The sequence below is a fragment of the Panthera leo genome, chromosome D3 (genome assembly GCF_018350215.1).
Source record: "Panthera leo isolate Ple1 chromosome D3, P.leo_Ple1_pat1.1, whole genome shotgun sequence".
In the NCBI taxonomy this organism is placed as follows: Eukaryota; Metazoa; Chordata; class Mammalia; order Carnivora; family Felidae; genus Panthera; species Panthera leo.
The window spans coordinates 6,905,554-7,049,732 of NC_056690.1; the positions used below are offsets into that span (position 1 = coordinate 6,905,554).

General features: G+C 39.7%; 3 protein-coding genes and 1 non-coding gene across 18 annotated transcripts; 3 read left to right on the forward strand and 1 right to left on the reverse strand.

The window, feature by feature from the left end:
• Positions 1-10,102: 10,102 nt before the first annotated feature.
• KNTC1 (kinetochore associated 1) lies at positions 10,103-84,465 on the reverse strand. Of its 7 annotated transcripts, none has more exons than XM_042909740.1 (64): positions 84,220-84,465; positions 82,580-82,750; positions 77,795-77,915; positions 75,943-76,058; positions 75,513-75,591; positions 74,841-74,918; positions 73,537-73,571; positions 72,403-72,513; positions 71,546-71,639; positions 70,887-70,939; positions 70,565-70,680; positions 70,186-70,237; positions 68,899-68,997; positions 67,365-67,408; positions 67,199-67,264; positions 67,025-67,100; positions 63,712-63,837; positions 63,532-63,621; positions 62,884-62,937; positions 62,248-62,309; positions 58,874-58,985; positions 57,925-58,068; positions 57,681-57,737; positions 57,489-57,590; positions 55,616-55,735; positions 55,380-55,523; positions 54,764-54,862; positions 53,550-53,653; positions 53,297-53,396; positions 52,623-52,757; positions 51,952-52,071; positions 50,191-50,263; positions 49,398-49,465; positions 45,553-45,833; positions 44,541-44,713; positions 44,003-44,100; positions 43,199-43,337; positions 42,624-42,680; positions 41,728-41,891; positions 40,571-40,675; positions 40,005-40,133; positions 39,271-39,387; positions 37,077-37,186; positions 32,619-32,826; positions 31,176-31,265; positions 29,688-29,859; positions 29,542-29,600; positions 28,973-29,189; positions 27,869-27,942; positions 27,389-27,599; positions 27,159-27,268; positions 24,317-24,363; positions 22,847-22,925; positions 21,408-21,526; positions 20,899-21,034; positions 20,128-20,223; positions 19,705-19,761; positions 16,353-16,407; positions 16,172-16,235; positions 15,492-15,621; positions 14,349-14,438; positions 13,678-13,823; positions 12,838-12,928; positions 10,106-11,059 (listed from the first exon to the last, which is right to left on the reverse strand). In XM_042909740.1, exons 2-64 carry the CDS (start codon positions 82,706-82,708, stop codon positions 11,039-11,041), a joined length of 6,624 nt encoding a protein of 2,207 aa, XP_042765674.1. In that variant the 5' UTR covers positions 82,709-82,750; positions 84,220-84,465; the 3' UTR covers positions 10,106-11,038. The 7 variants fall into 7 exon arrangements, with proteins under 7 accessions (XP_042765680.1, XP_042765674.1, XP_042765675.1 ...); XM_042909741.1 differs by lacking the exon at positions 84,220-84,465 and adding an exon at positions 83,753-83,792; XM_042909742.1 differs by having other exon boundaries at positions 10,107-10,323.
• A 126-nt stretch (positions 84,466-84,591) lies between these two features.
• On the forward strand, positions 84,592-102,642 carry RSRC2 (arginine and serine rich coiled-coil 2). Of its 3 annotated transcripts, none has more exons than XM_042909748.1 (10): positions 84,592-84,734; positions 88,540-88,696; positions 90,048-90,091; positions 92,546-92,758; positions 93,812-94,015; positions 96,219-96,341; positions 98,369-98,448; positions 99,643-99,875; positions 100,332-100,421; positions 101,818-102,642. In XM_042909748.1, the coding sequence occupies exons 2-10, from the start codon at positions 88,616-88,618 to the stop codon at positions 101,995-101,997; spliced, it is 1,248 nt and encodes a 415-aa protein (XP_042765682.1). In that variant the 5' UTR covers positions 84,592-84,734; positions 88,540-88,615; the 3' UTR covers positions 101,998-102,642. The 3 variants fall into 3 exon arrangements, with proteins under 3 accessions (XP_042765682.1, XP_042765681.1, XP_042765683.1); XM_042909747.1 differs by having other exon boundaries at positions 84,593-84,734; positions 92,568-92,758; XM_042909749.1 differs by lacking the exon at positions 84,592-84,734 and adding an exon at positions 90,911-90,988 and having other exon boundaries at positions 88,649-88,696.
• A 4,598-nt stretch (positions 102,643-107,240) lies between these two features.
• Positions 107,241-130,947, forward strand: ZCCHC8 (zinc finger CCHC-type containing 8). Of its 7 annotated transcripts, none has more exons than XM_042910071.1 (14): positions 107,241-107,685; positions 109,158-109,200; positions 112,768-112,842; positions 114,679-114,784; positions 116,042-116,119; positions 119,400-119,503; positions 119,621-119,686; positions 120,269-120,329; positions 120,802-120,944; positions 121,235-121,377; positions 124,257-124,378; positions 126,491-126,577; positions 126,840-126,957; positions 130,083-130,947. In XM_042910071.1, the coding sequence occupies exons 1-14, from the start codon at positions 107,487-107,489 to the stop codon at positions 130,862-130,864; spliced, it is 2,127 nt and encodes a 708-aa protein (XP_042766005.1). In that variant the 5' UTR covers positions 107,241-107,486; the 3' UTR covers positions 130,865-130,947. The 7 variants fall into 7 exon arrangements, with proteins under 7 accessions (XP_042766005.1, XP_042766006.1, XP_042766010.1 ...); XM_042910074.1 differs by lacking the exons at positions 107,241-107,685; positions 109,158-109,200 and adding exons at positions 108,585-108,797; positions 110,020-110,132; XM_042910073.1 differs by lacking the exon at positions 107,241-107,685 and adding an exon at positions 110,020-110,132 and having other exon boundaries at positions 108,807-109,200.
• On the forward strand, positions 113,511-113,645 carry LOC122204309. The gene has a single exon (XR_006195605.1). It is a non-coding gene; the product is annotated as a small nucleolar RNA SNORA9 (small nucleolar RNA).
• Positions 130,948-144,179: the final 13,232 nt, after the last annotated feature.

The window sequence follows — 144,179 nt, forward strand, 5'->3', positions numbered from 1 at the left end:
GTCTGCCCTTGGCCTTGCTGGCGTATTGAGGGAGTTCCTTGACATTTCCTTGCTGTAACCACTTTCCCAGAACCTGCACATTAGAGGATCACTTGTAACCTCTCTAACCCGGCTGTTGTCAGGGACGGTCTGATCAGAATCCTTCCTGTCTTCTACATTTTCAGAGTTCACTGGGCTGCTTCTTCTTCACAGCATTTATCACAATGTAAATTAAATAATTATTGACACAATTACATGTGGGTTTTTTTGTGTTTTTTTTTTTAATTGTTTTTAATGTTTATTTATTTTTGAGACAGAGACAGACAGAGCATGAACAGGGGAGGGTCAGAGAGAGAGGGAGACATAGAATCCGAAGCAGGCTCCAGGCTCTGAGCTGTCAGCACAGAGCCTGATGCAGGGCTCGAACTCACGGACCGTGAGATCATGCCCTGAGCCGAAGTCGGACGCTTAACCGACTGAGCCACCCAGGCGCCCCGACACAATTATATGTTTAGCTTCAATCTCACCCGCCACCCTGTAAGTTCCATGAGCGGGGAGTTAGGAGTCTCTGGCATACCGTTATTTCTGCAGTGCCTTGCACAGCACCTGATACGTAGCAGGTTGACAATAAGTACTTGTGGAGGGGCCTCTGGGTGGCTCAGTGGGTTAAGGGTAAAACTCTTGATCTCTGCTCGGGTCATGATCTCATGGTTCATGGGATCAAGCCCCGTGTCGGGCTCTGTGCTGACAGCTCAGAGCCTGGAGCCTGCTTCAGATTCTGTGTCTCCCTCTCTCTCTGCCCCTCCCCTGCTCTCTCTCTCTCTCTCTCTCTCTCAAAATAAATAAATAAATAAATAAACATTAAAAAATAAATATTTGTAGAAAAAAATGAAAGAATGACTTGCACGTCACTTGGTGGCGGAGACAAAGGGAAATCTGGGTGTGCAAACCAAAATCTGGAAGACAAATAAATAAATGAAGCACATTCCCAGGGTCTCTGTAAGAGTGCTGGAGGGAGAGCACCCCCAGGATCCACCAAGGTGGATTTTATTTTTTAAGGACTTCTACTACCTCTTTTTTAAGGACTATTTTTTAGGGACTGTTTTTTAAGGACTATTTTTTAAGGACTTCTATTTTTTAAGGACTTCTACTTCATATGGCCTTGATCCTCTGGCATGCTGTTTGTTATGACTCTGGTACCCACACACACACTTCTTCATTAAGACACATGTTTATAGAATAGACAATCCCTAAAGGGAAGGTTGGTTGGTAGCTGGAACTGAGCAGCTCACACCCTTGAACAGGTTACATATTGCTCTAATAATATTGAGAGGGGTGGTTGACAGAGAATTTGCCTACCTGCGTCACTGTGTTTGTGCTCACGGTCACTGCCTTCTGCAAATGGCTCTCCTCTGAGTATCTGTGTCCTTCAGAGGTGATGGGGTTCACACCAGCTACAGGGTGTGAATCTTGTGAGTTTAAGCCAATCGTGGTTGGTGGTCTTACTCTCTTTGCCAAGACCTTGCTGTAGGCGCAGGGCTAGGACACAGTTCTGACTAGTACGATGTGAGGCGCAGTCTTCTAGGGACGCTTTTCAGAAAATTTCCCAGCAATGCCATTGCTAGGTATGTGCCCCTAAAGAATTGCAAACCAGTTACTCAAACAAATACAAGCACAAGCATGTTCGTGACAACATTATTCCTAAGAGCCAAAAGGCAGAAACAACCCAAACATCCATCGATTGTTGCATCGGTAAACTATGTGTGCTGAATCCATACAATAGAATATCATAAAAAGGATGGGGCGCCTGGGTGGCTCAGTCAGTCGAGCGGCCAACTCTCGATTTTAGCTCAGGTCATGATCCCAGGGTCGTGGGACTGAGCCCTGCCTTGGACTGTGTGCTGAACATGGAGCCTGCTTAATTTAAGATTCTCTCTCTTTCCCTCTCTGCCCCTTTCCCTGGCTTGTGCTCTCTCTCTAAAATTAAAAAGTAAATAAGTAAAAAATAAAAATAAGGACTTTTGGAAATTCTTATCTAGGGATGTAATGCTTGGAGCTGCTGAGCCCTTTTGCATTGTAAGGAGACAAACTAAGGACAAGCCAGCACAGTAAAGGGTGGCCAAGTGGAAAGATGGAAAGAATCTGGGTCCTTGATTATGTCATCGGCAAGTTGGGGGAACTTGGTCTCTAGACTTCTGATTATGCAAGATATAAATGCCCTCTTTGCTTAAAGCCACCCCTAGCTGGGTTTTCTATGACTTGCAGCCAAAGTCAGTATAGACGTCAAGGTTCTGAAAAAACAAGGCCAAGCCATTAATTTTATCCAAATGGGAGCAAGAATCACAAAGCCAACAGTAGCCACCTTCACCCACTTTAGGTGTGTCCCATGGAGACCGGAGACTACATAATGCATTGCTCCCTGAGGTGAAAGAAACACACCTCTTCAGCTTGTAGGTAAATAGTGATGACAAGTTTTGGAAAACAGTTAATTCTCAGGGTTAGACTAGGAGTGTGTGTGTGTGTGTGTGCACTCCTCAAGATGAACGCAGGTCTCATCCTCCCTGTTTTAGTATTACAAAAACAGGGCGGACTAGCTTCAGGTGCGATCGTGAAATAATTATGGAGTTGTCAGCTCTGAGTCCTACAGGCGAGGTGGAATCTCTGGCCACAGAGTTTGTGTGGCTTCTCTTGGGATTTGAGAGCTTAGCATCCAACACTGAAATGTGACCAAACACAGAAAACTCAGGCCTTCTCCGTCAAATCTATGCGGTGAAGGTGAGCGCATCCCTTTTCAAAGGCAAGTTGACTTTTCTGCATCACTAGGCTGTGATGGGAAAGCATAGAGAGGGAGATAAGTAGTCTTTTCTCCACCTCCTTTCCCCCACTTTCCCATGGTTTTGGAAAGTCCTGGCATTGCTACCTTAGATGCTTCCTGCTGTATTCCACACACAGGAAGATTTCAGAAAAAGGATAATGTAGTTGGGGAGGTTCTTCTAAAGGCATTTAAGGGCTAATATTAGGGATTAATATTTGAAGTGTTGTTGGATTTGATCCGGCTCTTCTCTATTTCTTGGCACCCAGTCCCAAGTCATTGTGTAATGTGTAAACTATGAAAATAAATGACTTAAGTTGCCGACCATAAAAACCTGTTTCACAGCTGATGGATTAAAGGAAATAAGTCCTTTGCCTGTGTCGATGATGGTGCTACATTTGTATATAAAGGTGGCAGGGAATTAGCCACGATGAAAATGAATTTTTATCCCTCTGAGAATAGTTGATACAGATATGGAATTACATTCCTCCCTGTTTCCACATTGTGGTGTTTTGTTTTGTTTTGTTTTGTTTATTCAGCTAGGAATTCAGATAGTCAATGGGTCTGGTCTATAAAGAGGTGAGTTATTTATTCAAGAAGTCTTGAATTGCCTGGAATGCAAGGTATTTACAAAACAATGGGTAAGTATGCTAAAATAAAAGGAAACAAAACACAAAATCTTGCTGACTTCCAGTGGGCTGCCAGCCTGAGGACTTTGAGTTAAACCTAAACTATTGCAGACGTCCTGGGGGATTAGCCTGGGAGCCAGCTTCAGAGAAAAGAGGATAGAGAAATAAATTGTTCTTTGAGAATTGCCCTTCTGGTTACTCTTACCCACTTTTGAAACCTGTTGATTCCTTAGCTTTCCTGTAGACCTGGTGGGATAAAATGAAAACCCAAAATCTGTAATCAAGGAGGAAAAGGCTAAAGAAACATGCATTGTTGATTAATTAGAATCAGGGGTGAAAATAAGGAAAGATTCAGTCATAGAAATCCAAAGGAGGTTGTGACCACCTTTCAAAAGAATATGCTTCCTGTATTGTTCAGCCCTAAAGAGGAAGGAGATTCTGACACCTGCTCCAACATGGATGAGCCTGGAGGACATTGTGCTGAGACAAAGAAGCCAGTCACAAAAGGACACGTAGAGTATGACTGCACTTATATGAAGTCCCTGGTGTAGTCAAATTGACTGAAACAGAAAAAGTAAAGTGGTGGCTCCTGATGTGAAATGTTGGAGTCTAGGAGCAAACGGTCAAGAAAGAATTCTCGAGACATCTTTGGTGCAAAAATGATGGTTTCATTAAAGCACGGGAACAGGAACCAAGGGCAGACAAAGCTGCACTAGGGTTGTGAGGGATGACTGATCATATGCTTTTTAGTTAGTGGCGGTTAGGGAGAGTGTAAGTCTCTAAGGAATTTGGAAGCAAGTTTTCCAGGACCTTGAGGGGCTAGCTGCTGTTAAGATAATGTCATTTACTACTGTCTAGTAAAACCTTAGTCATCATGATATGGTTTGAAGTGGTGCGGTTCAGAACCGACGGCCAAGAAAGAATTCTTGAGCTGTCTTTGGTGCAAAAAGATTTTATTAAAGCATGGGGACCGGACCCATAGACAGGAAGAGCTGCCCCAGTATTGTGAGGAGTGACCTACTACATACTTTGGAGTTGGGGGAGGTAGACAAAGGGAAGTTTCCAGAAGGACTTTCACATGCTAAAGAAGGCTCACAAGATCCCAGAGGCCTAGCTATTGTCAAACTAAGGTTGTTTTTCCCTCTAGCAAAGCATTAAGACACTCAGCCTGCCTCAAATATTTGTCAATGGGCTGCAGGTTAGAAGGAAATTTAATTTCATCTACATTTCCTTCTCCCTCGGTTCCCCACATCAATGAGACTCTTCAGATGTGTATCAGTGGGCCATATGTTTGATGGATGATTGCTAACATATATCTTGGGGGGTAGAGATAAAGGAAGTTTCCAAAGGGATTTTTATAGTTAAAGAAGACTTACAAGATCCTGGACGTCCAGCTAATGTCTGGCTAAGGTTGCTTTTTGCCTCTAGCAAAGCATTAACTTTAAGGCAGTTGTGAGTTCTTTGAGGAATGTCACACTCTACCTGCCTCAAGTATTTGTCAATGGGCTACAGGTTGTTAGATTTAATTTTATGCACATTTCTTTTGCCATTGTTCTCCACCATCAGTGGTTACTCTACAATGTAAATGTACTTAATGCCACTAAACTGTTTACTTACAAATGGTTAAGATGGTAAATTTTGTTATGTGCACTTACCACAATTAAAAATTCTCCTTAAATTTTATGGAAAAAAAGAGAGGATGTGGCTCCTAATCTATAGGGGGAATGTTCTGTGTCTTGATTTGGGTGCTTCTTACATGGGCATGTAGACTTTGTGAAGATCCCATTATGATTTCGTACTTTTCTGTATGTTAATTTACTATTATAAGATGATTGTTTCTGATCAATAGCTAGGTAGAGAGCTCACTGTCATTTAAAGGAGAATATACTTCACCCAAAGGCAGAAGCAGACTTTGAGGAACAAGCTTGTAGTGGGTTGAACAGTGTCCACTCCAAGATTCATGACCATCTAGAATAGTGTCTCTGCATATATAATTAGGGTAAAGATTAAGATGAGATCACACAGGGTTAGGGTGGGTCCTAAATCCAATGACAAGTGTCCTTATAAGAGACAGAAAAGGACATACAGAGATACAGGAGAAAGCCATGTGATGATGGAGGCAGAGGCTGGAGTGAGATGGCCACAAATCAAGGACATCTGGAGCCACCAGAAGCCAGAAGAGACAAGGAAGGATTTTCCCTTAGAGCCTTTGGAGGGAGCACGGCCCTGCTGATGCCTTGATTTTAGACTTTTGGCCTCCGGAACTGTGAGAGAATAAATTCCTGGTTGTTGTTGTTTAATGTTTATTTATTTTTGAGAGACAGCGTGTGAGCAGCGTAGGGGCAGAGAGAGGGAGACACAGAATCTGAAGCAGACTCCAGACTCTGGGCTGTCAGCACGGAGCCCGACATGGGGCTCAAATTCACAACCACGAGATCATGCCCTGAGTCCAAGTCAGACGCTTAACCAACTGAACCACCCAGGCACCCCTTCCTGGGTTTAAGTAGGTGCCTAGCCCAACATAAAGCTGAAACTCACAACTCCGAGATCAAGAGTCGCAGGCTCTAGGACTGAATCAGCCAGGTGCCCCAAATTCCTGTCATTTTAAGACTCTCAGTTAATGGTAATTTGTTACAGCAGCCCTGGAAAGCAAGAGACCTTGGGGGCAAACTGGGGAGAAACGGAGTTTTTTTTACCTCGCCTTTCAAGAGACCTCACAAAGGAGGCGAACATTAGAAAACTTGGCAAGAGGATGGCTTGGTTTCTGGCTTTCATCCTTCGGGGTCTTTTTTCTTTCACTCCAAAGATCTCCTCATCTTCCTTAGGACACTCATCACTTACATTTTTTCATCCTGTCAATTTTGCTTTTCCTCCTCCAAGCCCAGAAAATGAAAATATAGAAAAATCCTCACCAGCAATCCAGATTAAACCAAAAGCATGTAACTTCCTGAGAAAAGGTGACCCACTAATCCATTACTATGCAGAATTCTTACTTCCATATAGCACATTTATGAACAATTGAACTAAATGTTGAAGAATATGCTTAAGACTCTTCAATTTAATTTTATTGTATTTTAAAAATATTTATTTAAGGGGCGCCTGGGTGGCTCAGTCGGCTAAGTGTCTGGCTCTTGGTTTTGGCTCAGGTCACCATCTCATGGCTTTGTGGGTTTGAGCCCCCATTTGGGCTCTGTGCTGACAGTGCAGAGCCTGGTTGGGATTCTCTCTCCCAAGCTCTCTGCCCCGCCCTCACTCACTCCCTCTCAAAATAAACTTAAAAAAAAAAAAAAAAAAAAAAAGTGTGTGTATATATATGTGTGTGTGTGTGTATATATATATATATATATATATATATATATATATATATATATGAATGGGAGCCTGGATGGCTCAATTAAGCATCTGACCTTGGATCAGGTTATGATCTCACAGTTCATGGGTTCAAGCCCTGCATCCAGTTCTCTGTTGACAGTTCAGAGCCTGGAGCCTGCTTTGGATTCTGTGTCTCCCTCTCTCTCTGTCCCTCCCCTGCTTGTACTTTCTCTCTGTCTCTCTCTCTCCAAAATAAACATTAAAATTTTTTTTTAATTAATTAAAAAAAAAAGCTATACTAGTTACCAAGGAAAGTCAGTTGAGAGGCCACATTCTTGAGACCAACGACTGTTGGAAGAATTCAAAAAGAATTGCTCTTGAAATTTTTTCCATTTAGAAAACATTCAGCTTCGGCTGGTCTAGAAACACATCTCTTATTTTATGGTTATTTTCAAATATGTAGAGTGCCAGAAAATACCACCACCACCACCTCGTCCTTCTCTAATCTTTTGTAGAGTTTATGGTAAGACTTAGCTGTTTTGAGTTCACATTTAGACTCGTTTCAAGGGATCCAATGTATTAACATAAACACTGCAAACAGGTTTCAAATCTGAGCCCCAGCAAACACAGTAGAAGGAAGACTGAATATTCTACATTTTGTCAGTCCAGGTTTTCTATCAAGAAGGCAGTGGAAGGAAAGCAATCCACTAATAAAATTCTATACTCCAAGTTGTCAAAGTAATGAAAAGCCACCTCATTCAAGGCAGGAGATGGTGAAAGAATGGGCATGAGTCATGAGAATTAAATACAGTAGGGCCTTTACTCAGTTGTTGCTAACTTCCCCCTTTGTAATGAGGTGCTGTCATGTGTTCACGTGATCATGACACATTCAAAGAAGGAATTTTACCCTGAAAATGGGTAGCTAAGGCTAATTTGTTTCACATATATTTAAAAAATTTTTGTGTTTATTTTGACAGAGTGCGAGCAGGGGAGGGACAGAGAGAGAGGGAGAGAGAATCCCAAGTAGGCTCTACACTGTCAGCACAGAGCCCAATGTGGGGCTCAAACTCATGAACCATGAGATCATGACCTGAGCTGAAATCAAGAGTTGGATGCTTAACCAACTGAGTCACCCAGGTGCCCCCCTATATATATATATATATATACGTATATATACATACATATGTATACATATATATACGTGTATGTATATATACGTATATATATACATACATATGTATACGTATATATACGTGTATGTATATATACGTATATATACATACATATGTATACGTATATATACGTGTATGTATATATACGTATATATACGTATACATATGTATACATATATACGTATATGTGTATATATACGTATATATACATACATATATGTATACGTATATATACGTATATGTATATATACATATACGTATATGTATGTATATGTATGTATATATATGTATATATATATAAAATTTTTTAAAGAGCCTATTACATGAGATGCTGTTCTAGGGTTTGGGGACAACATGAGTAGTGAGACAATCAATAAACACGCCACGACAGCTTTGGATTGTATTGAGAAGGCGCTTGCAATAGCTAGTGACAGCGGGGAGGCCACTTTAGTCGGGCTGTCGGGGAAGGCTGGTGAAAAGAGAAAGTGGTAGGTACGGAGGCTGGAAAGGTGGATGGGGACTAAATCACGTAGGACCTCGTAAGCCACCATATGGATGGGCAGGTAGCATGGAGTTGTAACTGAAATCCAGCTTTAAATCCAGTGCTTCTTACAAATGTGACTGTCTCCGGGGACTGCCTTTTTGCAGCGGATCTACCAAAAGGAGAGCCCTTTATAACCCGTTCTCCCAGAACGGATTGTTTCCAATTTGAACAAAGATGCCTGTGTGCCTCAGTTGGCAACTTGGGTCTTGTGCTAAAGTGACACTGGAAGCCAGTGAAAAGTGTGAGGCAGGGCAAAGTCAAGATCTGGCTTGTTTTAGGGATAAACAGTATGGAGAACGGCTGTATGGAGACAAGAGTGGAAAACAATCAAGGCTAATAAAAATATAATAAATGTAACAAGGATCCTGGCTAACTGTATATTTGAACTTCAAATAAACTTAAAAAAATAAATTTAAATATATTTATGTCTGAAAGAATTCCTTCTCTGGTATACCTAAAGCTAACCCTTTGCACGTCAGGACTTTATTCTGAACAATGAAACCAGTGTTGAGATTGGCAAAGAACCCTTCAGCTCAGTGTGAATCCCTCAGGCATGCAGAGTCGCTTCCCATTTGTTACCTTCTGGTGCCACCACTTGAGCCCTTCCGTTCCTTGCACATTTGTGCTCAAGGCCATTCCAGGTTCCGCTTTCAGATGCAGCCAGAGGGTTTTCTTAAGGTTCAATTACATGAATATCAAAGAAATACAGATGTAAGTAGTGAGATATTATTTTCACCTATCATATTAGCCAAAAGTTTTTAAAGTCAGATTGGTCCATGTTGGGAAGCAGTAAAGCAGACATGCCTCTTGCTGGTAGGGACAGGAGTTTGTGAAAAAGATCTTTTGAGGGGAGGTGGGTGGGGGGTGGGCTAAATAGGTGAAGGGTATTAAGGAGGGCACTTGTTGGGATGAGCACTGGGTGTTATATGTAAGTGATGAATCACTAAATTCTACTCCTGAAACCAATACTACACCATATGTTAACTAAGTTGAATTTAAATGAAATCTTGGAAAGAAAACAAAAACTTTTGAAACGCATGCAGGTTGGCAACGTACATTTAGAGCTTTTAAGATCTTCTTCATTCCCTTTGATGTGGTCAATCTGTTCCTGGGAATGTATCTTAAGGAAATAACTCCAAATATGGAAGAAGTTTTATGAAAAATACTGGTGTGGTCTAAATGTCCAGAATAGAGTAAGTAGAGGCCCATTTACACCTCCTTAGGAGGTTTTACAAATAAGGGAACTAAGGCTTTGAGAAGTTCTATAACGTCCAGTATCACACAGCTAGTATGTGACAGAGCCAGGATTCAAATCTAGACTATTTTTACCCCAAAACCCAAGTTTTTAATCTATGATACCTTGACTATAATGTATAGAAAAATTTTTTTTCTTTTCATTAAAAAAATTTTAATGTTTATTTTTGAGAGAGAAAGAGAGAGAGAGTGAGCAAGCAGGGGAGGGACAGAGAGAGAGGGAGACACAGAATCCAAAACAGGCTCAGAGGTGTCAGCACAGAGCCCAACATGGGGCTCGAACCCACGACTGGTCATGATTTCATACCTGAGTCGAAGTCGGATGCTTAACCGACTGAGCAACCCAGGCGCCCCAGAAATAAGGTTGTTCTCAACTGGAAAAACAAAGGCAAACTCATTCTGATTTACGAAATTCAATTTATACACACAAATAGAAAAAGACTACAGAGGCAGACTAAGAGTTGTGATGACCTTTTCTGCACGCTGGGTGGCGGCTGCTGGCTTTCAGCTCCACACTGCCCCCGCAGGCCAGCCTCTGTACTGCCGGCGCTGACAGCCTACAGCCGGCTTTCCCAGACACCTGGCCAGATGGGTTCCGGTTTGGTTCTGTCATTCTTGGCGCTGGCAGGAGAATTAGAAGGTTGGACAAAGAAAAAAGAGTTGTTTCTTTCCTCTTTCGGTGGTAGCCTGGAAGCGGCAGCCATCGCTGAGGGTGACCGAGGGCCACTGGAGGCCGCGGCGGTGAAGTGGGAGGCGCAGCAGCCACCTCCTTGCGTCAGCTGACAGCCCTTTCCCCTTCCGCCTCTCCAGCGGCCCCTCGCTCTCCCCTTTCCTTTTCAGTCCTTCTAACACCTTTGTAACCAATTCCTGCCGACCCATCCTTCTCTGCCTGAAATACCTAGAGTGGTTTCTGTTTTTCTGGCTGGCCTGATACACTCTGCGGCAAAACTTAGATACACATTTAACTAGAATTCATTAGAAAGAGTGGCATTATTCTTATTCTTATTTGTATATGAAGAAATAGGATATAAGTAGTTGTTTGTCTTGTGGCCGGAGCAAAATACTTGTGCATTTAGTTTCCTTCCTGTGGGGTGCAAAAAACTGATGGTCTCTATACGTTATACAAGTAACTGGTAAAGAAGATTGATTAACTCAAGACATGAGTTCTTTACAAGATAATAATCAAACTACCACGAAGCGCCTCAGTTGTTATTTGTTGGTCAACATTTGACAAGTTATAACACATTGACGGCACAACTTTAAAACCCTAATAAATATGATTAGTTAATAGTAGACTCCAAAGTCCCCTTTGTTCTTCTTAAAAGAGGTTGATCTGCTATGATCCACTAAGAAACATCTAAATGGGAAGAAACACAGAAGCATTTTTATTAATGCCATTTAGTTTTTTCAATAGAAAACAGTCAGATAAACTATAAAATTTAAGACTTAACTATATTGCTAAACACCTACACATAAAGTTATTTGGCATTTAGACAGCTGGACTAGAAAAAAACAGATATATTTTAAGGGCCAAAGATTTGCCTCCTAAATCAATAATCTCCCTTTTAAAAAAAAGGTAACCTAGGGGCACCCGGGTGACTGAGTTGGTTAAGCGTCTGACTTTGGCTCAGGTCACGATCTTACAGTTTGTGAGTTTAAGCCCTGCGTTGGACTCTGGGCTGAGAGCTCACAGTCTGGAGCCTGCTTCAGATTCTGTGTCTCCCTCTCTCTCTCTGCACCACCCCCCCAAAATAAATAAACATTAAAAAACTTTTTTTTGAAAAAAAGAAAAAAAATTTAAAAAGGTAACCTATGCCATTGATCACAACAGATTGGAAGTGACCAAGGGAAGTTATTAATGAAAGTTAACAAAACGCAGGCTTATTCTAACATGCCTGATCTGGACCAAAGGAGGGGAAAAAACCCACAATTACTTAAACATGATTAAAAAATTTTAGGGGCACCTGGCTGGTTCAGTCGGTGGAGCATGTGACTCTTGGTCTCAGGGTTGTGAGTTCAAGCCCTACTCTGGGTATGGAGATTACTCAAAAATAAAATATTTAGGGGCACCTGGGTGGCTCAGTCAGTTGAGCGTCCAACTCAGGTCATTATTCCAGGGTTGTAGGATCAAGCCCCACATCTGGCTCTGTGCCGAGCATGGAGTCTGCTTGGGATTCTCTCTCTCTCTCCTTTGCCCCCACTCGTGCTCTCTCTCTCTCAAAAAAAAAAAGAAAAGTAAAAAATTTTATCATATATATATATATATAATTATTTTTTTTAATGTTTATTTATTTTTGAAAGAGAGACAGAGCTCGAGCAGGGGAGGGGCAGAGAGAGGGAGGGAGGGAGACACAGAACCCAAACCAGGCTCCAGGCTCTGAGCTGTCAGCACAGAGCCCAATGCAGGGCTCTAACCCACGAACTGTGAGATCATGACCTGAGCCAAAGTCAGACGCTCAACCGACTGAGCCACCCAGGAGCCCCTTATCTTATATTTAAGTTCAGAATAGGAGTAAGAGTGATTTACATGCATATTTTATATATGAAAACATTTGGAAGGACGTATACTAAAATGTTAAACAGTAAACCTATTTCTGGGTAGTGAGATTTCAAGAGATTAAGGTTTTTTGTGTTTGTTTTTTGGCTCTTGCAAATTTGTTTTTTCTATGGTGAAAATACATATGTCTTTGGTAATTAAAAATGAGAATTAAAGAAATTAATGCCCAAGGATAAAATTAATCAGTATTTTTTGAAATTTAGTTTTTCACTTGCTTTGATATGAAAAATAAGACTTTATGAGAAATCATAATGCTGGAAAGCACCCAGGAGACCACGCAGTCCAGATGTGAAAATAAAGCCTGCACAGGTAGACCATGAAGTCCAGGTGTGAAAACTAAAGCCTGCACAGGGTCAGTGAATGGCTGGAGACCACACTGCTGCAGAGAGTAGAACCAGGGCCTCTTGATTTCTGGGCTAAGAGCCCCTCAAACAAAAAGCAAAATATAAAAATATACATAGTTAACACATAAAAATACGTTTATCTCCAGGACACAAGAACAAGTTGGGTCAATATCAAGACCCTAGAGATATAAATGGTGTCACGTCAGAACCTGAGTAACGGTGGGCCAGCTTTACCTTCAGAATTTCACAGGGAGCGGCGTCTGGTGGTACAGGCTTCCCACAATGCTTTGAATATTCAGTTATAAACACTGAAGCTTCATCTAAACTATGGAATCAGAAAGAAAAAGAGCATCAGGAGGAAATCCTCGGGCATGATAAATATGTTTGCTATCTTGACTGTGGCGATGGCTTCACGGGTACATGTATGTCCAAATTTATCAAATTGCATACTTGAATTATGTGTAGCCTATATATGTGTGTGTAGCTATGGTTGGATCACAAGTGGTAAGCAAACAGAAAGAAATCCATGGCTTGGTAATGAGAGAGAGATATGTCCCAAGTGGCCAGCACAGTTAGATTAAATGTAGGGACCAGGAAAGACTTCTATCCTGACAGGGTTTCCCTTCCTTAGTGTCAGCCATTTCTCTCTTCTCCTTTTCGCGTTCCAAATCCATTCCCAATCCTATCCCAGAAAGCTTATTTCCAAACTTCTGGCTGCCAGAAAATTAGACAATCAAGCTTAGCAAAAATTAGGTCACATAAAAGCCAGTTATTCTCTGAGAAAATGTCTAAGGAATAAAGTTGTAACTCAAGTTTTAGAGCAGGACTGTGAGATACCTATTATGGGGGTTTGGAAAGTTTCTTGATTGTCTGACTCCAAGTTCATGTTCTAAGGGACTCAGTTATAAGACAACTAACCTCTGGGCATATGTGGTAATGCTATAGCTTAATATTCAGAGCCTTTCATTACAACCAAATAGTTGTACAATTATTTGATATTTTCCTCCAAAATAAAGATAAATTTTAAGGAAACTCTACAGTAAGTTGTTTTTGTTTGTTTGTTAATTAACTTACCTTAACTCATTTGCCAAATAGTTTACCAGCTCAGTGATGTTGTTGGAATTCATCATATGCAATTTCAACACTTGAAAGTATTTTGTCTTTGCCAAAATCCCAAACTCCTTCTTACTTATGATATTATTCAGAATCAGGTTTCTAATCTATAGAATGATAGGTATCATTAAATTAAAAATGTGTGCAATTCCAAGTTCTTACTCAATACCCCCAAATTCCTTACTATCAGAAGTTAAATTAGCACTGTGTTGTGACTAAGTCTCTTTTTTTAAGGGGGTGGGGAAGGGGATCTGTTTTGGCCCATTTCAGTAACAGATTAAATCAATAAGAAGTAATTGCTCTGAAGCACTTTGGGACTCTTTAGGAGGAAGATCTGCTTACAACAACAAGCATTTAAGGCTACAGATTTTTCAGTGAGCACAGCAGCAAATAAGACAGATGAGGTCTCCAAAAAAAAAATAAAAAATAAAAAAAATAAATAAATAAAAAAAAAGACAGATGAGGTCTCTACCTTTTAAAAATTTATTAAGGTTTTAATAAAGGCAAAATAATTTTATATATTACCAAACAGGCAGAGATAGTAGTATTCAGCCTACTTTTGATTTAGGGAAAATTATTACCTTCTAACATAAAATTTTTCATGGCAAAAAGGAGATGAAATTGCCTCTTACTTGATGTGAAAATCCTGCCAATTGGCCAGTATTCATATGCTCTTCTAATTGCTGTAAAATGATCTGAGGATTGCACGAGCCCAGAAAATTCTAGAGGAAAAAAAATCAAACACAGTGGAAAAGTATTATTACTAATTTCTGTCAAATCTAAAAGGTTTTCATTTTTAAATTTGGAATATCTTTAATCATTTCTATTATAGGAAAAAAACACAACTCTATCATATAACAAAAAATTAAATAAGGAAAAAGACATTTTACAAATACCTATTGTGACAACAAGGGCTGTTTAACAAGCATTTTGTCATTCTAAGTGCTGGAAGGACTCTATTTAAATACTAAAATTTTGAAAAGCATTAATGGATGAGTTTATGAATAGTCAAAAAATCCCCAAAGTCCAAGGCAAGCACAGATGGCTGTGAGAAAATGGAGTGAACAGACCAAATGACGGATAAAAAATACGCATGTTCATTTATATAGATCTCTATCTACTGGCTAAACTAACTTTGGGGAAATACTGCAAAACATTCCCAAGTGCTTTGTTCTATTTGTTCTGTATTGTAAAGGGAATGAGTTCGTTTTAAAAGTTCTGTCCTCAGAATGTTCATGGGTCCGTCCCTTTGTCAGACACCCACACACAAACCTGACAATTCCCTCTCTTATCTCCCACATCCAATCACTAAGTGAAGCTGCTCTATTTGGCTCATTCTCACTGCCACCACCCCACTTACAGCACATATCCCCTCGAGCCTTCCCTGCCCATTCACAGGCTGGTCCAGGCAAGTGCAACAGCCTCCCACACTTCCGCTCCTGCCTCCTCTCTCCCCCACCAAGCCCAAGGATTGTTCCCTCCAAAACGGTGCCTGAACATTTTACTTTACTCTTCCAGGAAACCTGACAGTTCCCCACTGATAAAGAACAAGGTCCAAACCCCTCTTAAGGCATCCCTTGGATGGACCTTGATCTATCTATCTTTTAGGCTCACCTCCTGCTAAACCTGCATACAAACCTCCCACACCCCTCAGGCTGATGAACTCCTGCTTTGCAAGTCTGGTAAAAAGAAAACACCACCCCTTTTGTGGGGGCACAAGCAGTGGGAGATCTTCTGTTTCTCTGGCAGGCCCAGAGGAATAATTTGCGAGATACCTTAATTTGCTGATGTCTTTTTTCCGAGTGAGGCATGAGCATCAGACAGGCTAGTGCAAAAGCCGGAAGCTCTAACTGGACATACTGCCTGGCAACCGCAATCATGTCGAGATCATCTGAAACTGGGCATCTTCAAGAGAGCACATGAATTTATTAGTAATTTGTCAGATTCACGATATTATGTTGAGTCTTCCAGCTTTCCACAACTGTTACCTGATTGTGCTTTCAATGATTTTAAACATTACAGTGCCGGTGCATCACATTCACTTAGTAATGAGTAACTGGAGTCTTCTTCGTGGAACAAAATATCCCACCCACTGGAACACAGAGCACTGACTGCCGCTATGATCATGTCTGAGGCCCACACATGCTTAAAGACATTCTCAGAAGACTCAAAATCTGTGAGACAACACTTCATGATTTCAGGTAGTGATAAAAATACTCCTTATGTACATTAAAACTAATTTTAGGGAATGCTTATTGAGTATCAGTTTACGAGTTGCACTGCATGTGGAAAGCAGACATTGTGAAAATAAGAGAGATATTTTATTTTAAAAACAAGTGGTATGTTTAACTTCTCAAGAAAAATGAGTTACTCATTTAAAGAGGTTTATTAAAAAGAAATTTCATAAACAACACATATGATTTTGAGGGGGTAGGAAAACAATTATTTTACTTACTCTAGAATAGCGATGAGACTCTCTCGACAATCTGATAACTGACTGGGGCTCAGAGGACAAGATGCTGAAAAGAAACAATAATGTGTACGTACACACACACACACACACACACACACACACACACACACACACACAGAGCTATAAAACGCTACTGTCAATGTTTCAGGGGAGAGAAAAATACCTGAAAGTAGGGGTATCTGAACCACACGCTGCCAAGCTTTGCTGAAGTAGGGAACCTGGGGAAACAAGCATGTTATAGGATTTGAGCCACAATCTCTCGGTTTTGCGGTCACAGAATTATATACTTAGAGCATATGTTCTGGATCCTAAGACCAAAAACGTAAATTGGTATCTCCTCATTCAAGATGGTTAGATTTTAGGATAATATTCTTTCCTTCTCTCTCTTTTTTAAAGTAAACTCTGTACCCAGTGTGGGGATCAAACTTGATCTCATGATCCTGAGATCAAGAGTCACATGCTCTACTGATTCAGCCAGCCAGGGGTCCTTGGATAATTCTCTTCATAAGTGTATAGTTCAGGATCTTATTACACAATCTTGGCTGATTCGTTATGGTTTTGTGTGGGGAAAAAAGTGTCAGAAAACAAAACACTGTTGTGTGCCACAAGCTGTGTGAGAGCCACAGGAAAGGGGCAACCAGACAAGAGAAAGGATTTCAGAAAGGAATAAGGCAACAACATACGTTTCCACTCATAGGAGAGGGGTTAAATGACTCAGGATATATTTTACTTCACATTATGGAGAATAAGTAAGAGTTCAAAGTCATGGGGCACCTGAGTGGCTCAGTTGGTTAAGCGTCCACCTTTGGCTCAGGTCATGATCTTGCAGTTCATGGGCCCTGTCTCAGGCTCTGTGTTGACAGCTCAGAGCCTGGAGCCTACTTTGGATTCTGTGTCTCCCTCTCTCTCTGCCACTCCTCTGCTCGCACTCTGTCTCTCTCTCTCTCTCTCTCTCTCTCTCAAAAATAAACAAACACATACAAAAAAAGAGTTTAAAGTCATGAGATACCAAAAAGACTAAATGTAGAGGTTTCATAAGATCCAACAATTCCACTCCTAAGCATACGTTTGAGAGAAAAACACACATCCACATAAAAACTTGTACACAAATGTTCACGGGGCACCATTATTCATAATAACCCAAATACCCTTCAACTGATGAACAGACAAATAAAATGCAGGTGTGTCCACACAGTGCACATGAGTCAGCAGTAAAAAGGAATGAGGCCCTGACACCCACTCCCATGCAGATGAACCGAAAACATGACACCGAATAAAAGAACAGAAGGCCACGTGGTGCAGGATTCTGTTGATATGACATGTCCAGCACAGACACTTCCAGGGGTGGGAGAGGGAGGAATAGTGAGTGACTGTTAATGGATATGGGGCATACTTCCGGGGTGAAGAAAATATTCTAGAATTAGATAGTGGTGATGGTTGCATAACATTGTGAATATACTAAAAACCACTTAATTATACACTTTATTCACTTTTTTGGGAAAGGTTTTTTTTGTTGTTGTTGTTGTTGTTTTTTAAGTAATCTCTACCCCGAACGTGGGGCTCGAACTCACAACCCTGAGATCAAGAGTCACATGGTCTTCTTACTGAGCCAGCCAGGGTCCCCTTAGCTGTACACTTTAAAAGGGTACATTTTAGGGGCCCCTGGGTGGCTCAGCTGATTAAGCATTTGACTCTTGATTTCTGTTCAGGTCATGACCTCAGTTCGTGGGATCGAGCCCTGTATCAGGCTCTGTGCTGACAGCATGGAGACTCTTGAGATTCTCTCTTTCCCCCTCTCTCTGCCCTCACCCTGCTTATACTCACACACTTGTTCTCTCTCAAAATAAATATTAAAAAACAAATAAAAGGGTAAGTTTTACATGGGAATTACATCTCAATTGAGAAAATAAAGGTAGGGGGGCACCTGGGTGGCTCAGTTGGTTGAGCTTCTGACTTCAGCTCAGGTCATGATCTCACGGTTCATGAGTTCGATCCCCCATCGGGCTCACTGCTCTCAGCCTGTCAGTGCACAGGCTGCTTCAGATCCTCTCTCCCTTTCTCTCTGCCCTCCCCACCTTGTGCTCTCCCCAAAATAAGTAAATAATAATTTTAAAAAATTTAAAAAAAAAAGAAAGGTGGGTCTCTGAGCTCTATGGAACTATCTCCAAAACACCAATGTTATGTGGAAAAAACACTTTATCTAGAATGTGATTGCATGTACATGTACAAAAATATATATATATATATCCCTCCCCCCACACTTATATGCTACTAGGAAAGTTCTAGAAGAAAACATAAGAAACTAGAAACAGTAGTTACTTCTGGGGAGATAATTTTGAAGGGAAATGGTAAAGGAGAATTTTCAAGTTTTACTCAGCATGTTTCAATGTTGTTCTAATTTATTAAGCTACGAATAGATGATATATTTCTACATTACATATTATAACAATTATGTGGTATACAACTTGTGAAATTTAGAAAAGATGACTAAGTCATTGTGTCTGATTTAAAGATCTTCTAAGTTCAAGAGGGGCAGGAATATATGCTTAAAACAAATTATACCATGGCAGGTGTTACAGCAGAACCAGTGTTTTGAGAGCATAAATGAAGATGCAGCTCAGGAAGCCTGGAGAACACGGGCAAGTGATGTCCTCAAGTGACCTCTGAACTAAATATTCTGGGTCCCAGCACCATTTTGTTTTTTAAATGTCTATGTATTTGTGGGGGAGGGGGAGGCAGCAGAAGGGCAGAGAGAGAGAGAGAGAGAGAGAGAGAGAGAGAGAGAGAGAATCCCAAGCAGGCTCTGTCAGTGCAGAGCCTGATGAGGGGCTCGAACTCACGAACCACATGATCATGACCTGAGCTGAAATCAAGAGTCAGATGTTTAAGCAACTGAGCCACACAGCGCCCCCTGGCACCATTTTAACAGGACATCAGGTCTGTTCTTTTTTTTAATTTTTTTAATGTTTATTTATTTTTGAGAGAGACAGGAAGAAAGAGAGAAAGAGCGAGAGAGAGAGAGAGAGCATGAGAGGCGGAGGGGCAGAGAGAGAAAGAGACACAGAATCTGAAGCAGGCTCCAGGCTCTGAGCTGTCAGCACAGAACCCGATGTGGGGCTTGAACTCACAGAGTGCAGATCATGAGCTGAAGTGAGAGGCTTAACTGATTGAGCCACCCAGGCGCCCCAGGTCCATTCTTTTAAACATTTTTTTTTTTTAAGTTTATTTATTTTGAGAGAGAGACACATGCAGAGAGCGCATGTGAGCAGGGGAGGGAGGGGGAGGGAGAGAGCGAGAGTGAGAGTGAGAGTGAGAGAGAGAGAGAGAGAGAGAGAGTGAGAGTGAGAGAGAGAGAGAATATATATCCCAAGCAGGCTCTGCACTGTGAATGCACAGCCCAGACATCAGGTCCATTCTTCACTTGAGCCGGTGACGTCACCCAGTGCACCCAGCAGCCACAGGCCGTCAAATATAAAGATTAAGTTCTACAAAATTTATTTTAGAAAACTACATACCTGCCATAATGAATGGATACTAGAAATGGCGGTTAAAACTTTCCTTAGATAAGGGATCTGTGAAAACAATAAAATACAGTTCTGAATATCACTAAAATGGAAAGCTTCAACATGAAATATCAGATTCTTAAATTTTCAAAAGAGGTATCAGTAAAATGTATCCACCACGAGAACCAAAGAAATTCACTTCCTAAATCACAAATATCAAAAAAGGGCAGGGAAGCTTCCATTTCTTTCCAGCGAAATTTATGTCAGTTTTGAGTTAGCACTTCCTCTGGCCTAACACCAAGTTAAGTTTGGCACGAACCCAACAAGTCAATGTTTGCAGCATACATCTGTTCGATAACAAGCATCAGTGCAGAATGCTTAAGAGATGCTATGAGAAAGCTTTAACACACTGCAGTCTAGGGCACTGAGTCTCACCATATTGAAGCCAAGAAGCTTCTGCAAGAGTCCATTCCAAAGCTGCAGGTCATAGATTTTGTACTCCAAACAAAGTTCAGTCACCAATCTTACTGCCTAAAGCAGAAGAGACATTAAAAAAAAAATCATTCTGCTTCAAAAACAAACAACAAAAACCCATACTGCTTCAAGGTACCAGGAAATCAAAGCAACTTTGGAAAAGGTAGGGTGGCCACACACAAAACGTTTATAATCTAGATGTGTCTATTGCCTAATTTCAGTGAAGCCCTCCCATCTCTCTAATGAAAGTAAAAAAGATTAAGATTATTCTCTTTCTTTCTTGCTGTCATGGATTCGAAGAGCATCTTGGGGCTTCCCTGTCTTTTTTCTATCCAAGATCAGTTTGCCTGTTGGCCTCATAACCCTCACGCCCTAGGCTCCAACTGCCTCGGAGACTAAATTCCCACAGGCAATGAGGAAGGAGAGAAGTGACGTCCCTCCTGACATAGGGACACTCTCTGTCCCTACCCATCAGGATGAGGACACACAGGCCTTGGGAAGGGATTACAAAAGTGTCCTTTTGTGGGTGGAGATTAGGCCCTAGGCTTTAAGGGGCAGAGGTAAGGGATCCTACAAGTTGCCTGTCACCTGTCAGGATAGGAAAGTAGAAACAGTCTCAGAGCAGCAAATTTGTTCAAGAATGAAGAGTTTCTCTGGTTTTAGGCATTTGAGTGAAAACAAAGGTATCTGAGAAGATGGGGACCCCACCCTCAGACAATTCCATGTACATACCATGGATTCATGGCTGTGGTTTTTCCATAGACCCTTAATCATTCCTTCTTTAGGACTGTTGCAAAATAATTCATATGTGATGGGGATATTCAAAGTCTCAAATGATGCCAGAAAAGTTATACATTTCAAATAAGATCTGGAAAACAGAGGCATTTATGGGAATCATTCTTACAGGCCACATTTACATTTAAGATAAAAGCCACCAGAGGGCAATTATTAAGCCTGTTTGTTTTTAAATGTCTATTTTTTAGGCTTCTAAATATATTCACTGAATATAATATTAGAAATAAATCAATATGAGCAAGATCAAGAAAACATTCAGTTCCTAAATGCCTCAAAAAACTAGGGAAACAAGATGTTCTCAGAGGCCTACATCCCCTTTGCCAAAAGGTCAAGGGGACTCAAGGCATAGCATTCTAATGAACTCTTACAAACTAAGGGATTTAAATGTTACATTTCCAAAGAACCCATCTGTTTCCTATTAATACAATTTAAAAATTTCTACTTACTTCACTTCTTGCATGGGTTTTTTGAAGAGAGATTCTATAGTTTCCTTGTCGGCCAAATATAGGAGACACTGAAGAGCTCGAGCTCTGTGGGCAAAAGTTAACTGGCGCACACCCAGCGTCTGTAAAACCAATGCAAGTTTGCAGAGACACATGCATGTTGCAGCTGGGTATATGAGTTTCAACTTAGGTAGCATAAGCATCATGAAAAACAAAAATTAAAGTCAATCTCTACCCTTAGGGAGCCAGTGGTTCTCAAAGCGTGGTCCACGGACCCTTGGCGGACATTCCTCAAACTCTTATAGGTGGGAAAGGGTCAAAGCTACTTTCACAGCATCACAAAGATATTATGTGCCTTTAGGCTGTGTTCATACTTGCACTGGTGGGTGAAAGTGTTGGCACTAGTCACAGGAACACACGGTTGCTGGGGCAGCTGTGGTGTGCATCACAGCCACGCATGCACAGTATTGAAAACCAAAGGTGACTTCCACTTAAGGTTCTCGACAGAGCGGCAAAAATTAATTTTATGAAACCTCACCTCTTGAATATGTTGAGTTCACACTTGAATACATATTAATTAATTAAAATGTATTCATCAATGTGTGTGACCGAATGGGAAGTACACGTAAAGCATACTGCACTCTTACGATTTATGAATAGTTGTGAGCTGAAGTAGCCACTTTAAATGGAACGTCATTTTTACTTGAAACAATGACTATCAGATAAACTAATATGGGAAAGGAAGGAAGGAAGGAAGGAAGGAAGGAAGGAAGGAAGGAAGGAAGGAAGGAAGAGAGAGAAAGAAAGAAAGAAAGAAAGAAAGAAAGAAAGAAAGAAAGAAAGAAAGAAAGAAAGAAAGAAAGAAAGAAAGAAGAGATAAAGAAAGAAACCTTCCCCTTGCTGTTGAGGGCATATAATCAAGCATCTTAGATTTCCCTCTTTCTTCCTTCTATCCAAGACCTATTTGCCTCCTGGCTCTTTCTCTCCGTTTCTGCCTCAGAACATTTCCACGGGCAAAAGCCTGAAGGCCAAAGAAGTAGTGTTGCCTTTAGGGAAAAGAGAAAGTTTAGTGCAGCTAACGTTTAGTGGGGAGGGAGGGAGGGAGGGAGGCACAAGCAAAGGGTGAAGTAGGTCCTGCAGGGCGTTGAGACCAGTTGGTTTGGCCCCTGGTATTAGGAATGTTGTCTAACCAAGGAGTTAATAACTTTAAATGCAGATAACCGTGGGAACTGTCAATTGGTTCAGTTTACCAAACAGGATGTTACAGAAGCTAGCACCTAATAGAGCCTGCAGATACTATAGTCCTGATTACCAAGTAAAATACGCAGTACCTTGAGTTAAGTGTGTAAGTGAGCATTATCGTAACCATCCCCTAATGGTATCAAGCATGGTAAATACGCAGGGAGAAAAGGGTAAGCTGAGACTCTGTGTCCTGGGCTTACAGTTGTCGCTGATGTTGCAAACACGAACAGCATTCTTGAACTGTAATCAATTGGGCGAGACAGAAGGAGATACAGGACTCTGGGGAAAAAATAGTTTAAATTACATTTGGATTTTAATTTAGTGATCGGTTACCCAAACAACAGATCTTTTGCTGTCCATGGAAAAAGTTACCAGACATCCCAAACATGGGCCTGAAGGATTATGGGTCAAGAACATTTTTGCTTTTCCCCTGAATGGATGCTTATGCTTTTCTTGAGTTCCAGGCATAGCTAAAGAAAATAAATACGATAAATGCCAGGCCCCAGTCTTCTCATCTATAAAACAGCCAATCTCTGATAATTTAAATTCTATTTAAGAAATTAATGCAAACTATAGCTACAAAGTACACTGGATCCTACACATGGAAAATTCTATTTTAGTTCACAGGACCTTGTTAAGTGGCACAATTCAACCTCTAGACTCAGGCCTGACTGGCCCCCCTCCAGAGAAGGGCAAGATGGATGGGGTGGGCAGGGTACCAGGCAAAGGAGAGGGTGGAGCTTTCAGTGGGAAATGGCAGGAAGCTACAAAATTAGTATGAAGTATCCCTTTGGGATCTCCTAGGGATTTTTTTTTTCTCTCTTTGAATCGTTTCTCTGTAAGGCTTTCCATCGTGGCTGGTTCAGTTAGACACGGCAGGATGAATCTACCTGTTGCTTAGACAAAGGTACCCCTGTGTTTCAAAGACTAAGCAAGGAGAAGGTGGGGTCCACAGGAAAAGAGGACATAGAAGGGGTGGTAAGCCACCTCTGCCCAAACCAGGAGAAATTCTTCTCTTGGGTTTGCCTTTTCACATCCTCTCTATCAGATCCAGGGCGGACGCAGGGTGTAAGGCTTCACAAGTGACTTGACCTACTTTTGGTCTAGACCAGGAATGGCAAAAAGCTGGCACGCATGTCACCACTCCCTCTCCTGTGCCTGTGCCAAGCATCGTTAATGGATTACCATATCCTTTTAGATTTGGGCCCAGATATGGTCAGCAAGCCATGACCAATCAGATTTAGCATGTTAGATGAAACCAACGTGCCTTCCTTGGTCTCAGTCTTAGGTTAGAAGGGGAAAGGAATGCTGGTGGCCCATACCTGAACCAGGCCCAGCTCACCTGGGGGACAGAATACATAGGGGTCTGGGGCCAGAGTCCTAGCCTAGCAAATAAGAATACTCCTTTGTTTGAGGTGCGTTCTCTGCTAAAGAACCCTCAACATCAGTAGGGACTCACTGAAGGTTCAGAAATTCTGGATCTTGGTTGTTTATTCCACTGGAGGTAGTTGTACATATTCATGGCCATATATCAATGAAGTGATTCTTCTCAGAGACTCTGACCCAAATTACAGGAAGAAAAGTCTTTTCAAAACCAACCTCTGACAGATTTGTTTTAAGACTCCTACTGGGCAACAAGATACAGACACATCTAAGTAAAGAAAGAGTACCTTCGGAGTGCTTCATCTTCTTGAAGTTCAAATAATTCTGACGGTTTCTTGAAAAAGTGAAAAACAAAGTCAAAAACTAAAAGTCTGCGGACTATAGAAGCTAACACAACCTATTAGGTGAAAAACCCAATACACAGAATTGTTTACATAGAAGACATTAGAGTGTAACCCATTACTTTATGAAAAAACTTTTCCTTTCAAAATTAGTTTCCTCACATTATTCAGTCAACAAATATTTACTGAGCACTTACTATGTGCCAGGCACAATCCCAGGCTCGTGGGTTGCCTGAGTGAATGAAACAGATGTTCCTGTCCTCCTGGCGTTTACAGTCACTGGATAATTTTTAAAAGGAAAGGACTCCATGGATTTTAAATGAGTCCTTGAGTAATTCAGTACAGATTTACTGGGACTTACAAAGCAATGTGCAAGGTGCTATGGACAGTCCCAGTTCCTGGCTTCAGGGTGCTTTTGTCCAGTTCCTCGAATTTATGTACAAGTTAAAACACATCGGTTTCTGAGTCAACCACAGATTCTATGAGGCCTAGATATGCTTCCGTTTCCATTGAAGCACAGTCCTTGCTCTTTGCAAACATTTAATAAATACTTGCTAAATTGGATGCTAAGGGATATAAAAAATAATTTAAAAAAACCTGTCATTTCAGTTATAGTATTTGTTGACACATACATTTTTTTCCAAGCATATCTGCCTAGGTGGATAGAGGAAGGCTCCCTAATTGAGTTCTGCCTGAAAATGCAGAAGTACTGCAGAAAATTGTGTTGGGATTGCTGAATCCCAGCATAAATGTCAGTGATACTACTTCTAACACTATATGCCTCCTGATGTGATACACTGAAAAAAAAACACATTACCTATATGGTATCCTTGCCCAAAACACATAACCTGAATCTAATCATGAGAAACATCACAAGGAGACATTTTGCAAACCAACTGGCTGGCCCCCTTTAAAAACATCAATATCCCATCACAGTAAAATAGACTAGAGTAAGAATCATCAATAGATGCTAAATTGGATTATGTGTCGTAGGGAAAGGAGTTTGAGGAGGAACAAGTTATTAAACTGTCTCAAAACACCTCCCCTAATAGTTACAAAAGGAAATACAGTAACTATGTAATATGGACACTGACAACATCTTAACCAGGTTATTTAAACTCACATCACCTATTCTGGTAAACGGACATCACGTGCCTCTAAATGTCATACCCTGAGAAGCACACGATATCACTTAAGTAGGATTCTGGCCCAAAATGCATCATTAGAATCTTATCATGAGGAAATATCAGACAAACACAAATTGAAGGATAGCTTCTAAAATAAATGGTCTGTATTCTCCAAGAATATCAGGGGTGCCTGGGTGGCTCACTGGGTTAAGCGTCTGACTTCAGCTCAGGTCATGATCTCAGTTTGTGGGTTTGAGTCCTGCATCGGGCTCTGTGCTGACAGCTCAGAGCCTGGAGCCTGCTTCAGATTCTGTGTCTCCCCTCCTCTCTGCCTCTCCCCGGCTCTCTGTGTCTCTCTCTCAAAAGTAAATAAACATTAAAAAAAAATTTTTTTTTTTTTAAAGTCAGGTGTCATGAAAGACAAGGAAAAGCTATGAAACTATTCTAGATTAAAAGAGATTAAAGATGGGGCATCTGGGTGGCTCAGTTGTTTGAGCATCTGACTTTGGCTCAGGTCATGATCTCATGGTTTGTGAGTTCCAGCCCCGCGTCGGGCTCTGTGCTAACAGCTCAGAGCCTGGAGCCTGCTTCATATTCTGTGTCTCCCTCTCTCTGCCCCTCCCCCACTCATGCTCTGTCTCACTCTGTCAAAAATACATAAATATCAAAAAAATTTTTTAAATAAATAAATAAATAGATAGATAAAAGAGATTAAAGATATGACAAATACATGCAATGTATAGTCTTAGACTAGACCCTGGTCCAGGGGGAGAAAGTTCCTTAAAAGAGCACTATTGGGACAATTCATTAAATTATAATGTGGACCACAGATTCAAGCCTATGTTTGTACTGTATCAATAGTGTACCAATTTAAAATTATCCAATTTTGATAATTATACTGTGGTTAAGAGAAAAGCCTTGTTCTTAGGATATACAGACTTGTTAAGGGGTGAAAGGGGATGCCACATACCATTAATTCTCAGACGGTCCAGAAAAATACTATAAATATATATATTATAGGGCAAAGCAAATATGGCAAAATGTTAAACATCAACAGAGTTGGGTGAAGGGTGTACAGGAATTCATTCACACTACTGCAACTTTTCCGTATGTTTAAAATTATTTCAAAACAAAATTATCACATGAATTTAAGAAAAATAAAAAGTTAATCACATGAATCTAAGCACAGACCACTTCTTTTATACAAGAATTCATCTGAAATCTCCAATTAAAAGGTAAAATAGTGGCAAAACAATATTTAAATAGAAAGAAAAAGGAAATAACCTCATGAAGACTCATCTGATAACAGAAGGTATTAAAAGCAGCAAACATTGGGGCGCCTGGGTGGCTCAGTCGGTTAAGCGGCCGACTTCGGCTCAGGTCATGATCTCACAGTCCGTGAGTTCAAGCCCCGCATCGGGCTCTGTGCTTACAGCTCAGAGCCTGGAGCCTGTTTCGGATTCTGTGTCTCCCTCTCTCTGACCCTCCCCCATTCATGCTCTGTCTCTCTCTATCTCAAAAATAAATAAACGTTGAAAAAAAAAAAAAAAAAAAAAAAGCAGCAAACATTCCTTGTGTTAAGTCTGAGCTCCTAATCCGAAGGTTCTATCAGTGCAGAGCCAGCAGAAAGGACAAGAGAACCTCTCAGAGGACGGACTGACCTCACCAGGCTTTGTGGACGGGCACAGCCACTTCTCCAACAACATGTCCCAGACTTTCTCCAAATTAATTTCGTTAACTTCAGCAATTTCTTTGGCAGCTGCGTGAATATCTAAGATATTCAAAATAAAGAGTTTAAAAAAAGAAAAACCCAAGTTTTCAGTGCAAGATAACTGGGAATCAAAATGACAGTTCTCCCTGAGCAGAAAGATAAATGGTGCTTTGTCCTCACCGGGATATTCTTTGCTGGAGGAATTCTGAATTCTTTGACTTATGCTAGGATGCTCGTACAGACTGACGATGAGATGTGCAGGCTTTCCTATCACTCTTAGATATTCCGCGGTGTTTAGCTTGTGGGCTATGAGCACAGCTTCAGTGCCTGATCGCCGGTACTGAATATGAAGCTTCTTCAACAAAGCCTCTGCTTTTTCACGCGTTTCATCCTTTAAAAAAAAAAAAAAAATCCCAAGCAGGGATTCCAAGAAAAGGTCACATTCTAAACCTCAGGTGAGGCGAAGAATCCATCTTTATCAATCAAGATCCCTCCCTGCCTTAGTTACATCCTTACATATCTACACAAATTCTCATCTTCTTTATCCATTTTAGGCATCCAACCCTTAAAGACGCCATCAGCAGGGCGGGATAGGTGGGCCAGGGAGCACACTATGTAAATAAAAAGAGAGGAGCCTTCCATTGTACAGTTCAGACTCACCTGACATGGGATATTCTGTAGCCATCTCTCAGCTAAATACAGGCAGAATTTCAAGCTGGACATCTTGAAGGAACCTGAACAGATAAAAAAGAGATTTATAAACAAATCATAATCCTTTTATGATAAATGTATTTTAATCAAATTATCAAGGTGTTTTTTTTTTTTTTATACAAGAATGCATACTCAGAGAAAAAACATAATTTAAACAGAAGGATCAAAGTAAAAAGTCCAAAGGCTCCTCTTCAGCTTCTATTCCTTCAGAAGTTTCCCCCGTATGTGTGTGTCTGTGTATATACATGCACACATTTTAACCCCAACAGGCTAAGATCATACATGTGCTATTGTCCACTGTTCTGACTTAATATACACCTTGGGTATCTTTCCAAATCAACTATATAGTATTCTATTCTATGCATATGCTCTATTTTTAAAAACAAATTCCTGACAAATGAGCATTTTAAAAAAACAGTTATTTTTTACGGGTGACTGCGTGGCTCAGTTGGTTAAGCATCCAACCTCAGCTCAGGTCATGATCTCACGGTTCGTGGTTTCAAGCCCTACGTTGGGCTTTGTGTTGACAGCTCAGAGCCTAGAGCCTGGAGCCTGCTTCAGATTCTGTGTCTCCCTCTCTCTCTCTCTGCCCCTCCCCTGCTTGTGCTCTGTCTCAAAAATAAATAAATATTAAAAAAATAACTAAAAAGTAGTTATTTTTGACTTCTGTTACAACTAAAAACATGGCAGTAAGTGCCTGTGTTTGTGTGCTTATTTGGTTATGCAAGAACATGTAAGGATTCATTACTAGAAGCAGGAGTACCTGTTAGGAAGCAATTTCTATTCCTACAAAACAAGGTAGAGAACACCCACATCCCTGCACCCTGATAAGCTGCAAAGGAGCCTTGCTGACTTCACTGGAGCCTTTCAACATTCAGCAAATTTTAATCATTTCAGCAATGCACCAAGTGAAGAGAAAGGGCACATAACATTTTTAACTACCATCAATAGTTTTAAATGCCTCTTCTCAAAGATAGGTAAGGAGTAAATTTTTTTATTGCAAGTTCAAAATAAGCTGACAATTTCGAGCCCATTTAGAGGAAGAATCCATACCTTCTGGGATATCCTGGGCAAGACTGATGCCAATAGCTACAGCCCACTCTGGGTTAACTATAGACAATAAGTAGGACTCGATGGTTTGAGTGATCTTAGTTATTTCCTTGTTAATCAGTGTTGAGGATTTAGCTTGTGTTAACTTCAGAAGCTTTGGCTTCAGTTTTTTTTCAAAAACATGTTTGGCTGTAGACACATACAGAGTGTCCAAAGAGAACTTCAAAGAGAGGAAAAGAAAAGTTAAGGCTGGGGGCACCTGGGTGGCTCAGTCGGTTAAACATCGGACTGATTTTGGTTCAGATCAGGATCTCATGGTCGTGAGATCAAGCCCTGCAAAGGGCTCTTTGCTAGGAGTGCAGAGCCTGCTTGGGATTCTCTCCCTCTCTGCCCCTCCCCTGCCCCCAAATAAATTAACATTAAAAAACATACACTTAAAAGAAAAAACTTAAGGTTGATTTACATGCTCACCTTTAATGGTTTTACATGAAAGTAGTACAAAATCCTTCTACAAAGGGTCTGAGTTAACTAGAGGGTATAAAGGTATGTTTGACCAAGTCTCAACCCATTACCTTCATTAATTTACAAATCAGGAGCAGTGTTGGAAAAGATTCTTCACTGAGTTCTGTAGCTAAAAAAGAAACAAGAAGATTATGATTTGCTTAAGAAAACAAATTTGGGCTATTCAGTAAAATTCATAAGAAGTTAAGGAACATACAGAGAATTTTCCAGAAGTTCTGTGCTGTGCCAAAGAATATTAGGTGAAAAGGCAGTCTAGTTTGGGCAGCTGATGGCAAACTTATCACATGCTCCAACATATACTGATATTCTAGGTCCACCGGAGGAGATATTCTTCTGTATGATTTCAAATGTTTCAGAAGACTCAATGCCTATATTAAAATATAAATGTATTTTCTTGTGAGCTTAAACCAATCCTGTTTCTTAACTCTCTAACTTGATCGTATCATAGAATTCCATTCCTGAGACGGTCTTGTTTTCATTAAGAGAACCAAAACCTTTTGTAGTTTTACCTCTAAGATTATCCTTCTAAACCACAATTTATATGATGATTAAAGAAATTATACTCAGAGAAACTAATGGAACCCTGTTATTGATGGGATTTTTCTAAGTGAGTCTGAAAGTTCCCCATAACCTCTTCAAACAGTCTGAGGAAGATCTCAAAAATACTGGATTTCATTTTAAAAAGGTAGGCAGTAGGTCTAAAATTAATCCTCTATACCCTTACATCTCTTTAGGCTTATATCTGATATTTTGGGTGCTTGTATAATTTTTTGAATCAACCCATTTTCTTTTAATGTTTGAATCCATTTTAAAAAGATACAAAAGCTACTATGACCAAAATTCAGAAAAGACTAAGAAGTTACTGAAAGTACTAGAATCGAGTCAGCCCTACCTACTAATATAGAAAGTGGAATCTGACTCTGGGTCCCACATACTACTACTTCTTTTTTGTTGTTGTCAAATCACAGAAATTTTGCTTTAATTCTTCTAAATTAGTCCTTTAGTGACTTCATGATCTTAGACAAATTTAAACTGCCTCAGTAAAGCCAAAATAGGATTAAGATAAACGATAAAATATGAAGAGCATGAGAAGTATTTATTTACAGAAAGCATTAGTGGCAGAGGGGCAGAGAGAGAGGGAGACAGAGAATCCAAAGCAGGCTCTGAGCAGTCAGTGCCAAACCCCATGCTGGGCCTCGAACCCACAAACCATGAGATCATAACCTGAGCCAAAGTCAAACACTTAACTGGCTGAGCCACCCAGGCACCCTGAGCGTGACAAGTCTTTTTACTTCTGTATCCCTTTGAAAGAACCAGGGGCGCCTGGGTGGCTCAGTCAGTTAAGTGTCTGACTCTTGATTCTGGCTTAGGTCATGATCTCACAGTTTGTGAGATTAAGCCCCGAGGAGGCCTCTCTGCTGACAGTGCAGAGCCTGCTTGGAATTGTCTCTCCCTCTACCCCTCCCCCACTCACACGCGCGTGCGCGCACACGCACTCTCTCTCAAAACAAAATATTTTTAAAAAATCTTAAAAAAAAATAAAAATAAAAAAAATAAAGAGGAACCAAACAAAAAATGAAGCTCAAAGGACAGTCCAGAAAGGTCCTATAGGACCACAATTTTGTGAAATGATCCAAAAAGAAGCAAAAATATAATTCTAAAATCTACAATACATTAGTTATACCTGATTGATATTAATGTTGGTTATCTTTTCATCAGCTCTTTCTATAACCTTCAGGACCACTTCAATCATTTCGTAGCTGTAGGGATCCAACTGTATAAAAGTAAAAATATGTCAAAACTTAAGATGGTGCCAGGCCAGGTTTTATTATGGTCATCAGTACAGGTCAAAAATGTAAAATCTCAGTGTGCCATAGTGTTAGATTAGATAATTCTTCTACAAATGAACTGAAATGCTCTTATCTCTAAAATTAGTTGTATCAGGATAAATAAACCTTAAAATGTCTCAGAAGTGATTTTAAAAAGAAAGCTGTTCCTAGGATACTAAAAATCTAGAAAGAATAAATATATCAAGACTTCATAATTTTGTAAGATCTTTAAATGAAAATTCTATGTCTTCCGTTTAAGATGGGAAAAGTACAATAGGAGGAAATGGACATTTTCTTGAAAATTATGTAACTAAAAGTGTGGGCCTCCAAGCAAAAGTTTCTCCAAGTATTCCATTCTGGCTCTAACCACATACTAAAATGCAAAAATTAATTGGGTGGCATCTATATATGTTCATGAAAAGAAAGGAAGTATTCTCTTTGTTCTTTGTTTCTGCCCACACACCATTACTTTTTTTTCATTTCTTAAATGCCAACTCAAGTCACATGAATAACAACACTGAACTAAGTGGGAAGATGATTTCCGTAGTACCTAGAACTTTTGTGAAAGTCTTTATTAATTTTGGCTGAATTTCAGGAAATACTGAAGTATTTCTTGTAATCTTACAATCTTCCTTGCCCTTCAATCCACCTTTACTCCCCCAACAAACTACTCCTTGACTTAAAAGTTTCAATTCTCAGGAAGATGTCCTAAGAAAATAATCAGACTAGAGGCCAAATAGGTATATGTATGTATGGAGATATTTTCACTGTAGCAATATTTAATAGTAAAATATACAAATAATTTAAGTGTCCATCCCTAAAGGCTTGGTTACAGTATGTTTATCCACACAGTGGAGTAATATGTACCTGTCAAAAATGATATAGATGTATGTTATTGACACATAATGACAATATGTTCAGTGAAAAAAGGAGAAGAACAGAATAGAATATTTAGTCTAAATCAGTCACCAAACTACTAACGTTTTTATCTATGGGAATGGGGTTATAGAGATTTTGCTTTTTGATTAATACTTCTCTCTAGTTTGATCTTTTTCAAAGAATGTGTGCTATTTTCAAAAATCTGAAAAACAATGCTATTTCTATTTTCAGGGAAAAAGGGAAGAAAACTACTACATTAAACTATATTAAAAAGGTAGAAATCTAAAATTACCAAAATTATAAGTTTATAAAAAATACAGGACTTACTTTTCCAGCTTGTTACTTTATGTACCTAAATTAACTAAGGGTAGGAGGGATGTTTGAAGTGACCCGATACATTCAGTTCCCCATTCATCTACCTTATGCAGTATTCCACTAAGACTGATGACCAGATCTTTTGTGCTCGTCAGTAGAGGAACCATTTCCAGGGCTTTGGCCAGGAGTTTGGGGTGCTGCTGCTTTGCAGACTGTGTGCTCATGTCTCCCTGGCCTTGGCTGGCATTGGTGTTGTGTAGCAGTGTTTCGATGAATAGCTGAAGAGCTGCATCACAGTCCAACTGAAATGTGCTGAAAGAAGTATTCAAATACAGGCTAACTTCTCTCCATGCATGTGTTTTCATACAATTTCTCACTGACACACTCCCATCGAACCCTCTCATTGTCCAGCCTCATTATCAGATCACATACACATCATCAAGAGTTAACTGCTGTCTTTAAAAAATCAGATCTTGGGGGCACCTGGGGGGCTTAGTCGGTTAAAGCATAGGACTCCTGGTTTCAGTTCAGGTCATGATCTTGCAGTTCATGGGTTCCAGTCCTGCATCAGGCTCCATGCTGGCAGTGTGGACGGAGCCTGCTTGAGATTCTCACTCTCTCCCTCTCTCAAAAACTAAATACACTTAAAAAAAAACCCAGATCTTGGGGCCCTTTGGGTAGCTCAGTTGGTTAAGCACCTGACTTTAGCTCAGGTCATGATCTCATTGTTGGTGGGTTCAAGTCCCATGTTGGGTTCTGTGCTGTTAGTGCAGAGCCTGCTTCAGTTCCTCTGTCTCCCTCTCTGTCTGCCCCTCCCCCACTCACACATGCTCTCAAAAATAAACACTAAAAAATTTAAATAAATAAATAAATCATCAGATCTTGGGGTGCTTGGGTGGCTCAGTCAGTTAAGCATCTGACTCTTGATCTCGGCTCAGGTCATGATCTCACAGCTCACCAGATAGAGCCCCACGTTGGACTCTGCACTGACACCATGGGGCCTGCCTGGGATTCTCTCTCTCTCCTCTCTCTCTCTGTCCCTCTCTGCTTGCACTCTGTCTCTCAAAATAAAAATAAAATAAACTTAAAAAAAAATCATGGCCATGTAATGGCATAATACTGGGGATAAATTTGTTAATAAAATTGAAAATATTTAATAGGGCAATTCCACTTTCACACCCTTCACAAAAAATAGCCAAGATACACACACAAGGATGTCTGCTGCAACAACTGTTTGTAATATTTAAAAACTGAGAGCAATTCAATTATCCATTGAAAAGGGGCTAAATAAGTTATTCATACAAAGGAATACCAGAGTTCAAGAGATACAAAGAAAAGCTATATGTACCAATCTTATAAATATACTGTTAAGTGAATGATGCATGCTATAAAATAGTTTGTAAAATATGATTCTGTTTGTGATAAACTTAAAGAATGCATGTTTTTATATGCATAGGGGAAATAAAGGAACAATATAGGCGAAATTCTTTAAACGGTGATTATTCCTGAATGGTAAGATTATATGGAACTTTGATTTTAATATGTTCTATCTTATTAGAAAAATAATAAAGATTAAAAAAATAAGAATGAAATGGAGCTATTATGTGTATTGTGCTAAGTGAAATAATTCAGAGAAAGACAAATACCATATGATTTAACTCATGTGGAATTTAAGAAACAAAACAGATAAACATATGGGAGGAGGAGAAAAGAGAGAGGGAAACAAACCATGAGAGACTCTTAAAGATAGAGAACAAACGGTTGATGGAGAGATGTGAGCGGGAGATGAGCTAGATGGGTGATGGATATTAAGAAGGGCACTTGCTGGGGTGCCTGGGTGGCTCAGTCGGTTAAGCATCTGACTTTGGCTCAGGTCACGATCTCATGGTTAGAGTTTGAGCCCCGCGTCGGGCTCTGTGCTGACATCTCAAAGCCTGGAGCCTGCTTCGGATTCTGTCTCCCTCTCTCTGCCCCTCCCCACTTGCACTCTGTCTCTCTGTCTCAAATAAACGTTAAAAGGGGCGCCTGGGTGGCTCAGTCGGTTAAGCGGCCGACTTCGGCTCAGGTCATGATCTCGCGGTCCGTGAGTTCGAGCCCCGCGTCGGGCTCTGTGCTGACAGCTCAGAGCCTGGAGCTTGTTTCAGATTCTGTCTCCCTCTCTCTGACCCTCCCCCGTTCATGCTCTGTCTCTCTCTGTCTCAAAAATAAATAAACGTTAAAAAAAAAAAATTTTTTTTTAAATAAATAAAAAAAATAAACGTTAAAAAATATTAAAACAGGGGCACCTGGGTGGCTCAGTCAGTTAAGTGTCCAACTTCGGCTCAGGTCATGATCTCAAGGTTCTTGAGTTCGAGCCCCGCATGGGGCTCTGTGCTGACAGCTCAGAGCCTGGAGTCTGCTTCAGATTCTGTGATTCCCTCTCTCTCTCTGCCCCTCACCTGCTCATGCTCTGTCTCTGTCTCTGTCTCTCTCAAAAATAAATAAACATTAAAAAAAAAATTAAAACAAATATAAAGGAGGGCACTTGTTAATGATGAGCACTGTGCGTTGTATGTAAGTGATGAATCACTGAATTCTACTTCTGAAACCAATATTGCACTGTATGTTAACTAAAATTTAAATAAAAATTTGAAAAAAATGAAGAATGAAATTATAGACAATTGAAATGCCTTAAGCCCTATTAACAATATGATAGCTTAATTTGCTACACAGAATAACAAATATCAAGAAAAGCTTTAAGTAGGACCATTAAAAAATTTTTTTTGTTTATTTGTTTTTGAGAGAGAGCATGAGTAGGGTAGAGACAGTATTTTAAAACCAGTCACTTAGGGGCGCCTGGGTGGCTCAGTCGGTTAAGCGGCCGACTTCGGCTCAGGTCATGATCTCACGGTCCGTGAGTTTGAGCCCCACGTCGGGCTCTGTGCTGACAGCTCAGAGCCTGGAGCCTGTTTCGGATTCTGTGTCTCCCTCTCTCTGACCCTCCCCGTTCATGCTCTGTCTCTCTCTGTCTCAAAAATAAATAAATGCTCTGTCTCTCTCTGTCTCATTAAAAAAATTTTTAAAAAAATAAAAAATAAAATAAAACCAGTCACTTATTATTTGACCTTAAGTGGGGTCACTGAATATGGGTTTGTTTTCTCATATATAAATTGGTGCTAATATGCAATAAAAATGTAAAAATTAAATGATGGTGCATGAAAGCACTTTGAAACTAATAAAGTGACAACAATCTGGTCATCCTATTTATTAGATAAACATGTGAGATATTATTTACTCCTACTTATCACAATAACTGTTATATATAAACATTTAGTTTTAGTTTTAATTACTTGTTATTTTAAAAAATTCTCCCTAAATCATATTAAAAAAAATTTTATGTTTATTTATTATTGAGAGAGAGCACAAGCAGGGGAGGAGCAGAGAGAGAGAGAGAGAGAAAGAGAGAGAAAGAGAGAGAGAGAGAGAGAGAGAGAGAGAGAATCCAAAGCAGGCTCCAAGCTTTAGCTGTCAGTCAGCCAGAGCCCAATGCAGGGCTGAAACCCATGAACCGTGAGATCATGACCTGAGCAGAAATCAGATGCTTAACTGACTGAGCCACCCAGGTGCGCCCCCCACACTTTTCTTTCAATAAGAAACATCATTATCCTTTTTTTTTTTTTTAACTTAAGAGTTTATTTATAAGGGTGTCTGGGTGGCTCAGTCGGTTAAGCATCTGACTCCCGATTTCGGCTCAGGTCATGATCTCACGGTTTGAGTTCAAGCCCCACACTGGGCTCTGCACTGACAGTGTTAAGCCTGCTTGATTCTCTCTCTCCTTCTCTCTCTGCCCCCACCTTACTCACTCTCTTTGTCTCAAAATAAATAAACTGTTTTTAAGTTTATTTATTTTCAGAGAGGAAGAGAGAAAAGTGGAGAAGGGGCAGAGAGACACAGAGAGAGAGAGAGAGAGAGAGAGAGAGAGAGAGAGAGAGAGAGAGAATCCCAAGCAGGCTCTGCACCACCAGTGTGAGGCTTGAACTCAAGAATTGCAAGATCATGACCTGAGCTGAACTTGGATGCTTCACTGACTGAGCCACCCAAGGGCCTCTAAATCATACTTTTCATTACATCTTTTTTTTTTCTCTCCATTATATCTTCATTTAAGATTACTTTGCCCCTATGTTGATCTGATTTAGAAGTTCAATTGCTCATAACAATACTCCCAAACTTTCCTATCATGGGAATCATCTGGAACTCCTATTACGGATCAGATTTTGGGGCTTGGCCCAGATCTGCTGAGTCAGAACCACCAGGAAGGGGCCCAAGAATCTTTATTTTTAATCAGGAGCCCCAGGTGATGTTCAACATGAGGCAAGTCTGGGAAACACTTAACCATGAATTTAAAAGGTGATAACCTAAGAGAATTTAATCTGGTTTTGGATTCACTTAGTTTGGAGATTAAAAAAAACATCCACAGTCCATAGACTGCATGGAATAATCATCTTTATTACTGTGTTCTTGCAATAAGGAGTACCAGTTTGTTAACCTAATAGTAAAAATACCACTAAAGTTTAAAGAGTTACCAGCAATATTCCAGAATGAGGCTTGTGTCCATATCTATATTCTCCACAAGAGCTTTAATGAGGTCTTTCTTGGTGAGAAAATGTTGCCTGAAAACCGGCTGGAAAGAAATCTAGAAATAAAAAGAGCAAAACAAAAACCCCAATAAAGTGAAAGGTATTAGAATAAGGACACCATGGTGATTTGCCTTTTTACTATCCTTTTTTATAGAGAAACATTTTTCTAGACTCCTCTAACCCTTTTTTATCCCCCTACCCAACTTGACCATCATTCTGAGATTTCAGGTATATTTGGCTATGGGCCCCAAATCTCTTAGTCAGGTTACCCTTTGGTTCTTCATCAATTAGTTGTTATCAATAACCAGTCCCATTTCTACATTTGAACTAGGCTTCAAAACACATATCCTTTCTGTAGTGATCACATTCCTGATTAGCCTACTTGCGAGTAAAATAAAATTTTTTTTTTTTTAATTTTTATTTATTATTTTTGAGACAGAGAGAGACAGAGCATGAACAGGGGAGGGTCAGAGAGAGGGAGACACAGAATCTGAAATAGGCTCCAGGCTCCGAGCCATCAGCCCAGAGCCCGACGCGGGGCTCGAACTCACGGACCGCGAGATCGTGACCTGAGCTGAAGTCGGATGCTTAACCGACTGAGCCACCCAGGCGCCCCAAGAAGAAATACTTTTAAAAAAAATACCAAACGCACTGAGTGTCTAAAGCAGACTGAAAGAGAGGCTGTGGTCAAGATGGCAAGGCATAGAAATGCAGCATCACGCGAACTGAATCACGGAGAGACTGAATTATACTCTACAGCCAGATGTATTATACTCGTATAGTTTGAGGACCTCCTGTAGAAAATAGAGGATGCCTTTCTGTCAACCAGTGATCTAAAACAAAAAGGCAGTATGTCCACTTTCTCGGTGGGTCTTACTTCTAAGTGAATGCATGTGAATTTCAAGCCACATAATGTTCATAATGTTCTGAGCTGTCAGCACAGAGCCCGACGCAGGGCTCGAACTCACGGACCGCGAGATCACGACCTGAGCCGAAGTCGGCCGCTTAACCGACTGAGCCACCCGGGCGCTCCAAAATGTTTTAAAGACATAGTGTCAAGAACACAGTTTTGTTTGTTTTTACAAAGTGAAAAATGACTTTTCCCTAGGAGTTCATAAACTTCAGTATACCTGTGTACACACTGATGTTATCTTTTTAATTTTTAAATTTACTTATTTTGAGAGAGAGTGAGCGAGAGAGAGAGCACACAAGCAGGGAGGGAGCAAAGAGGGAGGGAGAGAATCTCAAGCATGCTCTGCACTGTCAGTGCAAAGCCTGATGAAGGGCTCAAACTCACAAACCATGAGATCATGACCTGAGCCAAAGTCAGATGCTTAACCGACTGAGCCACCCAGGCACCTTCACATTGACTTATCTTCCACCAAACAGCAACAGAAAAGTATGAGGCTAAAGGCTAGGTCTGAAACAGCTTATATGTTAATTAATCCTAGATATAGTTCTATCAATGGGAAAGCTAAGTAGAAAAAAATGTCAAGCCTCAGGGGTGCATCTGGGTAGCTCAGTCAGTTAAGTGTCCAACTCTTGATTTTGGCTCCGGTCATGATCTCACGGTTCATGGTTCAAGTCCCACACCTTTCAGTGCAGAACCTGCTTGGCATTCTCTCTCCCTCTCTCTGTTTGGGATTCTCTCTCCTTCTCTCTCTGTCCCTGCTCTGCTCTCTCGTGTGCGTTCTCTCTCAAAAATAAACATTAAAAAAAAGTCAAGGGCACCTGGGTGGCTCAGTCGGTTAAGTGTCCGACTTCGGCTCAGATCATAATTTCACAGTTCATGAGTCCGAGCCCTGCATCAGGCTCTGTGCTGACAGCTCAGATCCTGGAGCCTGCTTTGGATTCTGTCTCCCTTTCTCTCATCCCCTCCCCCACTCACATTCTGTCTCTCTCAAAAATAAACAGACGTTAAAAAAAAGTCAAGCCTCTTCTAAATTTTCTTAAAAATACAGAAAACAGGAAATGAAGCAAATGGTCCTTATTTGTTTGAAAACAATAATGTGTATATTTAATATAACTAAAATTTATGAGTCCACAACATATATCCTCTCCCCAAAGAAGAAGACTTTAAGATTTCCTGGGGAAATCATCAGAATGGATCAAATTTGATGGTACTCTGAAGAATACTCACACCAAGTTTGCCAAGACGAATACCCCACTGAGCATCAGTACTGAGTTCACGGAACTTAAGCTCTGTTTCTATTTCCTGATAGAGGCTGGCCAGCTGAGAGCCCACCAGAGATATTGCCTAAAAAATTAAAATAGAATTAAAATTCAATCACAATAGAATATGTTCTAACACCTTTTGGATGAAACCCAACAATAAAAATCATAACCTTTCTTTGTGATAACAGTGTGGAATATTACATATTGCTTCATACACACAGTCATTATTGATATAATAGGTCATTCAGCTTTTATTATGATGCCATAAATGTAGTCTGGCTTTTCTTCAAAGAAAAGGCCAAATTTTGGTTATCCTGAAAATAAAATCCCCACAAAAGGCAAATTTTAAAACAAACATCAAAGAGAGATTCTGCATCTGCTAACCTTGTCCAACAAAAAAGACCTGGCTCGTGGGTCTAAGGTTTCAAATACACTTCAGATATAGTAAATGTAAGAAGTGAAGGTCTATGGCCACATACAGATTTAAGAAATAAAAAATATCCTAATTCTTTGGGTTGAGCAGTGCTTATGACCTGCATATACATTCACTGGTGTGTCAGTAGTCAAGGAAAAGCTGTTAGAAAACAAGAGAGTTTGCTCCACATTTCTTCTGCTAAATCATTAAGTGGCAAAGCCAACTTCATTTTTTCCCCTAAATCTCTTCATAAAGAAATGAAGCTGTGCTTGCTCAGGCCATACCAAAATTTTGTCGTAATTCTGCCACGCTTTATCTATGAGCTTCCAGAGATTTTCAAACACTTCTTTTTGGGGTAACAGAGTGCAGTAACCCAATGCCAAGTCCAGATCCACCAGGCGACAATTAAATACCTATTGGAAGAAAGCATCAAGAGAAGGACATTCTTTACAATCAAAATAGAATTTGGTCTCTGAATGCTTATTTGTTATCAAATTTAATTATAACCCCTAAGAATAAGAAGAATAAGAAAGAAAGAAAGAATAAGTTTCGTGAAAAGTGATTTAGAGTAACTTGGTTCCAACTTGTATGCTTAGTTTTAATATCCTTTATCATTATCATAAACTTAAGGAAACAACTTGGACAGGTTGTATATAGCACAGAACCCTTACCTTCTTCTCCCTGACAATCCCATCACTTCTCTTTAAGCCCCAATATGCCCTCCCCATCCTCATTCTTATCCTGAGATATCAGAAGCAACTAGAAGAGAGAAAAGGAAAAAAAAAAAAAAGAGAGAGAGAGAGAGAGAGAGAGAGAGCGCGCCAGCAGCTTACCAAGAACGGATACTCACTTTGTGCAACAGTGTTGTAGCGTTTCCCCTGATAAATGTAACAGCTTTCTCTTTCAGTTCCATAACAACATGCCTTGATTTAACTAATGTGGCCTCTCCAAACAACTTTTAGAAAAGAACAAAAGAATTGTTAGGGCTACTTCTATCTATGTGTCATTTTGAAAACTCTTCTTAAATATTAAGGAACTTTGAAAATTCATCATTATATGCAAAATGTGCTGGCATTTAATCTATGATGACAGAATGCTGCAGCTGAGGGGGAACTGACTGGGAAGGCACAAAAAGGAACCTTTTCAAATATTCTATACCTTGACTGTGCTGTTGGTGACATGGTGAATACACTGTTGACAGACTTAAAATGTGCAATTTTGAAAGCAATACTTTACTTAAAGTTAATTTTGGGGCACCTGGGTAGCTTAGTTGGTTAAGCATCTAACTCTTGAATTCGGCTCAGATCAGGGTCATGGGATTGAGCTCCACATCAGATTCTGTGCTGAATGCAGAGCCTGCTTAAGATTCTTTCTCTCTCCCTCTCTCTGTCCCTCCCTCCACACTTGCACACTCCCTCTCTTTCAAAAAAACATGTATGTATGTGTGTATATATATATATATATATATATATATATAAATATAAAAATAAAGTTAATTTTGTAAAAAATTGTTATTTAACAAATATAAACAGAATAGAAGTGAATGCAATTCTGTGATTAGCTTCATAAGCAAGTTATCAACAGGTACTTTGCCTTCTAGAATCTTTTCAATGATGCTGTCAGGTAATAATTATAATAATTTAGGCTACAGTAAAACAAACAACAGATAGAGTTTTGACCTAATGTATTCACTGTGTTGGGAGTAAGAAGACATATCACTGCAACTTAAAACCTCAACTGAATGATTTCACCTCCCTCAGTCTGCTTCCTCATTTGCAAAATGGAGACTCTCAGGGCTGTTGTCAAGACTGAATATGAAAAGTATGCAAGTACCTTGAACCACACCTGAATCTCAGATGCTCAACACATGTTTCCTAAATCTGACAAATTATCAATTTCCTTGTTCCAGAGCCAAGTGAGAAAATGTGGACTCCAAATCCCTTTGTTTGGTGGTGTATTTGTATCTATATTCCTCCAAAGTGAAAGCATTTGTTCTCAGAACTATACCTTTCCACTCAGACTGGCATCCATGAAGCTTGATACAGAGTGCTGAAGACAGGTACCAAATGAACCAATGACAAATCTTAGGGCCAGTTCCCACTGGCTAGATTCTTGCAGGTTCTGGAGCAATGCCGAGATGGAATTTATAATAGGTAAAATGAGGTTGTCTCCTGTGAAGTGATAAAAGTACTTCATTTCAGTAAAAGTATTTTAATATTTAGATTTTTCAAAGAAATAAAGATCATAATTATTGAAAAACTGTTTTCAGGGACAGCCAATGTTTTCAATGTAGATAACTATCATAAAATTCTTTTTTTTTTTCTTTTTTTTTTTTTTTTAACGTTTATTTATTTTTGAGACAGAGAGAGACAGAGCATGAACGGGGGAGGGTCAGAGAGAGGGAGACACAGAATCTGAAACAGGCTCCAGGCTCTGAGCGGTCAGCACAGAGCCCGATGCAGGGCCCGAACCCATGGACCGCGAGATCATGACCTGAGCCGAAGTCGGCCGCTTAACCGACTGAGCCACCCAGGCACCCCTAAAATTGGTTCTTAAAGCTAGTAAATGAGAGAATTAACACGGACTTTATTTAAACCAGAAAATAACTAAGTTTGACGATAACTGATCTATTTTCAGATGCTTAAGTCATTAGCTGGAAAAAAAACAAAAAACAAAAAACCACTTCTCCGTGGGGAAAACCAAAATTTATGAACAGATTCATAAGTTAATGTTCCAAGCCAATGACAGTCTCTTGACCTTCTGGAAGAGTAACACTGTAATAGTCATAATTAAGTACATCAAGAACATTAAGTCAGACTTATATTCAAGATTTCAAGGAATTTCTGTTTTTCTGTTATTTATAAAATTGTAATACAATAATGTATATTTCTGATGTCAAGTACCTTCATCAATAGAACGGTATGGTAAACTTGTAGAATCCAAGGGATGTCTCTTGCTTTCTACAAAAAAGAGTGAAATACGTTAACAGTAAATAAAACAACTTGCTTGTAGACCACATATTCCAAGAAATATTTAAATATTATGCTATTAACAAATAATGTTCTAAAATAATCTACTTTAAAAAAAAAAAGAGCACTTAAGTACATACAGAAAAATACATACGTTAAGTGTACAACTTGATGAAGTGAATACATTCACGTCCCAGAACCCAAACCAAGAAATAGAACCTTACCAGTACCCGAAACCCTCTCTTCCCCCTTTCCAGTCATTATCCACCCTCGAGAGTAACCATTCCCCTGACTTCGGACAGCACAGCTTCTTTATAGCCTGTCCTTGCACTTTACGTGAACGAAATCATATAGTATGACGTGTTCTTTTGTATTTGGCTTCTTTTGGTCAGCGCTGTGCCCGCGAGATTCACCATATTCCCATGTGCAGTCCTAGTTCCAAACCTCCACGCTTTAAAACTTGCATAAAGCAGAAATACATAGAAAATAACAACACAAGTGACATTTACCAGCCAGAGGCAGAAGTGACGCAATCATTTCATAGATAACAGGCAGCACCATCTGTGACTCCAGAACTATCCCATCTTCACTGAAGAAGTCACTGTAAGACCACTCTTCATATGGATCTTTTTGAGTTCCAAAGGAAGTCTAAATACCAAATCACAGAAAAGACACAAGTAAATACACTCCAAAACACAAATACCATCTTCACTAAGCAGAACCCAGAATCAGATGTACTAGAGCCAAACGCAGTTTGGATGGTCAAATACAACTGTGTAGTCTGCTTCCTCTGGGTAGTCTGTGGCTTATGATAATGCCATTTTAAATTAAACCGTTACTCTAAGATAAGGACAATGTCCAGAGATGCCTTTTTTGAGGCCCAACATTTCAAAAGATAGGGCAACTTAAAGCCAATAAATGTCACTGAAAAAGAGGTTTCATGCCCTTGAGTTTTCCGGTCTAGAGTAAGAAAACACAAGAGGTAGGGGCACCTGGGTGGCTCAGACAGTTAAGTGTCTAACTTCAGCTCAGGTCACGATCTCATGGTCCATGAGTTTGAGCCTTGCGTCTTGCTCTATGCTGACAGCTCAGAGCCTGGAGCCTGCTTCGGATTCTTTGTCTCCCCCGTCTCTCTGCCCCTACCCTGCTCTCTCTCTCTCAAAAATAAACATTAAAAAAATAAAAAAATAAATTTAAAAAACCCACAAGAGGTAGATTTGATATTTTTATAAAGTATACAAGTGATTTAAAAGTGGTTCATAATGGGCGGGCAGGGATTTGGTTTAAGGAAAAGAAATTTAAAGGCAATTTACTTTCATTAGAATTCCACAGTCATCCATGTGGCACTGTCTGGAAAGCTCTACTGCCGTTAATGTAGATTTACACAGTTCTAAAGCATCTAGCAAAAAATCTGAAAGAAAATGGAGAAAAATCATTACACTAATATTCCACGTGTTTGGAAGAATGAAAACAATCTTTTAATAATTACCATTCAAATTTTAAAGAAGGCCACAAGATAGAACGGTTTCCACACAGCTCTGACTACCCTAAATAATGCAGTTTAAATTTTTACAGAAGCTTGGCCTAGATGTAACCTCGTATGTGGAGAGGCAAGGAACTTCACAATCCCATCAAAGTGATTATTATCAACAGTTGGAAATGACATTGTTAATATCTGTAAATATTTTGAAACAATAATCCCCATGGAGAATCAATTACGACTGGCTCTTTGTACAACGGAGAGAACGATCTTTTGTCTTTATGGCAATGTCCAACTGTGAAGAGACAGCACGTGGGAGATCCGTGTGAAATGAGACACAGAACACAGAACTATATTATACACCCCGTCACCTGGGCTGCAGATGGTGGCAGCTTGGCAAGCTAGAGCATGTATTTCAGAAGGAAGATTGAGGCCCACGGGTGTTGCCATTGGAATGTCATTAGCCAACATGTGACAAAGCTTCTGACACGTCAAAAACAGCAACTTCCCAGTGTCGGCATTGCGGTGATACTTAAACAAGTCTCTGGAAAAAAGGAAGTGTCAAAAGTGAGAATACTCGGAGCAAAAGCAAATGCATTTGCCTTTCTTGGATTAATATATGAACACCACCTCTTTAAAAAGGGGCGCCCGGCTGGCTCAGTTACATGTCTGACCGTGGCTCAAGTCATGATCTCGTGGCTCATGAGTTCGAGCCCCGCACTGGGCTGTGTGATAACAGCTCAGAGCCTTGAGCCTGCTTCAGATTGTGTGTGTCTCTCTCTCTGCCCCCGACTCACGCTCTGTCTCTCTCTCTCAAAAATAAACATACGTTGGGGTGGCTGGATGGCTCAGTCGGTTAAGGGTCTGACTCTTGGTTTCAGCTTAGGTCATGATCTCACAGTTGGTGGGTTCGAGCCCTGCATCGGACTCTGTGTTGACAGTGTGGAGCCTGCTTAGGATTCTCTCTTTCCCTCTCTTTCTCTGCCCCTCCGCTGTTAGTGCTCTCTCTCGCTCTCAAAGTAAATAAACAAACTTTAAAAATAATGAAAATAAACACTAAAAAATAAATAAAAAATAAAATCTCTTTAAAAATGTTTTTATGCCATCTAATGTGCTTTGTCTTTTAACTTATTTGGGATATTATTAACTGTCAGAGGGCAAGGCAACCTAAATTCCATGGTCAGGTTACCTAACGACTCACATCATGTGAGTTACCTGCCTGCTATGCTACCATTTTGTGACCTAAACTAGGCTCCGAGGGCGAGAAACCAAGAATGATATCCATGCAAATGAAAAGGTCACTGGCCTAACCCTATTACCAAGAAGTCAAGGAAGCACGTGTTCCTTTCAGACAAGCTGTGTGTGCACGGGGCCGGGGCTCACCTGCATCTTCTCAGCGCTGCTTCCAGGTTCCCACGGTTTAAGGCTCTCAAGGTCAGCTCGGCCTCCCGCTCTTGTGTGGACAAGTGCAGGGCCAGCGCCTGTCTGTGCAGCTTGGACTTGGTGCTCGGGCTCTTGTCCTCGGCAGCTGGAGGCTCTGCAGAGCTCTGGGATTTGTGTTTGGTCTGTGTGACTTCGTGAGCTCTGATGTACTGTTCACGGAGCTCTGAGACCAGGGCACTGTTGCTGTAATCTCCAAAGGACAGGAAGACCTCGAAGTTCTCCTAGGAAGGCAAACAGGACAGCGTGCCACATGTGCTCACTTCATCTGTTGTTAAAAACCACTGGCGAGTCTCAAATCTCTCCTTATTCTCCCTCAAAGACAACTCCCATGTTAATTAAGAATTTAAGACTTTATATTTCAAGTTATGAAAATAATACTATAATAAGTTTGAAAAACAGGAAAAACCATTTTAACCCAAGGATTTTTTTCTTTTCCTTTTTTTTCAATGTTTATTTTAAAATTTTTTTTTTTTTTTAACATTTATTTATTTTTGAGACAGAGAGAGACAGAGCATGAACGGCAGAGGGGCAGAGAGAGAGGAAGACACAGAATCGGAAACAGGCTCCAGGCTCCGAGCCATCAGCCCAGAGCCCGACGCGGGGCTCGAACTCACGGACCGCGAGATCGTGACCTGAGCCAAAGTCAGACGCTCAACCGACTGAGCCACCCAGGCGCCCACAATGTTTATTTTTAAGAGAGAGAGAGAGAGCGAGAGAGAGTGAGCGAGAGCAAGGGAGGGGCAGAGAGGGAGACAGATAATCCAAAGCGGGCTGCACATTGACAGCCGACAGCCTGATGCGGGGCTTGAACTCATAAACCACAAGATCACGACCTGAGCCGAAGTCAGACGCTTTAACCAACTGAGTCACCAAGATGCCCCTTAACCCAGGATTTTCTAAATGTCAGCACTATTGACACCATTTCTTGGTGTCAGATCATTCTTTATTGTGGGGGAATCCTTGAATAGCAAAAGTGACAGAATTAAGTATTAGGTTTGGGTGACTGAAGAAACCAGCTTTGCTCTTTTTTGTAATAATTCCTTTTGGCTGCTAACTCCAGACTTAGAATTTATTTTTCTTACCCGATTAAAAAAAATCCCCCTGAGGCCCAGGGAAGGATACCAAGAGGCAGTGAGATCACCTTCTTCTCTCCCTCTTCTTCTGGCTCTCCTCCCTCTCTTCTCCTTTTCTTTCCCCTTCTTCTATTTTTTTTAAGTAATCTCTACACTTAACATAGGGCTCAAACTCACGATCCCAAGATCAAGTCACGTGCTCTTCTAACTGAACCAGTCAGGTGCCCCCTAGACCTTCTGTTTTGATGCAGTACTCTACAGCAAGGTTTCTCAATCTTGCCAGATCCTCTGTTGTGAGGGCTGTCCTGTGCACTGTAGCAGCATCCCTGGCCTCTACCTGCTAGATGCCACTAGCACCCTCCTTCTACCACTCGTGACAATCAAAAACTATCAAAACTCCCTTCACAGTGCCAAGTACTCCCTGGGAGCAAACACACCTGAGCTGAGAACTGGTTATCCTAATAAGCAGTGACCATTTTCTTGGTCTTTCTTTTCAGTTTTCTTCACCAGCATTTTGTGGCTACACGGGTAATTTCATATGTTACCTTCTCCAGTTAACACTATGGCATTTCTCCTTTCTCCTGTCATTACACAGACTTCACAAATATTATTTTGGATGCCTGCATAACTTAATCTATGGTGCAGTTATTTATAAAATGTAAAATTTTGAAACTGAGGCTTTTCCCCAAAAAATATTAGTTATCTTTCCCAAAGGGGATGCATCATGTAGAAATACTTATTTATAAAAATAAATAGAATGTTTACTGCAGATAAGTTGTGGAAGACTTTATTCATTATGTGTCACAATTCCCTCTTTATTAGGAACCACAGAAATGTTTATGCTTATATAACCACAGACTATCTCTAGAAAAATACACAAGAAACTGGCAACAGCAGTTGCATCTAATGTGGGCAACTGGATAGCTGGAATATCAGGATAGGAGGAAGACTTGTTTTTCACTATATATTCTTTCAAACTTTTTTTTTTTGTCAAAGAGTTAATTCCTTATTGTTTACAACATGCAGTACAGAATTTTAGTAAGTTTATTTTTTATTGTGGTAAAATATACATAAAATTCACCATTTTAACCATTTTAAAGCCTTTTGAATTATGTAGCATCCATGTATAATCTAGTCAAAGATAAATATACAAGTGATTAAACCAAGAAGTTTCTCTTTTCAATGTGCATCTTTTTCCCAAGGAATGTAGCTTCTGTGTGTAGTCAATATAGCTCATGATTTTTCGAGAAGATATATATATGTTTTTAACGTTTTATTTTTGAAAAAACACAAGCTGGGAGGGGCAGAGAACCCAAGGTGGGGCTTGAACTCACAAACTGTGACATCATGACCTGAGCCAAAATCGAACGTTTAATCGACTGAGTCACCCAGGTGCCCCCAAGGATATATATTTTTTATTTTCAGTAATCTTATTTTAACTATTTATTGCTGCTGAGGCAGTGCTAAGTAGAATAAGCAAGGGTACTGAGGTCAGACACATGGGGTCCGAGTAGCGGGTTCAGGTGATGAGCTCACCATGCTCACTGCAGCATTACTCACAACAGCCAAAAAGAAAAAACAACTTAAGTGTCTATCAACAGAGGAATAAACAAAATGTGGTCCACTCCTACAATGGAACATGAGTCAGGTGTTAAAGGAATGAAGCACTGACACCTGATACACGGAGGAACTTTGAAAACATGCTGACTGAGAGAAGCCAGACACAATGAGATAAATATTGTAGGATTCCACTTACAAGAAATCTATAAAAAGGCAAATTCAGAGAAAGTAGATCAAAGGTTTCCAGGGGTTGGAACGGGGGGTTACTGCTTAATGGGTAAAAATGGGTAAAATGCATAAAAAGTTTCTGCTTGAGGGGACGAAAAGTAGATGGTGGTGAAGGTCACAACATTGTAAGTGTAATTAATGCCATTGAACTATATATTGAAAAATGGGTAAAATGGCAAATTTTACATTGTTACCACAATTATGAAAAATTATTAATATACCAAAAGCACTGAATTATACACTTTAAATAGATGAACAGTATGGTATGTGAATTACATCTCCATAAAATTTTTTCCTTTTATTTTTAAATTTTTATTTATTTTTGACAGAGAAAACGCATATGTTTGTGAGGGTGGAGTAGAGAGGGAGGGAGAGAGTCCTAAGCAGGCTCCCTGCTGTCAGTGAAGAGCCTGGGGCTCAATCTCATGAGATCTCAAACTGTGTGACCAATGTCACAAGCTGTGACGGTGAGACCATGACCTGAGCCAAAATCAAGAGTCCGATGCTTAACCGACTGAGCCACCAAGGCACCCCAGGTTGTTTTACAAATGAGAGAAAAAAAGGAAAACCAGTACGCTGTAACTAAAATTCCCGAAGGCTTGGGGCACCTGGGTGGCTCAGTTGGTTGAGCATCCAACTTGGGATCAGGTCATAATATCATGGTTTGTGGGTTTGAGCCCCACATCGGGCTCCCTGCTATCAGTGCAGAGCCAGCTTCAGATCCCCTGTCCCCTTCTCTTTCTGCCTCTCCCTCACTTGCACTTTCTCTCTCAAAAATAAATGAACATTAAAAAAAAAAAAAAACAAAATAAAATTATTGAAGACCAGTACAGAAAGTTTGAAGGATGGACTGATCATCCATGTCAAATGCAGTGATAAGTAACATAATCAGTAAAGTAATAATGTTCAACATAACATCTTTACCTGTAAGCTAGCAACAGCTTTAAATTGTTTCAGGATTTCTTCACATTCATCCTTCTTCTGCAGATTGTCTGTAATTAAATTTTTTTAAGTTATAGTAGACATCCAAATTCCCCTATAATTAGATTTTTTTTTTTTTTTTTAAGTAGGCTCCATGCCCAATGTGGGGCTTGAACTCAAGACCCTGAGATCAAAAGTCACATGCTCCACCGACTGAGATAGCCAGGTGCCCCTTATCAGGGTTTTTTTTAAAGCTAATGTTTTAATTGGCTATGGGTCTTTTATCTCAAGTCTTCAGTAGTTCTTTTCAGAAGCTGAGGTAAGAGAATTTAAGTACAAAAAATCTATTCTTTCTGAAGATAGAAAAGAGCAGCTTATGGGTTACAAGAGAAATGGCAGTTATTCTGAAATAAATTTTAGCTTTTTCCCCCCAAGAGTTACTTTGTTAATGTTTTACTTAAGTTCAAGTTTAAACAGGTTTTTGCCTGACCATGACCAAACGATAAGTGAGAAATCTGAGCAGTAAGTGCAAGGCACCAAAGAAATCCAATCTAGCCTCAAAGAGCTTACTGAAGCATATAAACAAATGGTCAGGTGATTTTAGAGGTTTCTGTTTTTACACTACTAATCAAAAGAATAAAGGAAGGAAGACTTTTCATGAGGAAAAATGGGTGGGGTCAATGAAGACAAAGCAAGAAAAAACAAGGATAAGGACAAGGGCTGTCACTGATGCTCCTTTCTGGAAAGGGCAAGCTTAGGAACAAAACCAAGATGAAGGCACAAAGGTAGAATGTACCTTTCTGGATGTCACATAGCATTTTAAGAATGTCTACGGATGTCTTCGCTACAGACATTCTCCAGGCCTTGTCCTTAAAAGGAAAATAGAAAATAAAACATATTTCTTTTATACGTACTTTTTATTCACTCTTTTATTCACTACTAGTGAAGTACACATACAAACAAATACACAAAAGCCATGAAATCAGAAAAAAAAAAAACCCAGTAAAATGGCTGAAAAAAAATGAGAGGTCAGTCATCACAGGGAGTCAAGCCGCTGAGAAATGGATAATTGAATCGCATAGAATGTAAACATGAAAAACACTGGTACGAACGCTTGGATATATGATTTAGAAATACCATAGAGCAGGCAAATCCCCAAATCACACCTTTCAGCTACACTATTTTTTTTACATATGTAATTTTTTTTTTTTTATTTTTGAGAGAGAGAGAGAGACACCCACTCAGGCACCCCTCAGCTACACTGTAATTAATCGTCACTTGGGTTTTGTTTTTTAAATAGTTTTTATTGGACAAAACATTCGGAAAAGCTCTCTGGAAAAGTTAAAAAGAACTGAACTTGTTTAAGCCCAGAGAATCAGAGTCTAAGAAATAATCATTATCTTCAAGACTGAAAAAGATTTGAGGCACCTGGGTGGCTCAGTTTGTTGAACGTCTGACTTCGGCTCAGGCTATGATCTCACAGTTGTGAGTTCGAGCCCCGCGTTGGTCGGGCTCTGTGCTGACAGCTCGGAGCCTGGAGCCAGCTTCAGATTCTGTGTCTCCCTCTCTCTCTGCCCCTCCCCAACTAGCACTCTCTCTCTCAAGAAAATAAACATTAAAAAAAAAAAAGGACTGAAAAAGATGAAAACAAACAAAAAGACAAGAGAAATCAAAGGAGGAAAAGCTTTAATTGAAGACATGATGTATGTGAAATGCTTAGCAAGTGCAAGGTCCACACAAAGTACTCAAGTATTTCCACTCTGGGGCGCAGTCCGAGCTGGTGGTTAAGAACACAGACTTTGGTATCAGATGGTTTGAGGTGAGGTTCTGCCACTTTCTAATAACGCCGGGAAAGTCACTCATCTTAAAATGTTAGTTTCTGAACTTAATCTATAAGGAGCTGACAACAGGACCCATCTCAGAATGTTGTTGTGAAGAGGAAAGTGGACAATTCATTTAACCTATTTAACCTAAGCCCCCAGCATTATAACAGTATAACAAATATTAGATACCAAAATAACCAAACTTATTTCCCTAAAGGTAAAAAATTACTAAAGTGGACTGCTGACACAGGATGGGGGATAAACGGTAAAAAAAACCCTCAACTGTCCTGAAAAAATTAGGTATTTGGTTCCTCATCTCTCTCAAGAAGTGAAGTGGCTCTTTTAAAATTGTTTCTAAGTTCAACATTCTAAGATTATTGAGATTTACATGGGTTCTGTGGCTGACATTATTTGATAGTAATGACTATGTCCTATACAACACAAAATACTTTATATTGCATGGCTTTATGGAAAACCCTTTGTGTACAACAACTAGTTCAATTAATCCTGGTTTGTAGATCCTTGATTATTCAGTGTGGGCTCAAGCCACTGCTCCAAGGCAGCCATATGTGGCTCTTTTCTATGTAGTGAATTTACACAGGGATTTTTACATTAGAACATTCTAGCAATGAGAAGAGCAGATATTCATATTTTGCTTATCCATCTTTTCTATCCTGTTGATTAATATCCATAAATATTGGATTTATCTATATTTTATTTAGTGAAAATCTCACCTCTTTAGAATCATCCGGTTCTTCTTGTAATGCCAGTCGTGCCCATAAGATTACCCGTTCTGCAGTTTTCTCCGCTTGAGCAGGAGGCAAAGACCTCAACAGAAGCACACAGTCTTCACCCTTTAACAGTGTTTGAAAGGAAGAAAAGTGTAAAGGACAGTTTGGAAAGTTTGGACTTACCTCTTCCTTTTCTATTTAAAGGTGAAAAGACGTCAATTAAAAAAATAGAATATAGTCTGATGTTTTAAAAATTTTGCTAATTCTGGTTTTGACAACAGCAAACAAAAAGATAAAATTAAAATACAAACCTTTGTATGTTGTGACTCTTAAGTATGCTCATGTTATCAAATTATATCAAAATAAAGACAGTTAAAATACAAAAAAAAAAAAAAAAAAAAGAACATCCTACTCTGGAATCAAAGGGTCCTACAGCGTATATAAAACATGAGTCTATGTTTCATAACAACGAAATAGTATGAAAGCCCAACAGCCAGTCACTAAATACTTTTTAAAGAACCTAGTTATGAAAAATGTGGCCAATCTAACATCCAATATTTTCATCTTGGTGTAACTTTCTTTTGTGCTAATCTAGTCAGATAATTTGATTGATATGAGCTTTTACAGATTTAGTTGACGAAGAAATCTAAGAAAGGATAATATAAAACTCATACCTGTTCTCTATCCATCAGGTCAATAATCTTTAGACTATAAATTTCATCATCAGGTAACATATACGCTTGGGCCACCTTCAAAGCATCTTCTAAAGAAGATGGGACATCTTGTTTGAGAATATATCTGACCACCCTCTGAAACAGAGACAATATACAATATATACTTTCTTCGTCATGAAATCTCAGAGAACCCAGAAATCCTTTGCTCGTAAGGGCACAGTACTCATCAAATTAAAATCAAGCAGCAGAAAACAAAGCTGTGTGAAAAATTAAAACAGGATTTATATTCTGAATTTTATGACAGTCCCGTCTACCTTCTTCCCCATCGCCCAGCTTTATTGGGGTATATGTGACAAATAAACGTTGCGTATACTTCAGGTGTACAACTTGATGATCTGATACACTCCTTTTGGAAAGGTCTTCTTTTATTTTTTTAAGTAATTTCTACACATAACACGAGGTTCAAACTTACAACCCTTAGGTCAAGAGTCACATGCTCCACTGACTGAGCCAGCCAGATACCCCTGAAGATCCTACTCACATTCTAACAAAAGGAAAGTAGTGAGGAACCTAGCCCTATGAGCTTTTAAGAATATAAAGTCCTCGTTACATTTTCCAAGTTGCTTTCAACATGGAACAGAGGAGTTAAAAGACTCTTCAACTATTATACTTACCATGATTTCCTTGTTTAAGAGATTCACCTCCCGTATTCCATAACCTCGTAAAAGTTTTTTCATCTCCATTAGTTTATAACTTTCCTGCAATAACTTGACCCTAAAAGGAAATTGTTGATATTAACATGGATTGTATTTTTTTAATATAATAATAAGGGACACAGTAAAGGAAAGAAAACCATAAATAGATGTCAAGTGAAAACATGAGGTTTATCCAACACCAAAACAACTATTTGGGAGACTGTCATCTTACTTGGGATGGTCCATCTCTAAATGCTGTCTCACCAGCTGCTCCACAGCCACGCTCCAGGGAACCACCGCAGCGTACATGATCTTAAGCACAGCATCAAATATGAGCTACAAAGATACACACACACCAGTCATGAAGAGGCCTCAGATTTATGTCTCATGCAAATTAATGACACTGTCTAATCTACAGTAGATGTCTTATATCCACTGTGCAGTACTCTGAGAATATTCCCTCTGATTGCAAAAATACATATTTCTTCCAGTTTTCACACATAAAGTACAATTTTATTATTTAGAAAAACTCAGAAAAATATTTTCTCTGCTGAAAGTTAAATCATATACCTCTATTCCTACAGACTCTAGTCTCTTTAAAAATATTTTTCAGGATTTTATTCATATTTTTATAATGGTGTCCAGTAACAGTGAGAAGCCAAAATAAAAAATGTTTCAAAAAAAAAAATGTTTCCATGTTTGTATTATCATAGAACAGCCTAGAAATATATGCATCCCATCATCCATGATAGTTCTTCTAAGAACGGGATGAGAAAGTTTTTACTTTTTATAATTAAAAAAAAATGGAATTTTGGTTTTTTTTTTCTTTTTTTTAAATTCTTTTTCCAAACCTCAGAAATTCTCCTTAGCAAATATTGTGTTGCAGGGCACCTGGGTGGCTTAGTTGGCTAAGCGTCCAACTTCGGGTCAGGTCATGATCTCATGGTTTGTGAGTTTGAGCCCTGCATTGGGCTCTATGCTGACAGCTCAGAGCCTGGAACCTGCTTCAGATTCTGTGTCTTCCTCTCTCTGCCCCTCCCCCACTCATGCTCTGTCTTTGTCTCTCAAAAATAAATACACATTAAAGAAAAAAAATTTTTATTTTTATTTATTTATTTATTTATTTATTTATTTTTAACGTTTATTTATTTTTGAGACAGAGAGAAACAGAGCATGAACGGGGTGAGGGTCAGAGAGAGGGAGACCCAGAACCCGAAGCAGGCTCCAGGCTCTGAGCTGTCAGCACAGAGCCCGATGCGGGGCTCGAACTCACAGACCGCGAGATCATGACCTGAGCCGAAGTCGGCCGCTTAACCGACTGAGCCACCCAGGCGCCCTGAAAAAAAATTTTTAAACAAATATGTGTTGCTTTTGTGATTAGAGAAAAAGTTTTAAGACAAGATGCAACGCTCAAAAGGAAAATCTGCACGGTCACGACGTACTTACATCTGTGTCAGATAAACATCCTATTACTGCCATGGCTTTTGCTTCCCATGCAGTTTCAAAGAGTGAGGTGGACTTTGAGCTACATCTCTTCAATAAATCCTAAAAGGGGATAAACATATATACTTTTTTATTTAAAACTCTCACATACACAAAAAGTAAAACACAGATAGAGATAAATAGCTTTTATGGACATGAAAAAAAAACAAAAACAAAAACTACTTAGCCATGAATGTTAAACAATACTCGAGAAAGACAAAATTGCCAAAGCCTTGGCCTTTAGTTTTATATGGTACAGAAAACTTAAGAAGGAAACATTCTTGAAGAATTTACAAATAAGATTATTGCAGCTTATTAATGTGTGAAAATAACTGCTAACACTTGTTGAGCTTATGCTCCTATTATTTCACAATAACAATTTGGAGGAATAATTAATTATATTATCCCATTTTGCCCAAGGTTACCATCAATCAGTGGCAGTTATCCCACATAACCTTGCCAATACAACATGCTGCATAAATCCTAATGGTAAAGTATGACATTTCTTAAAGGTTAAATGTTTAATATAATGACACATTGCACAGAGGCAAGGAAAAAAGACTAGATCTAAAGAAGTTACCTCTATGTAGAGCAGGAGAAGCTCCTCCTCTTGCAAGCCATGTTCCCTCATGTAAACTCTTATAAACTTCTCTAAGATGGAAGGAATCAGCTCTGGGGCTAACACTTTATCAAACATCCGGAACACAATGGTGGTTGTATTCTCCTGGATGCCAAAAGAAAGATGGTATAGATGCAAGCTCTAGCCATAGTGGCTGTGATTAAAAACTAATACTTCTGATAAGTCTAGACTTTTACCTTCTCAAAATCAGAGAGGGCCAGTTTGCAGTTGTATTTCCTATGCAATGTGATCAACTCCTGCAAGTTATTTACCAAAGTCCTTAACTGACATACTTCCTCTGTGTTTTGATAATCCTTCTAAAACAGAAGTGTGAGAAGGAAACATACAAAAAGTCAGAATTATTTCAGATAAGGAGTGCCTGGGTACCTCAGTCGGTTAAGTGTCTGACTCTTGGTTTTGGCTCAGGTCATAATCTTATGGCTTCGTGGTTTGAGCCCCACATTGGGCTCTGCACTGCCCATGTGGAGCCTGCTTGGGATTCTCTCTCCCTCTCTCTCTGCCCCTCCCCACTTGTGGTGTCTCTGTCTCTCTCAAAATAAATAAATAAACTTAAAAAAAAAAGAATTATTTCATATAAAATAAGAATTGGCCATGATTATGGTCTTAAGGGGAAATCTGCACCTAATACCTTTAAATTTTGTAGAATTTTAACTCATACACTAGTACAAATTGACAGATCAGAATCCAACAGAAATCTAAAGCAATTTTCCCTCTCAAAAAAAAATACACAGAAAAACTTCAATGTTAGTGTAATTTTTTTAAACGTTTTATTTTTATTTTGTTTTCAGATTTGTTTTTAAGCAATCTCTACACTCAACATGGGGTTGAACCTACAACCCAGAGATCAAGAGTGCACGCTCCACCGACTGAGCCACCCCTGAATGCTAGTATAATATTTTTATACTTAAGTATAAAAACATCATTTCGATGGCCCTCAATATCCCCTCTATACAGATCAAGATCACATATAAAATTGTAACATTTCCTAAACTTATATACAAGAACACAATTTTCACTATTGATAAAAGACAACAGAGAAAAGACAAAAGTAGTATTTTATAAGCAAGAGAAAAATCTCTTCTATGGAAAAATCTGTTATAATGATCAATATACATCATATATTAAATGTACATATATCAATATACTTGAAATGCATAGAAAAAAATTCCCATTTAATTTTTAACAGTATATAATCAGTAAGTACAATTACTGGCAAGAATCTGCTGTGTCAGAAAGGAGGAATTTAGTATGTATTTTGATAAATTTAGAAATTTAAGGAATCAATGCAATTTCATAACGCATATTATGACCTTACATAAAGTCATACCTTCTGGCACTTAAGTCCTTAATACTTCCAAGTTGAAATTGTAAGGGGATGTCTCACATATTAGTTTATAAATGAATTTATGGTACCCCGACAAACTTATGAATGCTTTCTAGTTTTTAGAAACTTAAGGGGAAAAAGAAATTAAAAATTCAGAAACCAAATTATTAATTCAGTTCATGAACCTCAAATTAACATCAAACATAACATCAGCATTTCTGAGCTTAGTTCCCTTTCTAGCACTGCTATTTTTTTCAGTCAAAAAAGACCCAGAATTTTTTTCAGTTTCATCTTTAAAAAAATTCACTGGTACCTAAGCCATAATGGCTATTAGAAATCTAAGAAATGCAATCAGAACAGGGAGTGGTTTGCTGGTTTAAGTAAGTCTTTGAAAACTAAACCTAATGCATTAATAAATTTCATTCTTTTAAAGGACTATGAAATGCTGCCAATGCAGAAAATCCCAATTATACTACTTAGGAGTATGTTTATCTACTGTTTCCCATTTGGTTTGATCAATAGAGAAAAACAGAGCATTAAAATAGGCTGAAGCTGTGACAGGAGAATCAGAAAGAAAAATTTTCTTTTTTTATTTTAAAACTACATGAAAGAAGAACTCATAAACAGAAAATTTAAGAAATGGATGTATTTCTAAGTACACGTAGACAAACTCTTTAATATAAATTGAGTGCTTTACTACTAAAAATTCATTATCCAGATCATACCAAGGAAATCCATTGCCAACAGGACACCAACACCAACTCGTTTGGTTTTTCTGCTGTAAAAAATACTTCTGCCAGTTGAAGTCCATTTTCTGGCCAGTTTGCCTGTGAAGAGTAACAAGCCATGAAACGTGATGTTGTAAGCCACTGGGAGTGTTTGAAATGTCTGTTCAGTGTAAATTATACTGGTATTACCTTATCAGTTAATTCAAGGTTTCTGGCTGCTTGTTCCAACCATTTTGCCAGAATTTTCTGAAACAGACATATTACTTAAAAATAAAATACTCGGCAGACAATCACTGGAATAATTTAAAACCCCCCCTTGGTAATCTCTCAACAGAGACAATAAAGAACTAACTGGTGTTAGTGTAATTTACTATGACATAAGGCAAAGACTGGACTTGGACGATCCAGAATGGAAATACTAAAGGTAACTCACCTGCCCTTCAGGTACAGCCCTTCTCACAAATGGGATCACATCATTTTTAAGCCATGGACAAAGCTTTTGCAAAGAGACTGGTGTAGAAATTGAGTTGAGCAAGTTCTCAAGCATTTTCACATCAAATCTGTTTTCAAAGTTTGCCTAAATTATACAGGGTGAGAAATTAAGACCTCTCAGACAGATTTAAAGTGACAGCCTCCCAAAATGGAAAAGACTTGTTATGAAATAATGTACTGATTTAATTATGAGCACTAAGGGTGATTTGCTCTATACCAGTGAGTCACCGGCAGCCACAAACTCCACGAGCTTTCATGGCAACAAGTACCAACTAACAAATTAAGTGGAGAGAAACTGGCAGAGAAAGGAAAATTTAGCAGCAGGTCAAAGTACAAATCCTAACAAGCAACGTGTCCATTATTGACGTCACACCAAGATACCACTTTTGGCACCTAAGTATATCTGTCAACATTGAAGGGATTCAGAGGAGCAGTGTTAATGGGCAATCCTTTCCCACAATCTGAGCTGCAACAGGAACACCCTCTCCACCAACACTACTTAAGAAAGCCCATCAATAAATCATGTAATAAAATGTTACCTTTTTTTTTTTTTTTTTAAAGATCTTGTTAAGTAACCTCTATACTCAACATGGGGCTCGAACTCACAAACCCAAGGATCAAGAGTCACATGCTCTACCGACACAGCCAGCCAGATGCCCCAAAATGTTGCCTTTTGAACTAAGTTTAGGAGTTAATTAGATTTGAATGATGAGATAAAATATGTTTCTAAGGTATCTTTACCTCTAATTTAATATCATCAGGATACTTTCATCAAACATTCCATTACCCACTCACACCTGTGACCCTTCTCATCCGTGTGCAGACAACGGATTCAATCACCTATCCCAGGAGCCATAAAGCCACTAAGGACAAAACGCAAAACATATTACCCGATGTCGAAGCCAAAGGTACTGTGCACAAACAAGGTTTCCTTCTCTTAGCTGTAAAAAGATATCCTTAAGGTCATCTTCATTATTCAGAAATTCAATCCAAGAACTACCACTGCAAAGTCAGAGAGGAAAAAAATTAGTGGTTTAAAAAAAAAATTAAAGTTATATATTGCAAGGAGAAACCATTAGACATTTTAATTAGTTTTTTCCTCAAAGTTAAAAAAAGTTGCAAAGATTATACAGTGAAAAGCATGTTTTCTTCTTATCTCAGACCTGTAGAGCTCCTGTTATCTTCTCCAAAAGCCATATCTCTTCTTCTAGGTCCTTCCTGAGACAATCACTACATAACAAGCAATTATTTTAAGTATTAAAAAAAATTTTTTAAATGTTTATTTGTTTTTGAGAGAGGACAGAGAGTGAGCAGGGGAGGGTCAGAGAGAGAGGGAGACACAGAATCCTAAGCAGGCTCCAGGCTCCAAGCTGTCAGCACAGAGGCTGATGCAGGGCTCTAATCTACAAGCCATGAGATCATGACCTAAGCCGAAGTTGGGGGGCGCCTGGGTGGCTCAGGTGGTTAAGCGGCCGACTTCGGCTCAGGTCATGATCTCGCGGTCCGTGAGTTCGAGCCCCGCGTCGGGCTCTGTGCTGACAGCTCAGAGCCTGGAGCCTGTTTCAGATTCTGTGTCTCCCTCTCTCTGACCCTCCCCTGTTCATGCTCTGTCCCTCTCTGTCTCAAAAATAAATAAACGTTTAAAAAAAAAAATTAAGCCGAAGTTGGATGGTTAACTGAGCCACCCAGGTGCCCCCATTTTACGTTTTAAAATAAATCAGAATTTTCTATATATTATCTGTTCTTTGAAAAATTCATTTAACATTAAGTTGGTGCTTATACCAAATTAGCACACATAAATGTTATTCTTTTTTTTTTTTTTTTTTAACGTTTATTTATTTTTGAGACAGAGAGAGACAGAGCATGAACGGGGGAGGGTCAGAGAGAGGGAGACACAGAATCCGAAACAGGCTCCAGGCTCTGAGCTGTCAGCACAGAGCCCAACGCGGGGCTTGAACTCACGGACCGCGAGATCATGACCTGAGCCGAAGTCGGCGGCTTAACCGACTGAGCCACCCAGGCGCCCCTAAACGTTATTCTTTTTAAGGACTACATATTATTCCATGACATGGATTTACTATTCTTTATTTAACTAGTCCCCCACAGTTGAACATTTAGGTTATTTCTAGTCTTTGGCTATAACCAGTAATGTATGACCAACTCAGTCCTGATTAAAGCTCAGAAATAGGGTGCCTGGGTGGCTCAGTTGGTTGAGTATCCGACTCTTGATTTCAGCTCAGGTCATGATTTCATGGTTCGTGAGTTCAAGCCCCACATCAGGCTCTGTGCTGACAACATGGAGCCTGCTTGGGATTCTGGGTCTCCCTCTGTCTCTGCCCCTCCCTGCTCATGTGCATTCTATCTCTCAAAAGGCTCAGAAATGGATGATGAATGTTTCCTTAAAATTCTTTTTTTTTTTAACGTTTATTTTTGAGACAGAGAGACACAGAGCATGAACGGGGGAGGGTCAGAGAGAGAGGGAGACACAGAATCCGAAACAGGCTCCAGGCTCCGAGCCATCAGCACAGAGCATGACGCGGGGCTTGAACTCAGGAACCACGAGATCATGACCTGAGCCGAAGTCAGACGCTTAACCGACTGAACCACCCAGGCGCCCCTCCTTAAAATTCTTAAAATGATAAAAAGAGAAACACACTAAAAGCCTATATCATGCTTAATTGTAAAGCAAAATAAGGATTCCCATAAATGCCAGTTACAAGAGAAGGATACCTATTACCACTATATTTAATACTGCTCTATATGCACTGATGAGATTAGGTAAAGAGAAAAAGTGAGGCAAAATTATCATTATTTGAATATATAATTATATACTTGGAAAAAATTAGATCAACTGAAACATTATGAATAATAAAGGAATTTTGATAAAGTATCTGGTTAGAAAGCAATTTAAAAAAATCAACAGCTTGTCATGTCTTTCAAAAATGTGATGAAACATCCCATTTATAACAGTAGAAAACAATTTAAAATAAAATTAACAAAAAGTGTACAAAATCTGTATGAAAGCAACTGAATAGATACTGCTGAGAACATAAAAAAAGAACAGAATGAGTAGGAAGACACATACTGTCCTTAAATAGGAAGATTCAATACTGTAAAGATGCTGGTTCTCCCCAAATTGATCTTAGATTCAGCACATTCCCAATAAAAAAAATAAAAACTTAAAATCCCAATAAAAATAAGATTTCTTTAAGCTGGGTAAGCTGATTCTCATTCCAAACATCATACAGAAAAACAAACATGAGAAAATGGCCCCCCCAAATTCTGAAAAGGAAAGTACAGTAGGGTTAGTCTACCAGATAATAGGACATTCTAAAGTTACATTAATCAAGACTATTTCATACTGGTGAATAAAGAATATAAAATCAACCAAATACAAAGTCCAGAGACAGACAAATACATGCCAGATTGTTAGCATAATATTGCAATTAGCAGGGAAAGGGAGATTGACTAGTCATAAGGAAAACAATAAAACTTCTTTGTTGTTGTCTTATCTTTTTTAAAAAATTTTTTAAAGTTTATTTATTTTAAGAGAGAGCTCAAGCTTGAGCTGGGGAGGGTTGAGAGAGGGGGAGAGAAAGAATCCCAAGCAGGCTCTGCATTGTTAGAAGGGAACCCAATGCAGGGCTTGAACTCACGAACTGTGAGATCATGACCTGAGCCGAAACTGAGTTACATTTAACCAACTGAGCCACCCAGGCGCCCCGTAACTTGTTTTATCTTTAAGGTATACCTCATACATGTAAATAATGCTACTCTTGGTGTACGTGTTAGTATATCTAACAGAATCAATTGCCAGAAGTGAAATTGCTAGGGCAAAGGTATATGCACTTAAATTTGCCTTCCAAATTTTTAAAAATTTTTTAACGTTTATTCATTTTTGAGAGACAGAGTGCAAGTAGGGGTGGGGCAGAGAGAGAGGGAGGCACAGAATCTGAAGCAGGCTCCAGGCTCTGAGCTGTCAGCACAGAGCCCAATGCAGGGCGTGAACTCATGAACCGTGAGATCATGACCTGAGCCGAAGTCGGATGCGTAGCCAACTGAGCCACCCAGGTGCCCCACCTTTCAAATTTATCAGTTTTCCAAGGATGGTGCAGAAGAGTATCTAAAACTCATCAGGAAAATAGTATTTTCCATCACTCAATTCCCAGAAACACTTTCAGTCAAAGCAATACTGTATCTTTTATGACACTCTAAACTAAAACCTAATTCATAATCTAAAAATGAAAAATGAGGAATTTTTCACCTGAATTTTTCTGGTCCAAATGCTCCATAAAAAGTAGTCAATTTTGCATGAGCCCTTAGTACCTAAATAGAAATAATCTGATAATCTGAAAGTTGCAAGCAATAACAATTAAAAACACCAAAAATTAGGCATTCTGTTTCAGAAGTCTTATACACATGCCCATTTCATCCCATATTATTGGTCAATTCCCATAAATAGGGCTGCATTTATGTAACACAAAACAAAAACAACGTGGACTAATAGAAACACTTCCAATCACATTAAATGCAATAAAACTGCAAAAGAGAAGGCATTTGCACACTGACTATAGGTGCCCTTCAAAATTAATTAGTTTTCCCAGTGGTTTATAAATGCCTTATGGTAAAATCCAGCTGGATTATACTTTTGTACTCTGATAATCACCGTCACAGTTTACATTTATTTGTGTGCTTAACAGGTGCCAGGCACTACACAAAATGATTTATATAAATTAATTCATCTGATTCCCAAGTAACCCTGTAAGTACTGTTATTCCCACTTTTCAGTAAGAAAACAAGAGTTAAAATAACACTCTTGAAAAAATATAGGTCTATCTTGAACTGAAAAACATATTGTAAAGGTACATATTTGCCCTCAAATTAAGTCCAATGTAATTACCTCTTTTAAGCCATCAGAATAGACAGGAACAGTTTTATCTTCTTTTTTCAAAAGCTAAGATGAACAATAAGAAACACAGTTAGAGTATCTGCTATATTAGTTTTTTCATGAAAGATGGATTTTCTGTGAAAGGAAACAAATTATCAAATTGCACTGAACTCTGAGATGAACCGTGAACAATAAAGAAATGACATACTTTAAAAAATAATGCATTTTATGAAAACAACTCATAACATTTTGCCCATGTGTTACACCTTAATTTTAAGGAATAAAACTAGCAGTGGTGATCAAAGTTCAGAGGGGAAACTACAGCGTAAAAATGCACTTTAAAAACAGGTCTATGATGGGGCGCCTGGGTGGCTCAGTTGGTTGAGTGTCTGACTTCGACTCAGGTCATGATCTCAAGGTCTGTGAGTTCGAGCCCCACATCGGGCTCTGTGCTGACAACATGGAGCCTCCGTGGGATTCTGTGTCTCCCTCTCTCTCTGCCCCTGCTCAGGCTCTCTCTCTCAAAAATAAATAAACATTAAATAAACAAAAACAAAAAACAAACAAAACAGGTCTATGATAGAGACACAATTCTTTTTTTTTGAGACGGTTTATCTTGCACAAGACAAACTATCAGGTACAAATGTTATAAAAACTTACCCTTGTTTTTGCATAATTTAGCATTTCCTGGGTGGTTTCATAGGTTATCCACTGAGCCTCCAAGCAGTAATTCACCACAAATTCATCGTCCTGGTTCAGAAATACCAGACATAATGAGGCAACCAAATGTTATTCAATCCATCAATCCGAATACTCTCATACATGACAGGGGAAACACACCTGGATTTTATGTAGATTTTCCTTAGCTTCATCTACGAGTTTTTGCCATTTAGTCTGCTCGCTGGTGTCCGCCGAACTCAAGGCTAGTCTCTCTAATATATCATTGGATTTCACCTTGTATACAAGCTGTAATTTAGAAATGCTACATTAAGCAACTTGAAGCAAAATAATGCCTGTGGATGACTTTCTAGACTGCAGGCAATAGACTGTTATTGAAAAGGGTTAAGTCTCATATGGCCCAGGAGTAAACGGTAAAGAAGCTAACACTTAGATGACCAGAAGGTAATCCAGATTACTAAGAGTTATGGAGACCACTGAGTCCTTACCTAAGGGCACGAGTAGCCTTATGTGAATTATCTCATTTAATTCTCATAAAAACCTGAGCAAACATTTATATCTCACCCTAACTCTATAGGGTGAATATTAATATTCCCATTATACAGTCAAGAAAACTGACACTCCAGGAAGGGTAAGAATGCACCTGAAGTTACGCAGTTCCAAAGGGATGGAGCTGGTTTCTAAAAGAGGACGATACAGGGGCGTCTGGGTGGCTCAGTCGGTTGAGCAACTGACTCTAGATTTCCATTCAGGTCATGATCCCAGGGCTGTGGGATCAAGCCCTGAGTATCAGCCTCTGCACTGAGCATGGAGCCTGCCTGGGATTCTCTCTCCCTCTATCCTTCTCCTCTCTCTCTCCCAAAAAAACAAAACAAAACAAAAAAACCAAAAAACCAAGAAAAACTAGAAGATGTCTGTTGGATATGTTGATTAGGTAGGTCATTGACATGTCTTGAAAAGTCCCGGGGAGTAATGTAGGAAAAACCTGATTGTAGTAAAGACTTAATATTTCCTAAGAGGGTGGAGGGCGCCCCTCTGTTTTAAAAATGTAACATTTGGGGCGCCTGGGTGGCTCAGTCGGTTGACCGTCCGACTTCGGCTCAGGTCACGATCTCGCGGCCCGTGGGTTCGAGCCCCGCGTCGGGCTCTGGGCTGATGGCTCAGAGCCTGGAGCCTACTTCCGATTCTGTGTCTCCCTCTCTCTCTGCCCCTCCCCCGTTCATGCTCTCTCTCTGTCTCAAAAATAAATAAATGTTAAAAAAAAAAAAAAAAAAATGTAACATTTTAAAGCATGCAAAACCATTTTGTGAGTTGTTTAGAAAGTTATATGACCAAAGAGATAGAGAAATTAATGGAGTATTAAGCACCAAAATCAGAATAATGGATACTTCTGGTTGGGGTAAGGAGAATGATGTATTTGGGAAGAAGAGAAAGAGGTCTTAAGCTATATTGGTAATATCTTTTTTTTTTTTTTTTAAGTAGGGTGATGAGTATGTGAGTGTTATATTACCTTTTTGAACATCTGAAAATTTTGCAATAACTATTTTTTAAAAAAGCGAATGGGGGTGCCTGGCTGGCTCAGTCAGTAGAGCCTGTGACTCAGTCTTGGGGTTGTGAGTTCGAGACCCACATTGGACATAGAGATTACTTTAAAAATAATAATAAAATTTGGGGTGTCTGGGTGGCTCAGTCAGTTGAGCGTCCAACTTCAGTTCAGGTCATGATCTCGCGGTTCACGAGTTTGAGCCACGCATAGGGCTCTGTGCTGACAGCTCAGAGCCTGGAGCCTTCTTCAGATTCTGTGTCTCTCTCTCTGTCCCACCCCTGCTCATTTTCTGCCTCTCTCTCTCAAAAATAAATAAAACATTAAAAAAATAAAATCAATACAAATAACAGTAAAATTAAAAAGTGAACAGAATAAAAAATCAGTGAAAGTTTTTCAGGGAGGAGAAACAGAAGTAGAGAAACTATGTTTTATTATCATTTTTAGTTTTCGGAATCAGAGAATCAAAGTTGGTATTTGGTTTATAAAAAAGGAACCTGAAGTTTTGGGTATTTCTAACTCATGCTATTTCTAGCTGCTAAAGAACCTTTGACAAACTTAGAAAACTAGACATGCAACATAATTGTGTGGTCATCTTTTATTTTTATATTTACTTATTTGTTATTTTTTGAGAGAGAGAGAGTGCAAGGAGGGGAGAGGAGTAGAGGGGGAAAGACAGAGACAGAGAGAGAAAGAGAGAATTGTAAGCATGGAGCCCGACACAGGTTTGATCCCACGACCCTAAGATCATGACCTGACCTGAAATCGAGTCAGTAGTTCAACAACCTGAGCCGAAGTTGGACACCTAATCGACTGAACCACCCAGGAGCCCGCCCCTTAATACTTGATCTTATCTGCAGTATTTGAAACTGTTGATCACTTTGCACTAGACTCTCAAGTTTCTCTTTCCTTGACTTCTATCTATAATCATACATTCTTGTGGTTTTCCTCCTTTATTTCTTCCCAAATATGTATACAGCCCTTCTTCCTCAACTTCCCACATGCTGGATCTCATCCTGACATGAGATCTCTCTACCCTACACATTCTTCCCAAGTGGTCTGAGGCATCCCCTGGTGTTACCTACCTCTAGATTCAGCTAAGATCACTCTCCAACCTCCTACCATAAAGGCTCGTTTCCAGTTTTTATAAAGCAGATCCTTCAGCTTTTACCACTACCTGCTCTTCCACACATACTTCTCATTTTAGGGAGGGCCGTCCCCATCCCGCAAGTATGCTGAGCCAGCGTCCCGCCAGTCCAATCCCTACATCTGTCCCTCCCTATGTTTGATCACTAGTCCCACTGATTCCACCTCCCCCGTGCCTCTCATGTCAGACCTCCCTCTTGTACATCTCCACCTCACTGCACTAGTTCGGGCTCCCACAGAAAGCTGTTCAGTCTCCCAACTGGTCTTCACACCTCTAGTCTGCCCCTTTCCAAGCAATTCTCCAGCTTTACACAGTGACAGTGTAATCAGGACACTTGTATTAGCTCCCTATCACCTGCAGAACACAACCTAAATCCTCTGCAACACACACAAGGCTCCCCATGCTCTGATCACCTAGTTCTCCATTACCAGTTCCTTTTACTGCATGGTGCATATAACCTACATTCTACTCTTACCTAATTACTGGGAGTTCCCGGAAGCCCTGTACGCCTCCCTCACTTTACTTACGCTGTCCTTACACCTAGAATTCCCTACCTTCCCCTGGACTATCGGGAACATCGTCAAGATCTGACATAAAATGATCTCTGTGAAGTCTTTCTGCCCCAGTATATTTCCATCTCTCCTTTGAATTCCTAGTCTACTTTGGTCATATCTTAATCATAGGACTGATCATACTAAATAGCAATTACGCCTTACATGTCTGTCTCCCCAGTCTCTACTACATGAAGAAATGCTCGTCTGATGAACAAATGAATTCATGATTACCTCAACATCTAGTCCAAACTGAATAGCAAAGCTCTCGGCTTCAGCAAATCTGTGTTTGTGAAGTAACCGACTCAATCTGATGAAGTGAAAAACAAATTTCAGTGAAATCTTTATTAATCAGGGAATTTAAGGTTATCATTAAGGGGTAAGGCTTAAAAGAATATGAGAACTTACCTGTTTTCTGGTAAAGCTTCTGTAAGACACCTGAGTACTACAACAGAGACTGAATCTTCAGATAGTCTGAAAAAAGTTTTCAGGGTGAATGAATTAATAGTATTAATAAGTAAATTGTAACTTAGCTGCTATTTAACGACTTATTTAATAAAACAAAATGACCTACTTTGAATCATTTTTGCAAATTCCTTCCAAAAGGTATATGGTATCCTACAACAATAAAAAAAAAAGTTTAAAACTGAAACATAGAAATAATTTATTTTAGGGGCACCTGGGTGGCTCAGTCAGTTAAGCGTCTGACTCTTGGTATCAGCTCAGGTTATGATCTCAGGGTTTCATGGGTTCAGGCCCCACAGGGGGCTCTGTGATGACAGCGCAGGTCCTGATTGGGATTCTCTCTCTCTCCCTCTCTCTCTCCCCCTCTCCCACTCACGCTATCCCTGTATCTCTCTAAATAAATAAACTTTGAAAAAAAATGTAAAAAAATAATTCATTTTGGTTACTAAGGTAACAACTGGTTTAGGTGAGGATTATTCATCAATGGATTCTAAACTCACTGTGAAAAACTGTTGGGAAAAAAGGATATTCCATAGTTTCAAAATAATACCAGAGAATTTACTTAGCAATTACAAAGGAGAAAAAGCACCTCTACAGTGGAGAAATCTGGCAAAACTGCCTTAACCAAGTAATCACATTTATCATCATCAGTAATAGGACAAATGGACATAAGCCCCTTAACATGACACAGCTGAATACAGTATAACTTTTGTGGTATCCTTGCCAAGAAAGCTCAGCATGTGTCTAATTATGATGCAATAACCAGACAAATCCAAATAGAGGGACACTGTACAACACAACAGGCTAGGATTTGGAAATGTCAATGTCTTGAAAAAAAAGACTAAGGAACTATTGCACATTATAGTAGACCATGTGACCATGACAACAAAATTCCATATATGATGCTTGATTAGATCCTGGACTAAGGAAAAAACAAAAATAAAACAAAACAAAAAAATAGCTTTAAAGTAATTGGCACAATTGGTAAAATTTGGATTTGGATGGTGTATTTCGGAACAGTATTGTATTAATGTTAAATTTAATACTGGTATTATAGAAAAATGCCCTTATTCTCAGGAGAGACCTGCTGACGCATTTAGGGGTAACAGGCCATGACGTCTGCAAGTAAATTCCAAATAGTTTGGAAAAATATAGTGTGTCTGTGTGTGTGCATATGTGTGCATCTGTGTGTGAAGACACAAAACAAATGTAGTAAAATGTTTTTTGAAAGATTAAAATTAAAAGATAAATCAGTAAAAGCAATGACCCTCCGCCCAAATTGCTTATCATTCATATTTCCTGTGGAGACACAAGAAAACTGAATAAGCAGATGGTTCAGGTTTCATTTGATTAATGTGCTTTTCTTTTTCTTATATGAAGACTTGGTTTTGTCAGTATATTTGAGAACCTCTGGTAACAACAAATATAGTTATAAACCTGAGCTCTATTCAGGTATTACACTAGTTCCACTCATGCTTAGTTTGTTTTAAGTTTTTATTTATTTAAGTATCTCTATACCCAGTGTGGAGCTCAAACTTATGACCCGAAGATCAAGGGTCGAATGCTCTTCTCAGTCAGCCAGGCACCCCTTAGCTTATTCTTAATTTTTTTTATTATAAAGCATAAAATATACATCAACTTACTGTGCTAATTCCTGACTGGACCAGAGATGAAACGCTAGATACTTCCAAAGAATACAGTATTTCCATCATAGGTAATGAATAAACCACGAGATTTTTCATCTAAGAAAAAGAGAAGAGCAATTAATTTAGTAGGTCATATAAACCTACAAGGATAAGACAGCACTTCATATCAAGTGGCTAGATTAAAACAGTACAAAACTAAATGCAAAAACAATTTTATAACAAAGACCATTGCTGTATTATTTAAATGTTACATATAAAATTATGCTCTATTCCACCTTTCAAATCTGTTGAATAAAAAACCGTGCATCTGGTGTTCATTCTACAATTTGTATTTAGGATGCATGTAATTCCTCAGTACCAGAACTGCATGAGTCACTCTAACAAACATTTTCTTGTGGATATATATTTTTAAAGTTTATTTATTTATTTATTTTTTTTTAATTTTTTTTTTTTCAACATTTTTTATTTATTTTTGGGACAGAGAGAGACAGAGCATGAACGGGGGAGGGGCAGAGAGAGAGGGAGACACAGAATCGGAAACAGGCTCCAGGCTCCGAGCCATCAGCCCAGAGCCTGACGCGGGGCTCGAACTCACGGACCGCGAGATCGTGACCTGGCTGAAGTCGGACGCTTAACCGACTGCGCCACCCAGGCGCCCCGAAAGTTTATTTATTTTTGAGAAAGAGTGAGCAGGGGAGTGGGAGAGAGAGGGAGAGACAGAATCCCAAGCAGGCTCCACACCGTCAGTGTAGAGCCCGACATGGGGCTCAAACTCACAAACTGTGAAATCATGACCTGAGCTGAAATCAAGAGTTGGACACTTAACTGACTGAGCCACCAAAGCACCCTCTTGTAGATATTTTTAATCCTGCAATGCTCCATTTAAAATAGGGAGCTGAAGGGTGCCTGGATGGCTCAGTCAGTTCAGCATCCAACTTCGGCTCAGGTCACGATCTCAGGGTTCCTGAGTTCGAGCCCCGCATTGGGCTTTGTGCTCACGCGCAGAGCCTAGAGCCTGGAGCCTGCTTCGGATTCTGTGTGTGTGTCTCTCTCTGTTCCTCCCCTGCTCACACTGTCTCTCTCTCTCTCTCTCAAAAATAAATAAAGATTAAAATTTTTTTTTTTATTGGGGAGCTGAGACATACCCATTTTTTTATAAGGAAAAAAGAACTCTGCAGGATTATTTCTGATTTGTCAAGTGGGCACTACTTAACTACTTTCATATTAGTTAATGCTATTTCTAACACATAATATGGACAAATGTGAAATAAAATCTTCCAGTACCTTATCAGCAGTAGTTGTCAGAGCTACTAATTTGAGATTTGTAATCCCTTGCCTAAGAGAGAAAAGAAGGTTTAAGTGAATAAAATAAGCTTTGCCAATTGCTACATAGAAGCTAAGTCAAAGGGGTATTCTTAAAGGTTAAAATTGATTCCCACAAAAGACACTGAACCTGGTTTCTTCACGTTTATAGCCCAGATTAACACTCTAACACAACCACTTGGAGGTTTGAACTACCTATTTGTTCTCAATGAATCTGGCCAGCAATGGAATGATCCTTACCCTGTCAGTCTGTCCAGAGTTAGTCAGAATGTAATACATAATCAACGATCAAGAAGCCTGATTCTAAAAGAAAGGAAACACTACTAGCGTCATAATGTACCACGTGACTGATGAAGGAGACTCTGCTTCTGTGGTAAGAAGAAACTCTTCAATGTGAAGAGAGGGCCAGTTCCATATGGGAGTCAGAGTGTAAATATCCCACAAGCTCAGCACATTCTGCAAAAGGAGACATTTCACAGATACATCTTCTAAATGATATTTCAGGATCTTACATTGTAGGATCTTTTTGATTTATGTACTGAAATAAAGCATAGCACACCAGATAGTAATCCACCCCACTTAAAGTTCTCATCTTTGTTAAGTATGACAAATATCACATAATACCAAGTGAAAACATCGAAGGAGAAATATCAGAAACATACATCAGTATCAAGAACAAAAAGTAGATTGTCTATCAACTGGAACTTCTTTGCACCTACAAAAGAGAAAGCAAGGTGTGTAAGAACTACATTTCTGTATTACAGATAGCCACATTTAAATAATAAACTATCATGTTTATGGAAAGGCAGACCTACTACAACTAAAGTTTGCATTCTCACATTCACCTCTTTATATATATATATATATATATACATATATGTCTACGTGTATACATATGTATATTTTAACTTTATTTTGAGAGAGATGGAAATACCATGAGTGGGGGAAGGGCAGAGAAAGAGGGAGAGTAAGAATCCCAAGCAGGCTCTGGGCTTCCAGCCCAGAACCTGACGCCAGGCTTGAAGTCATGAAACCACGGGATCGTGACCTGAGCTGAAACCAGGAGATGCTTAACTGACTGAGCCACCCAGGTGCTCCTGCCTCTATGTATTTTTAGATGACCACTAAAATGTAAAATCTCCTAAAATGAAGAGTAAAAACTGCAACATGTCAAGCATACATGGACAATTATCTAACTAACCTGGCGTGTTTCAAAGAGCAGTAAGGTAAAATGTCCTGTTTGCCAGACTCAGGATGATACTGACCTGAAAATTAAAACTTGTTAGTGTTGACCCCAAGTAGCTTCATGAACTTATTTTACCTTTAATAATCTCTGCATCAAGAACGTTCTTAACTGTCATTCCTTTCTTGGAAGAGTCTGGTTCCCATTTTGAGAATGCACAATTACCAGTTCCCTACAGAGGTAAAATAGCACATCAACTGCAAATTTCGTTCTTAGATCTGAATTCTCCTCAAAGCAGAAACACCCAAGTTGTACACATTACATATTTCAGAATATACTTATGTACTCAAGCCCAACTAGCTTTTTATCTTCCAGTTCCTCTCTTAGATTGCTTTCAACAGAACAGGATGGCAAGAACAGCAAAGTTTGCTGTTCACTGTTATCACGTGAATATTTAATAAGGAGTGGGCATATTCAGGCAACTCACTCCAAAGACATGGGGTAAACTTCAAGACCTCCTCCAGTAGTATGAGATATAGTTTCTGATTAAGTATTTTCATTAAAGTAACCACAACTTTTTAAAAAAAAATTTATAAATATTAAATCATTTGAAACCCTAATGAAATATTGAACCAGATACACAGAATAGACAAATGTGCCTGCTTCTTAATATGAAATACAAATTTGGTAGGTAAAAACGTTGTAAATGCTATAATTATGTTGAATTTTTGCCTACTTCTTGAATATAATTAGATTTTTGTTGTTGTTTTTATCTAGACTCATAATTGAAAGAAATGCTAAATTTCAGGAAGAAACTAGTGAAAATAAAGATGCCATATTTTCCAACAGAGAAACTTAGGTATACTTACTGAGTTAATTTTATAATTTCCCTGCTTCTGTTAATATATTACAAATTAATTTGTAATTTAACCAAAACTATGTTAATGAAGAAACACTTCTGAAGCAAAAAACTAAAATTTTATAGAAAGAATTACCCCAATTATCACAGGAATTTCACTGGCTAAATCTCCAGCCACAAGATTGAGACAACCAAGAGTATGGTAATTTTCAGTAGAAATAAAACTGGACTTGATTTGTCCTTGTAACTGCAAAATTAAAAAAAAATAAGAACGTTATATATATGCTCCACCGTCGAAATTCCTTGGAAAGATAAAAATGAATTAAATCCATCTGTTATAAATGCATTTTTACTTTTTTTGTTTGTTTTATTTTCTAAGTTTATTTATTTTAAAAGATGGAATGAGAGACCGTGCAAGCAGGGAAGGGGCAGAGAGAGACAAAGAGAATCTCAATCAAGCTCTGCACTGTCAGTGCAGAGCATGACACAGGGCTCGAACCCAGCTGAAATCAAGAGTCAGAAATCCAACCAACTGAGCCACCCAGGAGCTCCTGTTTTTTTTAAATAGATATCTTTTTTTTTTGAAAGGCTTTATTTTTATTTTTTTATTTTGAGAGAGAGAGAGCACACAAGTTGGGGGTACAGAGAGAGAGGGAGAGGGAGATTCTTAAGCAGGCTCCATGCTTAGCATGGAGCCCAACACAGGGATCTTATGACCTTGGGAATACCTGAGCCGAAATCAAGAGCTGGATGCTCAACTGACTGAGCTACCCAGTGGGCCCAAGATATTTTTTTAAGATTTTATTAAAAAAAATTTTTTTAAACGTTTATATTTTTGAGAGACAGAGAGCAAGTGGAAGAGGAGCAGAAAGAGAAGGAGACACAGAATCCAAAGCAGACTCCAGGCTCTGAGCTGTCAGCACACAGCCTGATATGGGGCTTGAACCCACAAACCGCAAGATCATGACCTGAGCTGAAGTCGGACACTTAACCAACTGAGCCACTCTGGCACCCCTAAGATTTTATTTTTAAGTAATCTCTATAGCCAACATGGGGCTTGAACTCACAACCCCGAGACCAAGAGTTGCATATCCCATCAAAGGAGCCAGCCAGGTGCTCCTATAAATGCGTTTTAAAATGGAAATGTTATTAAAATGTTACATCACACTGATTCCTAAAACATTAGCCACTAGACAATATCCAGAAACACTCTCCCCAAACTTATATTAAATATAAGAATCAACAAGACAATGTGGTTTTGTTTTCTTACCTTTTTTGCTGTGTTGAAGTCTACATTCTCAATTGCTGTATGAAAGAAGAAAGCAGACTAAATTTATAGTATTAACCTACGAAATACACACAAGTCACCCTTGTGTGTTAAGTCAAAATTACATACAATCTAGTGAGAAGAACACAGGTCAGAAACTAATAAAGAAATGTTGACTTTTCAGTTTTGCCCTTGACCACTGATATAAACTGTGACAGTATGTCCTAGTCAGGACACCAGCCAGGCTGCCTTTTTGTCCCTGGAATGCTTCTCCATACCTTCCCTTATCATGTTTCTCCCTCCTAAGAGGGTCTTCTTCCTGCTCCAACTCTTCTATCCAAGCTCTGAAGTCCTACCTGTAAAGTCTTCATCACTTTGCACACCATTTTGGAAGAGCTCTTTTACTTGCCTGGCTTCTTCATTACACTATGAAGAACTATGTCTTGTAGTATCCCCAGGACCTTGTATGTTCTTGGAATACAGACTATTTAAGGAACTTGCTGAACACATGCTCTGAACTAATTCCTTAACCTTTCCCAGCTCACAGGAATGTATGGTCCATCCATTCACTTAGCACATACTATGAATTATTGTCTGTTATTGTTAACATGTTTATATAGTCACTTCAGTTTCCAGGTTCATTCTTTCCATCGAAGAGCATTTATTATTATGCTAGTGTGTGTCTTGTCTCCCCAGCTAAGCTATAAACCCCTTAAAGGCTATAAACAAAGTACATTTCCTCAGATTCTGTTGCATCCCTCATAATGGAGAAACATAATATGAATACTTAAAAAAATATATACGCAGTATCATAGAATCTAATGAAACTAAAATAATATTCGCTCTTTTTTTTAATGTTTATTTATTTTTGAGAGAGAGAGCAGGGGAGGGGCAGAGGGAGGGAGACAGAGGATCCAAAGCAGGCTCCACACTGACAGCAGAGAGCCCAATCTGGGGCTCAAACTCACAAACTGTGAGATCAGGACCTGTGCTGAAGTCAGACACTTAACCGACTGAGCCACCCAGGCACCCTCTCTCTTTTTTAAAAAAATATTTATTTATTTTGTGAGAGAGAGACAGGGGAGAGAGGCAGAGAGAGAATCCTTAGCACAGAGCCTGATACAGGCCTTGAACTCATGAACTGTGAGATCATGACCTGAACTGAAATCAAGAGTTGGACGCTTAACCGATGGAGCCATCCAGGTGCCCCCTAAAATAATATTCTTAAAGAAAATATTTAAAAATTTACCCCAAAACTAATAAGAAATATTGCTGCAAATCAATAATAAGAAAAATCCATTACTTACCTTGTTGAATTTTTGCAAGCTGAAGGTTTGTAATACAAAAAAATCCATTGTTTGTAAGCAGCAGCATATAATAGGTACCTATTGAAGGAAAATCAAACCAGTTTCTCTAAAAGGTGTGTGGATATGAAATTTAAGCCAGTGTTTGGACCTAGCTTAAAAATATGTCAATTTGCTCATTTAAATTCTAATCATCAAATAATATACTAATGATACAGATAAAGCTTATCTACAAAGAACTGTTATTTGCAAAAACAATGTTAACTTCCTTGAAACTTTATAAATCAAAGTTCATTTGCCAAAAAAAAGAAAAAAGAATCTTAGATATATTGAAATAAATTAAGTATAGTTAACATTTGTTGAAATAAAAATATGATAAATATGCTAAAACCTACAAAAACATTTTAAAAGAATATAATTCTCCTTGGTAATCTATAGAATTCTCAAAATGGTAAAAATGAGTTTAGAATATTATATTTAGGAGAAGAACATTTAAACCTCTGAAAAGGACTAAAATAAAAAACTTATTTCTTATGATAATATTACTTAAATCACTAGAAAATTTAACACTGTATAAAAAGCATAAAAATAGAGTCATGTAATTTATTAACTATAAAGTTGATTTTTTGATTGGATATTAGTCAGAGAGCATTAAAAAATATTCAAAAAACTTACCTTCACTTGAACCGTCTTTCTCAATAACAAGATTCCGGTAAGTACGCTGATTTTCATCATTAGCTTTCTGAATAAAAGCCTAATTGCAAATTCATTTCAAATGATAAGATTAAACTCAGAAAACACAATTAAGGGTTATATTCTCTAAAGCCCAGGGTTATCAATTATTATTAGCAATAATTCTGCCTATGTTCCAAACGTTTTAATTTTGAAGTGGAAAACTATTTTGGACAAGCATACTATCTTCAAATCTTAATTTTTAAATTTTGCATTTACTTCATGTTTCTGAGGTATGATTCTTAAAATTTCATGTAAAGAACATTATTTTTTCCATTTAAAGCACAAATTAAGCAACGGTTTATTAGTTTTCGTGTCTAAGAGATAATTTCAAATTTAGGTAACAAAAAGAAAAACATTAACAGGGTCTTACATTAGTGAGTAATGTTTGCTTCGATGTTACGTGAATAAGATGTAAGTTGCCGCTTCGCTCCCCAACCAAAAGAAACTTTCCTTCTTGACATAGGCCAACTACATCCACTTCGGTATCTGAAAATTTCAAATCAAAGTTACAAGCTTCCCACAACTCTTTCTGCCCACAGGTCCTGTCCTCTTGTTTTAATAAAACCATCTTTTTGCACTAAAAAACAAAAAGTTATAAGCTTCCTTCAAAAATGTTTATTTTCAATCAATACAAGAAATTTGCAAATTTTGTCATTAAAAGCCAACTATTCAAGTTTCTCTTAAATACTTCCAAAAGGTGGTCATTAAAAAAGAATGTGGGGGGGAGGGGTTGAGGGTGAGGAGGCAGTGAAAATGGGGCATGGGCATTGAGGAGGGCACTTGCTGGGATGAGCACTGGGTATTCTATGTAAGAGATGAATCACAGGAATCTATTACTGAAGACAAGACTACACTGTATACACTGTATCTGTATGTAAGCTAACTTGACAATAAATTATTTAAAAAAGAATAAAATAAAATAAAATAAAATAAAATAAAATAAAATAAAATAAAATAAAATAAAATAAAATAATGTGGGGGACCTGGGTGGCTCAGTTGGTTAAGTGTTTGACTTCGGCTCAGGTCATGATCTCACAGTTTGTGAGTCTGAGCCCTGCATTGGGCTCCGCACTGGCAGTGCAGAGCTTGCTTGGGATTCTCTCTGTCTCCTCTCTCTTTCTCTGCCCCTCCCCTGCTTGTACATTCTCACTTTCTCAGATAAATAAACTAAAAAAAATTTTTTAAAAGAATGTTACTCTTGTATTCAGTGAACAAATATTTACTGAGCACTTACTGCATGCTAAGCAATGGCCTAGGTCTTTTGCATATATCTAAGAATAGTAACAAAAGATTCCCACCTTCATGGAGCTCAAATCCCAAGGCAGAAATACATGGTAAACAATTAGAGCATAATAAATTACATGATATGTAAGAAGGTGGTTAAATTTTCTGGAAACAAGAAAAAGTAGAGCAAGAAAAGATAGTTTGGAAGAGCCATGCATGTTGCAGCACTGACTGGAGTCCTCAGGATAGCCCTTGTGGATAAGATGAGACATAAACACTTTCTTCAAGTGTATTACATGTTAACACAGCCTGCTACTTCATGATGAAACTGTCAATCTTGTGGATCATTCAGGGTAGATACATTAAGATTCCACAAAATAGGAGTTCCTTGCCTCCATACTACGATCAGGATTGGCTTCTCGCATGCATACCTCCTGACTTTTTCTGTTGTCTAAGTTCTTAAACAAACACTTCAACAACCACCACTCACAATTTCAGAAAAAGCATTCACAATGTTTTCACCTATATTTCAGCACACTCACTGACTTGTCCCTTATTCTTACGTCCACATTTGCATATACTTTAAGTCCTTCAACTCAACGAAGAATTTATAAGTAATTTAAAAACCTTTTACATGGCTATATATATTCTAAAACTATTCAAATACCTGTTTTGATATTGAAATTATGTACAAGATTCAGGAATGTGAACACAAATGAGCTCAACTGGTTTCTACAGTAATTCTAATTTTAAAAACCAGGCAAGTAAAGTCAATTTTTGTTTCACATGTACCCTTTAGATTTACTGAGGAAGGGGCTAATCTCAGGATCCCTTGCATCTAGTACTCTTTGTACAAAAAGGCATTCAAGATTAATTTCTTGAAATAGTCCAATTTCAAGTCTTAGAAATAATGAAGTAAAGAAAAGGCAATGCAGTAGAAATTGGCAGAAAGCTATATCTGACTTCCAATTTATTTTATTTCATTACATTAGACTTACCAAATATAAGATGCAGTTGAAGCAATCTACAAACACTGTCAAGCAGGATCACTGATTGATCCACTACAATAATAAATCCGTTACTTAGGCTACATGCTTGTATCTTTGGATTTAACGAGGCCTGTGGGAGGGAAAAGCATGACTAAAATAAAATGTTTTTATACAGTTTAACAATGCTTACCAAGAGTATCATCATAGTCCCAAACACCTACATTTAAAATTTGAAAAGACTTTTTTCTTTTTTTTAGTCCATATATCTAATTAGTCAAGCTTTTCTTTCTATGGTATATCAATCCATTCAGAGTCCAAAATAGGGAAACAGTCCAAGATTGCTAAGAAAGGGCAAGGGATTCTCATGAGCAAGTCTTTGTTTCCTAAGGATGGATCTTACGCCTGAAGGAGTCGGCAGGCATGAAAATAAACAAGCCATGACTGGCACAAGGTCTCAGTGTCTGGGATATGACGGCTGAAAGGATGAAAACAGGAGGGCTCACACCCCCACAGATAACAATAAAGAGAGCAGAACCAGTCAGATTAAAGCCCCGAGGAAATGCAACTCTGGTATGGCCACGCCAGAAAACTGGATCCTTGTGCAAAATGTTCTGAGTTTTAAATAAATATTGACAGCCAAGTCAACATTTTAAAAATTACTATGCAAGCCAAATAGTCTCCGGTCTTCAGCTTCTGGTACTTGGAGCTCTGCACACAAACGTTTCTGGAAGCAGTTGGACAGCTCAGTAGTTGACAGTGCTCAATCACTTGCTGAGTAATCTTGGGCAAATGCCTCAACTGACCCCTCTGTACTCTCCTGTACCTACAACACTGGCCTGTATGAGCATCAAATGACTGAATTTGCGTAAAGGCTCAGAAGATAGCCCTGCATATAATATCCGCTCAATCAGTGTTAACTGTTCTTAATCTTCCCTGACTGGGTTTTAATCCCATCAGTTCATTTTGGGCCTGTTTCAACAGTCACCTTTTCCAGGTGAAATTCTTGAAAATGCCACCACATTCTGATGCTTCTTAATACTTTTAACTTGCTTCTTCTGATAGCAAGAAGTTACCCCAAAGCACTGCAAAGAAGGAACCGTGCAATACCTTCCTGGGACGTACCCATACAATTCTCTCTGCTTGGATAGCTCTTCTTCCTCCTCTTCTTTTTTTTAGGACTTTATTTTTTAAGAGTAGTTTTAGGTTCACAGGGCAACTGAGGGAAGGTACAGAGAATTCCCAAAAATCCCAGCCTCCACATATGCACAGCTTCCTCCATTATCAGCATCTCCCACCATTTGGTACATTAGTTACAACTGAAAAACCTATATTGACACATCATCACCCAGAGTCCATAGTTTATATTATAATCCACTCTTCCTATTGTACATTCTGTGGGTCAAAACAAACGTGTAATGACATATATCCACCATTATTATACTATACATTTTCAGTGCCCTAAATATCCTGTGCTGTGCCTGTTCATCCCTCCTCCCCTCAACCTCTAACCTCTGATAACTACTGATCTTATCACTGTGTCCATAGTTTTACCTTTTCCAAAATGTCGTATCACTGGAATCACACAGTATGTCACTTTGGTTGACTTCATTCACTTAGTAATAGATACTTAAGTTTCCTCCTTTCTGTGGCTTTATAGCTCATTTCTTTTAGGGCTGAATAAGAAATCATTGTCTGGATGTACCAGTTTATCTATTCACCTACTGAAGGATATCTTGGTTGATTCCAAGTTTTGCCAATTTTAAATAATGCTGCTATAAACATCCATGTGCAGGTTTTGTATAGATACTAGTTTCAACTCCTCTGGGTAAATACCGTGGGGTCCAACTGCTGGATTGTATGGTATGAGAATAATTTCATTTTGTAAGAAACTGCCCCAAAGTTTTCCAAAGTGGGCTGTACCATTTTGCATTTCCACCAGCATGGAATGAGAGTTCCTGGTGTTCCACATCCTTGTCAGCATTGGGTGTTGTCAGTGTTGTTGATACTGGCCATTCTGATAGGTGTGCAGTGATATCCCGTGATTGCTTTGTTTTTTTAAGGTTTATGTATTTTTTGAGAGAGTGAAAGAGAGAGAGCTTGTGCCATGAGTGGGGAAGGGCCACAGTGAGAGGGAAACACAGAATCTGAAGCAGGCTCCAGGCTCTGAGCTGTTAGCGCAGAGCCTGACATGGGGCCGGAACTCACAAACTGTGAAATCATGACCTGAGCTGAAGTCGGATGTTCAACCAACTGAGCCACCCAGGTGCCCTATGACAACATATCTAACAAAGTTTTGCCTGATCCAAGCTCACAAAGATTAGTTTGGATTGTTTTTAATTTCAAATTCTTCTTGTTTATTGCTGGTATATAGGAAAGCAGCTGACTTTTGCATATTAACCTTATATCCGGCGAGCTTGCTATAACAGATTTTTATTTTGTTCATTTATTTTTTAATGTTTATTTTTGAGAGAGAGAGAGAGAGAGGGTGCATGCACAGGGAAGGGGCAGAGAGAGAGGGAGACACAGAATCTGAAGCAGGTTCCAGGCTCGGAGCTGTCAGCACAGAGCCTGACACAGGGCTGGAACCCACAAACCCATGAACCGTGATATCATCACCTGAGCCGAAGTTGGATGCTTAACTAACCGACTGAGCCACCCAGGCACCCCTATAATTGCTTTTCAGTTTCAGAAGTTTTTTCAGATTTTCTACATAGACAATCAAGTCATGTGTAAACAAAGACAGCTTTCTTTCTTTCTTCCTGTATGCCTCTTCTTTCTCTTTCTTGTCTTATTGAATTAGCTGACATTTCTAGTATGATGTTGGAAAGTAGTGAGAGGAATACCTTGCCTTGGTCTGATCTTACTGGGTAAGTTTCTAGTTTCTTACCACTAAGTATGATGTTAGCTGTAAGTTTTTTATAGATATTCTTTATCAAAGAATAGTTTGTTGATGCGAAGCATTACACCGATTTTTCCAGCTTTACTGAGATACAATTTATATCTAACATTGTGTAAGGTTAAGGTGTACAATGTGATGATTTAATATAGATACATATTACGAAATGATTACCAAAATAAGGTGTTAATTACTACAACCATCACCTAAACATTAATTGATTTTTGAATGTCTAAGCAACCTTGCATACCTGGGATAAATCCTATTTGGTCACAGTATATAACTTTTTTTATATATTGTTAAATTCAATTTGGCAATATTTTGTTGAGGATTTTTGCATTTCTATTCAAGAGAAATATTGCAGTTTTCTTTTCTTATAATATCTTTGCCTAATTTGGATATTAGGGTAATGCTGGACTTACAGAATGAGTTAGGAAGTTTTTCCTCTGTAAGGTCCCCAGATAGAGGTCCTGCCTTTCAAGCCCTAAAAAATGCAACTCTTCTTTCTAATAATTTGTCTCTTCTTCATTTCATTTAAACCTTCTTTCTTGGGGCGCCTGGGTGGCTCAGTCGGTTAAGCAGCCAACTTCGGCTCAGGTCATGATCTCGCGGTCCGTGAGTTCGAGCCCCACGTCAGGCTCTGTGCTGACAGCTCAGAGCCTGGAGCCTGTTTCAGATTCTGTGTCTCCCTCTCCCTGACCCTCCCCCATTCATGCTTTGTCTCTCTCTGTCTCAAAAATAAATAAACGTTAAAAAAATTTTTTTTTAAATAAATAAACCTTCTTTCTTAGAAAATGAAATATTACATTGACTAAGGAAAGTGGAGGGAACTTGGGCTATAATACTCTGAGAAAAAAATCAGATGTACTTTCTCTACAAAAAAAGAAACTTTGCTTACAAAAAAATACTTTATCAGAAGCAAATTACTGAAAAGGAGAATCTAAGTTTTTCTATAGGATTCAAACAATAAGGTTTCAAGCCTGGGCTGAGAATGGTAGCATTATTATTAAAAGAGGAAAGGGGCGCCTGGGTGGTTCAGTGGGTTACGTGTCTGACTTCGGCTCAGGTCATGATCTCATGGTTCATAGGTTTGAACCCTGCCACCAAGTTATACAGTGTCAGTGCGCAGCCTGGTTGCGATTCTCTCTCCCTCTCTCTTTCCCCCTCCCTCACTTGCATGCGCACACTCGTTCTCTCTGTCTCAAAAATAAAAATAAACTTAAAAAATTTTAAATAGGGGCGCCTGGGTGGCGCAGTCGGTTAAGCGTCCGACTTCAGCCAGGTCACGATCTCGCGGTCCGTGAGTTCGAGCCCCGTGTCAGGCTCTGGGCTGATGGCTCGGAGCCTGGAGCCTGTTTCCGATTCTGTGTCTCCCTCTCTCTCTGCCCCTCCCCTGTTCATGCTCTGTCTCTCTCTGTCCCAAAAATAAATTAAAAACGTTAAAAAAAAAATTTTTTTTTTTAAATTTTTTTAAATAAATAAATGAAGAAAATGAAACATAGAAAGAAATGCATGAAAAGGATAAATGTAACCTCAGCAGTGTGCTTAACTCATGGGTGGAGTATGGGAGAGCATGGGAAAAGGAAGAGACCTCAGGGGCTTCAACTCTACTGGTAATGTTTTATTTCCTGAGCTGGTGGTGGGTACTTTTTATATCACTTTATATACATTCTGTATGTCCAAACGTCAAGAAGAGCTATGAAATGTTCAGTTTTGGAAATAGTGAACTTAAGACAATAGTGGGAGAATTCAGATGGAAATTTCCAGTAACGTGAGACTGAAACTTGATTCCTCGAGAAAGTGCTGTCAGCATTTACAGAACATTTACCATGTGGCTACTAGGCTTACTAAGTATTCAGCAAAAATGTTTTGAGTGAAAATAGCATCACAATCATTACCTTTTCAGAGGAGATCTTCGCTAGCAAATCAACTTGATATAAAGCGGTTCCATGTTCTTTTCTTGAGCCAACACTTAGGTACCCGCTTCCTGTATCATCACTTGTCAGCAACTCAATATCATTCCACATGTTTCTGAGATTGTCTTCCTGAGTCAGGAACCACTACTTTCCCTGTGACAGTATGTAAAATAAGAGAACAAATTATATTGTTGCATAGAACACAATTCCTTGGGAAACAAAAAGTTTTAACAAAAAGGACATATATATATGTCCCTGTAAATACATATGTATATATACATATACATATATATATAGATCCAATGAAAACTCGTCTTTGTGTTATTTCTGCAGTCACTAGATACTTTGGACCAATAATATAAATGTAACTACAGCTATGATTATCATTAGAGAACAATGTATTGGTTTAGGAACATAAATCTGATCTCAGCAATGTATCCTAGAGCTTCTAGTATTTTGTGTGCCTAGCTCGAAATTATAACAAGTTTTCATTTGAAATAAACCTTTAAGCAGGATAGCAATGAATAGTGGAAGCTCTGAAGTCAGACTATCTGGGATATCCAAGGATGGTTAAGCTTCCAGCTGAACTTTAAAAAAAGTCCGTTATAATGTTTCCAGTAACGTACAGTAAATGAAAATAAGAAGGGGAAAACTGGATTGGGTTTCTGACTGCACCAAAGAGTATACATATAACCCCAGGCCAGTCGCTTGAACATCTCATCAGCAAAGACTATATAACTCATTGTATGTATGGCGTGTGGGAGTAAAATACAAAGATGGAAAACAATCCCTGGGTCGATCGCTGGTGGGGAACCCCCACCAAATAATTACAACCGTTTGGATAAGTGCTAGCAGAAATACGTTTTAAATTTTACGGAATGTACAGCACAGGGAAGGAATGATTTTTGACTTGGTGCTCCTTCATATTTACGACACTCGTCCTGGATTTTGTTCCTCAATTCTCTGTAACAGGGACATAGTTGTACCTACCCACAAAGGTTGTTAGACGAGTTTTAAATATTCACAGAACAAGGCTTGGTTCGCGGCAAGCACTCAGTCTTATGTGTTAGGTGACTTATTATTTTCATTGGTGGAAACAGGTAAGATTTAGGCTACGGTCACAGGACGTTTCTAAACACGGGAAAGAGTTCTTACCGAGGGTGTAAGGCCAAGAGCAAGAAGCCAATTATGCAAAGCTCGGAGGGAAAACTCACGCAGGCCGAATGCACAGGCTCAGAGCCTGGAACGAGTCTGGGGCAGGTGCCGGGCCACAGCAAAAATGAAACAGGGCAGGAGCTAACGAATCCTCGACTTCAAGATTGGATTTTTACGCTCGGTGCCACAGTGTAAAAGACACTAAGCAGACGAGTGACTTGATTCGAGTAACGATTTGAGGTCACTCCGGGTGGAGAACCGATGAGCAAATTAAACGAAATGAAAGCGTCAATTAGGCCCCCATGCATAAGTGCTCCCAGCTGGGCAACAGACCAGCAAGAACCGGCTTCATATTCTCTCCCGCCAGCGTCTCGAGGGAAAAACGCCCCGAGGTGAGATGAGGCCGCTATTCCTTCGACGTGAACCCACCCCCAGGTCTTCACAGCAGCGCGTTTCCCCCTCCTCACCTGCAACTGCCGAAACTAAAGAAGAACACTCAAATTTACCGCCCCGCTTCCTTCCCCCGACAACTGTCCCTAATCTCTTCAGGTTCTAGCCCACGGGTTTAAATTGGCGGGAGAACACAAACCCAACCCCTTTTACGGCGGCCGGAGGAGGCCAAGACTGCTTTAGAATCGAAATAGGAAGTCGCCCCACCCTAAATTCCACCCGTTTCGATTTCCAGGCTGCGCATTCTAAGGGTACCTTCTTGGCACCGCCCCCCTCCTGGCCTTACACGCCCCCTTCAAAAGAACAACCAATCACCTCTTCCAAACACGTTGCTATAGAGACTCTTATCACCACCCATTTTTTTTTTTTTTTCCCAGCAAGCTGTGCGACGCACCGGGCCTCATCCCCCTTTGTGCCATCCGGGTCTCTCGCGCGAGCGATTTAGTCTGTGGCGAAGCGTCGGGTCGGCCGGTACTGTTGAGAGCGGCAACTGGAGGCGCCGCACTAGCGGCAAGGACTCTGGACTATGGCGGTAGGTGCCAACTCTGGGTTTAAAGCCGGGGATGTTTTTCTGCTACTCCCCAAAGAGTGGGTGAACGGCTCCCAGAGCTGTTGTCCGCGCGTGTGTGTGGACAAAATGGCGCCGCGGCCTTTTTCTGCGCCCGCCATCATGGCTGCCTGCTGTAGGGAGGGGGAAATGAGGCGGTGTCGATGGGGGTGGGGAGCCTCAGGGAGTGTCTTTTTTTTTTTTTTTCCAGAACTTTCCTCATCTTTTTTCCAGCCCTGTATTCTTTCTGACCCACGGACCGGCGTCCAGTTTAGCTTACTCATTGTTAGTGGTTTATATTGAGTTCCATTAGGGCTTGGGAATTTATGTCCGTGTTGGGGAAGGGCTGGGGAGGAGAGAAAAAAGCATGCGGGGGGGGGGGGGGGCGCGAGGGTCTTGGAAAAGTATTAGGTCAAAAAGGCGTTGTCTGTAGTGGATAGAATGGGAAAAGAGTCATAGCAGGTTTTTTTGGTTTGGGGGTTTTATTTTGGTTTGGTTTGGGTTTTTTTTGCTTACGCTCAGTAAGATTCTAGTTGCATAATTTCGATTAGTGTTTCTCCTGTTAAAACCTTAATCTGTTTTTAGTAAGGACCAGAGGAAAATGCTCAAAAGGAGTAAAAAAAAAAAAAAAAATCGGCTTAATTACGGGAAGGCTTTGGAGCTACGATTTCTGATTGTTCTGTTTCCGAAGAGGCTCGTGATGTAATCATTTTGAAGTCTTTGAAAAGCATTATAATAAAGCCTTATTATTGCTGTTGTTTCTTTAAATTTAAGAACCCTGCGTTGACCCGTTTAATTTTAAATAAGAACAATGGTGCTTTAAAAAAAAAAAAAAGGCTGCTTTTGAGTATAAGATGCCCAATTCTGGTGGATCGCGTTATTGTGATTACTTCATTTTTACTGAAACTGTTAAAAAAAAAAAAAAATGCAAGCATTTTGTATTCCTTTCCACTGGAAAGAAAAGTTCTGTTTACTCCTTTTCGAAAACAAGTAGGGCTATAATCATAACAAAAATTTTTTGTTTGCTCTTTTATAAAAATTAGGGTTTCTGGAATTAGGATGGTTTCTGCACTCCCCTCCTCCAATGCCTAATTGAATTAACCAATTTTTGATAAGGTTTCAAACAACTGGAAGCCTTTTTTTATATTTGTGCAACTAATCGATGTAATGTTTTCCTTTGTTTAGTGTTTTGGGCCCCTTAAGGTACTTTAAATAAAGAATAGCATTGTTTTACTTGGGCTCAAATTTAAAAACGAAGCCATTTCAAACATTTGGACCTGCAGTGCCTCGTTCAATAAAAAGACACAGTCCCCTGGAGAAGTGGCCTAGTATTAGATTCACTGTACCTTCTTTGCACTGGAAAAAGATTTGTGTACTTGGTCTTGAGCGTTGTTAGGGTTTAAAAAAAGATTAAAATGTTAGGATAACTGGTGGCCTTCTGAAAAAGCAAATGCTAGAGTAGAAGACGGCTTTGCAATTAGCATTTAAGATTTTTTATGTACCTCTCTGCTAAATCGAAATAAAGTTAAGAACTTATCAGAGAAATTTTATTCAGTTGGGTTTTGTTTTTGTTTTTGGGGGGTTTTTTTTTTGGATACTTTTCATTAGGCTATTGCTATAAAATAAAATAGCCTCATGGAAATAAGGGCCAACTGGCTACCTATCATTCATACCTGTTTAGTGTTAGGACGGTTTTTGTTCTATATGTTTGACAGATGAAAATGGCTTTTTGGTATAAGTTAATAGCTTCTATTACTGGATGTCTTCCCTTATGCCATGGGCATTTGACTTCCCTATTGCCAGGCTTCTGTGATGCACGTAAATAAACTTGACTGAAAACCTGTACTACCTGGGCTAGATGCTGATTTTTCCGTGGAAAGGTCGTTTATAGTTCTAGTCATGACCTCTGAAAAAGTGAATGACATGTGCCAGTGGTTCTGCAGCATGCCCCCAAGAGAAGTGATAGCAGTGCTTAAGTTTTTGCAGTTTTACCAAGTGTAAGCTTTATTAGCACTTAACATCACAGACATCTCTGAAGTAGCCCATAAGGATAATGATGAGAAGGAGAATTAAAAGAAAATGGGTAATGTGAAAATCATGATTAATTGATACAGCTTGATTTATTAGAAAGTAGAGCACAAAGAGCATCTTAGGGGAGCTTTGCTGTAAGATAAAGTTGAACTCAAATCTATGCGATGAAAGCTTTCACCACAAAAATTTTATGATTCCAGAAATCACCCATACATAGAAAACTGACAAGACCCTTGAATGATTCTAAGAAACTCTCCAGTAGTTAGTTGTTTCCTTTGTTTGCTTTTTTTTTTTTTAAACCATTGTCAGAGGCTTAACACATTTATGTCTTTCATCCCAACTAAGCTTGTAAATCTTTTAGCATTTTATTCTTTGAGTCTAGCATTGAGTTTGGCACATTTGTGACTCTTCAGTAAATAGTTGTTGAAATAGTGCAATTTCTCCCCCTTCATTTGTTAAATTACTCCCCTTTTAGTTTACTTGGCATTTGTTTTGTGGACTAATCTTCCTAAAGGAAGGAGAAATTCATTGTCATGTGATTTTTTTCCTCCTGCTGAAAATTTATAGTGATTCCCTTTTTATCCAATTCAGATTTTTCTGTAAAGACCATGGTAGTAAGTATTCTAGACATTGTGGACAACATACAGTTTCTGTCTCATTTCTTGCTTGCTTAATCTTTTTAAAAATGTAAAAACTATTCTTAGGTCAAGGGCCAAGTGGTCCACCTTCTGAATACTACTGAAACGGTTTCCCCTGCCTTTTATCAAAATCTGATTTGGGAACAGTTCAGGTTTTAGCTTCTTGAAGCTTTTTTCTATGACTCATTTAAATCAATGTCTTTTTTGTATGATGCTGCTGTTTGTAATTTGGACTGCACAGTTAAACAGCCACAGAAATACTTTTTTTAACTGGAAATTAGTAACAAGAATTCATTTGTTTGATTGCTCTGCTGAGTAGTTTGTTATGATGAGCAAGGCAGGTGAAATTGCCTTCTATAAACTGGAAAACAAAACTGATATTTAGATGAAAAAATCTAAGTCAGGACTCTTTGGAAAGTATACGTACAATTTAATTTTTTTTTTAATTGCATTGTGAAAATTTATAAAATGCTTTAAAGCAGAAACAACTTAATGTTTCCATAGCCCAGAGCATATGTGAGGAGAGGCAGACCATATTTTGCAGCAGCACTGTGCCAGGGGGCTGTTTTCATTAAAGAGGGTTAATGAAATTAAGATTGGGTTCTCAGATAGGTAAGTTAATTTTCTGTTTATTCTTTTATAATCTAGAAGCATTCTCTCTGCTGTTTTCTTAGATTTTCAGACTTGAGTCTCTAACTTTTACCAACTTATTTTAAATGCTTTTTTAGTGTATGCTATTTTAAAATAAGCATTATTGGTAAAGTCAGGTAAATGACTTCACAAATCTGAAATGGTCTGTATTTTTTCTGTTTGAATGTATGTTCTTTGAAAATACTTGGAGCCCTCTTCTTCCCCTTCCCCCATTGTTTTTAAAGTTATGAAAATAAGGATTTTTTAAAGTTAAAGACATCAGTCTAATCATATATATCTTTGTTACTGGGTTAGTCATTTCAATTTATTTAGGTTTATCAGGCACAACGAATAGGTACTTAGAAATTAGCCTTCTGATTTACTGATTTTTTTTAACTCAAGGATCATTCTTTTCCCTCCCTTTCTTTTAAGAAATTGGAATATTTTAAATGTAATTAAGAACTTATAATCATTTTTCTTTAAACTTCTAGGCTAGTGACACAGAGCGAGATGGACTAGCCCCAGAAAAGACATCCCCAGATAGAGATAAGAAAAAAGAGCAGTCAGATGTATCTATTTCTCCTAGAGCCTCAAAACATCATTACTCAAGATCACGATCAAGGTCAAGAGAAAGAAAACGAAAGTCAGGTATGAGTTGTTGGAACTGTAACTACCACTATCAGCATTTGTTATAATCCATTTAGATGTGTGTGTAAAACATACATTTAGTTTTTGATACAATTAATGTTTTTTTCCCCCAGTTGAGAAATGAATAAAAGTACATTGGTGATTTTCTGGAGAATTTTTTAATTATGAAAAGCATAAATGTCTTCATGCAGAAATTTATAACTTCTCCAAAGACAAATATATACATATTTTTCAAAAATGTGTTTTTGTGTCACAAAAATTATTTGTGTCACAGTAATTATTTGTCCACCCTGAGATGTTTAAATTTCATTTTTTCAACATTGGGAAAATGTTTTTGAAAGCTGTGGTCTGGGCAGTGGTATGTTTTTCTGGAGTTCTTTAACATGCTTTGATATACAATACAAGAAGGTGTTTAACCTTGTGTTTTGATTAATTTAATGTTAGAATATTTCTGAAGCAAGACATTTTGGCGTTTTGAGATGTTCCTTACTCATTAACCTGAAAAAGAATAGATTGATATGATATAGGAAGCGTGACGTTTTGCTGTATATTTTTTTTTTAACTAGTACTGCTACATAATGAAGAGGTTAAGTGAAAAGTAGAATGGTAATGAGTTAAGAGAATTTTAAGACCTGAGCTCTAGTTTTTTATCCTTTGTGCCCACAGATAATTATCTATAAGATAGTTCAGATACATATTTTTACATATATATTTGAAACTGTACAGTATTAAAATCAGTTTTGAATGGAAATTATTCTAAACTATAGCACCCTTCTCACCACTTAAGCCAAATATAGTTCAACCTGTTTTTTTTTTTGCATTCTTGTTTTGTTTTTCTTGTGTACCTCTGTTAAGCCCTTTTATAAATTTTCTGTGGACTGGAAAACAAGATGGGCTAGTCAGAATGTTTTGTAAATTAAGAGTCTGTGACAAACTGAAAGACAGTATCTGTTTTTGACTTGTCATGGAGGTTGTTGTTTTTTTGTTTTTTTGGTTTTTTTTGGTTTTTTTTTTTTTGCTTACTCTCAGTTATATCTGGTTTGTACAGATGGCTTGATTTGTTTCAAATACATACAGTCTTAACTAGAATAATCCCACCTTGCCATAAAAAAATAGTCTTTGAAAGTAAGTAGAATTTTAATTAAGCAAAATGGGCTAGAGTCTGTTAAGGGTCTGACTCTTGATCTCAGGGTGGTGAGTTTAAGCCCCATGTTGGGCTCCACACAAGGCATGAAGCCTACTTTAAAAAGGGTGGGGAAGAAGGACTGGAAATTGTCTTTTACCTGTTAGAATTTGCTTTTGAGATATTTCTGTATCTTTGTTTATGGTGAACTTTTGTATGTGTTTACAGATAATGAAGGAAGAAAACACAGGAGCCGGAGCAGAAGCAAAGAGGTAATTAACACTTTGTAGTGAATAGGCACTTTAAAATTCTTGTAAAATATCTGGTAGAAATGTTTGTGTGAATATATGATTTCATCAAGGTAAGTACCAAAACTTGAAATTTAAAAGGTTAATTGGGTTATAAAATAAGCATGATATGGATTCATCATTGTTCAAGAAGATAGTTGTTTATATGAAAAGTTCATTCAAAAATTATTAATTTTATTATGTTGTGAAAATATTCACAATAAAAATTTCATATGAAGATTATAATTGGTTTTTTTAGGCCTGTCACACAGAGCTTCCATTAATCTGAGGTCCCGAGTCTCCTTATGCCTGACGACTGCTCAGGATTTTTAAATAGCAATCATCTTTAAGTAGCAATATCCTAGAGATCCGTGGGCTACTTTTTCTTTATGGAAGGTAACGAGAGTCCTCTTTTCATTAGCAAACCAGTTCAGTTTCCCTAAAAGTAGTATTGAATTTTGAAGTAAAAGGGTCTGTGAGGGACAGCTGGAAAGGTGGCGGTGACAGCAAAACTTGAGGAAAAAAGACAGCAGCTGTATTGCAGAGGAGTTAACTTGCTCACCCACCTGAGAAGACAAGGGATGAGCCAACAAGGAAGAACAGAAGTAGGAGCCAAAAAGGGAGGAGAAGAATCTTATGGGGGCTGGGCAAGGGACTCCTAAAAAAAAAAAAAAAACGTGGGCAGGGACTTCACCTCTTCCCCTAATGGAAGCTCTGTTAAATTTTTAATTTAGGAGAGTTTTTGTGAAAATGACTATTTTGTTTAGCTCACATGATAACATTTCTATAATAAATCATACTCAGCGTGCTAATGCGCGAAGAGACTGAACTGAAGACGCTGCAGACTCAGATAGCAAAATAATAAGCCTACTTCATGATAAGGTAACTATTAGTCATTCAAACTCCTATTTCCCTTAAGTATATCTTAAATCAGTTAAGGGTTTTAATGTTTTTTTTTTTTTAATAGTAATGTTATGTTTGGAAACCTGGATTGAAATAAACTCTAAAACCTTTGGAAGTTGAACCATTTAAAGCTTTTCCAGTTTGCCACTATATGGCAAAATCAAGGAAATAACTTTTATAAGTTCATATTATAGAGAACTGGCAATGAAAGTAAAATTTAGGTGTGTCTCCAGGTCTCTTGTTTTTCTGCAAAATATTAACTTACTATGATTCTTTTCAGATATATCATGCATGTTCCAAAATGTTTGGCCAAGTTTTTTGTTTTTAAGAAAAGTTAATCTTGAGTGGAAAGAAACATGCTATGGCCTGTTTGGGAAACATGAGATAAGTGTCCTGTTGTGGTAGAAAAGCAGTGTCCTGGGCATCAGAAGAACATGGGGTCTGGGTTCAGCTGCTACCATGTAGCTTTGTGACCTTAGATCTTAGTATAGTCATACTTACAGTAAGGGGAATTTAGACCATCTGAATTTCCTTCCAGCTTTAAAATTGTGATTCTGAGATGTCTGGGATTTTAAGCCTTACCTAAAAGATGGGTTTGACAACTTAATGTGAGGAGATCTAATGTTTATCACTTCCTAATTTGGTGTGTGAGTGTAGGATGGAGACTTGATCATGCAATTAATTTTAGCTCGGTCTCTGAATGCCTATTTTGTGAAAGCAAAAGCCTTGGTTTTAAATCTTTCAGAGTATGGGGAAAGTAGGTATTGTATAATGGTGTAGGGGTTAATTATATTATGCCTAGTTTGATTTTGTAAAAATTAAAACAGATACGGTTGCCATTTTCTACCCTAGGTACATGAAATGTAATAGAACTCCAAGCCCGTTGGGATATTGCAAGATGAAAAGTGATTGCATCACAGTTTAGACATTGGGAGAAAAACCAAGAGCCGTCTTTTAGAGAGAATGTGGCAGTATAGCTTTAAAAAGGACACTTCAACTCTGCGTAAAGTAACTTAAATTGCAGAAAATACTAATAATTAGTAAGAGTAATCTTATTTAGCTACCTAATTGAAATGCGTTTTCTGGTGCATTTCTTTGTGTCCTGATCATCTTTGTTACTGTTTTTAAACGTAAATGATATGTACTCTGGTTTTAGAAGTTGATGTGTATATGTGTATGTGGTTTGTTTCTCTAAAAGGTTTATTGGAAAATTTTGAAAGCTTTGATGTGTATCTCCCTACTCTTTTAGATAAAAAAAGAAACATCAGGGAATCCTTTTTTCTGATAATGATGGTTTTTCAATATTATTTCAACATTGAAAATCATTGTTTTAATTGTGTTAATTTGGGGAGGAAACTGCATTTGGGGGATTTATAAAGACAAAGATTAGTAGTATTCATCTGCAACATTGGGTGATGTGAAACTAGATCATTTTTTTATTTGCCACACACTCCTAAGGTTACTAATGTTGCATCTCAACATTTTTGTCTACTGATACCCATACTAACTCTCTTTGTTGCACTATTTTCCTGAAAGAACCAACTTCTTCTTAAAACAGGCAAGAAGACATGAATCCAAAGATAAATCATCTAAGAAACACAAGTCTGAGGAACATAATGACAAAGAACATTCTTCTGATAAAGGAAGAGAACGACTAAATTCATCTGAAAATGGCGAGGACAGACACAAACGCAAAGAAAGAAAGTCATCAAGAGGCAGAAGTCACTCAAGATCTAGGTCTCGTGAAAGGTAAGTAGTTTGGGCATTTATAAGTGACTGCCATCCGTAGAGCTATGTTACGTAAAGCTTCTCATTAATCCAGCAATACCCAAACAGTCTTAATTAGAAAATACGTATATTTGGTGGGGCATCTGGGTGGCTTGGTCAGTTGAGCAATTCTTGATTTTAGCTCAGATCATGATCTCATGGTTAGTGAGTTTGAACTCCACGTCAGGCTCTGCACTGACAGGGAGGAGCCTACTTGGGGATTCTCACACATATGTGTGCTCTCTCTCAAACATGGAAGGAGAAGAAAATACATGTGTTTGCTAACTTGACCTCTTCTCTTGCCTACTGATGTCCATTAGTTGCCGAAATCTTTGGGACATTGTTACCAGATAAAGGCAAAAATGGTGTCCAAGACGGGGGGGGGGTAAAGGATGATGATGATTCACACATTCAGTTAGTGAAGTGCTTTTTGTTTGTTTGTTTGTTTTTAATTTTGTAATTTATCTGTTTCTTGTAGTTAAAAAGTTACATAGCTGAACTATGTTTAAGCCAATAAAATGATCCTTTTACATTGTTGGTGTAGAATTTGCTGATACTGTGTGGTATAGGTGAAAAGGTTTTTTTTAGAGACTGGGTCATGGCTGAAATTTGTGGGAATTTTGCTTTAAGAAGCAGTGTTTAACATCATGTTTGGAGTTTGTGGAAATAGGTGGTATCAAACTGGGTCAGAATTTTTCAGTAATAGATTAACTTGTCATCTTTAAGTTGCATAAATACTCCAATGAGGCAATAGTAGACTTTAAACTATTAAACAGAATCTTAAGTTGGGGTAGGATGCATTGCATTTTTGGCATGTTACAGCTTTACTGTGTTCCCTCTGAGGCATCATCAAACAAGAATAAAGGCCCATTTGTTGTAACTTCCTTCATTAAAAGCTTCAATTATCCTTTCTATATACAATACAGAGTAGTTTATAGCCTGATTTGACAGCACACATGGTAGATAATTCATAATGTCTGTAGTTTGAAAAGATACTTCTCTAAGTAACTACAAATTTGTGGGCTTTATTTTTAGGCGTCATCGTAGTAGAAGCAGAGAGCGGAAGAAGTCTCGATCCAGGAGTAGGGAGCGGAAGAAGTCAAGATCCAGAAGCAGAGAGAGGAAGAAATCAAGATCCAGAAGCCGGGAAAGAAAACGTCGGATCCGATCTCGGTCCCGTTCAAGATCAAGACACAGGCATAGAAGCAGAAGCAGGAGTAGGACAAGGAGTAGAAGTCGGTAAGTAGTCATGATCATGAATAAAATTAGATAGGTCCCTCACAGGGTCTGTTCATCTTCTCTCGCTATGAAAACATCAAAATTGTGGATCAGAATTTTATTTAGAGTTATAAAATATATTGATCATGGGGCGCCTGCATGGCTCACTTGGTTAAGCATCTGAGTCTTGGTTTCATCTCAGGTCATGATTTCGTGGTTCATGGGTTCGAGCCCCATATTGGGCTCCCCACCATCACTGCGGGAGATTGTCTCCATCTCTCCTTATGAAAATAAATAAACATAAAAAAAAATTTTTTTTTATCACATTCTGACGAATAAAGAACAAACCTGAACATTTGCATAGCATTCTTACGTATACTCATTTAATCAGATACTCTGTGAAGTGTAGGTAGGAATAGTCCCATTAAAATCATAGTAGCAAAACAATTGTTTTGTGAATTCAGACCATTGGACTTAACCTTAAGTAACTTGTCTAGGAAGCCTCAAATGATACAGTTATTAAATAGTACTGTCAGGACCAAGTCCCAAGTGTGTCTGAATACGAGTGCTTAACCCACCATACTCTATATGCTATCTCAGACATTCAGAAAGATGAGCTTATTCAAACCTGACTTGTTTGAGGGGAGGCTTTAATTTGTTGAGACAGGAAGTGAAATAAGAGAAGGGCCACCTGGGTGGCTCAGTCACATGAGCATCCTGACTCTTGATATTGGCTCAGGTCATGATCCCAGGGTCTTGGGATCGATCCCAGCATCAGCTCCATGCTGAGCATGGAACCTGCTTGGGATTCTCTCCCTCTGCCCCTCCCCCCATTTTCTCTAAAATAAAATAGAAAAAAATTTTTTAAAGCACAAGAGAAAAAATGTAAATATTCAGAGGATATATTTATAATTATATTTACATATGGCAGTTATTAATAGTGTACGTATATGCAGAGGTCCTGATGTTAAAGTAATAGAAAAAGCTTTTTTATTAGCTTACTGCTCAAGTCTGTAAAGACTGAAATACAGGTAAAAGTAGACTGTGCTTATTACAGTAACTTGGTTTATCACTTTTGATCACTATATCAGCTTTTTTTTTTTTTTTTTTTTTTAATTTTTTTTTTAACATTTTTTATTTATTTTTGAGAGAGAGACAGAGCATGAAAGGGGGAGGGCCAGAGAGAGAGGGAGACACAGAATCTGAAACAGGCTCCAGGCTCTGAGCTGTCAGCACAGAGCCTGACGCGGGGCTCGAACTCACGGACCGCGAGATCATGACCTGAGCCGAAGTCGGCCGCTTAACCGACTGAGCCACCCAGGCGCCCCTCAGCTTTTTTTTTTTAATGTTTATTTTTGAGAGAGAGAGAAAGAGAACACAAGCAAGGGAGGGGTGGAGAGAGAGGGAGACACAGAACCCTAAGAGCAGGATCCAGGCTCCTAGCTGTCAGCACAGAGCCAGATATGGGGCTGAAATTCCCAAGCTGTGAGACCTGAGCTGAAGTTGGATGCTTAACCAACTGAGCTACCCAGGCATTTCAGTATATCAGTAGTTTTAGTTTGTAATAGGTTACTAATTTGAACTTTACCAGTTAGGAGGTTTAGTGAATTTAGGGTAAATGGATTTCACCATTAACTACCATAATTTTTATTCGCCATTTGGGCAATACAGGCCATTATTTATGGCATTTCTAGCTTTTTTTTTTTTTTTTTTTTTTTTTAATGGCAATTCTAGTTTTGGCCACTGTTACTCCACTCTGATCGCTGCCTGTTTTTTGTTTTATTTTTAATCTTTAATTTTCCTAATTCTTTTGTTCTGATAATGTGCTTTGGATTTTTAACATTTATGAACTAATTCATTGTAGATTAAAATACTAGGAACATTTAAACTATGGATCTTGCTACTAGGGATTTATCCTATGTATTCACTTATGTAAGCATAAAATAACAGTATAAAGTTTATCTTTGTAACACTGTAAGAGCAAAAGACTGGAAACATTCTAAATGTCTGTAACTGGGATGGTTAAATGAACTTGCAGAAAACTAGCAGCACATTCAGGGAACCTTGATACCTTGTGGAAGCTGTAGGGCAGAGGTGGAGAGGAAAGGGTTTGAAGTACATTATCTACGGTTTGGTACCCATGTAAATATAATTGGTTTTGATTAAGTGAGGTAATTATTATTACTTGGCTGTATTGCAACATGTGAAATATGATTTATCACAGAGATAGAAAGAAGAGAATTGAAAAACCAAGAAGATTTAGCAGAAGTTTAAGCCGAACTCCCAGTCCACCTCCCTTCAGAGGCAGAAACACAGCAATGGATGCACAAGAAGCTTTAGCTAGGAGGTTCGTATGTTTTCTATTGATGTGTTTTTCATTTTTTCAACTGGAAGTAGATACTCAATTGTGTGGACAAAGTGAATGGTTTCATATAAGTTAAATGATTAAATCTAGCTATGCTATTGTGCCAGCTCTGTGATGTAGAACTCATAAGTAAGTAATTCGTTAATTCTCATTTTAAACATTTACCAGTTTGTCCAACTGGAGAGATTACAATGTCTGCAACAGTTTGTTTTTTTCCCTTCGTGATTAACTGTTTCATTTTTCTCAAATTTAGGCTTCTAAATATTTTTGGTTTGCAATTGAAACTCTTTAGAAATCTTAGGTCTGATTCAAAAACTCTTAAATTTCGCCTCTGAAATTGCTTAACATTGCAAGGTGATTTATTTGATCTTGTAAATTTTACTGCTGATAGCATGAGATTGTTGTATGGTTTAATTTTGAAATAACGTCAAAGATGTTCTGATAATTGTGGGACACACAGTAGGGCTGTCTGGCCAAAACGTGCAAAATCATTGAAAGAACTGCCTTATAGAGAGAGGGAAGAAGTAAAGTAAAATCCAAGTGCTTGTTTGCAGGTTTTCCCATATTCTGAAGACTATACTTTTGATTTGGGGGTTTTTTTCCTTATGAAATTGAGTTTGTATTTTTTTTTTTCATTACAAAAATACAGTTATCACAATGTAACCTGATGGGCTGCTGCCCTGTGAACCCAGCCTGGCAGAAACTCCAGCTGAACAGCAGCAGCAGCAAAGGTGTGAGCTCGCCCCTTCTTCATTCCATTCACCTTAGTGAATGGTGTTAATTCCAACCTGCAATGGCCATTTTAAATATGCAACCAATAATAGTCAATTATATTTTCTTCCTGAAACTAAAATCAACGAAATGAAGAAGTAATTTATAATAGTATTGAACTAATCTATAAAGAATAGCCGATTAAGCCTGGCCAGTATTTTTTTAAGCCCTGTATTCTTACTAAGTTGGGTGTGTTTTAATTTGGGGCTTTTATTACTTTTGAAGCTGTTTCTAGCATCTAAAACTATTTTGACTTAAATAATCTGCTTAGTGATTTTCAGATAAATTTATATGAAATAACTTTTTTCAGAATACCAGATTGCTCTTTGGCTAATTTGAAGTTTGAAGGGAAATCTTTGGTTAATAAGAAACTGTAGTATGTAGACCGTTGTTGTTCCTTTTTTAAAAAATAAGGACGAAATGTTTAAACTCATTTGAAAATATTTTTCACATATGTGGACCAACATTTTAATGTTATCCCTAATCAGAAACTTTTATCCCCAAGCACAAAATCAAGTCTGTACTGTTTCTTTGTTGCATATGTGATCAATAAATGGGAATAAAATTATAGATTGTTATATTCACGTAATGTAAATTTTAGCAATTGCTAAAGTGAATGCCCATTTGCTATCACTGTATTTTACTACTTGTAGTACCCCGAAACAAAATCTTTTCCCTAATTTTTGTCCTTTTATACCAAATTGAAGGAGGAAGGGGTGGCTTTTAACTTATGATTGGGAAATCAGTAATCCTTTGAAGAAAAGAGTCTTCTCTTTCAGGAACTCATGAAGATGATATTACTTACAACTCGCTATATAAGAAATAGATACTGGCTTGACAGCACGTTTAGTATATGTATGTATTAGTGAATTTAGAGTGAACCAGAACCTGTTTTTCTTTCATTTGGAGATGAATTTATGTTTCATGTTTCCAGTTCAAGACTGAATAATTTTTATTTTTTCAAAATACTCTCCGTGAGAACTGTGTGTAAAAACTATTCCAGTTTTTGGTTGTTCCGTGAATTTAAAAATGTTTAAAACAAATACTGAAATAGTTCTTTTAACTGTGGCTGATATGTTCAGAACGAATGCTTTTTTTTCCCATATTCAGATACCAATGTGTTAAATTTAATTTAAAATTCTATATTGTCTCGTGTCTGTACGTGTGGAGAAGTACAAAGATAAATAATGGTTTTATATTGAGCGTTATTTTAAATTCATTGCAATTGTTATTGACAGGTTGGAAAGGGCAAAGAAATTACAAGAACAGCGAGAAAAAGAAATGGTTGAAAAACAAAAACAACAAGAAATAGCTGCAGGTAATTTATTTTCTTTATTATGGAAGTGTATGGCATTTCCTTATAGAAAATTTGAAAAATTCAGAAAAATAATGGAAGCAAATCACCCGTGATCTTTGCTAGCCAGCAGTGCACGGTAAACCTTGCTTCGTTTGTTTTGTTCAATGTTACTGAAATGTGGATAACTTACTTTTTGATGTTAACTTTCATAGCTCATAATTTCTTCGTGCATATATGTTTCTTAATTAGTTGATGGACGTAATTTTGGCAAGTGAATAGTCACTGTTCTTGTTTAAACTTTAGCCGTACTGCGCGTCTTTTAGTCATGATTTTTGAGAAAATGCAGTTTAATAAAATGATGGCTAAACCTGGATAAGAAATCAAGACTTTCGACATAACACAAACATTGCCTGATTGAAGATGATCAGAGAGTGCTTGTTGAGTTGTATGGAATGTAATCTGGAAGGTGTTTTTTGTTTTGTTGACATTTCTAGTTAGTTGGTGCTTCTTGAAATTACCTAAATTGTACAAATTGTTATTTTCCTCAAAACTTTCATAACTGGATTGCCACGATATTAGTAATGGAGAGAGCTTTTTAAGCTTATATCCTGGACTGATAGAAAATTGATGCAGTTCCTGACTCAACCACTTAAAATGGAAACACCAGGCATGGCATTTAACCTTTATAGGACTTGGGCTTAGTATTTGTTTTATGTGTGTCTTCCTTAATATCTTAAATACTCGTTTAAGAGTTTCAAATAAATGTCTTAAATCCTTTTGTAAGCTTAAAGACTGTAAAAATGAAAGTTTTTAGGGGTGCCTGGGTGGCTTAGTTCAGCATCTGACTTCAGCTCAGGTCATCTCACGGTTCCTGAGTTCGAGCCCCATGTTGGGCTGTTTTTATTGTGTTACAAGTTAGCTACAAGCACCATAGTTCATTTTCATTGAAATCATGAATCTTTTTACTGTTTGTAGAATCCTTACTATTTTCAGATATGTAAAGTATGTATAAAGGATCACATCCAGGAAATGTTAAAAGTACGTCCAGTAAATTTTTCCTAACCTGTTAACTGCTTTATAAACTAACATGCATTTCCTTATTTTGGTGAAAATATTCTGCCTTTTTGTAGATTAGTTCTTACATGTAAATGCACTGCTGTAAGTTAGGAGGTTTGCTTTGCTTAGTCTAGAAATCTGTACTTCCCTTCTCTTCAGCAGCTGCAGCCACCGGAGGTTCCGTTCTCAATGTTGCTGCCTTGTTGGCATCGGGAACGCAAGTTACCCCTCAGATAGCTATGGCAGCTCAGATGGCTGCCCTGCAGGCTAAAGCTTTGGCAGAGACCGGAATAGCTGTACCTAGCTATTACAACCCAGCAGCTGTGAATCCAATGAAATTTGCTGAACAAGAGAAAAAAAGGAAAATGCTTTGGCAGGGCAAGAAAGAAGGGGTAAGTTCTTTAATTCCTCTTTATTGTCATTTGTACCTAATAAGTAGTTGTTCAGAGCAACAGTGGATTGGAAAGGATTGGTTTGGGTTGTTTATTCTGCAAACCTGATTGGAATAGTTTAATTTACCACAGTTACTTAATTTTGGAAAAAGCATGATCTAAGTCCAGTTGTAGGAAAAAACAAAAAACAAAAAAAAAAAAAACACAGTATTCCTGTAAATTTATAATGGGTGAAGAAGCTGCTTCTTAGCTTAAGTTTTTTCCATGAAGGATATAATGTGAAGTACTTCTAGTTCTTTGTTTCATTACATTGTAATAAGAATCTTAAAATAATGATGATAAACTCCATTGGTAGAATGCCATAAATGCTGTTGTTTCTTTTACAGAGAGATTTAGTAACCTGATAAAAGAGAACCTAAATTTTATGTATTCTAAAAGTTGAGTGTTTCTTAACAGGACAAATCCCAGTCTGCTGAAATATGGGAAAAATTGAATTTTGGAAACAAGGACCAAAATGTCAAGTTCAGGAAACTAATGGGTATTAAGGTGAGTTACATGGTTGGAATTAAAATTCATATTAACATTTTCAGGTTAACATTGTTCCTCCATCTAAAAGTTATTTCAGTAATGTGTCAACTTTGGGTTCTTTCTGATGCTTTCTTGTTAATGTTCTTCAGATTAATTTCACAGAATTATGTTATCACTAGTTAGTTGACAATACAAATTATTCTATTTAAATTAACATGTTGATTATAACTTGCTTATACCTTAGATGAACCATTTTTAAGATTGTAAGCTTTACTTAGTAAATAAAAATGAAATTATAAATGGGAAGTAATGAATTTGCCTAAAAAAAAATGCTCATTTAAAAAAGCTAAGTGCACTTGGAATAGAATCTTAATTTTTAAAATTTCCAGGGAGTTTTTTTAAATTAAGACATAGATTTTTTTGTTTTAAGTTTTTATTTAGATTTTTTTTTTTCCTGAGTAAAGTGTAAATGTACAGGTCCAGTATTAGATTTAATATAACGATTGGGAAAACTTCACAAATGCTCAGGTATTATTACTTAAGGGAATGTGTTTTTTTCATCGAAAGGATATTTGGCTTAAAGCAAGCTGCACTGAACTGGCTGTTTTGGAACAATGCCAGAGGACCTTTGCATCTGCTGCTAGCTTTCCCTGTCCTTTTCTTCCCTCAGGTCCCTGCATCATTCTTGGTTTCTTCTCACATGTCAACTTCTTTATAGTCCTGTCTCACCTGCTTTTTTTTTTTTCTTTTTTTTTAATTTTTCAATGTTTATTTTGAGACACAGCATGAGCGGGGGAGGGGCAGAGAGCAAGAGGGAGACACAGAATGCGAAGCAGTTTGCAGACTGAGCTGTCAGCACAGAGCCCAGCGCGGGGTTCCTACTGACAAGCCATGAGATCATGACCTGAACCGAAGTCGGATGCTTAACTGACCGAACCACCCAGGCACTCTTCACCTGCCTTTTTTTTTTTTTTTTTTTTTTTTTAAATTTTTTTTTTTTTTTATTTTTATTTTTGGGACAGAGAGAGACAGAGCATGAACGGGGGAGGGGCAGAGAGAGAGGGAGACACAGAATCGGAAACAGGCTCCAGGCTCCGAGCCATCAGCCCAGAGCCTGACGCGGGGCTCGAACTCACAGACCGCGAGATCGTGACCTGGCTGAAGTCGGACGCTTAACCGACTGCGCCACCCAGGCGCCCCCACCTGCCTTTTTAAAATAGCATATCTCCTGGTCCTTCCCAATACTTAGAACATTGCCTTGTACTTCATACGTGCTAAATGGATGAATGGGAGCTAAATAAGGTCAAATCCATATCCTAAAAAATGTGATTTATCATAAGTACTGTCAAGTGAGAAAAAACCTTTTTTCTCATCTGTGTTAATTTTAACAATATATTTTTTATCTGATGTTTAGAGCGAAGATGAAGCTGGATGTAGCTCAGTTGATGAAGAAAGTTACAAGACTTTGAAGCAACAGGAAGAAGTATTTAGAAATCTAGATGCTCAGTATGAAATGGCAAGATCACAGACCCACACACAAAGAGGAATGGGATTGGGTTTCACATCATCAATGCGAGGAATGGATGCAGTTTGAAAAAGATCAGACCTACTGTTTGGGACTTTATAGACTTCTGGTTCTGATGTCAGGTCCTTGTTCACCAAACAGCTAGCATTCTAGCTTGCATGGGTGTTGCATTGACTTTAATTTATTGAAAAATACGATTTTTTGTAAATATCAGATCAGTGATACTGGTGTTAGTGTTGTAATCAGGTTAAACACACTTCCATTAAACTTGACAGGACTATAGAAGGACAATATTTTTTAGTTCATGAATTCTACTTTTCAAATATATAAAAGCTGCAGGTGGGATAAAATCTCATACATGGATATTTCGTGTCCGCTGTCTTGTGTACTTTTGTACTTAACCTTGTACAGTTATTTTCATCTCTTGAAACATGAAAGAAATGTTATGTAGATGTTCTTTAGAAGATCTGGCCATTTGGTACATAATCCAGCACAAATAAGCTGGGTGGTGATGATAATAAAAATGGTTTTCTCAAAACTGGTGTTAATTTAAGTTACCTGGAATTCTTATTTGAATTTGTTTGATGGGTTTTGTAGCATTTTGCAATTGCTATTAGAGAACACTAGGTAGAAATTCCTTTTTTTTTTTTTTTTAACAGTTAAATATGCTCTAGGCAATACCATGGTGAGCAAAAATGTAAAAAGTTGGGAGGAGTAACAAACATTAATACTGTTTTCCTACTACTCTAAGGAACAGAATTGGTGTACAATATTTGTTCAATATTCCATGTTATTCAGGAAATAGATTAATACGTTAAAGGGATGTAAGCACTTTTATTTTAATAAAGTGCCTTGTAACAAGTTCTTGGTATGCCCTTTGCTCATTATCCCTTTGAAGTCTTCACTAGTACTAAAATGTTAGAAAACTACTTTGTCACTAAATTAAATAGGGCATAAACAGGGTGGAGGGGGAGAACCGCAGAACTTGTAATTCATTTGCTTTTATTGGTACAAAGTCATAATTTTCACCTTTCCCTAGAAAAATTCGTTGGAAAACAACTTTATAATGTAGTAGCACAATACAACAAGGGAAGCATGCTTAATGGTAAAAACTTAACACCTTTTTTTTTTTTTAATTTTTTTTTTGAATGTTTATTTTTGAGAGAGACAAGAGCATGAGCGGGGGAGGGGCATAGAGGGAGACACAGAATCCGAAGCAGGCTCCAGGCGGAGCGGTCGGCACAGAGCCTGATGCGGAGCTCGAACTCACCAGCCATGAGATCGTGACCTGAGCCGAAGTCGGATGCTCAACCGGCTGAGCCACCCAGGCACCCTTTAACGCTTTTATTTTTAAAATGAGTTCATAACTCTGGTCAACTTGCTTATTGGGCATGTTTTTGTGATGAATGTGTAGTTGTAAGATTTTTCATATACATTGGTAAAGGGCTTAGCTTTTCCAGAGCACAATTATTTTATGAAGAAATGGCTCTTCATGCTTGAGTGACAGGTTTTTTGGGGGTCCCCACAAATTCAAGTCAGCTATATTTTCTCAAATCAACGTCATTAGAAATTTTCATGGGCTTACAGAAGGCAGTGTGGATACTAAAGCATACACTGTGTCCTGTGTTTTTCTATATTATTTTAGGAGCTGGCCATACATTATGAGTGATAGGATCCATCCTGCCCTCATCTAGAGCAGTAATTTAAAAATTGTAACCAAATTTAAACAAATAGAACTAGTCTATCCCAACAGGTAATATGTAACTTTAGTTGAGATTTTACATATTTTTAAAAACGAGTGTATATTTTAACACATCGCAATTTTTACTAGACGCACTTAGTTATCAATAGCCAGTCCCATGTAGCCAGAGACAACCATATTGGACAATGCAGATCTAGAAGGAGGCATGTAGATAATTTTTAAGTCGCATTATGAAACTTGAATAAGCAATTGATGGAGTCCTGGAAGGGGAGTGGGAACATCCAATTGTGAATGAAGTTATAGGGGAGACTTACTTAATGGTTTTGTTATGTGTTAACCTTGTGTTACCCCCCCTTTTCAGTGGCTGTTCCTCTGCTTAGTTTCATATCCTCAAAGATGGATATGTTGGGGTTTATCCTTGTCAGCAACAGGAACATAGGTTTCTGTCCAGGAGATAACTTTAAAGAAGTGGTAGCTAGGCAGGGCGGTAAGAGTGAAAGACTACACTAATGTTTGGGGCTAGATACCATGAACAGTGTGAGAGCAATTGGCTTTGAGGGTAACTTGGAAGTTAGAATAGGACTTTGTAATTGTGTGTGGGTGTTGAAGAAAAGGCAAATTCAGAGATGAGGTTTCCAACTTGGGTAGTGCTGGATTTTTATTACCTTAAGCTTAGAAGGCTTAAGTACCGGGGTTCCTGGGTGGCTCAGTTGGTGAAGCATCCGATTTGATTTCCACTCAGGTCATGATTTCACAGTTGGGGGGATGTAACCCCTTGTCGCTGAGGGCTCCGTGCTGGGCCTGGAGCCTGCTGAAGATTCTCTCTTGCCCTCTGCCCTTCCCCTGCGCACGTGTGGTCCCTCACACTCTCAAAATAACATACCTTTAAAAAAGCATGGGGAGGGGTACCTGCCTGGGTGGCTCAGTCAGTTGTGTCCAACTTAAGCTCAGGTTGTGATCTCACAGTTTGTGTGCGTTGAAGCCGGGCATCAAGCTCTGCGCTGGCAGTGCAAAGCCTGCTAGGGATTCTCTTCCTCTCTCTCTGCCCTTTTCCTGTGTACACTATCTCTCCCTCTCAAAATAAGCTTTTTTAAAAAAAAAAAAAAAAAGCAGTTTCATTAAAAAAAAAAGTACCATTGAAGAAGTAAATCAGTTCAAGGAGTTGGAAACAAGTTTTATATATCATTCCAAGCTAAAGTTTCATAAGTCAAATGATGATTGAAGTGTATACTTAAATACAATTTCTAGGGACACCTGTCTGGCTCAGTCCGTAGAGCATGCAACTTGATTCCATGCTGGGTGTAGAGTTTACTTTAAATCTTTAAGGGGCGCCTGAGTGGCTCAGTTAAGCGTCTGACTTCAGCTCAGGTCATGATCCCGCAGTTTGTGGGTTCAAGTCGCATGTTGGGCTCTGTGCTGACAGCTCAGAGCCTGGAGCCTGCTTTGGATTCTGTGTGTGTCTCTCTCTGCCCCTCCCCTGCTCAAGCTGGCTCTAAATAAACATTTAAAAAACATATTTCTTAAAAATCTTTAGGATCTATATAATTTCCATTGGACCCACTCCTAGTTCTCTCACTCTAGCCATTCAGCAATTTCTGTAGTCTCATCCTCAGTCCCAGTCCTTCGAGTCTCCCAAGACTCGTAGACTCTTCTCACTGTATTCTTCCTTAAGCAATCTCATCCTTTACCACAGTTATATTTACTGTCCTTGAAAATGTGGGCCAGCCAAGTGGTATCCTCTAGTTCGGACTTTTTTCTTGAAACTTTACTCAAAAATTCAGCTGCTCTTCCACTGGGGCTCAAATTTTACCTTCAATATAAGAATGTGTAACCAAAATGCTTGAAAAATTTCCTTCACCAATCCAGTTGCTTCTCTATGGCCTCTGAGAATAAAATTGCCTCAAGGTACCACATACCTTCCTTCATTGCTATTAAACCTGGTCCGAATCCATTGCTATCTCAAATGATCAATTACTTACTCAACCAGTTTCTTGAGTCAATCCTGAGAACTATTCATGAACCCTTTTCTCTCATTCCCTGTATCCAACCTTTCAATTACTTCTGATGCTTTAATTTTATGTTCTAAATATTTTCTACTTCTGGGGCACCTGGGTAGCTCCACTGGTTAAGCATCTGACTTGATTTCTTGGTTCAGGTCATGATCTCACAATTTGTGAGTTCAAGCCCCACATCCTGCTCTGTGCTGACTATGTGAAGCCTGCTTGGGATTCTCTCTTCCTCTCTCTGCCCCTCCCCCACTGACACACACACACACACACACACACACACACACACACACACACTCTCTCTCTCTCTCTCTCTCTCTCTCTCTCTCTCCTCCCTCCACTCCCTCCCTCCCCCCCTCAAATAAACTTTAACATTTTCTACTTCTAAACATCAATTCTCCACCACTATTGACACTACCCCACTACAAAAATCTATCAATCTATCTGCTAGACTCAGTATTTTACTTTTGCTGGAGCTTTGATCCTTTTTCTACCATGCAGTCAAGACCATCTTATCAAAATGAAAATTTTCAGTGTGACTGGGTGGCTCAGTAAGTTAAGCCTCCAACTTTGGCTCAGGTCATGATCTTAGGCTTCATGCGTTTGACTTCCGCATCAGGCTCTCTGCTAGTAGCGCGGAGCCCGCTTTGGATCCTGTCTCTCTGCCCCTTCTCCGTTCACTCTCTCTCAAGAATAAACATTAAAAAAACAATTTTTAATGAAAATTTGCAGGTCACAAACACACTACCTGTTTAAAATGTTGAAATGACTTCCCAATTTTGGGAGTGGAAAGAGAGGAACCTCAACTGGGTCTGTGAATCCGGACCTAATTGTACTTGTCTCCTCTTGCTCCATTCTTTGCATTTCACATGTGATTTCTTCCAAGGAGGGTGATCTTAAATCCATCCGCCATAATCTCGCCATCAATTCTGCCTTTCTAACAATGGTTCAGTTCAAATGTAAATTGGTCCATTCACTGATTCTCACAGATTCTGTCAAAGTAAATCGTTACATATCTATAACTTTGTTTTTATTTCACATATTTTTAAAAAACGAGGACTACTCATCAACATCTACCTCCAAGGGCGGGGCCATTTAGGGTTATTTTTTTGTTTCTTTTGTTAGCCCATAGAGGCTCCACTAGAGCAGGAACTTCTCTATTTTACTCACTCTTCATCCTCAAGTTCTGGACCTGTACCAGGCACATTGAACGGGGTAAATAAATGTTATTGAATGAATGAGTCATTGAACTAGAGAAACCACCGAAAGCCGCAACAGAGTAATCTAAATCAGTCTAATGATTAGCTCGTTTTTCATGAAAAAGTGCAACAAGCCCAATAAACTGAAGCAGTTTGTCCAAGATCACAAAGGTAATCTGTGGCACAACTAGAGAGTCCCTTCTTCTTTTGTTGCAATTTAGCACGCACACCAGAACCCGTGATGAGACAAGCGTCGCGCTCTGATTTTTCAGCCTCAGATGCATCACACGGACAACATACACTGTTTTAACACATTCTGATCTAGCCAGGCTTTCGGCACGCTTGAAAAGGACCAATCCCAGTATGCAATGCAAACAATGAGTTAACAGTCGCTTAGAAACCACATGTCCCAGCATGCCACGCTCCCGAGCAACCTCGGAAGTGACTCTGAGAGACGCCACTGTACTCTGGGAGTTGTAGTCTCTCGGGACTGGCCCGCCCTTTGTGCAGCTTCGCGGCCTGTGTTTGGAGAAAACCCTACCGGGTGGCTAAGCGCGGCCCGGAGCCCCAGCGAGCGGTGCCGCCCTACAACCTTCGCCCCCGGTCCGGCGGCCGGCTCCGCCTCTTCTCGACTCTTTCCCACAGCCCAAGATGGCGGCGGAGGTGGATTTTGGCGACCTAGAGCTGTTCGAGGCGTTTGACCACCCAGAGGAATCCATTCCGAAGCCCGTTCACACTCGCTTCAAGGACGACGACGGCGACGAGGAGGACGAGAATGGGGTCGGCGACGCGGAGCTGCGGGAGCGGCTTCGGCAGTGCGAGGAAACCATCGAGCAGCTCCGCGCCGAGAATATCCTTCCCGCTCGCTGGGCCCGGTCACCGGCGTGCGGTGGGCGGCGAGCCCTGGAAGGCGCGGGCGGAAATTCCAGGGGGGCCAGAATTCCGAATAATCTCCCTGAGGGCTGAGAGTCGAGGGTTCGCTTGCGTAAGCAGCACCGGGGGCCTCGGCGCCAGCCTCTCCTCTTCTGGGTTCCGTGTCCTGGACTTCACTCGCTCTTCCCGTCCCCCAAGCTGGAGCTGGTGTTTAGGGCTTTTTTTCAGACTGCTGCATTACAGACTGGTTACCGCTTCTCTCCTCTTCTCGAAAGTCGTCATCCGATTTTATTTTTGGCGGCCAAGCTTAAGTTCATGCAGTCATGCTGTAGTTGTGTATTAGGAGGTAACCGGATTACTCAGCCCCTTAGCGTGGGTCTGTTTTTTCGGGCGGGGCAGAAGCTAGTGGTCCTAGGATGTAGAGTTGGGGGTTCAAGGATGTGAGGCATGCACAGAGACATGGTTAATTGCCTGATTAAGATTGGGGATTCATTTTAAAGTTCTTCGACTTTTCCGTGGTGAAGGTGCCGTCGCAAAGGTTTGGGAAAAACGCGCCAAGTTTCCGTTTGCCTTCGTTACATGATTACAGCTTTTCTGGCAAGATTTGCCAGTATGTTTATTTATATTCTTACAGGTGGGTTTTTTTTTTTTTTAATTATATGCCGATGATTTCAGTTCAATTGAAACCCTGAAAGCGGCTGGTAAATCATTTTTGAAGTTTTTTTTTTTTTTTTTTTTTTTTAATGTTTGTTTATTTTTGACAGAGTGTGAGCGGGTGAGGGGCAGAGAGGGAGGGAGACACAAAATCCAAAACAGGCTCCAGGCTCTGAGCTGTCAGCACAGAGCCCCCTGCGGGGCTGGAACTCGCGAACTGTGACATCACGACCTGAGCTAAGTCGGTCACTTAAACAACTGAGCCACCCAGGCGCCCCCTTCTTTTTTGAAGGGTTTTGAAGTCCGATTTTTTTGTTTCGTGGTGCTTTTTCCCCTCTACGTTTTAATATGTAAAACTTCGAAATACAGAGAAGTTGAAAGGACTGTACTGTGAACATCCATAGTTTCCATCCTAGAGTTTTCCTTCCTTAGCAGGTTGTTTTACTGTACTTACTTTGTCGCTTATCATGCTGCTCTTTCTTAAGTGAATTGCTGTTTAACTTCTGATGGGGTGCGGTTGTTTGAATAACATTTTTGGTTCGGTCTGTTAGGTCTGTCAGTGGCTTTTGAACTATATGACCTTGTTGGAAGAGATGAAAAAACTATTTTAATGTTGGGGGTTAAATGCCTATCCCTGCAACTGAACAGGAGCTGGGTTAAGTGTGTCATTCTCGAGATTATTTGCAGGTCTTTTGATATTAACATTCTGACGCCAAAAGTGAGAGTGAGTAGTTAAAGTTTATGTTATTTATGATGTTGTTTGATGAGGGCTTGTATTCCTTAACGAGTAATAACATCAAGAACTTAAAAGAAAATTGAACATTCTGACTCGACCGAGGTATGAGATATTGCAATTACACTATTGTTGTCTTTTATTTTTTATCCTGTTGTTAATATTTAGCTATAATTTCTTTGTAAAAGGAGTATTTAGGATTTTTGTATTATTTTTCAGTGTACTCCGAAGAAATCAGTAATGATGCTTTATTTTTAATTTAATTTCTGGGGATAAAATTTGAAATCTCACAACTGCATTGAATTTTTAACGAATTTGTTATTTTGGGGGGATGTTAACTGCATTTATTGCGGTGGTCATTTTACAACATATACAAATACTGAGTCATGTTATATACCTGAATAACTTTTTTTTTTTTTAAAGATTTGGATGTTTGTTTGTTTGTTTGTTTCTTTTTTTTTTTTTTTGGAGAGAGAGAGAGAGAAAGAAAGACAGTAGGCGCAAGTGATCGAGGGGCAGAGAGAGAGAAGTGGGACTCATGTTTTACCCGCAGTGGGGCTCGAGCTCACCCCAAGCTGGTGCTCACGTTCAACCGAAGCGGGCCTCGAGCTCACCCAGTATGGAACTCGAACTCATGAACTGTGAGATCGTGCCCTGAGCCGAAGTCAGATGCTTAACGACTGAGCCACCCAGGCGCTCACCTGAATAACTTTTAAGCTGATTTAATGGGTAAAAATATTTGTGAAGCACATCCAAAAAATTTTGACTTAATGTTTCAAACAAGCCGGTTTGCCGAGCTAGCCGTTCTTACTCCACAAACGTTTCTGGGACGTCAGTTAAGATTACAGTATTGCTGCAGCTGAAAATTTACTTATGCAGTTAAAGTATGTTCATAAATAGGAATGATGCACGATTTCATTTTAGAAAGAGACATAAGTGTGCTTTTGAAGAAAGTACAGTGAGTAGGTTTGCATTCAGACCTCTGACTTTAGCAGATAGAAGATTAAATGCGGGTGTCTCTTAAAAAAATTTAACAGGTCAGTAAATCTAAAATATTTGTCTAAGTACATATTTATCATGGGGAATCGTGTTGTCAAGTTTCACAATTTGGGGTGCCTTGATGCAATGGTACATGCACTTTTTTGTTTCTGGTACCAGCTGAAGTAACCGGCTACATTGGTGACTAAAGGTTTAAAATTTCAGAATTCAGATGTATTTTGGAAAGCTCCCCATGCCCTACCTTCCTCCCTCTATGTGAGCACACTTTGTGGATCTAAACTCGCTGTTGCTTTGATATTAAATGTGTTGAATATCACTGGGATTCCTCGAAAATCATAATTTAAAAAAAAATTTTAAGTTTATTTTGAGAGAGAGAGAGAGCACATGTGGGGTAGGGGCAGAGAGAGGAGAGAGAGAATTCCAAGCAGGCTCCATTCTGTCAGCGCAGAGCCTGATGAAGGGCTCGAGCTCACAAACTGTGAGATCATGACAGTTGGGATCAAGAGTCAGATGTTTAACTGACTGAGCCACCCAGGTGCCTGAAAATCATAATTTTTTAAATATTTTTTAATGTTTATTTAAAAAATTTTTTAAATATTCATTTTTGATTGTGAGAGACAGAGTGTGAGCAGGGGAGGGGCAGAGAACGAGGGAGACACAGAATCTGAAGCAGGCTTCAGGCTTTGAGCTGTCAGCACAGAGCCCCGTGTGGGGCTCGAACTCACGGACCAGGAGATCATGACCTGAGCTGAAGCTGGGCATTTAATAGACTAAACCACCCAGGCGCCCCTAATGTTTATTCATTTTTGAGAGAGGGTGTGAGTGAGCGAGGGAGGGGCAGAGAGAGAAAGGGACAGAGGATCTGAAGCGGGCTGGCTCTCTGCTGGCTGCAGAAAACCCATTGTGGGGCTTGAACTCAGGAACTGTGAGATCATGACCTGAGCTGAAGTCGGACACAACCAACTGAGCCACCCAGGTGCCCCATTTGTTTTTAATATTCAAAGATAGGTAAGCACACTTTAGAGTTGATAATTTAAACAAATATTTATTTACAAAAGGGTTATAATCACCTGAGTTTAAATGATTATAGCATCATAGGCTTTGCCAATACACAAGGCAAGCATTAGTACCCTAAAAAAGGAATAAATTAAAATTTTTCTTTTAGAATTTGTGCTCTTCGTGATGTCATACTGATAAAGCATGCTACAGAAAACTTAGAAACAAAAAGAAATAAAATTATTTAGATAAATTTTGTACCCCAAGTCTCTTGGTTTAATCCTTATTTTTGGAACTGTCATGATCAGAAGTTTCCTTTTTGTCTGGTAAATATTATTTTTTGCTTTATATTATGAAAAATTTCAAATGTATGGAAAAGGAACAGTGCAATTAACACGTTTTCATCACTTAGATTTAACAGTTAATATTTTGCCATATTTGCTTCTCATCACATATATACATTGTACTCTAAATATTTCAACATGTAACTTTTTAGAAACAAGACTTTTTCATGCATAATCACAACACAACTATCACAGTAACTGGTATGATTTTCTTAACATTCCCAGCTCAGTCCATATTCATATTTCCCCAACTGAATGTCTTTATAGCTGATTGTGCTTGGACTCCAGTCAAGGAGTTATGCAATTGTGTGTGGTTTTTAAAAACCATCATGTATTCTTAAAAAGAGAAATTCGTGCAAATTCAAGCAAACTTCTGAACTTCTTCATATTTTACTTTTGTTTCTTGATCTGAGCAATTCCAAATATAGACTGATTTATTTCACATGCTGCGCAGGTAAAGGAATAGGAGGCAGGTGGGCAGAGGAGGAATCTGAGAGTCAGCTGGTCCAGATTACCACCGGGACATTGGATATTGTGCATTGTGCAGATTTTACAGCCAGAGCCACATCCTCTCTCTCGCTCTCTCTTTTTTTTTTTTTTTGGCAGTAATTGAAAATCAAATCCAGGAACAAGAACAATATACTTTTTACATTTCTGCTTTAGAATCCGGGATTTGGAATAATGGAATGTGCTCTGCCCTCGAAGAGGCTGAAGTGTTTCCTTGTATATTACTAAGCTAAATTCACTCTGATTTTTTAGAAATATATTCTTATAACCTGCTGGTTTATTCCGACCCTCCCTTACCCCGGCTTGTAAAGAAATGATCCATTAGATAAATGTTTTGGTTGAAAACTGGAAGATTAAGCGTAGTTTTAATTTTTTTGTGAAATATTTAAAAAACTTTTTTTAAAGATTTTATTTTTGGGGAGAGAGAGAGCAGGAGCAAGGGAGGGGCAAAGAGAAAATCTCAAGCAGGCTCCACGCTCAGCACAGAGCCCAATGTGGGGCTCAATCCCACAACCCTGGGATCAGGACCTGAGCTGAAATCAAGAGTCGGATACTCAACCGACTGAGCCATCCACGCACTCCGTTTTTGTGAAATATTTTTTAAAATATGTAAGGGATATCTCTGTGTAAAACCATTAAACTAGGTAAAATTTGATGAACACTTGGATTTTTCTTGAGAAAACCAGAGTTATTGGTGGTTCTTGATCTTATTTGTAAAATATTCTATAATCTTTGGTACTTAAGAATTACAAAAGTTACATGTTTATATATACATGTACGCATTTTACTCTGATATCTTCTAAGACTGTTTTAATTTCTGTTTTAGTGGAATATTGGTGAACGATGCTAAGTTAGATGGACCTTTATTACAGATTCTCTTTATGAACAATGTTATTTCAAAGTAAGTAACTTTCTCCTTTCTACATATAATGAGTTAATGTGTTAATGAAACATCTTCCGTTAGTATGCTGTATTTATTTGTACTTATTCCATTTTCATTCTTTTACTTAAAATTTAGGGAATCGTGGGGCTTTTTTGTTTTCTGGTTTTGTTTTTTTGAGAGAGAGAGAGAGAGAGAGAGAGGGCACAAGGGAATGAGGGGCAGAGAGAAAGAATCCCACTCAGGTTCTACACCATCAACGTGGAGCCTGAAGCAGGGCTCGAGCTCACCCCATGTGGGGTTCGAACTCATGAACCAGGAGACCATGACCTCAGCCAACTGAACCATCCAGGCACTCTAAGAGCAAGGACATTAGAGTCTATAAACATGAATTTGAATCTGGGCCCTAACTTTGTACATATGTGAGCCTGGGCAGGTCACAACCTGTCTGCATATCCGTTTCCTCACTGGAAAACAGATGCTAATAGTAACCACTTCGTAGGTAGTTAAGTGAGTACCTATAAGAGCCCAATAGCCTCTAATAAAAATAACAACTGGTACCACACCGATAAGTAATGTTAGTCGTTTCTCCCCCAGAATCAGATAACTAGGTTTACCCTGTTGGTTGTCTTCAAAGCTTACCCACATAATTTTGTGTTTGGGTGAATGTGCGAAAGAGAATTAGAGCTTTGCAGACCTTCCAGCATGATTGGGTCTAGGGTGACTCAGTGTATTCCTCCAGTGCTTGCCAGAACGTTCTGAAATGTTTTGAGGCTTTGCCCTGTCCCTTCCGCAGAGCGTGGTCGTAGACATTTCAGACAGTTGCTTGCCCCTCTCCTGAGTCACTGAATCATAATCGTTATCTTGCATACTAGGCAAGGTAAAGAAGGCAACAGCATATGTTAGTTAGAGTGTTAGCTGTGTGGCAGGCCCATCACCTACCTATCTCTGCCTAGGTGGAACCTGCCGCTCTCAGGGGTGGGGACGCTGGATGGTGAGGGTGGCAGTAGCAAGGTGCTGGGCACAGCTGGGCGTGAGCACTGTCATCATCATTGGATTCGAATCCGCGTCCACTCTAGCCCATGGCAATCTCATTTCTGGACCACGTGTCTGCCATTTTGCCTGCAGAGATCTTGGAGTGTCAGAGCTAAAGAGACCTGAAAGATCAAGTCTGGTGAAGAGCAAGATGGCTGCCCCACTGCGGCCAAGCTGGGTTCCGCGGGCCCCTCCTGAACCGAGCGTTAACAAATAGTTGATGAAAGCGGTTCTTGACCTGGGAAGCTGGAGAAAGTAGACCTCAGTAGTTTCTCTGCTTCATTTTGTGTTTCCATTGCATTGTGGTGTTTTGGGTTTTTTTTTGTTTTTTTCCCAGTTTAACATTTATATAGTATTTCCTTCTGTGTGGATAGGGAGTCTCTGGGAGGAAGATAGGAAGAATGTACTGGCTGTCTTTTCATCGCAGAGAAGGTGGCTGGGGCACAGACCAGGAAGGAAGCTTTTCATTATGTAACCCCTTTACTTCTTTTGGATTTTGAACCATGTTTTATATAGATTATGTATTCAAAATTTAAATATGTAAAATTTATAAATAAAATCCATTTATTCTCAGCACAAATATTTGCCACCGTTACATGCCTAGCACTACCTTAGGTTCCCATAATCATTATGTTAACTCGGCAACAATGTATATTTCTTTTTCTGAGGAATAAGTTCCTGAGTGTTACAGAATCAGTGATTTGATAAACCTCTGAAAATCAAGTTAACAGCATTTACTCCTGACATCTTCTAATAATGCATAAGATTTCAGTCTATTCAGTGTCTCACTCTGCATTCTGACTGTTGTGTCCTCTCATGCAGGCAATACCATCAAGAAATAGAGGAATTTGTGTCAAATTTAGTAAAAAGATTTGAGGAACAGCAGAAAAATGATGTGGAAAAGACTTCCTTTAATCTTTTGCCCCAGGTATTTCAAACTTAAGAGACTTTAAGATTAACAGGTTATGCTTTTCACTGCCGTCTGTTAGGCCACAGGGATCCTCTTGTACCCTCGTGAAAATGACTTAAGTGCAACCACTGTGTCCTACACCTGAAACTAATATAACATTGTATGTCAAGTACAACTAAAAAAAGAAAAAACAGGATTGTTAAAACTGTTCACCTCCCATCCTTCAACTGGGCTTCCTTCATTGGTCTGACCAGTACAGCCACAGGCGATTCCTTTGTATTGTGGCTCCTTTTCTCGGGGGAGTCCTAGACCTGGCTACACTCAAAATTAGTCTTTTACCACCCCCCCCCCACCATTTCCTCACTTGGACACGTGGTTTGAGCCAGAAAATTAATTTTAAGGCAGAAAAAAAAAATCTGTATTTCTGGAGTTTATAAAAGATGAATTATTTTTCTCTAAAACCAACAGGTTTACCTGCTATCCTATTTTCCCCTCTGCTTATTGGAAAAAATCAATAGCGTGCCCAAAGAAATCTGAGAAATTTCACTACGTGAATATCAGAGCGTGAATTTATATTTTAAAAAATCAGAATTATGATTTCTGGGCTTTTTTTTTTTTTAAATTAAAAGTTACGGTAAGTAGAGTCTGTCAAATAAGGGTTGTTAGCTGTGTATCCTGAGAATTGGGAGAACAGAGAATTCTGAGTAATTAAATTTTTATCACCTTGAGTTTTTACATCTCTTACACAATTTTTAAAGATTTAAGAAACAAAATACATTTAACAATAAGAACCATACAAGGAGTTTTGATTCAAGGAGCACTTCAGAATTTTGTAGTGGAGGGAGGTCTATGAGAGTTCTATCATCAGTATTGACCACTAATGTAAAATCATAAATGTTTTAGTCTTTCTGGTTATCTGGTTTTAAGATCGTCTACTTTGTCAATTTCAGCGTTGAGAGTTTAAATATTTAATTCGTTCAATTTAATACATGAATTAATACTCCGTAACACAAAAGTCATAGTCTACACTAATGCTTCAGAAGGCGCTGTCTTTTGTATCTTTTATAATTTTTAAATTCTCCCTCTTGTGAAATTTATTTCACAAACCTCCCTAGCTTTCAAACTTACCGTAATTGTGACAGTGTTGAATTCAGAACTTTATATACCTTAGTGGTATGTATTAGAAAATAAAGGGGTGTGTTTCAATTTCTAATATTTGAAATTTGAACTAGTTAAAAATTGGTTACCTTCTATAACTGTTTTTCTTTGTGTTAGCCATCTAGTGTTATGCTAGAAGAGGACCATAAAGTGGAAGAATCGTGTGCCATTAAAAACAACAAGGAAGCTTTTAGTGTAAGTTTGGACATTTTAGTTTTGAATCCTGCAAAAACATGTTTTCTATCCTGTGTCATTTGGGTGGCATTGAAATGATAAGGTGGCATAGCCATGTGTCATCAGTTGATCACCACCCTTTCATGAAACTGTTACAAGCAACAGTTTAGGCTTCAGCCTCTAGATGATATGGTTCACTTTCTAATAATTACGGATACGCGATAGACAGACGTCGGAGGACTTTATTTTTGTCCTGGCGAACTTTTTTTGCACGTGCGTTTCATGAACGCGGATGATGATCTGGAGCGCGTGCTTGTTGCACGTACAGATGGGGAAGGATAAGTAAGCAATGTAACAGATGGCAGATAGGAGATTAAAAATGTTGACAACCTCAAGTGGCGGGTGAAAAATCGAAGAGGCATAACAGGGATGAGCCTACCCTTAGGCCTTTTGGTACCTGTGCGGAATTCCACCGTGTCAGTGCGATGTCGCGGTGTGATTTTGCAACTTCGGTTTTTTTAAGATGATGATGAAATCCCGGATTCTGTTCGAGGCAGACTAGTTTTCATGTGTAGGGAGTGACGTGCCCCATTGACCTACCACAATCTTAAGGACGTGGGGCCGCTGGGACCGTGAAGGGCCCACAGCCTTACTGCAGAGATTGACGGGGGATAGCGTGTCTCTGCAGATGTGATCGAGGCGTCATGTTAGATCACTCTGTGTGGTGCCGGGCGGGAGGACCGGGACCAGCGACTGCGTGGAACGCAAGCAGGCACAGTGCAACTCAGCCTTCAGTGCAAACTTCTGTCAGAGATGTGAATACGAAGTGGTCGGACTCGTTTAAGAAAAGCGAATTCCACCTTACCCAAAGAAGTCAAAGACTGAGATGCTATCCAAGCGCTTTAAAGAAAGAATTTGAACTATGTAACTCTTCATGTCCCTTCTAACTCTAGGGTTCTGGGCTAGAGAGTGGTACCTGCCTGGAAAGTGGGACTATTGTGTATTATTAATTTACTTCTTTAATAAATACTAATAAATACAGAATGTTCTCTTGTCAGGGACCCTTCTGGGTTCCAGAGACAGCAACGAAAAAAAAGGGCAAAGTCTCTGCTCTCATTGAATTACATTCTAGTGGGGCAAGAAACTAGGTGAGGCTAAGGACTTAGAGGGTAACTGTGGGGCATTTGGTTTGTATGGTGAGTAGATAGCGACAGCCTCTCTGAGCTGATAACAGAATAAATTGAGGGAGTGAGCCATCAGGCGGTGAAGAGTATTCCAGACTCCAGGCAGTAGGAACAGTGAGTGGAAAGCCCTGGGGCAGAAGGGCACACTGACGTGTTGCTCACTATTTACCAGGTACTGTTCGAAGCTCATTACAGATATGCTCGTGAAGGTACTACTAGTATCCTCTTTTTACAGATGAGGAAACAGATGTGGAGAGCTAAGTAACTTGCCCTGAGTCCCTTAGCTCGTAAGTGACAAAGCCAGGGCGTGAATCCAGGCCTTCTGATTCTGGAGCAGATCGAAATCTTTATATTGCCTCCTAAGCAACAGTAAGGGCTTTGGGTGTTACTCTGAGATGAGAAGTCCCTGGAGGATTTTAAGTAGAAATGTGACATGATACGACTTGAATTTTTAAAAGAGCTGGCTTCTCTGTGGAGAACAGTGTGTAGCTGGTTACATGTGGAAGCTGGAAACTGGCTAAGTGACTCTGTTGATCTCAGGTGAGAGAAGATGGCAGGTCAGTCTAGAAGACCAGGGCTGGACGTGAGCAGTGGTTAGAAGCTGGATCTACCTTGAAGGTAGAACTGACCAAATGTGTTGACGAATTGGACGCATAGAACACAAAAGCGAGGGAGTCGTCAAAATGATGCGCGTTTTTGGTCTGAGCAGCTAGAATGAGGTCCTTCCCTTTCCTGTGATGGGAAAAGCTGGTGGGAGGCGCAGCTTTGGAGTGGAATGGGAATCTGGTTCAGTTTTAAATAGGTGAGTCTGCATGTCCTGGAAACCTGTCTGTTGGCACTTGAATCTACAAGATTGGAGTTGAGGCAGAACCGGATATTTGGGGTGTCCCATATACTCATACTTCATACCATGGGCCTGGACGAATCACCTCAAGAGTGCAGGTAGAGAGGGGGACTGGACCGAGTCTCACAGAAGATGGAGAGATGAGAAGGATTGGTCAGCAAGGTAGGAAGAACACTGAGAGAATGGTGTCCCGGAAGCCAGAAGAAGTGGCTGACCTGTGTCCGTCGTCGCTGACAGGTTAAGGTGAAGACTGAGCCGTCCACTGAATTTGGCTGCATGGGGCCCATGGGGGAGCTTAGCACCATGAAGGAGACAGAAGCCTTTCTGGAGATGTTCAAGAGAGAATGGCAGGGCCATCTGAGGAAAAAAGTGGGGGTGCTGGTTTAGAGGAAAAGAGATTAAATCAACGCCATCTAAATGCAACATGTGAACCTTAAGTTCTTGCTTGGAAAAAAAATAAAGCCTAGAAAAGGCATCTTGGGACCAGTTGGGAGAACTGAGTACAGAATGGATATAGATGGTGTTACGAATTTATTAACTTTCTTAGGTGTGACAGTGGTATTGTGGCTTGTAGGAGAATGTTCTTGTGCTCAGAAGACCCATCCTGAAGTGTTTAGGGATGAAGCGTCACGAAAATAGTCTGTCGCTGGTTATGTGTAGAAGCTGGAAGCCGGTTAGGAAGTTACCGTATTAATCTCAGGCGAGAGACAATAATGGCTTAGACTAAGATGATGGTGGTGGCTTGCTCTCTCCCGGTGGCTCAGCAAAAAGTAAGTGTGCGCGTGTACCTGTGTGTGTGTGTGTGTGTGTGTGTGCGTGTGGGTGCACGTAAGGTATCCACAATTGTTGGATCTAAGAGAGTAAGTACATACCTGGGTGTTCACTGTAGCATTTTCTCGACTTTTCTGTATGAATTCCTCCCCGCCCCCGAATTGGAGAGGAAGGAAAAGAGTGAGCGGGAGGGGAAGGAAATAGTAAATACTTTTCTGCATTGTCTTGCTGCCAAGGGAAGCGAGGAGACGGGTGATTGAAGTCTGAGGAGAGTGCAGCTGACGGTCACCATCTCCTGGAGAGGGAAACTGTGACCTCGGCGACACAGGGGCATTTAAAGATGGAGCTTTTTACCTGCACCTCCAAGTCTGGCTCCTTTAGGGAGTTGAGTATGACTTCTAATCATTTCCTCCAAAATTAAAGCGTTAAAACAATTAATCATAGTATTTAATGTCTTTTTTTCCTGCTTAAATAGCAATATTTTTTGACTTGTTTTCTGCAGGTTGTAGGAAGTGTCCTGTATTTTACTAATTTTTGCCTTGATAAATTGGGGCAACCGCTTCTAAATGAAAACCCTCAGCTTACCGAAGGATGGGAAATACCTAAGTATCCTACATAGTGAATGAAGATCTTTTATGCATCTTGCCATTAAGTTCACCTTTTAAAAAAATTTACCAAATTTTGCAGACTATGATAACTGTTCCTTAATAAAATTCACTAAAGGTACCAGCAAGTCTTCAGCCACATTGTTTCTCTAGAAGGGCAAGAAATACAAGTAAAGGCAAAAAGGTTTGTGTGGGGAGTTGTTTTTGTTTCCTTCTTCTTTTTAAAACTTTTTTAACCAAAACCATAAACTCTTTTAGCTTGAAAAATTAATATTCTTTATTGCTGGCTTACTATAAAGAAGTTATAGATTGAGCTAGAATTTTAATATGTAGACATATTAAATGTTTAAATTAGTCATCTGTTTATTGGAATTCATTGGTTCACGCCTGATATGCTTGGGTGGGTGGAAAGTGTCATTGTTGCTGTCAGTTTGGTTGCTGTCTTATAACCATCTGCCCCTTCCTGAGTCACCTAAAGGAAATACAATCTGTTTGCCTCGGTTCTTCTGTTATTAACCACTGACAAAACCCAGAGGTGACAGATTAGTTGGGAACATAAGGGTTCTTGGTTAAAAGACTCGGATAAAAGTACTGTTTGTTTAAACCACTGAGTACAGGAGGTGAAAGCGTACTCACTGTTGCAGATGTTTGTAATCTGTGATCTGCGTGCTTTCTTTCTCTCTGATACACTTTGCTGTCATGATTGTATTGATTTGCTTTTATGTCTAATTTACATTATGCAAATCTTTGTTTTTTGACCAAATAGGCCAAAGCCTCACTGTTTCAATTGTGGTTCTGAAGAACATCAAATGAAAGATTGCCCAATGGTAAATTTTTCTCCTATAAAAAAAAAAAATCTTTGAATTAGAGCTTTCTAATGTTTTCAGCACATTTCTGGCATTGTGTGAGATGAAGAAGCTAGCTGCGATAACTTTCTTTCGGTCCTTGAATTTGAAAGCTTTTCAAGTTTGTACTTAAATTTTAAGACATTGGATTTTTAAAACTGATAACTCGTTACAGTATTCTGTATTTGAGATGAATGACATATGAGAGTTAATTTTTAGAGTTGATTCTAAAAACTTGATTTTAGGTTAAGATAATAGGTGATAAGAAATTAAAATGACTGCTTCTCTTCCTTGCTGTATTTTTCTAATATTTACACTGTCTTTTATACTTGTTACACATTAAAACTGGAATAGTCTGTTTGCTTGACCTGAAACAGAGTGTTTAGTTTTATTTAATTTCTGAAGTACTTCTAAACTGCTCGTTACCATTTTTCTCAACTGCGTTATGCTCCAGCCTCGGAATGCTGCTCGGATAAGTGAAAAAAGAAAAGCGTATCTGGACGCCTGCAGTGAGACAAACAGTCAGAATTTTCAGCAGCGATACCACGCGGAAGAGGTGGAGGAGAGATTTGGAAGATTCAAGCCGGGAGTCATTAGGTACCTCTGTCATTTTAGTGGAGAGCGTCATTTCGGCTTCAGCAGTATTTGGAACGTTCTGCGTATCCAGAGGGTGATGGTCGGTGTGTAGGTCTGCTCTGGCAGCGCCTAGATAATGCGCATCTGTTCGTTCAGAAACTTTCACTGCAACCTCAACCGTGTATCTGTTAAGCACCGGGTCACTGTGTGGAACCCATGACACGGAGTTGTTTTAACACATCGGGGACGGTATGTGTTTTAATCCAAACAAGAATACGGTATTTTCTTATTCCTCTTTTGTTTTTACATAGCGAGGAACTTCAGGATGCATTGGGCGTGACAGACAAGAGCCTTCCGCCTTTTATATATCGAATGCGCCAGCTGGGGTACCCGCCGGGGTGGCTCAAGGAGGCCGAGCTGGAGGGCTCCGGGCTTGCGCTCTATGATGGGAAAGGTATAGTACGTGAAGTTAGATAAGTCGGCCCAAATGTTATTGTGAGAGAGGGAGAGAGTGTGTGTGTGTGTGTGTGTGTGTGCGCGCGCGCACGTGCACGTGTGTGTAATGAGAGAGCTACAGTAATATCTGATAGGAATGGCTGGCTTGATCAGTGTGTGCTGAGGGAACTAAAAACTATCACAATGGTGTTTCCTTCGTTTTACAAAGAAGGAACTAAAACCTCAAGAATTACCAGATGGTTGGTTATCTGGACCTGCTCCAGATATTTGACTATGCAGGCCAAAGAATCAGCTCTCCAGCTGGTCCTCGTAAGCTCTTGCCTTGCTCGGAAGTGGTAACAGAAATCTGTTCATCAGTGAATGCCAGGAGACCTAAAATACAGGATACATAAATCCTCTCGTAATCTAGAACCCGTCTCTTAGGTATCTGCTGTAGAGGAATAATCACACATGTGCACAAGGAAAATATGGGTATGTGTTTTTGTAGCATTGAATATGATAGTGAGAAATTGAAAGCAACATTAAGGCTCTAAAGAAGAATGGCTAACTAAACCGTGGTAGATCTGGGCTGTGGGATCTCTGTGGTAACTAAGGAGGAGAGTGCATCTGTGAGCTGACATGACAAACTCTCTGTGCGATGCTGAGTTTCTGCCCAACATACCTATCATGTCATTCAGAGAATCCCACTTGGATGAAACAGTGCTCTTTGTTTTTTCTGAGGACTGATTTATAAGTGTTTTGGTTTTTTTTTTTAATGTCTCTTTATTTTTGAGAGAGAGAAAGAGGGAGTCAGAGCATGAGTGGGGAGGGGCAGAGAGAGAGGGAAACATGGAATCCGAAGCGGGCTCCAGGCTCTGAGCTGTCAGCACAGACCTTGATGCAGGGCTCAAACCCACGAACCGTGAGATCATGACCTGAGCCGAAGTCAGACGCTTAACCGAGTCATCCAGGCACCCCAAAAGTATTTTTTTAAATGTTTATTTTGAGAGAGAGAGAGAGAGCATTAGCAGGTAGCAGAGAGAGGGGGGACAGAGGATCCTTAGCAGGCTCCTGGCTGATAGCAGAGAACCTGATGTGAGGCTCGAACTCACAAACTGGGAGATCATGACCTGAGCCGAAGTTGGACATTTAACTGACTGAGGCACCCTCCAGTTAGATTTTCGATTCAGACTCATTGAAGCCTTTCCTGACCACCTTATTTAAGTATATCTCTCATTGGCCTGCCAGTCTTTTATCACTGGACCCTGTCTGTTTCTTTCATGCCCTATATATTTATTTCTCTGTTCTATTTCTCTACTTCTATTTTCCTAGCTAGACAGTCAGGTTTGTAATTGCTAAAACCATTCATATTTTATTCACCAGTATATCCCCTGGCATATAGCACGGTACCCGCAATGTGGTAGATGTTAAATAAATACTTTTTAAAAAAGTCTTCACCCATACAGCAGACTCAACAGTGGTTCCCCCCGGGGAAAGAAAGAGGATTGGCCTTGAGATTATAGTTTATCTCTAATCCCCTAAATCTTTTAAAAATGAAAATATTTCTCTATATTACCTAGATATTTAAAAATATTTTTATTTTTTATTTTATTTTTTAAAAATTTTTTTTAACTTTTTTTTTTTTTTAATGTTTATTTATTTTTGAGAGAGAGAGAGAGTCAGAGCACAAGCAGGGGAGGGGCAAAGAGAGAGGGAGACATAGAATCCAAACTAGGTCCAGGCTCTGAGCTGTCAGCATAGAGCCTGACGCGGGGCTCAAACTCACGAATGGTGAGATCGACCTGAGCCGAAATCGGGTGCTCAACCGACTGAGCCACCCAGGCGCCCCTAAAAACATTTTTAAAAATTCACCAAGCTACTCCTTTTCAGTTAGTGCCAAAGAGGTATTTAGGACAGCCCTTTTAATATATCCCCAAGTCATGCAGGCATTCAAGTTTTCTGTAGGTGCTTGAATTTCTGTTGTTTTCTCAAGTTGTCTCTCTTTCTTAGTTTGTTTGATTAGAGATTCTTTGGATAAACGTTGTGGATGGTTGAAGTCTTTTGGATGTATTTCAATTGGCTGAGCCATCCTAAGCCTTTTTTAATCTATAGATACCCTTCCTTGTTTTTAACAAAGCCACATTTTGTCCTTTCGGGTTTTCGAGATTTTGCTGATGCATCTCCGTGGTGTGTTATTTTAGCATGTTCCTCTGTCCCTGTCTTTATTGTAATGGAATCAGTCACTGGTGGTCGTTGCCTATCTATACTTGCTAATGATGGGTTGCAAAATGGTTATATACTCATTCTTTTAATACTTCTTATTAGCTAGAATACTTCTATAAAGAGAAACTTCTCATAAACCGTTTCATTACCTTACGTATATAGACACCATAGGACCGGCAAAATAAACGTATGATTTACTTAGTAGTTTTCAAGATAGTAAAGTGTTTCCCAAGTATCCTTCTCTCATCTGTAAAGTGGTTTTGTAAAGTAGTACATACCTCTTAAGGTTGTGATGAAGATTACCAGAGTTAATACTTACAGGCCATTTAAAACATAATCTGGTACATAATAAGACTTAGAGAAATGTTTGTTAAATGAAGACATCAGAATAGAGCATCAGGCAGGTCATTGGGTCAGCACACACTAGACTTCTAAGAAACCCATGGAAGAACCCAGGTTTCCAAGATTTTCAGTATTCATTTACTATCAAAGTATTCTCTCCACATTGTTTAAAAGTTTCTAATCTAAACATTGTGATTGAAGCCATTCTCAGAATAATTATTCTCAGAATAATTCTGTTGCCTTGAATATAAGTACTTTCCTAGTGTACTTTTGGTCCGGAGAGGGATTTATATTGGCATCTAGCAATGTTAACCTTCTGATGGTCTCTGACAGATGGTGCTGATGGGGAAGCAGAAGCTGGAGAAGCACAACAGAATAAAAGTGTCACTTACGATCTCTCGAAATTGGTAAACTACCCAGGTTTTAATATATCTACTCCCAGAGGAATTCCAGATGTAAGTACACCGTGTTTTCATTCTTATGGGATATGACGTTATTGTAAGGATTGTTAAGAATTGTTAGCTTATAAAAAAAAAAAAAGGATCGTTAGCTTATGTAGCAGTTACTGTGACATGAAGAAGTAAATGTGTCACTTGTTCAGCTTTGTAACTTCCTATACGTTGTCTAGAATTTTAAGTGATACCTTGTGTTCATTCAAAAATTTTTTTTTCTGATTTATGCCCTACGAAAAGGAGTTAAAATGATTAAATTCTGTAAATCTAAAACTGTTCTAAAATCATGCTTTAAAAACATGGGATGGTTCTGAGGCAGTATTGTAAGTTGTTTGGAATTACTTGGAAAGTAAATTTATGCCTTTAATAAATCTAAGTTAATATAACTCCTTTTCCTATCCTATAATTCCTTTTCCGCTTTTTTCATTCCAAAGTAAAATTTCTCATTCCATATGAGAATGGTTTCTGCATTTACTTAATCTTTTCCAACTTTCATCTTCTATTTCAAGACTCAACAATGACCTGTTGTGGTGATGGTGTGGTTGTATTTTAAGTTTATTTATTTATATCGTGAGAGAGCGAGAGCGCGCCTGTGTGCGTGCCCAAGCCTGGGAGGGGCAGAGGAAGGAGTGCAAGAATCCCAAGCAGGCTTTGCACTGTCAGCGAAGAGCCTGACACAGGGCTCGAACTCGTGAACCATGAGGTCATGACCTGAGCCAAAGTCAGATGCATAAACCGACTGAGCCACCTAGGCACCTGGTGTGGTGGTTGCATAAAAAAATGCATTTTTAGGTGTCCGTAGAAACTGGGAAGCAAAGAAACCAAAGGTCCGAACTTAGAATCTAGTGAACAGATATGAAGACAAGTGTGTAATTAATTAAGAGCCAAACTGCATGGCACAAACCATCAGTGCCTCTGGAAATGGTCCTAGTACCAGCTGACCTCAGAGTCCTCTGGGAAGTGCTCGGTAGAAGTATGCCTTTTTTTTTGTTTTAATTTTTCTATTATTATTATTATTATTATTATTATTATTATTATTATTACTATATTTTTAAAGTTTATTTTGAGAGAGAGAGCAAGAGAGAGAGAAAATCCCAAGCAGCACTGTACCAGCATCACTGAGCCTGACATGGGGCTCAAACTCACAAGCTGCAAGATCATGACCTGAACCAAGATCAAGAGTCAGACATTTAGCCAACTGAGCTACCAAGGCATCCCTTTTTAAGTTTGTTTATTTTTGAGGGGGGGAAGAGGAGCAGAGAGAGGGAATCTGACGTGGACTTGAACCCGTGAACTATGAGATGACCTCCGCCAAAGTTGGACGCTCAACTGACTGAGCCACCCACGCGTGCCTTTTTTTTTTTTTTTTTTTTTTTTTAATTTTAGAGAGAGTGGGTGTGACTAGGGAAAGGGATAGAGAGAGGGCGAGGGAATCTTAAGCAGGCTCCACACTCAGTGCAGAGCCCAACACGGGGCTCGATCCTACAACCCGGGATCATGACCTGAGCTGAAATCAAGAGCCGATCGTTCAACCAACTGAGCCACCCAGGCACCCCGGAAATGCACATTCTTGAGTCCCACCCTTAGACTTAACTGACTTGACCCTGGAATCTGGAGGTTTGACAGGAGCCCCAAATGATTCTTCTTGAGAACCCCTGTTGCACGTGCTCATAGAGATGAGAGAGAGGGAAGGGATGTTGAACCTTAAAGATGAATGCCGGGTTTGGAAAGGGAAAGAACAGAAGCTGGAAAGTTGTAGGAGAGGTGAGCCTTGAGGGGCCCTGTAAGCCGGGCCAGTGCGTGCAAGGACGGGGAGAGGGAGGCCGGAAGAGAGTCCGCTCGTCACTGCGTACAGCTTCTGCTTGTAGTGGGTGGAACCTTTTGGGGCCAAGTGATTTTGTCAAGTAAGCTTTTAGTGTTCGCTTCTGATCATGTTGCCGGCAGGGTTGGGTGGCTGGGTTTTTTGTTTTGTTTTGTTTTTCCTTCAGTGCACCATCCTTTTCGTTAATTCCCCAGAAAAGGAAATGTAATTTGAGACCTCCATTTTACAGAATGTCAAAGTATGATGTTTTCCAAATACAGGCTTGTTTTTTTTCCTTGTCTTCTCACCATTAGGAATGGAGGATGTTTGGGTCCATACCGATGCAGGCGTGTCAGCAGAAGGACGTGTTTGCCAATTACCTGACTTCTAACTTCCAAGCGGTAAATAGCTTCTCAGGGTGAGGTTGATAAAAATTGACTGCCTTTTGTTGGTGGACTTTTGTAACTCATCAGCGTCTTCTTGCTCTTTGGCTTTGCTTCGAAAGCACTCTGTGCCTTCTGATGCATCCAAAGGAAAAGGGCAGCTGCATTCACCATTTACCTACGCTTTGCTCCACATTGGTTTTCTGCGGGGTGGAAGGGAAGGACTGGAGTCTCCTCCTTCTGCCCCGTTAACTTGTGCTTGGCTTGGCCCCTCCATCAGCCGAGCGTGAGGTCTGGCGGCAAGAGGTCTTCATCCCAGTCCAGCCCAAGCAGTCCAAAGAAGCAGAGGAAGGAGAGCAGCTCAGCAGCCTCCCCCGCGGACATGGAGCTCGACTCAGGTGGGTCTCCTCCTGCGGTCTCAATCTCACCGAGAAGGTAGAGGGATCGAGCACGCTCCTGAGTTCCAGGAGGAAGGCTGGGCCGGTTTGAGCACTAATGAAATGCTTTGATTCTGTCCTTGGAGATGAGAGTGACACCCCCTCGTACTGATAAAAGGTAAGGTGGGAGAGAGCTTGGTGTGAGGGCCATGCCGGCCGGTTAACTGAGTTCCTGAGTCAGGCGATCCTTGCCGCCCAGTCCCAGTGGTCCTGATCCGGACCGGGCCCTCGGATGGGGGCAGGGCCCTGGGACAGGCGGTGGAGAGTGTCCCGCTTCGGCAGCTCTATCCCAAGAGGAGGAAGGGCAGAGCTGAGCCAGGCTTTCCCAGGGAAGAAGGACCATGAGGAATATCTGCCCTCCTGGAAATGCACAGTGGAACAAAGGACCTGCCCTCTGATACTCCTCTGGCTTTTTATTCTCTTAATCCTCTGGGCTTAACCATGGAAGTGGTGGCCATGCAGCACTGTGACAGCCCTTCTCAGCATGTCAGCAGTGGGTCAGGAGAGTCATGCACGCACCTTTCCGAGTCCCCCACCCCTAGAACTGTCCACGCTTCCTTTGGGCTTCCCCTTGGGACTGCTGGGGTATAGTTTAGATGTTGCCCCCAGAAAGCTCTGGAATGAATCAGAACTTTATGTTAACTTGATAAATTCCAAAGCTGCTCTGAGTCCCAGACTGAAAACTCATTCCTTGCTCTACCTCCCATCCTAAAATATGACCAGCCACTTTGGTCCTTATAGCTGGCACATGTTTTGAAGTGAGGTTAAATGGCAACATTAAGATACAATGAATGTTGGGGCACCTGGGTGGCTCAGTCTGTCAAGTGTCCGACTCTTGGTTTTGGCTCAGGGCATGACCTCACAGTTCATGTGCAGGAGACCCGCATTGGGCTCTGCGCTGAATTTTCTCTCTCTCTCTTTCTCTGCCCCTCCTGCACACATGCTCGCTCGCTCTCTCCCTCTCTCAGAATAAATAAATAAACTTTAAAAAAAAGGAAAAAGAAGATAAAATGAATGTAGATACCTTAATAATAAATGCTATCTACTAATGTAAATTGCCCTGATTTGATTGTGAGGGATTCACCTGTCTTATTTTCAAATTCCCAGAGAAAATTTATAAGACCAGTGCTCTAACCCCTGAGCTATGGAGCCTCATCCTTACCAGAGAAAATTTAAAGGTCACAGATTAAATCCCCTTAAAATCCAAAATCAAAGCCCCCCAAACCATTTTCCCCAATTTTTTACTTTGCTTAGTCTCAGCCATAGGAGTTCTTTTTTTTTTATTTTATTTTTTTATTTTTTTAACGTTTTATTTATTTTTGAGACAGGGAGAGACAGAGCATGAACGGGGGAGGGTCAGAGAGAGGGAGACACAGAATCCGAAACAGGCTCCAGGCTCTGAGCTGTCAGCACAGAGCCCGACGCAGGGCTCGAACTCACGGACCACAAGATCATGACCTGAGCCAAAGTCAGCCGCTTAACCGACTGAGCCACCCAGGCGCCCCTCAGCCATAGGAGTTCTTGATGCCAGAGTTCACACGCCAGGCTTTTAGTACCTACAGCCTGACATCAGTGTCCATTCTCACTTTATTTTGCCCGAAGCAGTGCTCAAATACGAATCATGTGATTATGACCTGAGCTGAAATCTAAGGGTTGGATGCTTAACTGATTGAGCCACCCAGGCTCCCCCCACCCTTTTCTTAAGTATATTTTTTTGAATTTGCCTAATTTTTAAAACCTGTGCTGTTTTGGATACCTCTACTAGACCCTGAGGATAGGAAGATTCATGAGACACAACTGCCGCCCTTAGTTTCCACTCTGTGTGGAAACTGCGTCACCTAGGGAGTACAGAGGTATAAACCCCATTTTAATATAAATGTGGTGACCTGTGGTGATCCATACAGAGCCCCAGAGCTGGTTACACGTATTTTAGTGTCAGAGGGGACAAACCAAGCAGCTGTGCTGGATGAGGTCATAGACCCCGATGAAGAAGGACTTTGAGCTGCATCCGGAGGGATAAATTCAGGGATTTACCATGGAGATGAGCAGGGTGAGGACATTTGAGTCCATGGGAAATGCAGATGCAGACGCGTGAGACATCACGGCGCACTGGTCCAAAAGCAGAGTGACACCTGGGGTTTCAGCCTGGCAGAAGAAATAACGTGGTGCGAGGAGGCAAATTCGTGGTCATAGAGGGCCTTGTGAGGCACAGAGGAGATCAGACCAGCCTTTGTCCTGATGGAAAGCACTGAAGGTTTCTAACGAGGTGGGAAGGTTAATGGGCCCAGACTCATGCTTCACAAAGATAGTAGTTTGGAGAATGGATATAAGGAAGAGGAGTCCAAAGCACAGACGATGCCAGGATTCCTGAAATAAGGTCTTGGCTGCGACGGTCTGCCAGAGAGAGTAGGCCCCAGGGAGCCGAGGACTGGGGGCGGGGTGCAGAGGGAGACGAGGGCCTCTCTGGCGATTAGCAGGTTCCGTGTGGGCGACTTCAGCCAGATACCACTGGTGGCGCCATAGTGGGAACAGCATGAAGGAGCGGAGTCCGGATTCGAGGAAAAGTTCGGATCTGTTACGTCTGGGACATACAGGTGGTGATGACCATTGACCCGTGAGCTACACGAACCCGCAGTTGAGGCAGGCAGGCAGGACCAGAGGTGCAGAACTGGGGAATAAGCCAGAGTGTACCCCACCCCGTCTCCTCCGTTTTGTCTCCTTCAGCAGCCCCGCCAGCAGCGTTTCCAGTCGTTGTCCCACCACACTTTCCCAGGAACCCCGTTCTGCAGCTCCCGCAGACAGCCTGGGGACCACTCGCGCCTCCGCACGGAGGCCGACTCTCTGTCCCCTCACTCTGAAACGCTGCATGGGGCCAACGGGTGGATTTCCCGTTTCCTTCAAGCTCCTGGTGCCGGAAGAGCCTGTGGCGCTCCCTGCGGGCGTTCTTTCCAGGTGCTGGTGGTTATGGAGCCTCCAGGGCGTCCCCTCTCCAGCCGGTGATCTCTGGCCATTGACTCTCCGGGCACACCTGAGTTCAGACACCAACTGCTGTGACAGCTGGAAGTATCACAACTTTTTTCTTTCAGATGCGGAGGTCCCTCACGGCTCTCCCAGCGGCGAAGCTTTCCAGTTTCAGCCACCGCCGCCCCCTGGCACTCCCCCTCCTCTGCCCCAGGGGACTCCGCCGCCCATCTTCACCCCTCCGCTCCCCAAGGGCACCCCGCCGCTGACTCCCAGCGACTCACCCCAGACCAGGACAGCGTCGGCAGCTATGGATGAGGACTCACTGACCCTGGAAGAACTTGAAGAGCAGCAGAGGCGGATATGGGCGGCCCTCGAGCAGGCCGAGAGCGTGAACAGTGATTCCGATATTCCCGTGGACACACCTTTAACTGGGAATTCGGTTGCCTCTTCGCCTTGTCCAAATGAGCTAGACCTCCCTGTCCCAGAGGGAAAACCCTCTGAAAAGCAGATGCCTGATGAGCCCGAGGTACCAGACACTTGTACAGAAAAGTCGGAAGTTGAACATTCTCTGAGCCCAGACCCTGAGCCGACATTGCTTTGCCAGAAGGAAAAGGAAGAGTCTATTCAGATGGACTCTAAAGATGATGCCCTTCTTGATAACGGCAACGTTGTGTCGAACTGTGACATTAGTAATGGAGGCAGTCAGAAGCTCCTTCATGTGGACTCCAGTCCTTCAGCCACTAAAGTTCATAGTCCTGTACCTGACATGAGCAAGTTTGCAACTGGAATAACGCCATTTGAATTTGAGAACATGGCAGAATCCACTGGAATGTACCTCAGGATAAGAAACTTGTTAAAGAACTCGCCCCGAAACCAGCAGAAAAACAAAAAGGCTTCTGAATAACTCCTTGACATAGCGCCACGAGCTATTTAATTATCTATAACTTTGTGTTCTGTTCATTAGTACCAAATGGAGATGAGATTGTTTTCCTGTTTGTCCCTCCCGTGTTTAAAAATCTATCCAAGGCTTAATTGTGGCCTTAAGTCGGGCCTATTTTAAAGAACAGAAAGACCGGGCTTGCTGGTTTACTATATTTTATTCTCATTGCTAAAAACTTGCGGGGACGGGATGTAAGTCCGAGCTGGTTTAGAGATAGTTCGTTAAGGTTTATACTACTTTTGGGTCGTGAGTGTCTGTCAGGAGTGATGGTTTTTATCTGTCTTTTGTACATTGATTTCCCTTTCTACATTTTGCTAATTATCCTGTATATAAGTTTAATATATCACTTTTTAAAAAGAAAAAAATTCTAACCATTTTAAATGCATATTTCAACTCTGACAACCAAATGAGAAAAATCAGGGATGAGCAGCTTTATCCCATTTGGGGTATTTTTGTAAGTGATTTACACACATCAATTTTAATAACACTTTTACTTTTTTTGTAACTTCATTCTTCATATAAGTTTGCTATACAGGTGCGTTCATCTTTGTGTACAAAGGTTTAATAAATTAGCTTTCATATACATAATCTAAGACTCTGAATACAAAAAAAGTGATTCACAGTTAGTGTACCCAACGTTGTAAGTTTGGAAGTAAATTATGTGGTTGCAAAAATTAGTGGTAGCAAAGAAAATCTAGGAAAATGCAAGTTTGAGTGTTTTCAGTGTTATTTCAGCCTTAACTATAGAGACAGCAAAATCTTTTAAAGTACTTATTTTGGAAAAAAAAAAAAAAAATGAGGGCAGCTAGCCTTTGTACAAAAATAACTTTCTAAATTTGAACCTTAAGATAATTAATGCTTAAAAATAAAAAAATAGACATAAACAAATTGCTTTTAATTGTCAGATATATAACATGGAGATGAATTATGGTTTTTTTTTGTATTTAAATGGAATGCCATCACATTGTTACAGTCGCATCCCTGAAAATAAACACACAGCTGATCTTGAACTTTTAGTCTCAGGTAGTGTGATCTTGCTCTCAGGCCAGCAGAGGGAGCCAACTACAGCCATTCTGGACCATTCCAGATTTCCTTTTCATTTTGAGGACTTGAATAACCAAATTTACTCTTCTATAAAGAATAAAGGGAAAGACAATCGTATGAAAAGGACAGTTTATTTTCAAGCCCCTCACAGAACATGCTAGAAATTGAGTAAAATGTTAAGTCCTTTTTGGCTTCTTTCTCTGTGTTGAAATACGTAAGAAAGTTTACATAGTGCTTTTATATATGTTATCTTACTCTCTTTCTGTCAAGTAAATGTATTATATCACCACTTAAGTATGTAAGAGGAAACCGGTGGCCTTGAGGGTTACAGGGACTTGTCAGCATAGAAGTGGCCTTCAGCTAAGGACCCGCGTCTTCCCCGAATCCTAGAAGTAGCTAAGTGCCCCCATAAGTACCACACCGGAACACCAGAGATACCTAGCCGTTCTCTCCTTAGCAGGAGCCACAGATCTCATGTTAAGGTGTTTTGGTGGTGGTACCCCATTTTCACAATCCCCATATTAGGTAGGTGGGATTAACTTGACATTTTAGAGGAAATGCCTACGACCCACAGCTGTAAGTCACCTAGGTGCTCTGACCCTCGAGCCCACGCTTTAACCATGTGCTGCCTCCTTATCAAAAGCTCTGTAAAAGCCCTGGTTTCTCCACAATTGGCTTCTACCTTTTCTACTCGTTCAGTTACTTATTGAGGACACAACTTACGTTGCTCTATGTACTTTGGGGCATTCAAATGAGAAAATGATAGAATCTGCCTCAGGGAGCCTGCACGCGCAGAAGGTGGAGGCTCTTAGACCCGAGACTCACTACGTGGCCGCCTAAAGAGGACAAGGTACTAGGACCATTTGGGGAAGCAGGAGAAGCACCGAGGGAGGACTGGCTTCCATACACGGGGCTGTGGGTTTAAGTGTCCATTTGAAAGGTACTTACAGCCTTCTGGAAAGAAGAAACTTTGAGCTAAGCCTTAAAGGGGAGGTAGAAGGATTTCCACAGACCAAATGAGCATTGAATGTACAGGAAACAGCACGAGTAGCGTAAGTAGGAACACTCAAGAAGTGCAGGATGGTGGAAAAGACTTTGGAAAGGGTTGTTGACTCACTGATGCAGAGAACTCCTGATTGCTTTGCCGTGGACTCTGAGTTTTACAAGGGAAAAGGATCTCCGTGAAGATCTTTTGGTGAGGAGTGACTTCATCCAAGTGTATTTTAGGAAGATGAATCCTAAGGCAGAATTGAGAATGAGTCGGAGAGAAGAGACATTTTACGAGAGGAAGCCTCCCCGGAACGAGAAGTAGTCGCCTTAGGAAGGTGCCCTATTTTTCAAGCGTGTGTTTGAGTATTATGGAGAGCGATGGGTGGAACAGTAAGTTGTTGCGTGGACTTGTCTGCACAGTGACAGATCGCTAGGTGTGGGGAGGTGAGGTCATAAGCAAACACTTGTACTTCAGGATGGACTTGGAAAAGGGCTGGGGACCGGTTTCTAATCTTTGCCTTGGGTTAAAAGGAATGTGGATTGTAACACAGGTTGCTAAGACCAGACTAGCTGTCATCTCCTTGGGCAGGTAAGTGGGAAAAGGGCACTGCCCTTAGTAAAACACCAAACAACCAATTTCTTCCTTTGAAAGGTTGCATTTCAAGTGGTCAAAAATAGCCTGCTTTCCACTAACAGTGGGATCCTCTTAATTGGTTCTATTCTTCAAGTTCTCTGCTGGAACCATTTTGCCTTTCTGTCTCGTACTTTGTAGGTTGTCATTAGCAGGCAAAGCCAACAAGGGTGTTGTAACAATTTTGAATACCCAAATGGCTTCTTGTAAGGCATGACTCAGTTTCCCAGAAGCCAATGTGTCCACATAACCTGTGTCTTTCTTCAGCAGTCAGGAAAGTCCTTTTTTTCTTCAGCCTAATGTATCCATTGATTTAATGGTCTAAATTCACTTTAGAATGCTCAGGATGAAATTGTTTTGTTGATGTGTTTATAAGTGTTCCCACTGACAGAGCCATTTCTATATTCTTAATAAATGGGAAGTCTCTGAATAGGCATGTTTTGTAAATTACCAGCAATCTGGGTACAATGTTTATATTGGACTATTAGAGTGGAAAGAAAATGTGACAGCTGTTTAAAAAAGGGGGGGGGGGGGGGGGAACTATTTATATATTTATTTAGGCTCCTAAAGAAATAACTACATTTTGGGGAGAGGGTAGGAATGGAGGGAGAGTGTAAACTCAAGACTAAGCCGAAATACCTATTTATATAGTTGCAGAGTGTGTGTTTGTCATTCATATTTAGGTTTTGAATTTGTGAATTTTATAATTTAGAAAACAGTCCCTCTGTAAAATTCACATCCCATAGCCTTCTACTAGCTGATGTTAAATGTCTATGCATTAGATTTGCCTTCTAGCACATTTTTAAAAGTTTTTTTTTTTTTTTTAAAGTTTTTTTTTTTTAAGTTTTTTTTTTTTAATGTTTATTTATTTTTGAGAGAGACAGAGGGTGAGCAGGGGAGGGGCAGAGACAGACGGAGACACAGAATCCAAAAGAGGCTCCAGGCTCCGAGCTGTCAGCACAGAGCCTGCGCAGGGCTCGAACTCACGGACCGTGAGATCATGACCTGAGCTGAAGTCGGACGCTTAACCGACCGAGCCACCCAGGTGCCCCATAACTTGTAGTACATTTTCATTTGCAACTATACCGCTTCATAATTACTTAAAGAGTAAAATGAGAGACTTTTCTTTTAAAATCTTTACTTTTTGAATCGTAAGCAGAAGTAACAAAGCCATCAATTTGAAGGGAAACCTCCCGTAAAGAATGCCCACACCATTTTTCCTCATACGGTATAGAATTTTTTTAACCCGATTTTCTAAACCCCAAACTGTTTTTCTTTACCAAAATGGAAATTCTTGACTTTTTCTGATTATAATACATATTTGTTTTACAAATCCAAACAAAACAATATAAAGTCCTTCATGATCACAGCATTGAGAGAAAAAAATCATTGTTCAGGATTTGGTATACCTTTTCCTGAGCAAATATATGTTAACTAAGAATTTTTTAAAATGTGTTATAAGTGTGTCTGAGTGGCTCAGTTGGTTGAGCGTCTGCTCTTGGTTTTGGCTCAGGTCATGATCCTAGAGTCGTGGGATGGAGGCTGGTGTCGGGCTCTGTGCTGTGCGTGGAGCCTGCTTGGGATTCCTTCTCTCTCACCCTCTGCCCCTCTACCCTGCTCACACTTTCTCTGCCTCTCTCTGAAAAAAGAAAAAAAAATTAATTAAAAACATAATAAAATGTTTTATAAGTGTGTTTCAGTAGAAGTGAGATTATACTATACCTGTCAGTGTTTGAAATCTAGTTATCGGGAGTTTTAAGGTTTTTGGTGTTTTTTTTTTTTTAATAATCTCCACACCCAATGTGGGGCTCAGACTTTAAGATCAAGAGGTCCATACTCCACTGACTGAGCCAGCCAATCTCCCCTCTAATTCTTCTTCTTTTTTTTTTTTAATGTATTTATTTATGGGGCGCCTGAATTGCTCAGGCAGTTAAGCATCTGACTCTTGGTTTGGCTCAGGTCATGATCTCATGGTTTGTGAGTTCAAGCCCTGCACAGGGCTCGGCACTGCTGGTGCAGAGCCGGCTCGGGATTCTCCCTCTCTCTTTCTCTCTCTGCCCCTCCCCCACTCTCTCAAAATAAATAATAAAACGTTTTTAAAAATGTATTTATTTTTTAAATGTTTATTTTTGAGAGAGAGAGAGTACGCATGCGCACCATGAGCAGGGGAGGGGCAGAGAGAGAGAGAGAGAGAGGGAGAGAGAATCCCAAGCAGGCTCCGTGTTGGCACAGAGCCCAATGTGGGGCTCGACCTCACAAACTGTGAGATCATGACCTGAGCCCAAATCAAGATTTGGACACTTAACCAACTGAGCCACCCAGGGGCCCCACCCCCCTCTAGTTTATTCTTAATGACTACAAGGTAGCATGCCACATTTATTCAATATTGTTTATGATATTTTGTTGTTAACAGTGCTGCAGTGAACATTTTGAAAGGTAAATCCTTCACTTGATCTTAGCCAAAAGGCCGAGAAGCGATGAAAGGTAAATCCTTAAGTATTTGTGGAAGTATGTTTATAGGACGCATTCCTATATTATCAGATTGGATATCTTATGGGGTTTCTTGTAATTTTCATTTCTTCTATAAATTGTCTTCATATCCCTTGTTTGTTCTATTTGTTTACTTAACGATACATAGTAACATCATTAAAACATATATATCTTTAGGGCACCTGCGTGGCTCAGCTGGTTAAGTGTCCAACTCCTGGGTTTCAACTCAGGTCATGATCTCCCAGTTCACAAGTTCGAGCCCCATATCAGACTTTGAGCTGGGCGTGCAAAGCCTGCTTAGGATTCTCTCTTTCCCTCTCTCTGCCCCTCCCCTGCTCACGCTTTCTATCTGTGTCTTTCAAAATAAATAAATAAACATTAAAAGAAAGATAAAAAATATCTTTTGTTAGGCACGCTGCAAGGTTGTGTTTTTAATCCGTCATGTATATTTTTACTTGTTTATGGCACTTTTTGTAGAAGTTTCAAATTGTTATGAGTCAGATCTTGAAATCTTTTCATTTGTGAATGAATAATTTTGGTGTGATCTATTTTCCAAAAGACTTTTTGTTTTGCAAATTTGCCATCCAATATCCAATAATGTGGTTATTGATTGAAACCAATACTGGAACATTATTTCTGCCCCAGTATTTCAATTGTGTGACCAGTAAGACTGTCGCCCCTTGTAATTCTGCCAAGTTTATTTTCACATAGATGAGTTTATTAATTATCTATATTTGGTTCATTCTATGCCCTAATAAGTCACTATCTTTTAGATTTTCTTTCTGAATAAACTGAAAAGACAATGTCTATCCTTTTATTGGATTATTTTTTCACATATGGATTAAATGGAAAAAAAAAAAAAACAGAATGACTAGCAGAATGCCAAAAATATTTTACAACCTGACCTAAAGAAAGAACAGATCATTCAAAAAAAAAAAAAAAAAGCTTAGGATCCTAATCCTTTTCTTATATCTGTGGTAATGGGAAATTCTATATGATCACAAATTCTAGATATCAGAAATGCATTTTTCAACAATTAACTATGGCCGATCTGGCTCTATTTGGAATTTTTATAATACAAGGAATTACAGCAAATGACTCGACTTTCTATCATGCTAGACAGCTGAGATCGCTCGTCTGTAGGGCTGACATCATACCAGAGTGAGTGCTTACTGTTTTCAGTGGCAGAGACTAGTCCATTAGCCAGAAGCGAGAATGACAAATGAAACTGGATTGGGACAGGTTGTGGGATTAGACCCAGGGCAAATTTCTCACGGGCTCCTAACAAGTTTCTTTCTGTCCCTACCACGTGCCTTCAGTGCCTGTCCGGACCTGTGGTTCTGTAAACCAGGTACAGTTCTGCTTGTTGCATTGTTTCAGTTTCAATTTTTCATATGTGGGGACGCCTGGGTGGCTCAGTTGGTTAAGCATCCAACTCTCGATTTCGGCTCAGGTCACGACCCCAGGGTTGTGGGATCGAGCCCTGCATTGGACTCTGTGCTGAGCATGAAGCCTGCTTGAGAGTCTCTCTCTTTCCCTCTGCCCCTCTCCCCTGCTTATGCTCTCTCTCTCTCTCTCTCTCTCAATTTTAAACAATTATAGTTTTCGTATAGGAACATACGGAGAACTACTGTGACCCTACTGTATGAGAGAGGTGGAAACCTAATATAGGGTCATGACTTTGAGAATCAAAGAGGAGGACAGGGCACAGGCATGTGGGAGGAACAGAATGTGTTGCCTACATTCCTAACAAAGGAATGAGAAGTTCTCCCAAGTTCTCTCCAAAAGGTCTAAGGACTCACCACTAAGAACCCGGCATTAGAGCATCCAGAGGAGAGGCTTCTCAGGCCTGCGTAAGGCATTTGTTCTGGCTGTTTCCTCTGCCTGACTGTTTTCCTCCTGAAATCCAAATGGCTGAGTCCCTCAGTGCTTTTGTTTTGTTTTTGTTTTTTTTTAAGTTTATTTATTTATTTTGAGAGAGGGAGGGAGAGAGCAGAGGAGGAGCAGAGAGAGACAGAATCCCAAGCAGGATCCACGCTGTCAATGCAGAGCCCCACTTGGGGCTCAAGCTCACGAACTGTGAGATCATGACCTGAGCTGAAATCAAAAGTCAGACGCTTAACCCACCGAGCACCCCAGGTGCGCCAATCCCTCACCGCCTTCAAGTGGGTGCTGACATCTCACCTTCTCAGTGAGATTACCCTGACCGCCTGGTTGAAAACTCCACACACGCAGGCACGCCACCAAATTGCTCCCAACGTCCCTTGACCTACTCTCTCTTTTCCATAGCACTTTTCACTCTCTAACATATTACACGATTACTTGTGGTTTATCATCTGCCTTCCCCAGCTAGAATTTCAGTTCCACAAGGTAGGGATCTTTGTCCACGGATATGTTCCAAGCGCCTAGAGACGTGTTTGGCACATTAGTAAATGCTCAATAACGTTTTGTTGATTAAGTGACTAGATTTGGAAGTCGAAATATCCCATCTGCTTACGGTAATAGAGACGGGCTAACACCCCGGCGGAGAAGTGGCTTCACGCGCAGGTAAGATTCTGACCTCTAAGGTCCCTCCCAGCACAGAAGTTGCTCTGTTTCATCCTCATTTAACCTTCCTTCACCATGAACTGCATTTCATTTTTGGCAAACCAAAGCAATTGCCTAATCTCATTCTTTATTCCGAGTGAAATTATCATCATGTTTAATGTGCTTTGTGTGAATGATTCACTCCTGGGTATATTTAGGCTGTACAGGCAGACATAAACCTTACTGCACTCTTAAGAAGAAGTTGTAACCAAGTGTATTTTACAAAGGATACATAAGTAACTGCAGGCACAGAACATAAATGATCTACTGAATATTCATCAGTTGTGACGGGAATGAATTATGTTGATTTCCTAGTCGGTTTCTCATGAAGCAGTGTTGAATTGTGTCAAATACCTCTTCTGTATTGACATGGTCAGTAGTTTTTCTCATTTATTCTCTTGATACAGTGTATTCCATTAATTGAATTTTCATTCGCTAAACCAACTTTGCATTCTTGGGATAAATCCCATTTGATCATAATGTATAATCCTTTTTCTATATTGGTGGATTCAATTTGCAAGTATTTTGTGGAAGATTTTACATCTGTATCCATAAAGGTATTGGTGGGTAGTTTTGTTGTTGTTGTTGTTGTATTGATTTTTTTTTTTTTTTTTTTTTTTTTAGTTTATTTAAGTAAACTCTACACCAAATGTGGGGCTCAAATTCACAACTCTAAGCTCAAGAGTTCTGTGCTCCCCCGACTGAGCCAGCCAGGCACCTCTGTTGTATTGTTTTTTGTTTTTTGTTTTAATTTCTTTTCATTTATTCATTTTTGAGAAACAGAGCACAAGTGGGGAGGGGCAGAGAGAGAAGGAGACAGAATCCGAAGCAGGCTCCAGGTTCTGAGCTGTCAGCACGGAGCCCGTTGCAGGGCTCGAACTCACAAACTGTGAGATCATGACCTGAGCTGAAATGGGACGCACAACTGACTGAGCCACCCAGGCGCCCCTGTGGTATTGATTTTTAAAGTACAATGAAGATTAATGAGCCTGTGGGTAGTAATCCAACTGTGTGAGAACTTATATCCTTGAACAATTAAAACAACAACAGCTTTCTTATCCTTTCATTTTTCTGAGTTTTTAGCTGATTATTAACCCTAAAGGCAAGGATATGTTCTCCTAGTATATGGTGATCACATATACATACAAAGGGCACCTAGTAAGTTTATTTCTAAATTTCACATACTTATTATCTTAGTAGATTATTTAAATTCTTTAACTCTCACTAATTTTACCTCAAACATCTGCTTTGTAGGCATTTTACTTTTTTCATATTTTTAAAAAATTTTTAATGTTTATTATTTTAAGAAAGAGAGACAGACAGAGTGTGAGTTGGGGAGGGTCAGAGAGAGAGGGAGACACAGAATCCGAAGCAGGCTCCAGGCTCTGAGCTGTCAGCACAGAGCCCGACGCAGGGCTCGAACCCATGAACCATGAGATCATGACCTGAGCCGAAGTCAGACGCTTAATCGACTGAGACACCCAGACGCCCCTTTTTGTATTTTTTTTTTACGTTTATTATTTTAGAGAGACAGAGCATGAGCAGAGGAGGGGCAGAGAGAGAGGGAGACACAGAATCTGAAGCAGGCTCCAGGTTCTGAGCTGTCAGCACAGAGCCCGATGCGGGGCTCAGACTCACAAACTGTGAGATCATGACCTGAGCCGAAGTCGGACCCTTAACTGACTGAGCCACCCAGGTGTCCCTTGTATTTATTTTTAAAGATTTTATTTTATTTATTTCTAAGGTTTTTATTTATTTTTGAGAGAGACAGAGACAACGTGAATGGGGGAGGGGCAGAGAGAGTGGTAGAGAATCCCAAGCAGATCCTGCACTGACAGCAGAGAGCCCCATGTGGGACTTGAACTCACCAAACCATGAAATCATGTCCTGAGCTAAAACCAAGAATCAGATGCTTAACCAACTGAGCCACCCAGGCCCCAAGATTTTATTTTTAAGTAAACTCTACACCCAACATGGAGCTCGAACTCACAACCCCGAGATCAAGACTCACATGCTCTTCCAAATGAGCCAACCAGGCGCCTCAGGGCATTTTACTTCTAATAATGTATTTTCTTGACATGAATCATTGATATTTGGCTAATAATTTAGTAATGTTTGATGATCTGTTAAAGACTGTGTCTGTGTGAGTTGTCTGTTGCTGTGTGACAGATGATCCCAAGATTTACCGTCTTGAAACATCAATGATTCATTATATCTTGCGATTCTGTAGGTTGGCTGGGCAGTTCTGTTCATCCTACTTAGATTCACTCATGAGGCTACATTCATTTGGTGGCTTGACTGGGGACAGAGGGGCCAAGATACTGCCCTCCCATGTCTGGGGCCTTGGTACTAGTTGCCAACTGGGCCCCTCTCTCCAGGTGATCTTACATCATTGAATAGTCTACGCTGAACTTACTTAGAAGTAGCAAAAACATTTGGGGAAGGCAAGAGCAGACACCACAAGGCCTCTTGAGGCCTAGACTGTGACATTCACACAATGTTACTTCTTCCGCATTCCATTGCAAGTTGGCAAGACCAGCTCAGACAGATCCTACCTCTTGAAGACACGAGCTGCAAAAGATTGGGGCTATTTTTCCAAAATCTACTACCATGCATATTTCAAGCAAAGTATTGTAAGTCTCTTCAGTTCTTTAACTGAGAATTCTCACGCATTGTGTAATCATTGAGTGCAATCTGTAGTCTTGGCAAGTATCGATAACTTTTTTTTTGGGCTTCAGGCCCAGTGTGGAGCCCGATGCAAGGCTTGAACTCACGACCCTGAGGTCAAAACCTGAGCTGAGATCAAGAGTCAAAGGCTTGGGGTGCCTGGGTGGCTCAGTCGGTTAAGCCTCTGACTCTTGATCAAGCCCCACGTTGGGTTCTATGCTGGCAGCATGGAGCTTGCTTAGGATCCTCTATCTTCCTCTCTCTGTCCCTCCCCTGCTTGTGCTTTCTCTCTCAAAATAAATAAATAAACATTAAAAAAAAAATAGAGTCAGAGGCTTAACCAACTGAGCCATTCAAGTGTCCCAAATGAGTGTAACTTAAAAATAATTTTTTTAAATGTTTATATATTTTTGAGAGAGACAGACAGAGCATGAGCCGGGAAGGGGCAGAGACAGAGGGAGACAGAATCTGAAGCAGGCTCCAGGCTCCAAGCTGTCAGCTCAGAGCCCGACGCTGGGCTCGAAATCATGAACTGCGAGATCATGACCCGAGATGAAGTCAGACGCTTAACCGACTGAGCCACCCGGCCGTCCCAAATGAATGTAACTTTTAAACTTGTTTTGAAACCCATCTATTTTGAAAATATCTGAGATTAAAAATAGGTACTTTCCAGAACAGGAAAAAAATTAGCGGGATAAGGTAGTGTTTAAAATCAGAAATCACTGAGATAACAACGTCAAATAGTAACATTACTGAATCAGCCCAATTTTAGTGCACTGCAGTTTAAAAAAAAATTTTTTTTTAAACATTTATTCATTTTTGAGAGTGAGAAAGACAGAGCATGAGCAGGGGAGGGGCAGAAAGAGAGGGAAACATAGAATTTGAAGCAGGATCCAGGCTCTGAGCTGTCAGCACAGGGCCCTACACGGGGCTCAAACTTACTGAGTGTGAGGTCATGACTTACGGAGCGCGAGATCGTGATCTGAGCTGAAGTCTGACGCTTAACCAGCTGAGCCACCCAGGCGCCCCTAGTGCACTACAGTTTTAAAGCACTCTACTCTTACCCATTTGGTCTGCAAGAACAGATCTCACTTCCAAGGAATTGTTTGTTTTATGATTGGCCCAAAGTACCCCATTCGACCAATAGGCATCAGTTCGATAAAATTCAAAGTTGAAGGGCGCTTGGGTGGCTCAATCGGTTGAGTGTCTGACTTCAGCTCAGGTCACGATCTCATGGGTCATGAGTTCAAGCCCCACATCGGGCTCACTGCTGTCAGTGCAGAGCCTGCTTCAGACCCTCAGTCCCCCTCTGTCTCTGCCCCTCCCTCCCTCCCTCTCCCCCACTCTCAAACATGAATAAACATTTAAAAAATAATTCAAAGGGTGTCTGAGTGGCACAATTGGTTAAGCATCTGACTATGGCTCAGGTCATGATCTCACAGTCTGTGGGTTCGAGCCCCGCATGGGGCTTTGTGCTGACAACTCAGAGCCTGGAGCCTGCTTCGGATTCCTGTGTCTTCCTCTCTCTCTCTCTCTCTCTCTCTGCATCCCTCCATTTGTGCTGTCTCTCTTTCTCTCTCAAAAATAAAATAAATATTAAAAAAAAAATTAAATTAAAAAAATTCAAAGTTGACACAAATTGAATCCTATCCGTACGAATAAGATAGGAGATGGTGTGAATATTTGTGCAGCACCTACCAGGTGCAACACACTTCCCTGAGACCCCATTGTGCAAGAGGGAGAAGACTTCTAGTCCCTGGAGGAAGGAGAAGGCATATAATTAACCTTTAGATGAGGCAGGACACGGTAAACGTCCTATGGTCACTGCAGAGTACCACTGAAAATTCAGAATAGGCTGAGAACACTACCACTTGTTTGGGATGCACTTGACGTAGGCGAAATAGAGATAGGAAGCCCCTTAAGAGTAATCTCAGAAAAAGATCAGATTTCTTGATGTCATTGGACAGTGGGAGATATGCTTGTTGACATGAACACCTTTTTTAAAAAATAATTTTTTAAGTTTATTATTGAGAGAGAGAGAGAGAGAGAGAGAAAGCACAAGCTCGTCAGGGGCAGAGAGAGAGAGAGAGTGGGAGACACAGAATCCGAAGCAGGCTCCAGACTCTGAGCTGTTAGCACAGAGCCTGACACCGGGGCTTGACCTCACGAATCGCGAGATCATGACCTGAGCCGAAGTCAGATGCTTAATTGACTGAGCCACCCGGGCGCCCCAAAACAGACACCTTTAACAGTTAGAATTGGTCCTCGGGTACTGGGTGTTGGACTGTGTTCCTGAATATCCTGAGAGGGGAACACACAGTTGGTACCAGAATCAGAGTCAGCTTAGCTTATATTTGAAGATGTTACCACTGACACTACCCACTGTACTGGGTTGAATAGTGTCCTCCCAAACCCCCGCTCTTGTGAGGTTCTCATCCAGAACCTCAGAAGGTGACGTTATTTGGAAATAGAGTTGTTGCAGCTATATTTAGTTGCGATTGAATGACACTGGAGCAGAGTAGGGCTTGAATCCGATATGACCGACGTCCTTACAGGAGGGGAATTTGGACACAAAGGCAGAGACACACAGAGAGGAGGCCACGTAAAGATGGCGGGATAGATCGGCATGATGTCTACAAACCAAGGAATGCCAGCAGATACCAGAAGCAAGAGAGAAGCATGGAACACATTATCCCTCCGAGTCTACATAAGGAATTCACCCTGCCAGCTTCCTGCTTCTAGTCTATCAGAGAATAAGTGTCTGTTGTTTAAGCTACCCAGTGTTTTGTACTTTATTACAGCAGCCCCAGGAAACTAACACGGTTAGTCGATTGGTATGCTTACGGACCTCCATTATCAGGGACCCACTGC

Bases quoted from the DNA above. Each gene is read 5' to 3' on its own strand.
- ZCCHC8 (XM_042910071.1), top strand. From the start codon at position 107,487: ATGGCGGCGGAGGTGGATTTTGGCGACCTAGAGCTGTTCGAGGCGTTT. The intron at 107,686-109,157 runs ATATCCTTCCCG...ACGAGTAATAAC, and splicing joins CGAGCAGCTCCGCGCCGAGA to ATCAAGAACTTAAAAGAAAA. The intron at 119,504-119,620 runs GTATCCTACATA...AATTCACTAAAG, and splicing joins GAAGGATGGGAAATACCTAA to GTACCAGCAAGTCTTCAGCC.
- KNTC1 (XM_042909740.1), bottom strand. From the start codon at position 82,708: ATGTGGAATGATATTGAGTTGCTGACAAGTGATGATACAGGAAGCGGG. The intron at 63,622-63,711 runs GTGTGTTTCCCC...TTTCTGAACCAG, and splicing joins AAAATCTACATAAAATCCAG to GACGATGAATTTGTGGTGAA. The intron at 53,654-54,763 runs GTAAGTACGTCG...GTATCTTTGTAG, and splicing joins GATGTTTATCTGACACAGAT to CTCATATTTGATGCTGTGCT.
- RSRC2 (XM_042909747.1), top strand. The intron at 98,449-99,642 runs GTAATTTATTTT...CCTTCTCTTCAG, and splicing joins ACAACAAGAAATAGCTGCAG to CAGCTGCAGCCACCGGAGGT. The intron at 99,876-100,331 runs GTAAGTTCTTTA...GTTTCTTAACAG, and splicing joins GGCAGGGCAAGAAAGAAGGG to GACAAATCCCAGTCTGCTGA.